Raw genomic sequence first — 144179 nt, forward strand, 5'->3', positions numbered from 1 at the left:
TTCTGGAGACTTCGATTTTGCTGTTGTGCAGGAGGCCTACTGGAAATTCACAAAATCTTGCATGTGACTTCAATGTCCTGTGTATTTAATTGTGTATATTACTACTCTAGTAGCACCTGCTCCATGAAATCAAATTATACTTGCGAAAATACAATGATATTCGTAAATGTTTCCTCATACTGCATCAATTGCTTCGATAACAGTTGTCAAAACATCAAAGTGTTCCGCAGCGATTTGTCCGATATCAACGCTATCTCGTAGGTCTCTTGATAACACAAGGGTAGACAAAAGCATTTAAAGCGCTGGTCCAATGCATCCGAAATGATTCAGGCCAACATGGAGCAGTCAACAGGTGTAAAGATTGCCGTTCTGGTAAGTGAGGTTGACCTGACTTGATCAGACATAATACGGCTGTGTTATCTTATCGTTTCACGATACATTGCAAGCTCTGTTAACAACTAGGCCATTAGAGTTAGAACAGTTGCAGAGTTACGTTAACATAAGGGAAGGAAGTTCTAGAATTTATCAGAGCAACTGTGGTAACAATCACGTAGACTGTTGTTGAGGAAAATATGATGAGATGGTAATACGGGCCTATGGCTGTTAACGCCATATCCGTTAATAATAATAATTTAGATACTGTATAATTTGCCGCACAGAGCACTCGGTCATTATCTAATGGATTGCTCCTTGCTCCTGTAAAAAACTTCATTGGTTCCCTAACATAATTTCTCGGGCATGAAAAGTTAGTTTGCATCTAATATGATTACAGCATAATGTTGCTTAAGCTTTCCTGTTGCTTTTCACACCAGCAATTATTATATCTAATGGTTCAAATGGTTCAAATGGCTCTGAGCACTATGGGACTCAATATCTGAGGTCATCAGTCCCCTAGAACTTAGAACTACTTAAACCTAACTAACCTGACATCACACACATCCATGCCCGAGGCAGGATTCGAACCTGCGACCGTACCGGTCGCGCGGTTCCAGACTAAAGCACCTAGAACGGCTCGGCCACACCGGCTGACTTCATCTAATGCTGCTAACTTTTTTGTTGACAGCCAGAACTAATATTTATAGTAGTGTGATAGAAAATTTGGCAGCATTTGGTTTCAGACACTTTTAGGGAAGAGACTGTTGAACTAAATCAGTTGGAGCAGGCAGACGAGTTACATCATGCAAGATGGCATGTTGATTAATGAAAGCATCAGTGCAAAAATATTCATTTTCTTGTACTTACCTTTAGTACACAAAATATTAGTTCAGTGTTATATTCCACAGACTATATTGTCTGATATGCATAAAAATGATGTTATAGTCCATTTTCATTTCGGTAATGCGATTATAACTAACACTTTTTCTGTATTTAAAACTACCATTCTCATCTCAGCGTGGTTACTCAGTACCATACAAACTTGGTTCACGTGAATGTCCAACTAGCACAATGTGAAAGATTTCTTTTATGTTCCGATTCAGCGCACAACAATGAAAATTTTTTTCACTGTAAATTAATAATAGATTAAATAATAACTGAGTTCCCAGTAATTATGACGTACAGAAAACAATACATGCTGCACAAATTAAATGTGTATCTGTCAGCATGTTCATGTGATGTGAATGTTATGCTGGCAACATGTACTGGGGCCACTGAAACTCCAACATAGTGTCAGGGCAGTAAACAGAGTATCCAAAGTTCTACACTTTAAACGTTGGTGATACCAACTAAAATAATCTAAAAACCTGAATAGAAGCTCTTCTAGACGAAACACCGACCGGAAACGCAAAAAAGATAAATATTATGTTCACAAATGTCATGGATTTGTCGATCTCAGAATTTACATTCAACCTAGGGAATAAGAGAACTAATTACATCTAACTTTGCTTAAATATATTCAGTGTTTTGTATTTCATCGCAAAGAAATTTTAGTGTGTCAAAAATGAAACGTAATTTAGTCCATGTACATTGCTCGTCATATACAAGCTAGGTAATATATTTTTCCCAATGAACAGTAGTATTAAGTTATGGGAACAACACATTGCGTATCATTTCAGTAACCGAACCATGAGCCACACTGAAACTGCTGCGGGCTGTTATGGAACACGGTGTAGAGCTCACGCCATTCTCTGTTGCAGCTGCTGTGTGCCGCCCACGCCAGCGCGGCTCTCGGCAAGCTGCCATGGTGGCTCAGACACGACCAACGGGGGGTCTGCACAGCGGCTAGCGAGATTATCTGCAGTGACGACTGTTCACAGGTGAGTTCGCTGTTTCCGACGGTGTGGTGATGGGTAAGGCTCACTCTCTTTCAAAGGGGCGGCCACTTCAGTTGCCTGTGATCTGCTGCTCTGTGTGCTCCACCAGTTACGAGTGGCCATCTCGGTAGTTTATGCGGCGACACTGTTGCTTCTGAACTTCTTTATTATTCAAGTTCGTAGATGTAATGACATAACACATTTGTATGATCGTTAGTAGACTAGCTAGCTGTTGCTAAGTTCAGCAACATAAGCAATTTGTGCGATGTACAGCTGTCGAACTGTACCTACCTTGTCGAGCGATGGCCGTTGAGGGGCCTACACACGAGCAACGCTACGCAGCGCATGGGAAAATCGCAGTAATCGGTCGATGATCGCTGGTCAAATAGAAACCCTACGCAATCTGACGGACTGCATGCGATTCGTGCTTGAAGTATAGCAATACTGCATGCACGAACAGCACGGCTGGTAGTAGCGGTACGTGGCAATAAGCTCGCGACGCGTTTCTCCATTTATCAAGCATGTTTCTACAGTTTTGCTTTGTTTCGGTTTGGACACATTGAGAAATAAATTTACGTTCTAATTTATAGTTATCATGAGACCACGGCTACTCTGAAAAGTGAAGTGGAACGTGGAGTTGCCTTTTATATTGAGGAGTAATACCAAATATAGCCTCCGATTTTGCAGTTGTTAGCATTTTGAAGCTTGTGCTGTAGAAGTGAATTGACGTGAAGCTCATAGTAATAGTTCCAATACAGTGGGATCTGTGTCATGATTTTGTGTTATTTAATAAATAATTATTTGCATTATTAAAGTTTCTAACTTCTAAACAGAATGACACATGTGCCTACCGTAATAAACGTAAGACCTACGGCTATAATAAAACTGGATCGTGTGCACATTCGACTTCATGTGGTCTCCTAATTTCAGGTCGAATAAGTCGTAATATTAGAACGGTCAGACTGATATCGGGTCCTATAACTATAATGGGTGTACAGCTGACCTCATTGGTTCCTTTCACGCCCAACAAACTGTACCATCTGCAGGGGTCCTCACCTGCAAACATACAAGTTGCAATCAATTGTGGCCCTTCCTGGGACACACGTGGGCTAACGATGCACTAATAGCCATAGATGAGCGAGTACGTACTTGGAGCATTACCGTGAATGAACGCCTGTTACACCCCGTACTAAATACCAGTACAGATAGTACAATTTACCAGTCCCAATGTCAGGCGGCCTCCTACACACACATTAAAATTTATCAGACCAGATATTAGGGACAATATGTATCTCTTTCATCATAGGTGTATAATAATTTGATGTAATAATAATCTCAATTTCTGTGGTTTTGCATTGATGATGTAATGCCAAAAACATGAAAAAGAGGTGAACGCACACAATACTTAACAGAGCATTGACGTAGACCAATCGCATGGTGCGTAAACAACATAATGAAATTGACAGTACTGTGACCCCTGTTGTAGTTGCCTATTGCATTCCCTTGCCTTTGTGTGGTCAAGAAGACGTCCAAAGACGCTAACAACATTCTGTAAGGGGTAGTCAAATGAAAGTGAGATGGATGGAATAAAAGTAAGTAAACGTTTACTATTACAAAAGTAACTGCTATAACTGTTAATAGACTTACTGCACTTACAGATAAGACGTCAGTACCTTCATGGAAAATTGTTGCATTTGCCTGCGGAACCATGATTGTGTCTAGGCGTGCATCTCTGCGTCCGAAGGACATAGAAGGCCACGAATATCTTTATTCATGGCTCCTAAAATGTGGAAATCACGTGGATAAAGTTAGAGACTGTGTGGAATATGTGTAAGAGCTCCCCAGCGAAACTTTTGTTCTGTAGTCAAAACCAAAATCTGTTTCCAATACGACACAGATATTTTGCTGGGAAGTCGTGATGTATACCTACAGGCAGTCCATATTTGAAGTTCCAGCTTCAAAACGCTGTAGAAAGAGAACATCTGTTCAGAATAACGTCAGATCTAAATAGTATGTTACTGACGTCGTGAAATAAACACAAACACACATGAAGATTTAAAGAAAATTTTACCAATAGATGGGGCTGTAAACGTCTTAATGTAAATAGGGTCGTCTACAAATTACAAATGAATCGCAATACGATGGCTGTGGTTTGAATTGCGCATTATACCATGCGAACTGATCAACATGACTGACTGCACAGGTTCGGCAGGCAACAGTTGCGGCACTGCTAGTTAGGTAAGCTCATCCGTCACGGTAATGTCCCACCACATAGGATAGAAAAAATCAGTTTTTAATGTCCAGGGGCCAAAAAACGCCTAAAAACCAAATTACACCGATTTCTAACTGTCGTGAGTCCGGTGCAAGACATGTTCAGTATGCTGTCGACCGATTTCTGCCACAAGCTGAAATCGAGAAGCAGCGTGTTCCACAACATATTGTAGTGTGTTTGGGGTCACGTTCAGTATGCGTTGCGCAATAGGCCTACGTGCCTCCAATTCAGCTACGTTCGTAATTGGAACACTGAACACCACAGCCTTCAGATAACCCCACAGCCAAAAGTAACACGATTGAGATCTGATGATACGGACGGCCAGACTGTTGGGAAATCACGGCTGATAACTATAGGATTTTGGGAGTGCCTCTGCAGCAGTCGCTTCTCTGGCTATGCAACTTGCGGAGGAGTGTCATCTTGCATAAAAATTATCCTACCCACACACCTTCGCTGTTGGAGAGCTGGAATGACTTTGGTGCGCAAAAGACCCTCGAGGTGTCTACCAGTGACGATATGGGTAAGAGGACCCGCAGGACACATCTCTTCAGAAAAATTCGGCCCTACGAAAAACGATTTAGTCGACCCGCTCCATACAGTCACGTTTGCAGAATGAAGTGGTGCGGGTTGACGTGCGTGCAAATTTCCCGTTGTCCACATTCTGCAGTCCTGCATATTGACGTGTTCTTGGAGACAGAAATGGCTTCCTCAGTCCACAGAATGTTCCACGGCCATGCGACATGTAATTCAAGAGCGAAAGTTTGTCATCTTGGCTAGTCAACAGGAAGTCACTCCTGAACACGAGTAATTTTGTATGGGCAGTGATGCAACGTATTTCGTGGGATTTTGTATACCGTGCCATCGAAGGCATGTCCAGTGTTCGGGGAACTTCCCGTGCGCGGCATGTCTGCACACCACCTCCCGTCCCGTCCGGTAGTGCGGTGGCCAAATCTTCGAGAGACGTCAAATGAATTGCTTTCCTCCCTCTATCACACTGCACTACAAAAAGAAGCTGTCTTTTCGAAGTTTGTAGTCACTTTCTCCAGACCTTTAGCAGGCATCAAACTAATGCCTTTTTTCATTCTGTTGACTGTCCAGAACCTCTGCATGGCTACTAGCGCACAGTCACCGTTCTTGTAAAAGAGTTGTACCAGCATCGCGCGATCCTTTATGGATGCAGTCATGATGGGCTCCGCTCATCTGTTGGTATGGATGTTCTGGAGCTTATAGCGACCTGTATTGGTCAATTTTTTGTAATTTTTTCCCATGATGTTTCCGTATGCGCGAATAATATGCTATTCAAATTTGACGTTATTTTGAGCAACGTTTCTCTTTCTACAGCGTTTTGATACTGGAAGTTTAATTATGGACAAAAAAAATGGCTCTGAGCACTATGGGACTCAACTGCTGAGGTCATTAGTCCCCTAGAACTTAGAACTAGTTAAACCTAACTAACCTAAGGACATCACAAACATCCATGCCCGAGGCAGGATTCGAACCTGCGACCGTAGCGGTCTTGCGGTTCCAGACTGCAGCGCCTTTAACCGCACGGCCACTTCGGCCGGCAATTATGGACACCTTACACTTCAAGTCATTAGCCGACAGAATTTCATGGACGGCTTAAAACCAGTACCATTCTGAACGCTTGAAATGCGGCAACAACTGCCATTCTCTGTTCTCTTTACAAAAAGAAATAAACGCAATGTCATATATATATTGTCTGATCTTTCAGACACGTCCGAAAGAACTGACACTTTTTGATCTAAAGCCACTGTGAATTAAGACACAGTGGAATTACAAACAATGGCTGCAAGCGGACACTGATGTAAATCAACGGGAAAACTTGAAAATTTGTGCCGGACGGGGATACGAAGTCGGGGTCTCCTACTTAGCAGGCAGATGCGCTTTCCTCTGCGCTAGCCACACACAATGGTCGTCGTGAGTACATAGACTGCTTCAGCATGCCTCCCAACAGACCCAAATACCCACATACTACAAATGTAGTGCCTCCTTGCCCATTATTCTCATTACTCGCGACATTTTGCCGATTCCCGTAACAGAGCCCGATGCGCATCTGCACTGATAAAATCATTGGCCATTCTCGCCTCAGTTACACAAACACACGTGCGCGCGAGTGTGTGAGTGTGAGAGAGATATCAGTGCTGAACTCTTACGGGAATCAGCGAAATGTCTCAGGAAATGAGGATGATAGTCAAAGGGCACTATATTAGTGTTGTGCGATAAGTTGGGAATTCGGGCCTGACGGTAGGTATGCTAAGGGTCGTCCGTGCAGTTCAGAGGACACCTGTGTCCGGATGGCGCAGTGGTCCGAGCATCCAAGTACTGAGCTTGAGCTGGAGACCTGTGTTCGGATCCCTGCCCGGCACGAATTTTCGACTTTCTCCATTGATTTAAATCAAGGCCGACTAGCAAACAACGTCTGTATTTCCTTTGTCTTCTAAAAGCAGTTTCGTTGTGCAGGTATTGGAATTTGTGTGTGTATAAAACTAAAAAAAAATAGGAGTTCTTATTTTCTTATTTTTCTACATGTATTCGAAGTACGTTGCTGTGTTTGTGCAGGTGCTGGTGTGTTTGGGGGATGGTTCAGGCGGCTTCTACGCCACGGTGGTGGCAGTATGCGACTCCAGCGCGGATCAGAAGTGCAGCGCAGAGCAGGCTGCTTGCGTCGCGTCAGCGGACTCTGAGTGCCACTCTTCCCTGCCCGGCGAGGACTTCACGTGCCACGGCATCGGATCCTTCCCTGACCCGTACGACTGCCAGACGTACCACATCTGCACCGGGGTCAACGCAGGTTCTCAACCCGAATCGTGCTCCGGAACTACAGCGTACAATCCTCTGCAAGCAGACTGCAGGTGAGCATATATTTACTGCTCCAAGAATACCTCTCCTTCCCAGAATATTTTGTAAGACTCATTTCGGTGTGAGGGCGACCTTTTGTATTCTTTGTTGGGGTCTTTAGTCCGAGTATGGGTTTGATGAAACTCTTCATGATACTATTCTTTTCTCTGCAAGGCTTCTCGTTTCTGCATGGCTGCTGAAGCCTACATCCATTTGAACGTCTTTACTGCCCTCCTACTAAAATTTTTATCTCCAGTCTTCCATCCGTTACTAATCTGGCGATTAACTGATGCCTCAGTATGTGTTCAATAACCTGTTCCTTTCTTTTATTCAGGTTATGCACTATATTTATTATTTCAATTCAGTTCAGTAGCTCCTCTATGGTTATGTGATGTACCCATCGAATCTGTGGCACTATTCTCTAGCCTCACATTTCGAAACCCACTAGTCACCTCTTACTTGAATTGCTTATCGTTGACGTTATTTCCCTATAAGGCTACTCTGCAGACTAATTCCTTCAGAAAAGGCCTCCAAAGTCGAACAAGTGCAGTTATAAGTTATCTTAGTAAATAAACGAGATAAGATTATGTTAATGTGTAGCTGTTTGCTTTACTTCTAGATTGTCTCTTTGTACATGTATGTCTCTTTATGAATGTAAGCTGTTGCATACCAAAAATTCCATTCATAGAGAAGAAATATGTGCATAAGTTAACCTCACGTTCAGTTAAGAACTAAGTCTGTGTTCGAGAGTGAGAAGCAAATCTGACTTCCTTCCTTCTTCTTCTTCTTTTTTTTTAAGAGACTCTGTACTTAAATGAGAATAATTAAATTCAGTGCTGTTAATTGACCCTGTGAAGCAACTGAAAACGTTGAGATACCACTCTTGTAGAAAAAGGTGAAAAGGTGTGTCTCAAATTCTGAGTTGCTGCTAACTATAGATAATTGTGGTAGTGCTATACGATCTCTTAAACATACGCTCTGAAAACTTGGTTCTCCTAAAATTTATCTCTCATAAAAAGGAATGTTCATCAGCTAATGGGACCTTCAAATGACGTGTGATAATCTGAGATACTGTCTAGATAAAATTTCTTCTCAAGAATCTGTATTAAAAAAGAAGAACATCTCATAAAAGTTCTTTATTTCGTTTACAAAATTTCACCACTTGAAGCCTTAGAAAGCTGTAAGGAAATATTGAATTAATAACGTCATGTCAACAATGGGAAAACACAAAAAGTAACTTAATATGAAAGGTTATTCTAACACAAAATGATTAAATTCTTTTTGCCTTTTCAAATCCATTAACACTGACTGTGAAATAACTTTATAAAATAGCCAATCCTGTTGGAGGAACAACCGCAAATGAACATTATACTAGAGGTTGAAAATACCGCTACAGTTGTAAAGTTCTTTTGATTATCATACGTCCACTGCTGCGCTCTGGGGTCACAGCACCAAGTTACGGCACCTGAAGATGGGCGTATAAGAGCGCGAAACCGGTCGTGTGATAATAAATAGAACGTTACAGTTGTAGCGGTGGTTTCAACCTCTAATTTAAAAAATAGCAAGAAATTCTTGATTTGGATGTCTGTGTTGAACCAAGAATGCCTAACAAAATGCTGCCTCAATAAAGTAAAATACGTTCATTCGTTACCTTAAATACCTGTCTTCTCAAAATAAATCTATCTTAGTAAATCCATATCATTCAATGCATAATGATAATATTCCGTTTACAATAATAATATATTCCATCAGATCAATAAAATGACTCCCAGGGGCACCATCGCTTCTGACGAGTCTAATCCTTTCACAGTTACTTCATATGTTGTAAAGCCCTCGCACAACTGTCTCACGAAGCGGAACCGAGAATGTTATGCCAGGAGTTCGCAAACGTGTGATATTTTTGCCACGTTATCCAATTATGAAGTGCTTCACAATAATAAACTGTTACGTTGCGAGGCGGTAACCGTTATCTTCCGAGGAGTCAATTATTTCGTCCTCACTGATGATGGTAAGTGGGTGGAAGATGGCCAAACGGTCTGTCGCCTTAATAAACTGGACAGGCAAGAAAAACATTACTTGTCGCAAGTTCACTTTCAACCTCTGGTCGAAGAAACACTACACTTTTGACAACTTGTGACAGCCGTGGCTAGCTATAAGCAGAGGACCAATCGTTCGTGCGCCTAGGTGCAGAGAATGTTTGTCGGTAGGGCTAGCTATCGACAGCTCTGTGTAAAGTTCGGCACCAACTAGTGACACGGAAGTAAACCCTACTGGAAGTAATCCTGAACTAGAAGACTGGTGTCCAGGTGCCCGCTGCTTGTAGAACCGTCCTGGATGTTTTCATTGGTCGGCGGACTGGAGTTTCTTCGTTGGTAGCGATGTCCAAAGCGCTGCTCGTGGCGCCCGCAGGAAACTTAAGAGTCGCCGACTCCGGCAATATCGAGAAGTTACAATGCTTCAGAAACCAACCAATGAACCGCGATACTACACGTACTCTCAACTATACGAAAATATTTGTATCGTCCCGCAGTGTAACATAGCTTAAAGCTTCTATGACATTTGGCTCAGTCAAAAGTAAAACCCCAGCAGCAAACATGCATTGTCCAACATAGAACTCTTCCTAGAACAGGTCATGTTGGCGTGTTATACACTCAAGGTTGAGTTGTAATTAAAGAGCCGCTTTCACCTCCCAAAGCACAGGATAATAGGACAACTTAGTCCCGAAACTTGTCGCATAAAAGTATCACACATTTTACGACTTGTGGCGTAATACTCTCGGTACTGAAGTATACGCAAGTCTTAGAAGGCCGTGTACTGCCATTCCTTTGTTCTCTCATTAATTTCATGTACAATAGTAAAAGCGTGCGCACATCGAAAATACTGCAGTTATTGCAGTAGGAAGAATTGTCCATTTGCTAAAGTATTGTACAGAAGCCATACTAAAAGGCATGCTCCGATACGGCAACTGAGAAGACGCCTGTGTCATTGCTTCCCAGGATCCTACAATGCCCTTGTTTAGTGAACTATGTGAATACACGGATTGTCCGTTGATGCTGCTTTTGCAAGGGGCTCTAATTTTCATTCACATTAAGTAAAAGTATACAAAAAAGAAATTTTGCGATTCAGAGACACTGTAGTAGTTGGTAACAGGACACTATAATAGCTCAATTGCATGACAAGGAAGGAAAACAGCCGACGACTTCTCTAAATAATAGTACATTTAAATAATTCAAAGCAGTTATTTGTGCACTGCTCATTTCCCCACGTTGACGCATCTCACTACGGCGATTCCATACAAGAGACTGGCACTCACTCACTCTCTCTCTCTCTCTCTCTCTCTCTCTCTCTCTCTCTCTCTCTCTTTACTTCACTGGAGAGTGAAACGCCATCTGGTACTAGTTCTAGACCACCTGCACCTCTCCAAAGCGAGCTAGGAGTTCTTTAAGAGCGGACAATTAACATTTTTTTAGTGAGTGCGCTCTTAGAAGTGGATAGAATTCTTATACTCTCGGTGGCGCATATTTCAGTGGAATGGAATCAGTGGCAAGTTTCAACTTTTGAGCTGTCCTTTATATTGTGGTTGGGTAGCTACATCGATAGGCTTCTGTTGCATTTAGCGAAGAAGAATATCTTGTTTCAGTTCTTCTTGTGACTACATTCGGTAATGAATTATTGTGTGTTGCACGTAGCCGGAATCGAGTAATTATTTCTTTAATTTCATAAGATAACACTTTTTTCAATTTATTGCCATATTAGAGCAAATTTTTACGAAAAAGCGTTCATTTTTCAGTGGCGTGTGTTGAGTATTTTTTCACAAGCACCACTCACTTTCACTTATTTCGTACACGTAATTTCGAGGTACAGCTCCTTACTTTGTCGTTGGTGGTTATCCACTTTTTTCCGGTTCTACTTGGACTATTGTGAACAGTTTTGGTGATATCGTTTGCCCTTGCCTGACTCTTTGATCATTTCTGAATTCACTATTTCAACCCAGTCCAAAAGAAGCATCAGTATTAAAGTAAACGTTGTTGCGGTTATAGTCTTCAGCTCAAAGACTGGTTTGATATGTTTCTCGAACTTAGTCTCTCTTTTGCAAGCCTCTTGATCCCTGCATAGCTATTGCAATTAACATCCACTGGAACAATCAGACATGTCGCCTAAATATTGTTCCCCTTTGGACAGTAAGAACCGGTGATACACTCGTGGACTGTTCAATCGAGGAATATATTGTTCCAGTTTTGGTGAGATGTTTTGTGTTGCATACATTCTTTAAATTCCTTTGCATTTACAGGTGCTATTATTCTATTTATTGCTCGAAAAGTTTTGTAAGTCTAATTTGTCATTCCTTTCGGAATGTTCTAGCCACTCTTGACAGCTGAAATGTAGGAAGTATAATTTGCATTTGAAGTAAAGTACATGTACGCACCAAATTGGAAATGTACTACATATTGAGTTTTGGTTCATATTTGTTAATTGCACGTATGGTCAATCAGTTGTGACATGCCCCTCGTCTGCAACATACCGAGCAATCGAAACTGAAAATTACCGATATCGTTGCAGGTGACTTACAGCAAAGGGCTACGGCAAAAGAACCGACGAGGATACGTTATAAACGTCGTATAGCACGAAACAAATAAATAACACATTATTATTTGACACTGTCAAATCGGAAGGCTGGCGATCTGTTACGATAAAATGTGTGGATAAAAACCATACGTCAGAATCGCTAAAATTTCAGTACTGATGACCAGTTTCAGCTCTTTGACAAGCCACCTCCGTATTAATGAAAATTATTGCTTAATTCAATGTCTGAACTCCAAGAAATACGCATCGTCTTAATCTTTTGAGCTGTATCGGTCTTGTTGTCACGTACACAGCAAAGAGAGTCGGCATTATCACATAGTTTAAAACGTTAGGCATACACACAATTTTAAAATAAAAAACAGTTATTATGTTTACTTAATAATGACAATAATGGCATTCCTGCAGGTATGCTGGATGACGTAAACAAAGCCGATCGAGATACGTAGAAAGGGAGGAGAAAGGAAAATTATGCTTCAATGTTTCGTGGACGAAGATGTTAGAGACGGTGCAGAAATTCGGTGTGGGGTAACATGGGGATTGAACTATATTATTTTCAAGGGAATCGTCATGCCATTTGGTAAAGCTGTTTAGAGAGACCATGGGAAATCTACAACTGGATGACAGATGCGGCATTCAACAACGGTTCTTCCAAATGTAGGTCCACTGTAGTTAATATTCTTCTGTCACGCTTGATATGAAAAAAGGAATAGTGCTAGAAGATGATGGTCTATTCGTGAAAATTATTACAAGTGGAAGAATAATAAAACATAATGAACTTACAAAATTGATTGCACAATGAGTGCCGAGGAAGACAATTCACGAAAAATTCGCAACAACAGCACAGGAAGAAACGTAGGCTTTTAATCAAACGAACAAACTCCCTTAAAATGTTGATACAGCTTACCAATTTTAACAACTTTTGGGCCACTTCAATAGAATGTGTGATTAGATAACGAATTAGTGATTCCTAAATGAGTAACATCAAAAGCCTTTCCACGTGTAAAATTTTTTCTGGTGTAATGCAGCATTTGTTACAGTATTCGCCATACCTACAGGTAACTGCAGTTTCATAATCTCTGAATTATGCTTCTGATGTGATGTGGTCCGTAACTCATTTAAATCAAATCTCGCTCTATGTTGACAGCCTGACGACATCCGACCGAGTCTGCACGGAAGGCCCCATCACGCCTTGTACGCAGCTGGGACAGGTGGGCATTGTCCCAGAGAACCCAGCCATTTACTACATCTGCATACAGAAGGCAGATGGCATGTCTCCGGAAATGTACAGGTGTCCTGGCAGTCAGATCTTCGACGTTGCCACTGCTGCGTAAGTATCCATAACATTTAAGAGACCGAAACATAGTCTCTTGGTATTCAGTTTGGCGTTAATCACTCTTTTTGTGTACTGATGAAGTGCATAAAATCTACAATGTAAACAATGTGTCATTTTTTGGCAAAGATGGTGGCAATGTTATAACCGATCTTTTTTCACTTGTTGGTAGAGAGGACTTTAGAAGCAAATTTGACTATAAGCATTTGTTGAGGAACCACCACAGATTCACTCATGAAAGTCACACTTGAGCTACGCATGGAATTAAAATCGTCCGGAAAGTTTGCTTCATAATGCTGGTTACAGCCCTTACTGCTCAATATTCACCGAGGTCACAAAAGTCTTGGGATACCTCGTAATATCGCATCGGGCCTCCTTTTTCCCGGTGTAGCGCAGCAACTCGACATGCATGGACTCAACAAGTCGTTGGAAGTTCTCTTCAGAAATACTGAGCCTTGTTATCGCTGCGGTATAGCCGTCCAAAATTGCGAAAGTGACCGGTGCAGTATTTTGTGCACGAACTAACTTCTCGATTATGACCCATAACTGTTCGATGGGTCGCGAAATCATTCCCTTGAACTGTCCAGAAAGTTCTTCAAACCAATCGCGAGCACTTGTGACCCACTGAGATGGCGCACTGTCGTCTATACAAATTCTATTGATGTTTGGGAACATGAAGACCATGAATGACTTCAAATGGTCTCCAAGCAGCCGAATATAACTATTTCCAGTCAAAGATCGGTTCAGATGGACCGCAAGACTCAGTCCACTCCATGTAAACACAGCCAACACAGTTACGCAGTCACCACCAGCTTGCACAATGTCTTGTTCAAAATCCATGGCATCGTGGGTCCTGCACCACGGTCGAATCCTACAGTCAACTCTTACCGACTGAAATCGGCAATCATCTGACCATACCACGGTTTTTCAGTTGTCTGGGGTCCAACCGACATGGTCAGGAGCCCAGTGCAGGAGATGCAGGCGATGTCTTCCTGTTAGCAAAGGCACTCGCGTGTCATTAGCTGCCGTAGCCCATTAAAGCCCAATTTCGCTGCCCTGTCCAGAAGGATAAGTTCGTCGTACGTCCTATGTTGATTTCTGAGGATATTTCATGCAGTGTTGCTTGTCTGTTAGTACTGCCAGTTCCATGCAAAACCTGCCACTCTCGACCGTTAAGTAAAAACCGTCGGTCACTACGTTGTCCGTGACGAGAGGTAATGCCTGAAATTTGGTGTTCTCAGCACACTCTTGACGCTGTGGATCTCGGAATATTGAAGTCCCTAATGATTTCCTAAATGGAACGTCCCATGCGTCGAGCTGCTACTACCATTCAGCAATCAAAGTCTGTTAATTCACGTCGTGCGGCCACAATCACGTCGAAAAACTTATCACATGAATCACCTGAGTACAAATGACAATTTTGCCAGTGAATTCCCCTTTTACACCTTGTGTATGCGATACTACTGACAGCTGTATATGTCCATATCGCTATCCCAGGACTTGTGATATGTCAATCTACACTGTGTGGAAAAACAGAGGCATCCATAAGGGAGGGAGAAAAACAAGTTAAACTTTATAGGTTGATATGGTTTGTGATGTTATTTCGGTCGCAGGTTCGAATCCTGTCTCGGGCATGGATGTGTATGATGTCCATAGGTTAGTTAGGTTTAAGTAGTTCTAAGTTCTAGGGGATTGATAACCTCAGATGGTAAGTCCCATAGTGCTCAGAGCCATTTGAACCATTTTTGTTATTTCCGTGATTACTAAATCGAGTTACATCTACAAAGAACTTGGCAACATGACCCGAACTGACGTCGAATTCCCTCTGGCCTGGGTTAATTCACTGATCCGTTGGAGTAAGGTGTTGTAAAGCCATTGTATTCTCTCCCGAGGCAAGCTGACCAACGGTCTTGGTATCCTGGGTACTGCCGATGGGACGGACGTCGGATTCTTCCCTCAAAAGTTGTGTGGTGGGTAAACCTGTGAATCGTGATGACCATGGGAATAGCCGGCCAGTATGGCCGAGCGGTTCTAGGCGCTTCAGTCCGGAACCACGCGACCACTACGGTCGCAGGTTCGAATCCTGCCTCGCGCATGGATGTGTGTGATGTCCTTAGCTTAGTTAGGTTTAAGTAGTTATAAGTTCTAGGGGACTGATGACCTCAGATGTTAAGTCCCATAGTGCTCAGAGCCATTTGAACCATGGGAATAACTCAGCATCACGCAGCCGGTTCATATAGACATCCGCCGAGTGTGGACATTCATTGTCCTGTTGAAAAGTGGCGCCAAGATACTGTCACTTGACAGGTAACACATGAGGTCCGTGTCGCACTACTCTGTCGTCACAGTTCCCTCAGTTACCACTAGCCGTGGTCTGAAGTCATACCCAAACGCCTCCCACAGCATGACGGCAGGTGTAGCTCCGTTGCGCCTTTCCTATTCTTCCGAAGAGTCAGATCTCTCCTCAGATCGCCGTCATACTCGCCGACGATGGACCTCCGGGGTATTGTGAAACCACGGTATATCGCTGCACACTATGCGACGTCATTCGTCAGCAATCAATGCCCATCGCTCACTGCAAACCACTAAATATGCAGCCATTTGTGCTGTGGTGTCAACAGCAGCAGACGCATCGGACGCTAATTCCGTAGTCCGGCTGCTGCCCATTGCTTGTACTCTGATGGCAGGCACAGATGTGAACTGGTTGCGATGTAGTTTGTGCACAATAGCGCGATCCTCCCTTGTGGTGGTCGCATATTGTCGACGGGGATCTTGAAAGTGCGTCTCCCTGCCTTCACGTTCCTATGCAGCCCAATGTCGGGCCCCTGTCACACCGGAACGCCACACAAATCTGATTACTGAGTGAACCAACAAGCCGGCCAAACGGAGACAAACAATGAGGACCCTTTGAAACTCTCCCCAGCTATGATAACGCAGTCTCATTCGAGTAACTTGCATCTCCGTTTCTTCTTAGTCATCCCTCAGCTTCTGACGCTGTTCGTGCCCTTTATACAACCTACCAAATCTCACTGCAGTGATAAAGACGAATTACACAATTGCCTTGTCATGACCTCTCACACAGAATGGCAACGCTAATCAGTTACATACCCTTTGATGATGTGTAACGATCACGAAGGTACGTTGACATCTGACAATGTCTTCTGTGTGCTTCATTGATGGCATAGAATGCGCCTCGCTAACAGAGTTCATTTGTACAGTCATTGAAGGTCCTCTACTGAATGATGTCGTGATTTAGTTGTTATTTGAAATATTATATTTGTTGCAGTAGTATATAATATTTGTTTTGAATTATTTTCGATTTTGTCTGCCATCTTTTTGTGACTGGGTACGCATTTCCGCAAGGTGCAGGGCGGTACAGTATTTATCGGACTGACTGTTCGACAGTTGTCTATTTTTTAATTAGTCTCTGGAAAACAAATCATCCAAAAATTGATGGCTCTATGCGCACAACAACCAACTCGCTAAATGTCTTGCCATCCCATCCAATATGAAATTTCCACACTATATTTAATTATGGGAACGTCAAACCACGTAATAAGAAAAGTAAAATACAAATATTCTCAAACTATTAATTGAAAATCAGGTAGCTCTTGTACAGCAAAGTGGTGGATTCCTTCCGTGTGAACTGCGGCTATGTAAAAAATGCGTGCTATGTGCGTCTCTGACTGTCACTGTTATAAATTACTACTCTGACCTTGGGCGATGCGAGCAACAAATCTTCAAATAAATTAAAAGGATTTGTGAATTTTTTTTTTTTAAATTTGTGGTAAGTTCCTATGGGACCAAACTGCTGAGGTCTTCGGTCCCTAGGCTTACACACTACTTACTCTAACTTAAATTAACTTACGCTAAGAACAACACACACACCCATGCCCGATGGACGACTTGGACCTCCAGCGGGGGGAGCCGCGCGAACCGCGGCAAGGCGCCTCAAACCACGCGGTTACCCCGCGCGGCGGCTTCCTGGGATATTATAATAATTTCTATTGCAATTACTATTATTCTTCCCTTCTATCTCCCTTGTCTCTGTGTGTGTGTGTTTCCTCTTTTATACGTTTCTTGGTTCAAGCACTTCTGTTGTCAAAATAGTTGAACATAGGGTCTACATGGGTGGTTCCCTACCTTTCTGAGACCGTTAAATGAGTACAATCAGGTATTCACTAGTGCCTCACCCCCTCTCGGCCCCCCTGCATTCAAGCATCTAACTGAACTTAAGAATCAAAAAGAATTTTCTTTGAATATTTTCATTTTTAAAATGATAAAAGATAAATGATATTTAGTTTCTGTAGGTGTTTTATTAAACCTTCAACTAATGAATCAATGAGTAATGACGGGGCGTGAGTCGTGCTTGGGCAGCTCAGTTGGTAGAGTACTTGCCCGCGAAAGGCAAAGGTTCCGATTTCGAGTCTCGTTCCGGCACACAGTTTTGATCTGCCAGGAAGTTTCATATCGGCGCACACTCCGCTGCAGAGTGAAAATCCCATTATGTATGTAGTTTTATCTTGAGACTAAAATTAAATAATTATCTACTCACCAGCTGCAAAAATTTTATTTTTGTTTCTTAAGAAAGAATGTTTCGCCCAACTGCTTTTAGGTATGTGCAGTAGTGTGCAATAGCAACATTTATTATAATTTTGAGTCGTTAGGTTTATTAATGATGTGCTTTGTAGGAACTCATTAGAAGTATTATTTATAGCTATGTTCTACGTGCATTCATTGCCTCTTCTGTTAGCACTTCTGGACTCAAACTTACTTGCGTAAAGGTTTCTGTTGTACTGCATTATACTACAGTTTTAGCAGTGAACTTGAAACTGCTGTAGCCACACAACAGCTCTGTACCAACATACTTTGGTGTTATATTTAGAAGAAGTGCATCATGATCTTTCTTTTTTTCGATTCTGTTCATCGTTTGTACCGAGATGTTCCGTATATAAACTCTTTTATGACGTACTGAATCTGTAAAAATACGTTATCGCAGTGAATATAGTATCGTTGCCTCTGTTTCAGAAAACACCACTTTGATATATTGAGTAGCATTTGAAACGTTAGGGGTGTTATGACTCTACCGCCGCTGTAGATAGTGCATAACTGAGTTTTGTGCTGTGTGACGAAGTAACAGTTAGCTGAAGCACTCACTTAGGCAGCGACGTATGTGAGCGCTGTTCAGTTTGTGTATGCTCCAGCACACAGATCTCCACGTTCTCTGTGTCGACATTATAGCTTTTCTTTTGCAGGTGTGTTGACCCCGCTTTGAAGTAGATGCGACCGTAAACGGTAGGGCAGCCATCGGCAAGAAACCACGACCCAGATTCCAAGCACGCAACATGATGACGTGATTAAGTATGTCGATCGAGTGGATTCGCACTGCATGCAGTGTTGATTTATCTCACATCTCATACCCATTGGGCCTATGATTCGCTCATATGAAGCACTTTCGTCTGAACAAGTGCTATATTTATTTAATTGTATCTTTCAGTTACTAATTTTACGAGAGCATATTATTTGAAGTCTAGAGACTAAAGTGTTTCATTATTTTTATATTTATCTTGGCTGTGTTCATCAATGTTGCAATAAAATTTAAGAAATCAACAATATTGTGTCGTGCTTTATTTTCACATACCGGAAACTGATTATGTTTGTGGAAACGGAACCTATCGTAAAAAAGTAATTAACCAGTTCGGGAAATTTAATTTCAACAGCAATTATGATCAGAAAGAAATGATTAATGGTGAATGCAAGGTAGTACAACAGACACTTCCAAAATTACATTGCTGTCCATTAAAATCGTATCACCGTAACGCATGCAATACATATCGAAACATAATGAAGTGTTCTACGTCGTTGTATTTCGACAGCTCAACCATACGATGTTGGTGGAAGTAACATCACCTTTGTTCTACATGTAGGAAAAGATTACACAGTGGGCTTACTGTACCGAAAATACGTTTTAATGTTGGTCGGTTGGGAGAAAATAGTGTTTTGTCTTACACAAGAAGGAGAAACGTTTATCAGCACCTCCTGGAACCCATCAGTGGATAGCGTGTGGCTTATCAAGACTATCGTTCCGGGATACTGTTGCTCAGGTAGTACTGCTGCTAGAATAAGTGTCAAGGTACGAGTGCCATTGAAACAAGGAATCGATGGGTTCAGCAGAACCATACACAACATCATGCAAATCTCAATAGTTTGAGAGCACAGAAAGGAAATCTTATTTACGGCTCTTATGTAAAGAAACACCAGCTGTCACTTTCGAGGTCACCCACACCCCTCCCCAGGAGAAAAGAGCCATTGTTCTCTTTATATAAATAAACCCATAGCCGTTTGTACTATCCTCATAATGAAATAAAATGACATTACTGCTATGTTTAGACAATTCTAATTTAATACTCAAATGTAAACACACTGCTCACTTGGCTGTGGCTCTCTGTAAACAATGACTTCACTGGGCCCTGGTCATACATAAACAAACCACAAATTTGTGTTCTGAAGTTATGATTAGCAAGTGTATTTTATGATCCTATGACCCTATTGTAAATGAACTCTGCGCCAGTGCTCTTATCGACTCCCAAAGAACCATTTTATTACTTTCCATTAGCCACCTCCTCCCCTCTCATCCCTCCCACTCCCTTCCCCCTGCTCCTACTTTTCTAGGCGAATTGCGTGGTGTACAAATGTCATGTTGAGTTGAATTAACATAATTTACAAACCAAAAATGATCTCAGACACTTCGAGTGTACAGGTTTTATGTAAAAATTGTGGTCCATTATCCTATCAGCTGAATTGCTATAAGTTAATAATATCATCACTATCCAATGGCATATTCTGGAATGTATGACTACCATTAAGGTATTTTGGGGCTATTTTCTCCCAATATTCTAAACACCCACTTTTCCTGACCATCATCCAAAGACACACACAGATACAAGATTTTTAATATTACGAGAGTGCATTATTTAAACGGTGTGTCATTAAGGCTGCTGTGCTAAAAGATGTTTAACAGTTATTGACTATTATAACTTTTAGAAAACACATGAGGAAATTGTCGCTGCATTATTAAAGTGTTAAAAACATTGGCCTAATAAACAGATGCCTGCATGAGTAATGGCATTTATTTGGGAGCGATATCTCGCATTAAGAATTTACTGAAACTAGTATTTTAATAAATATACGCCATACAGTTTCATTGCTAAGTAGGTGTTTGAGGATGTAGAGTTAACACTACCCACAGAAACGAAAGTATATATTTTGCTTTCCTTATCGATCTTACTAAATGTCCTGATATACCTACTACTGACTAAATAGTATGGTATTAAGATTTTATTTATAACTGATTGGTGCCGATGGACACTTTTTGTATTAATAAATTTTATTTTCATGAAGATGGACCCAATGTGAGACGCGTAACTACACGGTAATGGACAATGCTAAAATACTTCACTGCAAATTTTTATCAAAATCGATATTTATAGGAGATTCTCTTAGCATTTACGATAGCATTCTCTGTTGTAGGTAAGCAAAAATTATTGCGACCATTTACCCCATACATCTCTACGTCACAAAAAATTTAGGTCATCTACTTTGCTGGTAGTAAAATCTTGTTTCGAAAATCTTCGGAGTATGTAGTAGAATAATACACTCACTGAAAATTTCAGTTGTGTAACTGTATGTTGTATGGAGAGTGCATAACAGCGCTAAATACATGATCTGTTTTTTAAGAAAATTAGCATCGCAATCTTTCCTTAAAAAATGGGGACGTTAGCTATTTTAGAAGCAAAGGAATCAGTGGCAGAGTGGCGATACTCTGAGTAATATAGTGGGGAATGGATTATATTGCTTCTTGAAAAAGACATTCCACGGTATACATTTTAAATGAGTGCTCCATAGTCCAGAACACTGACCTGTTATCCGAAAATGGCAGACGGCACCTCTACACCCATAACATACGAACAACTAAACCACCAAAAATACTTTAGAATTGTATTGGGGCGCTATATAAGCAGGCAAAGAGACCCACTACTGATCAATTATACCATTGATGATAAATCAACATAAACGGTATCAATTATAAAAATCCTAGTAACTAGCCAGAGCGATCCAAATTGGGCTGAGTACATAATAAACCAAATAGTAGGAAAAACAAATACTATTCTGAGGAGAGTCTTATCCATAAAAGAAGCGATTTACAATACATTTATTCCACCGAATTTTGAGATTTGTCGTCAGTCTCCGACTCATACGTCAGATTAATATAACATCTAACGAAGAGCGATGCGTTTTATCAAGGCATTGTTTAGTCGGTGCAGGTTGTTAAACAAACTCCACTGGCAGACGCTACAAGAGAAGCTAATTTATACATCATGGAGTGCTTTACCGTTGGAAAAATTGGAGAACATATTTCGGGGGAGAATATATTACTTGTAATTACTCCCACATACATCTGTAACGAGACGTTAGAACTAATATGGGGGTTTGCTCATACAATCTTTCAACGCAGTATTGTGAATAGAACAGGAACAGATGTTAAGTGATGGCAGTAGCACAAGTTCCTTCCTCGGAACGAAATATAAGTAATGGACTTATTTGTCAAATAACTTTTTCGACGTTTGGGGGTGTTAAAAGATATAGTTAATCAGCGTAGGAAAACCCAGCAAGCGTCTTTATCGGAGACCTATTACTTTGGCAGCGGTTATTGCAGTCCCAATGTCGTTACTGTGTGTATGTATGTGTGTGTTCGGGACCAAAGCGCAGTTGTAGCTTTACACTAGGCAAACTTGTTTAACATGTATTGCACATTAGGTGGGTTCAGGTAAGATGAATTACACATGACAGTGTTCTAAGGCACAGCAGCCCTGGTCTAGTGTAGTGTGCCAATGTGATAATATTGACGTATCTGTAACTACTCATTTAAATATAGTATAGCTGACATAAAAATGGCTACTATCGATGTCTCGCTACGAAGAATATGAGTGATGAAATGTTAATAACACCTCATTTCCGGAAGTATTACAATTACAAAATTCTTATAGGTTATGACTTCCTACATATGATGTCCTTTTCGCACATGTTCATCTGTGCAGAGTGCGGTAATGGATGGGCAAACAGTAACAGGTCATACAATGGATCTCCTACCAATACGCCCACTGCCTCCGTACATGCGTGGAGGGGGCTTTAACTTATGTTATTTCAGGTATGGCTATTGCCCAAGGGGGCCTCGATGTGAAGTGGCAGCCGTTGAGACCACAGTAACACATACTGGAATGAGTGGTGTAACCGATATATTCCTGCTTGCATTATTTGTTTTAAAGAATGTGCTTACATCTCCAATTGGTATCACAGTTGTGGTTGCAGCAAACGTGTGGGATATTAGCGCAAATATCAATTTTTTCTGTCTCTACATACATGTCTAGAGAATCGATCCTATATGAATTTCTTTATTTCCCACTATTATTTACAAGTCTACTGTAATCTTAGAGGGATGAGCTCCTGTAAGGCAGCCTGATAGTGACATCATGCTGTGAGGCCATATTTTTCAGCATACTGATAATGCAAGGAAGTGTTCATTACATGTTTTGTAATACCAATAATTAGTAAATATAATTTAAAATTCTCTAAGTTTGTCCACAAATATTCACTGATATTTTGTGGATTTATTTACTGTTTATTGTCATGACATATTTTGGGATTATCCCACATCTCATGACATGATAAATAATGAAAATTTCTTTTTACATACGGTAGATGTTACAAGAGTTCTTACAAAGGTCTTTAGAGCAAAGCAACAGACGAGAGTAACAAAATGTGAACTTCTAATAAAGACCATACAGTAAATATGTATCACACGAATTTGACATACCTGTTACATACGTTTGCTGAAGCTTAAGCTTCATAAATTAAAAATTTAATGGCAGCAAGGAATCCAACAGTCATGAGGCTAGAACTGTAGTGCCAAGCCGAACTGACTGCTCTGCAGAGCAAGACACGCCGCCTGCTAGAACACATTGGAGCACGGATATATTTGCCTAGCACCAGGAGTTTGGGGGGTCAAATATAGAACTAGATACATGTATACAAAAACGTGAAATTAGGTAATGGTCCACAATCCGGATCACTGGCAATGTTATTTAGTAATTTCAAAAAAATGGTTCAAATGGCTCTGAGCACTATGGGACTTAACATCTGAGGTCACCAGTCCCCTAGAACTTAGAACTACTTAAACCTAACTAACCTAAGGACATCACACACATCCATTTGCGCAGCAGGATTCGAACCTGCGACAGTAGCGGTCGCGTGGTTCCAGACTGAAGCGCCTAGACCCGCTCGGCCACACCGGCCGGCAGTAATTTCCTTGCTGAAGAAGCGTGGAGTGGCACATTTGTGGCGACCTTAAATTAATCTGAGTGTATGCCAATGTTGGTTAGAGTCATTGTCAGGGCCCTAATTAGGGTGTGTGACGCCCCTGTGCAGTAATTTATTTTACGCCACCCGTTCGTGAACTTCAGCATTGATATTTACTTACGGACTACCAGCAATAAAGCTGCGTAATCATTTGCTCGAGTTCTAAAATTTACTGAAGCATTTAAATAACGTATAACAGAATGTGCATGTGCAAGTTAAACATTGAAAAATAATAAAATAACTACTACATTTGGCAAAGAAAGAAATAGGTGTTAATCATTTTTCTGCACACTGATCGAGAGTGGAGTTATAGAGAATTAGTGTGAAGGTGTTTCGATGAACCCTCTACCGGGCAGTTAAGTGTGATTTGCGGAGTGTCCACGTAGCTGAAACATTACCACAGAAATATCATAGTTGGACACATACATGTTAAAAATACAAAGAAAATAATTTTTTTATTTAATACCTTACATTATAATTACCTGAGAAATTTAGTCAGTCCCAAATACATGTTACAATACCATTTAACCGACCTTTTCCAAAATATAGCAGATTTAGGGAAATAACTTCCTTCTCACTATTGTACTTGCGAATTCATTTATCACTTCCCGAAAATCAAGACTGACTGACACGCCGTATTCTACGGCTCGTACTCCAAGACTGAGCAGTCATTGTTGATTTTCAGTTGTCTGCAGGTTGTTCTTAATCCGTTTTGAAACAGAAAATTACCTTTCACCTGAACAGTTTGTTTTTGCCACACAGCTGTAAATGTTGACTGGTGTGTACACGTTTGGATAGACATCACCAAATTCTTTTCAAAACCAACATTCTACAGAAAGATGGAAGAGACGACAAATTCTCAGCATCTTCTTTCTTCATCGACAACAGATATCTTTTAAAATGTGTGCATTCTTTACCAAAGTTGCTCTGTATTTCAGAATTATAGATGACGCTAAGTGTCTCTACAGCATCATAAATTTGAACAGTTTCTAGTTCGGTGATAATTGGGAGAAATGAACATCTTACTTTACATTCTCTGTAGAAATTAGCTCTCTTCTATAATTCATCCTGAAGAGTTTGTATAATTTTAGAATAAGATATTTTCGTTGTTCTCCAAATCTCAACACAATCTGATCCTGTTTCTACTTCAGGACATTTGTGTTCGTCTTCTGAGTCAGATGATTCATCAAAGAATCTCTTGTACTTAATTTGACGTCTCCTGTTTTGATTTTCAGCAGTGAAGAGGGTGGAATTGATTCCGAATTCCTTATCTCCAAAAGTTTCTTTTCAGCTCAATCATTGTGAACTGAAAACGTGTCTCAAGCTCAGCTAAAAACAATGCAAGAGAGTCATACATTTCAAAAGAAGTGGAAATGTATAGTATTCAGCTTGCAGTTTCGTCATTCCTTTGTCAAACTGTAGCGAAATACAATCCCACACTGATGTAATGAGAATTTCCTCAATATTACTTAACTTTCTGAGAATACCTTCAGCATGACATCTAACTTCACCACTCTTATTTTCGGAAATTGTTCTTAATGCAGAAAACACAGCTTTCCATTCTGCATTAATACTCTTACAAGCAACCTCACATGCGCACCATTGTGTTGTAGACAGTGGCTTCAGTGTAACACTCGCAGAATCAAACAACGTTTCCAAGATATTCCATCTGCCTGTAGACTCTGCAAAGAGGGTGTATGAGCCTTGAATTAATTCAAAAAATAGTATCGCAGCAGTGCAGCATTATGCAGCTCGTAAACTAACTAGATTCGGCGAGTAAGACGATCGTGGAATGAAGAAAATTAGAAAGTTTCGATCCTTTAGTCTTGCTTCCAAATCTAACATGCACCAGGTATGCTGGCTGCGTCATCGTGTGACTGATCTATGCATTCTGTTTACCGTTTATAACTCTTATTTTGTTTATATTTTCAGAGCTACACAGTCCATTGTTACTATTTTGAACCGCAGCTTCACCTGGATATTCTGAAACCACGCCGTTCATTTTCACTTTCAGCACTAAAATATAAGTCTAGTGGCTGGATTTTCTGTAAAAATTTGCTACCCCTCTGTCTTTTTTCTTCAGCTGTCTTTCGATAGGCAGTACCACTTAACCTAGATCGACTATCCGAACTGCTACGTGAACCGAAGGAAAGTCTACGATGTCGTGTGTTGGGAACTGAACATACAGTAGAATCCCGTTTATCCGGCCTAATGTGGCAGAAAGTCAAGCTGGACAACAAAAAACCGTATTTGGACGGAGTTTTATAAATTCTCTCTTCCATTAAAAATATCCCTTTTTTAACCAAAACCTAACTTTATTAACATTTTCTGATGCCTGTAATCAAGTTTTTTTTTTCACTCATTTCGGGCTCTTTACTTAAAACAAAGGGCCGCACAAAATAACAATTTAACAGCGCGTGCTCTTTGTCCGTCTAATATGCAACTGAAGAAACGAAGAACACAGGGTTGCCAAGAGAGTTGTTCTCTACGTGTGTTCATTGTTTTTTGTGAGCGCTTGTAAGTACCGTTTTTCGATGAAGAGTGGTTCCCTTAATTTAGTCAATATTATAATTGTGACTCGAGAGGTGTCAGAAGCACAAAAGATGTACGGAAAAGTCAGAATCTTTATTTACAAAATATACAGGTCCTTTACGAATCAAAATTTCGCGATTTCTTTCTGCAAAACTTTGATGAAAGTAATCAGTGGGCTCGTGTGATATTTCTTCTGGGTTGGAAAACTGTTGTTCAATTGACACACTTGTCGGTGCCGGTGAAATCACCGAAGTTGTTACACTTCCGTCATAGGGACGGTCATATTCTGATTCAATCTCTTTTTCTCAATTGATATAAATCTGGAATTGGTGTACAACATGAACGTTCAGAAATTACCGCAATTTGTGATTGACACGCTTCATCATATGAAAGATTTATTATTTGATTGCTACTTACAAAAGTTGCTCCAGTAGTAGTAGTAAAATATGCTGTTAATTTTGGAAACTTTTCAATCACTTCCTTCTGATGTACAACCTTTTTCTTTTTTGCAGATCCAATAGGATACGACCGTTTCGGCATTTTATATTACAATGCAGTATTAATTTTTACACCGAAAATAGTCGCTAACACGAAACAAAACAGGCAAACGACGATGTACTCAAAGAATACCTCAGAGCACAGTCAGTAACAACCACAAACACAACAAACGTCACAACACCGAAGCCAAACACATGGGAATTCCTGGTCGTCGAGTCGGTTTATTTAAGTCGGCCCGTCACGTTTAATTGTACGTCGCTATTCGCCCCGTGCAGAACTGCGCACTGCGCAGAGCTAGTAAGCAAGTAGGTATTGTACTCGGTCATTATCGTTCGATTTTTTCGAAATAAATTTTGTTTTTCGATAATAAATATCGGTCACCGTTTGGTGATCTGGTAGGAACTACGAGGCGCCTATCTATCGCGGGGCCCTGGCCACTTGCCCAGAGTGCCCAATGGGAAAGAGGGACCACCTCAGATATGGTACGAAACTATAAAACAGAGCAACAAATATAACTTGAATTACGCATTTGACTTTGATTCTCGTATTCTGAAAGAGCTTTCGATATTGGTGCTAAAAATCCGGAACTAAAAACCTTTGTAAAACATGGTGTTGACTCATCCTGTGTTAGTATATTGAAGAATATATTCTTCATTGTTACAGCGCCTATTAGGCCTTGTCAACACATGGAATCTCTGAAAACACCTCATTGCTCTCAGTTCTCCTCAGGCTCCGAATCTGAGCCCTAGGGGTGAATGTCCCCGTACTGCTCATACTGTCCTGTCGGGTTTCGCAGCGAACACTAGGCAAATATTAATGACCGAAAAATGATATTTCTACACTTTCTTATTGTCTATCATTTTACCCTGTGAAATGTTATCTTTTAGGAATCTTGAATGGGTAAGATTTGGTAGTTAGGGTGCATTCAATAACGTGTCTTTATAGTTTACGTTCACCGACAGAGGCCTGAACCTTTTACAGCTCCCTCTAGTACCATGAAAGTTATTCACTGATGTCTTGAGAGATGTCCAACATCCCGTCCGTTCTTCTCGTCAGTGTTTTCCATATATTCCTTTCCTTTCCGATTCTACGCAGACTCTCTTCATTTATTATCTCATCAGCCCATCTAATTTTCAGTTTTCGTCTGTATCACCACATATCAAATGCTTCGATTCTCTTCTGTTGCGGTTTTCCCACAGTCCACGTTTCACTGCCGTACAGTGCTGTGCTCCAAATGTAGGTACCTTCTCAGAAATTACTGCCTCAAATTAAGACCTATGTTCTCGGAAACTTCCCTTAGCCAGGAAGGCCCTTTTTGCCAGTGCTAGTTTTCTTTTAATGTCCTACCTGTTCGTTATTTTGATGACTAGGAAGCAGAATTTCTTAATTTTATCTGCTTCAGTTAAGTTTCTCGCTGCTCTCATCTCTGCTACTTCTCATTACTTGTGTCTTCCTTCGATTTACTCTCAATCCGTGTACTGCACTCATTAGACTGTTCTTCTTCACTGCCGCTGAGAATAACAATGTCATCAGCAAACGTTATCATTTATTTCCTTCCATTATTGAACCTTTTTTTTATTTCCATCATTGCTTCTTTGATGTTTGGACTGAATAGAAGGGTGAAAGACTACATCGCTGTATTACACCATTTTTATTCCATGATCTTCATTCTTGGTCTTTCATTCTAATTATTCCCTTTTGGCTGTCGTACATGTTGTACACACTCTCCCTATAGCTTACCTACCCCAGCATTCATCAGAATTTCGAACATCTTACACCATTTGATACTCCAAACGCTTTCTTCAGATCGACAAATCCTATGGAAATGTCTTGATTTTTCTTCAGTCTTGCTTCCGTTACCAACCGCAACGTCATAACTGCCTCTATTCTGCCTTAGACTTTCGTAAAACCATACTGATAGTCATCTAACGGCTTCTCAATTTTATTTTCCTTTCGTCTGTATTCTTCTTGGATGTATGAGCCGTTAAGCTGATTGTACCGTAATTCACTCGCACTTGTCGGCTTTTGCAGTCTTCGGAATTATGTGGATGATATTTTTGCCAAAGCCAGATGGTATATCGCGTTTCATACATTCTACACACCAACGTGAATAATCGTTTTGTTACCATTCCCCCTCCCCAATGATTTTAGGAATAACGATGGAATGTTATCTATCCCTTCTGCTTTATTTGATTATAAGTTTTTCAAAGTTCTTTTAAATTCTGAATCTAAAATTGGATCCTCTACCTCTTCTATACCGATTCCTGTTTCCTCTTCTGCCACATCTGACAAAGCTTTCCCATCATAGAGGCCTTCAAAGCACTCTTTCCACTGATCCGCTCTTTCCTCTGCATTTAACAATGGAATTCCCATTTTACTCTTAATGCTACTGAAATCTGGTTTCTCAGGATAGAGCGGATCAGGTTATGGTTGTGGAGGGGGCCGTAATCGGTTACTGTCAGTTGCACAAAACACACCAACTTCTATTTTCCTAAGAACCAATTAATTACACATTGCCTTAAAAGGATCAAAATAAAACAATATGGCTGAAGGCCTAGTTAAGAAAACTTGAGATAGCTCCTGGGCTGAAGGCCCAAAACTACACCAAAACAAGAATGGCTGAACTCCTGAACACAAGTTATAAAAAAAAATTGCTTTAAAGAATACACGCACCTGAAGGCCTTACTTAAAAAATATTTCATGTAAAAGCTCGGTTGAAGGCCACACACTGGACATTGAACAACTCAGGGCTTAAGGCCTGGATAACAAGAATTTCAGATAGAACAAACTTTCAAAATTTAGGCTTTAAACAAATCAATCTTCAAATTGTAATTGAAGTCGGCTCAAGGCCTTATTTTAAAATTTAAAAAAAAGCTAAATTAACAGACAGCTGAAGGCCTTGTACAGTACTACAGACTAAAATGAAAATCACAATCTAAAAGCGACAGAACTGTGGTGCTCAGAAGTGTTCCAAGGGTCGGCCTGAGGAGGTAGCTCTAAAGTAAGGTGAGGTGAGACAGGCAGCCAAGAGTAAAGTTAAATAATCGGATGGCAACCCTTCACAGGGACAGCTGAAGGAGTGGCCAACAACGTGATCAATTCCCTTCTGCCCGACCAACGGCACGACAGCAGAAAGTATCACCCGAGGACAAAAATACCAACAGCACTACGTCTTCAAAATTGGCATCTAAAAACAGAAAAGGCACAATAACCACTCTAAGAAAAAATATTAACAAACAACTAAAAGGCTGTCGAACTACATGTTGTGCCAGACAGTATCAACACGGTGAGGAAAAACACACTGCCGTAAAGTATACTAACGGCCAGGGCAGGTAACTGGGTTGCCAACGGCTGCGAGGCAGAAAATACCCCTGGTGCACTTCGCTGATAAGTAACAACCAATTTAATAGTTAAAGACCTTACAGGAAGATGGCTGTAAAATTTCGCCAACTTCAATACACCATACATTGCTGCTAGCTGGAACGATCCAGGAAGCAACAACCGGCAATGAACGAATAGATGTCACAGCAGTTGAGGTTTCACAACAGGTTTATTGATCACTCAACTTCAGTGTCCAGTTTCAGTGGGCAACGAACTTTGTAGCTCTCACAGCTAACACCTCACAATCCGACCACGCATGCACACCGCCAGCGGTCCCAGCCTGACCTCACGCTGCAGAGACTTTCTCACTGCTCTGTCCCAACCGACCAACTGCTGCAGCATCGAAACAGGATTAAAATAGCTTCTCAGTCCAAACCACACAAGCTACACACGATTCCACGAACACTTCCACAAATAACTCGAACAATAGTAAAACCAGTCACTGTGGAACAACAAGGACGGATCACAAGTCGACACACATGGAGAACCCAGAAGCGATCGGCGACGAAATACAAGTCGTCCGATGAGACGACCAGCTGAACGACCAACCAAGGTCGTCCCCACTCAAGTCATGTGTGTCGGCAACGATCGGGTCAGTCATGGCTTTCCGGACCTCACTGCTGCTCCATCCCCACTGAACTCCCGACTCACGGCAACCCAGAGATACTAGCAATTGCTCCAAAGATAGTACAACAGTGCTGTTATCGATAAGCGCTGCTACTCACGGGCAGGCAAACCAGCAACTTAGTGTTGCCAGTAAATCAGATAAGAAACGGGACAGCAGTACTGCAAAGATCAGATGTCAAGCAATAAATGGCATGAACACGAGCTGCGCACGGCTCAGCTACCACCCTTTCTTATAATTTCACCGAAGACTGTTTTGAATTTTCTATATGCTGAGTCAGTCCCTCTGACAATTATTTCTTTTTCGATTTCTTCACATTTTTCACGCAGCATGTCATCATAACTTCACTGCACTTCCTATTAATTTCATTCCTCAGTGACCTGTGTTTCTGTATTTCTAAATTTCTCTGAACGTTTCTGTACTTCTTTCTTTCATCGAAAAACTGAAGTGTTTCTTCTGTTACTCATTGTTTCTTCGCAGTTACATTATTTGGACCTGTGATTTTCTTTCCTACTCCGTGATCGCCCTTTTTAGAGATGTCCACTCCTCTTCAACCGAACTGCCCACTGAGCTACTCTTTATCACAGTATGTATGGCTGCAGAAACCTTCAGGGGTATGTCTTCATTCCTTAGTACTTCCGGATTTCACTTTTTTGCACATTGATTTTTCCTGACCAGTCTCTTAAACTTCAGCTTACTCTTCATCACTACTAAAGTGTGATCCGAGTGTATATCGGCTCCAGGGTATGCCTTACAATCCCATATCCGATTTCGGAATCTCTGCATGACCATGATGTAATCTAACTGAAATCTTCCCATATTTCCTGGCCTTTTCCAAATATATCTCCTCCTCTTGTGATTCTTGAACATAGTTTTCAATATTACTATCTGAAATTTATTGCACGACTCAGTTAATCTTTCTCCACTCTCACTCCTAGTACGAAGTGTATATTCTCCACAACCATTTCTCCTATTCCTTCACATACAACCGCATTCCAGTCGCCCATGGTTATTAGATTTTCATCTGCCTTTGCGTACTGAATTACCAGTTCAATATCCTTATATTCTTTCTCTCTGAACAATCTTTGCTGATATTGGTTTGGTGACGATTCTAATGAGAACAACCATATCACTGCGCTGTTCACAGTAACACACACTCTGACATGCCTTCCTACTATATAGGCTAGTGAATCCTATTCCCATTACACTATTTTCTGCTGCTCTTGTCATTACCCTATACTCACCTGATCAGAAATCCTTGTCTTCTTTCCATTTCATTTCACTGATCCCAGCTATATCTAGATTGAGCGTTTGGATTTCCGTTTTCAGATTTTCTAGCTTCCATACCACGTTCAAACTTCTGACATTCCACGCCCCGACTCGCAGGACGTTATCCGTTCGTTGATTATTCTGTCTCTATCTCATGGTCACCTCCCTTTTGGCAGTCTCCTCCTGGAGATCCGAATGGGAGACTATTCTGGAATCTTTTGCCAATAGAGATATCTTCATGACAGTTTTCTTTCAGTTACAGGCCGCATGTCCTGTGGATACTCAATATGTGTCTTTAATTCAGGGGTTTCCATTGCCTTCTGCATCCGCATGCCGTTAACCATTGCTGATTCTTCTTCCTTTACCTGCAGTTTCCCAACAAATCAAAGACGCTACCCTTTTACAATGATACGCCCCCCCTCCCCCCCCCCCCCACATGTTACCACCACTGAAGCAAGATTTATGTAAGTAGATCGCTGTGGTGGATCATACCCAAGCCTAGGCAGCGAGACTTTCCACACCTCTACCAATAGCCCAGAATGACATAATTTGTTGTTGGTGCTTGGGCCTTCTGTCCGAAGACAGTTTTGATGCAGTTCTCCATACTAGGCTATTCTGAGCAAGCCTCTTCATTTCTACATAATTGCTGCGCTTAGCTTCCATTTGAATCTACTCAGTGTAGTCAGTCCTAACTCTCTCTTCACAGTTTTCCACCTCACAGTTCCACCTAACACCGGGATTTACCACTCACTGAAGTATCACGATCTGTTCTATCAACTGATCTTATTTCATAGTTGTGTCTGTGTTAGAAAAGCTTTTCCTGGGAGTGGCAGTTTGCATTTTATATCCTCTTTTTTTTTAAAGTCGTCATTTATTTTGCCAAACATATAACAAAATTTTATTTACTATTTGTAAGGGGGCATTTCCTAATACAGTACCCTCAGCATCTTCAACCTACTCTTAAGACACTATCCATTCCGTTCAATTGATCTAAATACTTTGCCGTCTCTGACAGAATTACAAATCATCAACAAACTTTAAAAAAATTATTTCCTCTCCATGAACATTAATTTCTTTTCGGAATTTCTCAATCACTGCCTCTCTTTCATGTTCTTCAAGTCATGTAACTACATTATGGTTTCTGTAAAAGATGTAGACAATCGTATTGTAGCCATTTTTCCTTCATAATCTGAATGAGTCCTTTCCAGTCAAATCTGCCAAAAGCTTTTTCTATTAAATATGAAAATGCTATGAATGTTGGTTTGTCATTTTTCGATCTATATTATAAGACCAGCGGAAAAATGCTCCTATTGCAGAACAAAAAAGGTGAATATGTTCCTGTCTGCCGTATTACGACATGAGTTCTTAAGCTTTTAAGTGATCCATCTTTCGTATTATGTACTGGCCACTGCCCGCTCCTCGTTATTGACGGCAAAAAGTAGACGATCCTGCAAGGTTATCGACATCACGAACACAGTCACTGCTCGGCATGATATTAGTTGTGTAAAGTTAGGCTTTAAAATATTTGTAGAAATGGGCAGTTAAGAAAAGCCAAGAATAATAATCATTCGTTACGAAGGCATAGAAAATTCTTTTTAAGCTTTTATGTGCGACACTGCAAGTACGTCGCGTGCCCCAATGCTATTAATCTTTCTTTCTTTCCTTCTTTCTCTTACACCATAGTCCCACAGCGATCGCAGGGTCGGCGTGGTTACAACAGATTTGGTAGTGTTAGTGTTAGGGGTGGCCGGATGTCCTTCCAAATGGTTCAAATAACTCTGAGCACTATGCGACGTAACTTAGAACTCATTAAACCTGACTAACCTAAGGACATCACACACATCCATGCCCGAGGCAGGATTCGAACCTGCGACCGTAGCGGTCGTTCGGTTCCAGACTGCAGCGCCTAGAACCGCACGACCACTCCGGCAGGCGATGTCCTTCCTGTCGCCACACCGCACCCCCTTGGACGGAATCAGTGTACCCCAACTGTGTGCGTCGAGTGTAAATCGTGGAATAGTGCAGACGTGTTTCAAATGTCTGCGACGCGTGTAACTGAGGCGGAACGTGGGGACCAGCCCGGTATTCACCTAGCGGGATGTGGAAAACTGCCTACAAACCACATCCAGGCTGGCTGGCACACCAATACTATTAATAGCAGCGCATAATAAGCACTTTGCCTTGTCCAGCATCAACGTTCGCGTTACAGGAGGAGTCACCAGCACAACACACATACGTAACTAAATAAATTTATAGGGGATATACGCCAACCTTTGATTGAAAATATTACTTTATGCTTTCAGATGGGTCATTAATCCATTACCTTATCATATAGGTTATTTTACAAATTTATTACGTAGCAAAACTAACCAGGTTGAAGCATTATGTATTCTCATCAAGGAACCTATTTCAGTTAATACTCCGTTTGTCAAAAAACCAGCGGCATGACTTTCTTTCTTAAATAATATAAATAGTGGTTGTTTATTTATCTGGCGAAGCCTGTAAAATTTGAAATTAAGTTGTTCTGGCGTAATGGCCGCTTACAATTTGAAATTAACAGTTGATATATAATTTGAACACACTTGCACGATATATACAGCTTCAATAAGACGATAATTCCATCATTTTAAAAGATACGCTGCTACAGAGGTGCTCTCTCTCTCGAATGCACCAGCCGAATCAGAAATAACAAAAGTTCACGTCAAAGACAAGGTCTATAACGATTTGTGACATTACTTACGACGTTTTGTGATACTACTAGTCATTGTCAGACACCCTTTTCTCAGCGAAACACTTTAGACTCTATTTCATTTAATATGTATCGAATTACCAGGGGACGGTACAAGTCCCATGTCCATCAATTCATCTTTATCTGCTTCCTATCTCCTTTCTGTAACACTGTAATACACTTTCTCCTTTGTGTATAGTCATTCCATGCATTCCTTCCATCTTTCAAAATTCAGCTTTTTTGCTTAATATTGGATGGGCATCTGTACCTGGATCAGAATGACGAAGCGATTGACAGGCATCGTATGTTTTCACGGCCGATATTAACTTCACTTAAAACTTGCGGGCTGACATATCCAGCACGGACTGTCAGCTCGGATGAATCAAGTGAAGAAGTGATCGTAATTTGACCATGGAACGATGATATGCTGACTGTTTGCCTTTTCGCACAATGGTAATATGGGTCCTGCAACATCAGCTATGAGGTTCCGTATTGAGTACTCAAACGTTCCTCATCAAAATGCAGTATTGAGTTCGCTTCGCAGGGTAATAATACTCTCACCACGTTCCTATGGTAATAGTCTTATCACATTACCATGAAATTTCATGCCTATCTTCAAACATTCCGAAAAAAAACATACTGTACAGCCAAAAAAAGCATATAACAACAACTCACAACTGTCATGTGAAAGACATCAATTGTCGTTCGGTGCTTACTGGTAACCGTGAGCTGAAGTGGGGCAGCGATATGACAACTGTGCACAAGCGGGAAGTTGTAACAGAAATGGTGCTCTGATGGGTTGTTTTGTTATGTAAACAATTTGTTGCTGTCATGTTGTTATTTTGAGCAAATATAAGCTCTTCATATTCATGTAGTTGCTTCTCTTTTCTCCAAAGATTTTCGTGATCTGTTTTTTCCTCAGTCATGCAAGCTTCTATAGCTTTAACTTTCTTCTCGTCTTTCCTGCTTAGTCATTTTGCAGTTCCTCAATCTAATGGTTTAGGCAACTACATTTCCTTCTTCTGTATAACGTGCTGCATTTCTTTCTCCTTTCGTAGATTAAATTTCATATCTCGCATGCTATCCAAGGATTTCAGTGGGCCTTCTGCCTATTTGTTCCTCTGCTGCATTCACTATTTTACCTAGCAAAGTTATTCATTAGTTTTCTAATGTATTCCTTTCTACTGTTTCATTCAGTCCTTGTGTAGTCCTCTCTTTGAAACTCTTAAGCCAATGGTTCTTTTAATTTCTGTGGATTCCATCTCCGCAATTTGTTACTTTCCTGGAATTTCCTCAATATAATCTGTAGTTCATAACCAATCAGTTAGGACCAGAGTCCACATCAGTTTCTTTAATTGTTTGGAATTTAAAATCTAATTTCTAGGACTCTGTCTTGCCATTATATAATCTACAAAGGACCGCTGAAAAGAAATGCATCCTATCTTTTTATTCTGTTCTCAATATCGGTTAAGGAGGTGTAGGTCATGCAAAGTACTCAGTCAACTTTCCCTCTTTGCTGATGCAAGTTCCAATTCTCTGCCGTTAGGGGGCTCAGAATTGTGAGCCTGTAACAGGATGGTGTGTATCTTAACTAGGTCGGTAATCGAGAAACGGCTCAAAAAACAGAACGTACGAATTCGAAGAATTCGTCCACGTTTGGAGCAGCCTCTTCTTCAGAATGATTATGCAAGGCCACACACGACTGCTGCGACATCTGGAACGATCCTACGCCTTTGGTTCGCTGTCATCGACCATCCTACATACAATATCGACTTGGCCCCATCCAGTTAACATCTCTTTCCAAAACTTAAAGAAAACCTTCGAAGACATCACTTTGACAGTAATGAAGCGATGCAAATAGAGGTGAGGTTGTGGCTCCGTGAATGTCAAACACTCTACACTGATAGTATCAACAACGTGGTACCCTGTTTTGAGAAATGTGTTTGTCGTCAGGATGACTATGTTGAAAGTAAACATGTAGACTGAAGAACAGAGATACAGAATGTTAATAAAGTTTTTTTTATTTAAAAGGGTTTAAGAGCTTTCACATAAAAATTCGTAAGCGTTACTTTCAGCACGCTGTCGTATATGAAATTTTCCGGTGAAGCCAGGTGTCTTTCATGTAGGCAGCTTTCTTTGAGGCTTTTTGAAACGTGTGCTTGTAATGATTAAATTGTAGCAGGCGTAAACTCTATCGTACGGTTTCTCCTTTGATTTTTTCCTCAAATTCATGTTTTTCTATTGGTTTACCTTTCCTTCTCTTTCAGAGTGCTTAACAAAATGGCCTCGCATTTGGGAGGACGAAGGTTCAAATTCGCATCAAATCATCCACATTTAGGTTTTCCTTGATCTCCCTAAATCTCTCCAGACAAAAGCTTGCATGATTCTTTTGAAAGGGCACGTCCGATTTCCTTCCCCATCCTTGACACATTCCAAGCGTGTCCTCCGTCTCTGAATGCCGTGCTGTCGACGGGACGTACAACCCGTTTTCCTTACTTCCTTCCACCAGGATTAAATCTGGGTCTCTTTTAACGATTTTAACAGTTTCTTTCATCTCAACATAATTATTTCAGTCTCTTTATCATCTGAGGGGCTAGTGAGCATACACTATTGGCTATTAAAATTGCAACGCTAGGAAGGATAGGAAACACCAGTTTTAGTTACTGTGAATGTGCTGCAGAGAAAAAGGAATACATAATTAAATTTGTAAATGAGTTAAGGCGTACAGGGTGCAAAATTCAGTACACAAAAGTGCAAATTCTAGCAACGACGGCTTTTTCATGACCGAAGCGGGTAGTATCCATCATCAGAACATGCAACAGAGCTCCATTGTAGTCCGGAGATACGACAGCTGTAGTTTCCGCTAATTTTCAGCGCTCTTCTTGTAACGTAGCGATAGGTATAGCTAAGCAATCTTGACTACTGAAAGAAGGCCAAATCAGGTGCTTCTACAACCAAAAAGGCATCTTCAGGAAAATACAAATATTCTGCCAGGGATATAACATCATGGGTGTAAAACCAGTTAATACACTACTGGCCATTAAAATTGCTACACCAAGAAGACACGCAGATGATAAAGGGGTATTCATTGGACAAATATATTATACTAGAACTGACATGTGATCACATTTTCCCACAATTTGGGTGTATAGATCCTGAGGAATCAGTAGCCAGAACAACCACCTCTGGCCGTAATAATTGCCTTGATACGCCTGGACATTGAGTCAAACCGAGCTTGGATGGCGTGTACAGGTACAGCTGCCCATGCAGCTTCAACATGATACCACAGTTCATCAAGAGTAGTAACTGGCGTATTGTGACGAGTAAGTTGCGCGGCCACCATTGACTGACCAGACGTTTTCAATTGGTGAGAGATCTGGAGAAAGTTCTGGCCAAGTCAGCAGTCGAACATATTCTGTATCCAGAAAGGCCCGTACAGGACCTGCAACATGCGGTCGTGCATTATCCTGCTGAAATGTAGGGTTTTGCAGGTATCGAACGAAGGGTAGAGCCACGGGTCATGACACATTTGAAATATGACGTCCACTGTTCAAAGTGCCATCAATGCGAACAAGAGATGACCGAGACGTGTAAACAATGGCACCCCATACCATCACGCCGGGTGATACGCCAGTATGGAGATGACGAATACGCATACACACTTCCAATGAGCGTTCACCGCGATGTTGCCAAATACGGATGCGATCATCATGATGCTGTAAACAGAACCTGGATTCATCCGAAAAAATGACGTTTTGCCATTCGTGCACCCAGGTTCGTCGTTGAGTGCACCATCGCAGTCGCTCCTGTCTGTGATGCAGCGTCAAGGGTAACCGCAGCCATGGTCTGCGAGCTGATAGTCCATGCTGCTGCAAACGTCGTCGAACTGTTCGTGCAGATGGTTGTTGTCTTGCAAACGTCCCCATCTGTTGACTGAGGGAACGAGACGTGGCGCACGATCCGTTACGGCCATGCGGATAAGATGCCTGTCATCTCGACTGCTAGTGATACGAGGCCGTTGGGATCTAGCACGGCGACCCGTATTACCCTCCTGAACCCTACCGATTCCATGTTCTGCTAACAGTCATTGGATCTCGACCAACGCGAGCAGCAATGTCGCGATACGATAAACCGCAATCGCGGTAGGCTACAATCCGACCTTTATCAAAGGCGGGAACGTGATGGTACGCATTTCTCCTCCTTACACGAGACATCACAACAACGTTTCACCAGGCGTCGCCTGTCAGCTGGTGTTTGTGTATGAGCAGTCGGTTGGAAACTTTCCTCATGTCAGCACGTTGTAGGTGTCGCCACCGGCGCCAACCTTGTGTGAATGCTCTGAAAAGCTAATCATTTGCATATCACAGCATCTTGTTCCTGTCGGTTAAATTTCGCGTCTGTAGCACGTCATCATCGTGGTGTAGCAATTGTAATGGCCAGTAGTGTAGGTTCCAGTCGTTTCAGAATTGATAAAACAGGTGATGTATTATATTCAATGGAAACTTGTGCTATTGTTCCTACATAAAAAAATGGCAATTGAGGAAACGATGATGGCGGTGAATAGCGATCACGATCCCTTCTCTCCAATGTGAATGACAAACATTCAGTAACACTGTGATCTGGTGACTAAGGAAGTCAGTGGAGGCCTGACAAACCATACTCGTGCCAGTCCTGGGCTATGGGATCTGAGTGAACAGGAACCCAGGAACGCATTCTTCTTGGAACACAGCATCATCAGTGGGGAACAAACATTGTGCCATGGAATGCACCTTATCGACGTAAATGGTAATATAACCCTTGGCAGTATGGCGACATTGTAAACCATGAGCCCAAGGAATACCACGATACAGCTGCCTACCGAACCTTGGCACGTAAGGTAAGACAGAAGTTGGAAGCAGTGCGGAAGATGATTCATCCGACCAAATGACGTTCTCCTCTGAAGTTCCCTCCTTATGGAATTCCTGTCGTTTTGTTTTGATAGTGACAGGGTTCGCGTGTGCGACATTCAGTTCTGCACTGACTTCTGCAGCTGCCGTCCTCTATTTTCCGTTACAACCTTCTTTAACGACCGTCCGTCCCGATCACTAGACACTCTTTGTCACCCACGTTGTGACTTAACGCAAATTGCTCTTCCGCTTTCCTTGTATGCTATATAAATCTTCGAAATGATACCTATGCGTCCGCGTTCTAGTTCTCTTCGTTCCGACGTGGTGCACTCACAACTACACAGAACGCTATCCGGAACACGACTGACACTTGAAACGTATTGAGGATATTGCACAGGTGCCTTTTACGGTCAAATAAAACAGCACAACCTGCAGGCTTGACTAGCATCTGCATTTGTATACAAACTTGCATTTTTCGCAGTGTCTTCTCATTTTTGTCCTGGGGCTGGTTTGAAACACAGCGCTTGTCTTCTCGATGTTTTCAGGCGTTTTCACCCTTTCTGCAAGACTGACGTTGCCAGCACTGTCATCACGAACAATACCCGTTCTCTCAAACTTACGAATCAAATACTTGATTGTTAGCACACTTGGACCGGTTGTCTTCAACTTCAACTGTGTCGAAAACTTCCTTTGAGCCGCAGTTGGGCTGTTGTTGCTCGCATAGTAGGTCTTCACAAGCGCTATAAGTTCGGGCATGATGTACCATGACATTGTCACGTGCAAATGGCCAACAACAACAAGGCGCGTGCCCCACGGCCAACCGTGCAGTCCTAACAGAAACCGTTCAGCAGTTATGACTATTTTATTTCATATAGTTCAATAATTGTCACCCTGCATGTTCAAATATAAATTTCTCGCAATGTTTTCACGGTTTCGTCCAAGCTTCAGATCTGCTCTGTGTGATGACCCCAACGAACTCTTGCTTTAATGTAATGTCTTACAACAATTTCAACAAAACTGCGTCCATCGCACTTATAAAATCAAACACCATTCACTAATCACAAAATCAACAGCGCAGAAAAATTAATCGATTGTTACTGCAAATGGTTCGTTATACAGACATCTTACATGCATAAAAAATTGCTGTGAAAATGCATTTTGGCATTGATTGTAGTTTGTTGTGTCGCCATTAAATGCTACAACCTTCGTCACTTTTAAAGGTTATTTTCTAATACAGCACTTAACATATGAACCAAAAAGATGTATTTGTTATTATTTTATCATGACACTCTGTTTCTCCCAAATACGAAAAACAAATTTTACCGTCAGAAGCAGCTGTCACTTTTACAAGTGAGATTTTTGGACACTGATATATGATACTAATTCAAGAAGTGAGGTGTGAAGAAAATGAGGCAGCTGTAAATTCGTTGGTAATACAGCCAAATACTAATCACTATGTAAATGCAAGTGAAATAATGTGTTTGGTCTTAATAATATTATGGCACATTATAATGTGCATAAATACTACTTTAGAGCATCGAACCTTCAATGTATGCCCAGTTTCGAAACTGACTTATCATATATGTAAAGATTAAAAGAGAGTTAGGTGTGAAACTATCATCTCTAGGAATCTGAAATTATGAGACGCTTACTTATAATGGGTGAAATGTTTCTAGAACTCGAACCCTTGCTGGTATAGTAACTGTGAATTTACAATATTTGAGAATATATAAAAACAAAATGTGGGAAGAACAGCATTCACGGTGAAATATTGTCCCATAGCACATCAGATACAATTCATGATATCAGGAGTTCAGCTATGAAGCAGCAAGATGCAACACCATGATGAAGAAGCCCACCTTCGAGTCCCAGAGTGTACGAACTAGGCTTTACCATCGGGAGTTACGAATGGTACCACAGGGCTTCTCTGACTGGCGGATGTGTCGTTGTGCAGGCGGCTTGAATGAACTCATTGTTATCAGACGTAATTACATTACTGTGGCATTGTTTTCAGCAGTGTAGTTATTTATCGCCTGCTTATGTATTTGTAGTATAGGAGTGAACCATTAGCCTAACATTAAACAAAGAATAGATAGGACCATGGTTGTTTTTAAAGCGCAATCTGAAGTGATATCTTAATGCAAAGCATTTTTGATAATACAGCGAAACGTTCAAAGATGCCACATTAAACTCATGCGAAATGGTGATTTAACTGAAAAAGTCACAGTATGTTTCTACGAAATGGAGAATGTCCGATAAGGTAACAACAAATGCTAGTTTTGTTGTGATACATAATGTTGTAGCTGAAAATAGGGCATTTGCACATATACCACAATCACAGTGCATGGAAGAGGTTATTTGGTATCGGCTCCTGTTTCTTTTTCTACCCTGTACACATATTGTGCAGTGTTATAGTGTTTGTGTGTGGAGATGCTACTCTAAGAAATGTCAAAATGTTAGTGTGGCATCATGATAAGATATTACGCTACAATACTTCAAAACGAAATAGTTAAAATTCGTCACAAATCAGTTATGCATCTGTAAAGCTCGCTAGTCACGATTTTCTTTTTAAATATGGCGAACAGTTTGACCAGTAGACATATCTCATATTTTTGTGCACTATTAGGTGTCCAGATGCTTTTGATCAGTTAGTTCATGTAAACTGCATTTCACTAAGAATGTGGCAAATTCACATATGCACTCTGCTGGGATGTGTGTTTGAGCAGCTAGAAATTGTAGGTCCTAGCTCATGTGGCTCAGTACTGTCTCACGCCAGGACCAACCCAAGTTACCTAGAACCTACCCTTTCTAGCTGCCTTAGTCCACATTAATTCTAACTCACATAATTTCATCAAAATCGTATATTTTATAATATATTAGTTAGAAAATTAATTAATTATTACAAAATCATTATTTTTTTCGTACCAAATGTGAACCAAAGATTTTTTTTTTATAAAAGGTGTATGTAAGAAAAATTTTAATTCATTCTCACAAAGGGTAATTGATATTAAAATTTTACTGGCTCTCCAGTTCAGTGTCTCTTATTACTTATCTGTGCAGTTAGAAGTAATTTAAGTAAAAGTTCATTCTCAAAACGTCCAAAAGCCTTCAGGACCATATGAAGGAAACCCAGAGAGAGTTTTTTTTCCCTCGATGTTACTCTCTTTATTTCATTTTGTCCTCCATGTTTGTTCAGAGTTCATCTGAGAGTCAAGGTAACTATTCTCCTTGTATCTGGTCCCATCATCTGTAATTGAGGGGGAAGAGCTCGAACAGCAGGGACTTGATGATCAATAATCCCAATTGCTTGGATGGTCAGCTCACTCCCACCCTGGGCAACCCAGGAGCAAATGTAGTTGATTGTAGTTTGTATATATAGTGGGAATCTGAATGACAAAGCACATTTTAAAAATGCTATTTTCATCAGTTCATTTTGGGTGTATATATAGTTGAAATCAGAATGAAAAAGTACATTCTAAAAATGCTTTTCTCATCAGTTTAGTTTCGGTGTAAATAAATTATTTTCTTGACATTGTCGTATTTACTTGAAGTGATAAAATGTAAATAACAGGTGATGTTCCTCTACAACACTCAAAAAAGATTTAAAAAGAATATTATATGTTAAAAACGAAGTATATTCCCATACTGTTGTAGATGATGATTGCTTCAACAACCGAGTGAGGTGGTGCAGTGGTTAGCACACTGGACTCGCATTCGGAAGGACGACGGTTCAATCCCACGTCCAGCCATCCTGATTTCCCTAGATCACTTCAGGCAAATGCCGGGATGGTTCCTTTGAAAGGGCACGGCCGATTTCCTTCCCCATCCTTCCCTAATCCGAGCTTGTGCTCCGTCTCTAATGACCTCGTTGTCGACGGGACGTTAAACAGTAATCTCCTCCTCTTCCTCTATTGCTTCAGCACCGTATATGAATAAAGTTATGATTTGCTTACTGAATGGTGTGGATAGAATATGTAAGCGAGACAGATCAAAGAGGAAAAAGCTGGCAGGTGACGTTATCTCATTTCGTTTGATGAAGCAGTTGCACTAGATCAGTATTATCTTATATAGAGGCCACATGCTGCTGGCTGTATACAAGCTGTAATTCCTAGAGCTGTTAGTTACCTGAGAAGGCTTACACAAACAAGACTATGTTGTTTGCATGGTTAAGTGGGTAACAAACGTCAATCTTACATAAAATATTAACCGATTTCGAAAATTCAAAAAGCTGACATAACCTACATAAGAAGAGCTATCTGAAATACCATATTCTAATTGACATACTACGTTTTTTCCAGTTGTTATTTATCCTACGTTTCTGAGAAAACTCCAAATGATATGTAAACATGAAGTTATCACCTTTCTGACTTTATCTAATTTTCATTTATATAGTTAAAAATTTTCACTAAGTACTCTGTGTTGTGCATCGTAAGTTAAATTTTTCTTACCATTTATTGTTACATATGCTAAAGCATCTGAACGAATTTTTTCATTGACAGTTGCGCGAAGTTTCATAATCGTTTCGTCTGAAGCTACAATATTCTTTCTATGACTCATATTAATGACATAGATTGGATAATTTGATATGAAATTATATGAAGTTACGTCAGTGTCTGATTTGAGTGGTGCAATTGGTTAGAAATCGAGAAATGCACTGTATGCTTTGAGAAAACTATTTGGAGGATCAATATTTCATATCACCTGTTTGAAAATTTCGTTTCTATCATTTTCAGGCATATATTCTGTAGACTGACATGGCCGAATAACAAAGAGTAAAGTAACTCACTATTTTTATGCTTTTTCTGAAATGTAACAAATACGAAATATGGCACATCAAATTCCACTCAGTTATAGTAATTTGAGGTATGAAGTTCAAAATTTTTCCTATTACTCGATTCTGCAACATCTACACTTTATTTATAAAAAGATATCAAAACTTTTGGATTTTTCAGAATTTTTCTCTTTGTTCTAACTCATAGTTTGGTTCCTATTTAACAATTTGTACCTGCATTTGCATAGATTCTATTACAAATTTTCGTCCCTTAGCTTCATTATGACTAGACCATATAAGAGTAGCATTTCCACAACTAGAAGACCTTTTAAAATTTACTATAAAATCTCCTTTCCACGTAATTTCTTTATAATCTTTAAAAAATCCACCAAGTAGTGCAAATGGATCAGGTACCTAGTTTTTCTTACACACCGTTATTACGAATATTTCTTTCCAAGCTTATTTTATCAGTAACAGATGAAGTAAAATAAACACAGATGTTGATGAAATAAAAGGATGTTCGATCCTAGATAAAACATTTTCGTTTTTTACAGTCATAAAATCAGTTTTAACATAATTATCTACTAATTTTTGTATTGTATTTTTTATCATATGTTGGGTAATTTGATTGAGATCCATCAAGATTTCTTATAACAATTTTAAAGCACATGTATAATTGTGGATGATTCAGATGAAGCCATCTGCACCAATATTTATATAAATCTTTATATCCTTGTTGGGTGGATTTAAATCGTTTTTGGTTTTCTCATACACACGGAATGAGTAGAACTGATTACTTTTGATTATGTTCCTGATTTATTAGTGATAAAATGTACACTCCTGGAAATTGAAATAAGAACACCGTGAATTCATTGTCCCAGGAAGGGGAAACTTTATTGACACATTCCTGGGGTCAGATACATCACATGATCACACTGACAGAACCACAGGCGCATAGACACAGGCAACAGAGCATGCACAATGTCGGCACTAGTACAGTGTATATCCACCTTTCGCAGCAATGCAGGCTGCTATTCTCCCATGGAGACGATCGTACAGATGCTGGATGTAGTCCTGTGGAACGGCTTGCCATGCCATTTCCACCTGGCGCCTCAGTTGGACCAGCGTTCGTGCTGGACGTGCAGACCGCGTGAGACGACGCTTCATCCAGTCCCAAACATGCTCAATGGGGGACAGATCCGGAGATCTTGCTGGCCAGGGTAGTTGACTTACACCTTCTAGAGCACGTTGGGTGGCACGGGATACATGCGGACGTGCATTGTCCTGTTGGAACAGCAAGTTCCCTTGCCGGTCTAGGAATGGTAGAACGATGGGTTCGATGACGGTTTGGATGTACCGTGCACTATTCAGTGTCCCCTCGACGATCACCAGTGGTGTACGGCCAGTGTAGGAGATCGCTCCCCACACCATGATGCCGGGTGTTGGCCCTGTGTGCCTCGGTCGTATGCAGTCCTGATGTGGCGCTCACCTGCACGGCGCCAAACACGCATACGACCATCATTGGCACCAAGGCAGAAGCGACTCTCATCGCTGAAGACGACACGTCTCCATTCGTCCCTCCATTCACGCCTGTCGCGACACCACTGGAGGCGGGCTGCACGATGTTGGGGCGTGAGCGGAAGACGGCCTAACGGTGTGCGGGACCGTAGCCCAGCTTCATGGAGACGGTTGCGAATGGTCCTCGCCGATACCCCAGGAGCAACAGTGTCCCTAATTTGCTGGGAAGTGGCGGTGCGGTCCCCTACGGCACTGCGTAGGATCCTACGGTCTTGGCGTGCATCCGTGCGTCGCTGCGGTCCGGTCCCAGGTCGACGGGCACGTGCACCTTCCGCCGACCACTGGCGACAACATCGATGTACTGTGGAGACCTCACGCCCCACGTGTTGAGCAATTCGGCGGTACGTCCACCCGGCCTCACGCATGCCCACTATACGCCCTCGCTCAAAGTCCGTCAACTGCACATACGGTTCACGTCCACACTGTCGCGGCATTCTACCAGTGTTAAAGACTGCGATGGAGCTCCGTATGCCACGGCAAACTGGCTGACACTGACGGCGGCGGTGCACAAATGCTGCGCAGCTAGCGCCATTCGACGGCCAACACCGCGGTTCCTGGTGTGTCCGCTGTGCCGTGCGTGTGATCATTGCTTGTACAGCCCTCTCGCAGTGTCCGGAGCAAGTATGGTGGGTCTGACACACCGGTGTCAATGTGTTCTTTTTTCCATTTCCAGGAGTGTATATGTATCGGTGCTGATGATCCCCATGGCGTAGGTAATTTCGTACACGTAGACAAGTTACTGTTGTGGTGGAGAAGGAGCTTCCGACGCCAACATCTGCCTGTAAAATTCTTGAAATGTGAGAGAAAGAGAACTTCTATAGGATCTTCTCAAATTGGAACTCTACCATCCATAACTGGTCATTCGATGATTATCTGCGACTGAAATGAGTTCTTTTTATCAGAGAAAACTTTCTCTATGCTTTGACCCTGTGACAGAAACGGGTTCTACCTCAAACCTCGACCACCAAATGTTCGAAGTCCTATACAAACTTACAGAACACAATAGTACCTCACAGATTCCTTTGATAAAAATTAAATACGCGCAAATACCTTTAAAATGCAACAGACTCTCCTGGCAATTACTAAACTCCAAATTAACACTACAAACTGCTTGAGAATAGCAAAAACACAAATTATATAATATGGCGGTTAACAATGACTGTTTCATTGTGCAAACTTCATACACCTCCTCTCGTTATTGTGTCTCCGAACCAAGTCCAGTCACATTTCCATTTTTTCACTTTTCCCCGCTTGCCATGGAGCAATATAGAGCGAAGGATTAAATATTGCGCTCGCGCTGGCGAAACGCACCACCTCGCGCTATATATTCACCATAGACACATAACAATTGGAAGGTTGTTAAACCGATCACTTCTTTGGGGATACTACATGGTCTCCCGTGGGAAAAAACTTTATTTGCGACATTTCGCAAACCCACCCTGCACTGACAGTATGCGACTATATTAACTCCAGGTTGGACAACGCTTACCAAACACCGTTGACAATAGGCGATTGGTAGGGCCATGGCCCTTTTGGACGTTGGACTGTCCCTTATGGTCAAAGCCCCTACGGAAAACCAAGGAAAACCGGAAGTGAGGTCAGCCGACTTGGCTTCCTAAACCCATTTCGCTTTTTAATAGTTGTAACTGAAAATCGTCTTGTTCAGTTTTTTCACAATTAGATATTGCAGAGAAGCTGTGTGACATCGATCAATCTTGCAGGGAAACTGGGCGCTGCAGAGTGGGCTGGCCTCGAATGGTGACTGCCCCCCCCCCCACCCCACCACTGCTGCTGAAAGATATGAATTCTCATAATGTTCCTAATTATGGCGCATTCCTTGTAACCTATCAGCAGTCACTGGTTGTCCATGGGCAAGCACAATTACACTGCACTTACAGTTCGAAAACTTCATATGTAATTTAATCAGTCATATATTCCCTTATTTACAATGTCATATTACTTTGCTTGCTTCATTAGAAGTCCAGTTGCTCAAGTAATATAAACATTTAACCACAAATACATGGTAATTTCTCGCTAGCATCCGAATCTAACATAGCTCAGCCACTGCTAGTTTACCTTTTACACGAGACTGATAATTTGGTTCTATAGCAAAGATCCACCTAATTGTAATAAAGCCAACCACAAGATGACATGCCCAACCCTGCTCTTTGTTGTCTAGCATCCTTCTTTCTTAGCATACATCTCAGACACGTGCGTGAAGTTCATTGTCCACTACTACTTGGACTCATTTCCTGTCAAAATATTTGTTTCCAGTAAGTATTGACATTATCACTCATGGACTACATTACTCTTTATGTGTAACTGAGATTATGAACACATACAAAATTAAAATTCATTCTGGAAATAAACACAAAAGTAATTTATATACACATAAAAGTATACAATCAGCATCAGCTCTCCTTCTGTGGCTCTGCTGAAAACAAATATCAATACACTTACTTATCTAACTAAACCTACCTACAACAAAAAACTCAATGAAATAAAATTTCCTTAATACATACAATCTTTACTAGAGACTGGACTAATTCTAATTTTCACTTTGTATAGTACTTTTTAATATGATGATGAGGATAGAGTCCCTTCACCTGTCCCATCACTGGGTAGGCCAACAGATATGCCCCACGATATGGAATCCTCACTATTTCAAACAGTACAACAAATAATAATTGCCATTTCTAGTGCCTCTTCTTCAATAAAGATGCCTGTGGATGAGTGCACAACAACACCCTATTCCCTACAGCAAAAGTTAGTATTTTGTTTAACTTACTGTCATATTTTACCTTTCTCTTTCTGGCCTTTTCGGTCATATTCACTAAAGTGAATTTAATCTTTTCTTCCCAACTGGGCATATCATGTGGCATATTTGGTAGACTGTTCACTCACTCATTCCTTTCGTCCTTTTGAAACATCAATTCCTCTGGCGTAAAATCCGTTGAGGTATGTGGTAAATTATTTACAATGTCTTTGAAGTCCAGCACATAATCTATCTACTGTGTTTGATTATTTGGACAATATGTCCTCATAAATCTATTTATCTCACGGAATATATGATGTAAGTACTTGTTTAATTCCATACTGCAATGCGTTCCTCCAGGTATATGTCGTAAAATTTGTTGCGCTTTTCATTGGATATAAGTTCACATGTTTTGCACATATATTCAAGTAGCCTACAATGTATCTACATCCTCCTCACACTCTAGGTAATGCCACGTAGACATCTGTGGATGTGAAGGTTAGTCATTTCTCTGGTAATATAGAATGGAGGAAACTCCAACTACCTTTATTATTAGGTTTTGTTTTTTGACATACTGCACACATACTGCTGACCATCTGTACTTTCCATTGCAAATTAGGAAAGTAGCAATATGTTCATAGCATATTGACACACATAATAACTCCAAAGTGGCCCCATGCCAGATGTGTATATTGTATTAATTAGACTTCATAGCTTTCAGGGATACATACACACCAATTATCTACTTTTATGTTCCTGTGATGGAATAAAACTCCATTTATCATCTTAAGATAGTCTTCAGGTATTAGTACTCAGGTTGCGCCAATTTCTGTTGGACACCACACCTGTGTATATCCTTTTTCTGTAACTTTTCCATCCCCTGGCATAATTCCAAATAAGACCTTCCTGCCGTTGGTTCTTACATTAACATGATAGTAAATTCTTCTCTGTGACCAACTAATTTTTTTTCCTGATCTAATCCTTCTGGCAGCCTAGATAGGGCGTCTGCAATTTGATTGTTCTTTCCTTTAATATATCGTATTTGCAATCGATAATATCCTAACACCATTGTCCACCATAATACTCTTGGGGTGGGCACCTTGCACCTTTGCAAGAAGCTGAGGGCTTTATGATCACAACAGACTATTGTTTGTGCCCCATATAAAAAATAATGAAACTTCTTGAAAGCCCAAACTATAGCTAATGTTTCCAGCTCAGTTGTGGTATATGCCCTTCCACAACTCGATAACACTCTACTTGCAAATGCTATAGGGCAGAATGTAGATTGCCTGTTAACTGTCTTAATTTTGAAAAGACAAGATCCTAATCTAACAACAGAAAATATGTCATCAAGCAAAAATCTATGTCCATATCTGGATGATGCAACAATTACCAGAGAATATTTGATTTTCTCAAATGCATACTGACAATCATTTCTCCATTGCCAAGAAACATTCTTTCTTAATAAATTTACTAATGGCTCTGCATTCATTCATGACTGGGTCCTCTATGAACCTTTGAAAAAATGAGGCTAGATCCAAAAATGCCTTGTTTCTTATCCCTAGGAGTAGGAAAATTCTTAATAGCACTTATCTGGCAAAATTCCTTTGTCATCAATGAAATGACCCAAAAATTTTATCTTCTTCATCCTGAAGTGAGACTTTTGCAGAGTTGGAGTTATTCCAGATCTCCTAAAGCTTTCCAATAATCTCCCTAATAAGCAGAAGTGCTGTTCCCACATTGCAGTAGTGATTAAGATGTAATCAACGAACAGGGTGAGCTGACTCCATAGTTCTGGTCCTAACACTGCATCTAACGCCATTATAAAAACTCCTGCACTCACATTCAAACCGAAAGGCAATACTTTAAACTGATAACTTCTTCTGGCATATATGATGGCTGTATATTCTCTTCGTTGTTCATTCAGTTTGATCTCCAATACGAAGGCTGGAGATCAATACTGGTAAAGTACTTGGCCCTATGAATCTTCTGTATTTTCTGGGTCAGTTCTCACTGGTACAATAAGTGTATTGATCACTCCTGCATCCAACACCAATCTTATTTTTCCCCCTGGTTTTGGTACCACTAATAGCGGATTGTAATATGAACTGACGGATTGTTCTATCAGGTCCTAGCTTACCACCCTGTTTATTTGTTCACTCACTGATCTCTACAATCTTCACAGAATTGGATAAGATTTATTACAATATGTCTCATGAGGAATCACCTCCAAATCGCACATGAATCCCTTAATAATTCCTGGCCTTTCTTCAGAAACCTGGATATATTTCTCCAAAAGATGAACCAACTGATCATTTTGTTTCTTTTCCAATCCATCAGCTTCCTTTGCTCTTTCTTCCACTTGTGCTGCTATCCCCATTATCTTGATTTCCTTTACATCTTCTGTACGTTTACATCTCCTTTCTTCTCTAATGAACATAATACCATACCCAGGATAGTAATTTCCAATGTTCCTTTCCTCCATGATCAGATCAACTTGTGCCATTTACCCATTATCACAAAAACTGATTTTACCAGACAAGAAGTCTATTTTTTAAGTCTTTCTCCCTCATAGTCTCCAATCCAATGATACAATCTTCTGTTAATTTTGAATTACTCGGAACACTCATCTTATCGCTGTATTTCCTATTCTTCCATCTAGCAAAGTTTGTATCTGGACTGGTTGCGAGCAGGTACCTTAGGCTCCAATGATGTTACAGTTTCGGATTGGCAACATCGGTAACTCTGTCTTTTGGGATAGCTGTTTAAATAAATTGTTGGAGATCGCATTTGTCGAGGCTCCATTATCCAAGACTATTCTGATAGATATTTCTAATATTTCTGTAAGGACTGCTCATTTTGCTAATTTATTAGAAACTTGTTCCCCATGATTTACTTCTTCCATTAACTCCTCAATGGTCCTCATTTCATTGTTGTATCTAAAACAGTTTACAGGTTATTGCTTGTCCCACATTATTCTTTTATCAACCGAACCTCTGGGGCGTAATTCACTTGGATTCAGTTTAAATTTCTCGGTCTAGCTGATCCATTGTTGTTATCGATTGCTTTGACATTGACCGGTGGTTGTTCTCACCAGACTTGATTATTTGTTGGCCTTGGCATCGTCTAATATATGGTTTGATTACTTTGTCCTTGATTTCTGTGGTCTTTATAGACAGGATTGTACCCTTTCAAATCATCTCTGTCTGTTTCTGTGCAATTTCCAACATTATTCTGCTGTTCCATACGATTTGCTCCATTGTTGTAACCAATATTCATATTGGCTTGATGGAATTTACCCATTCGTCTTCCATTCATTCTTCGATCATTACTGTTATAACCTAACAGCCTATTTTCCTTTTGACGGGATTTATTGTAATTATTTCTTCCTCTTTGTTCCTCCTGTAGCAAATCGACTGAATTTACTGCAGACATGAATTCCTCCAGATTATGTTCTGAGACATGCAGCAGTTTTTCCCTGACGTCCATCATAAGCTGAGCATTGATGATCGTTATCACACTTCTGTGATCTATTGGTTGATCCCAATATCTTGCTTTATTAACATGCTTTTCGAAGTATCTCCTTAAATTCCCTTTTCGGTAAGAGAAGGGTTCCAGATTATGTACTTCTTTCTTTAATCTCTCCTGACAGCCTCTTGACCAAGATCTGTTTAGGAATGCTTTCTCAAATTCTTTGGAGGTGTGACACTTGTTTGTTATGTCAGTCACCCACAGACTACCATCCCCTTGGATGTATCCTGATACATATTCGATTTTCTGACCATCAGACCAAGATTGTGGTAACACTCCTCTGAACCATGTGATGAATATGACAGGATTGAATGTCTTCTTTTCTGGAAAAAAATATTTGGAATTTCCTGTGCTTTAACATTTTCCCTTCCATGACAGATCTGTTATAATCACTAATATGTGGTATATTTCCGTTCATATGTTCGTTTGGGCTTGTATCTGGGTACTGCTCCTCATCCCCATACTTATACATAGAGCCCTGATTTCTACATTTAGATCTCCACTCTGGGCTGACTTCCTTTCTTTCTTCTGTAGCCGCCCCCTGCACTTCTTCTATATCCATTGAGTTCACGTTTGCAAATTTTGGGTAACTTCACCTTTCCGTCTTTGGAACTCGGTTCCTTTCTGCTCGCAAACTTCCTTCAACTCTTGATCTATTTGGCGAGATAACGGTAGGCCTTCTCTCACTATTTTCTCTATCGCTCCCTTGATACCTTTATTAATAGACAATATTACCTGCTGTTCTTTATCTACTACCCAGTCGTCTAATTGTTGCTTAAACTGCTGGTTTTTTTCTTGGAACCTTTGTTTCCATCCGCCCTTTACATACGGATGCAAATTCCTTTATTGTTGAGGCCAGTTTTTGTACCTCTACTTCTTCCGTTTGTTGTCCCCCCCCCCCCCCCCCCCCCCCCCCCGCCCGGTTTCCATTTCTTTACTCTGTTTATTCCGCTTGGAAATTGTTCGTGGGTTTGCTTCGTACTTTTTATTTCTTTCCTGATTTCTATCTGTTCATTTGTCGAAGTATTCACATCAGCCAATAATTTAACAAAATCTTCCCTTGTGGGCAGTTTGTTCACTTTATTTTTTACACTCTTTACTTTCTCGGCTAACTCTGCCTGTTCCGTAACTAAATTGTTCACAGTGGTGGTCAGATCTGTTACCTTAGCCACTATATTTGTTATGGTTTCTACATTTGCAGAAATAGCCGCCTGCACAGCTGATACTTCCGCTTTCGTAGCAGTTATGCGAGACTGTTCTGAAGCTAAATTTTCATCTGTTGTTGAAATATTCTCTTGAATATCAGACATGTGAGACTATTCTGCAGCCAAACTAGCTACGGTATTCATCAAAAGTTTCCTTTGTTTTAAGAGATCAGCCATAGAATCTTTACATTCTCCTTGGCCAGCATCTACTGTTTGCCTTGGGTTTTGTCCATCTCCACTGGGCTGCAAATTCGCTTCGTGTCCCTCTGCATTTTAAACTGTGATCTGGTTTTAACCATAAGAATTCAGTTGTTCACTGTTCTTTTAATTACTTTACTTTGGACATAATTCAGCTTTACCCTACTAAAATACACGTCAGATGCCGTGCCCCAGAATATCTCTCCACAACTGTGAACACACAAAAAAAACACATATCACTCTGCATGTACTAAAACATATAACTAAATCTACAAATACTCCTAAAGACCAGACTAATGTGTGCAATGAGTTAGGGTGTCATTCTTGTGCTTGCCTTTACTGCAGAGAAGAGCCATATGAAGTTCATATGGGATGGACCCACGTTGTCATGGCTGCCTAATGTGAGATGTAGCTCACATAGAGTGATTTCATCAGTCGTACATGAAATTATACAAAGCACAACATTAGTACATATACATAACATAAAATACACATTTATCACAATAAATCACAATCCATACAATAAAGACGTATAACTAGATGATCGTTAATTTGTTTTTGTTCAAGAAATGCTTAGCACTGTCTATTTTTCACTCTTGGTAGGTCCAGTCTCGTTTTATTCATTTTTATAGTAAATTTTTACTTCTCAAAAGAAGAATTAATGTATTCAAGCCGGGAATATTAAACTCGTTGTTACTGAAATAATGTGGGTAGTGTCTCTGTTTGTATGTCTTTGAACTACACTCCTGGAAATTGAAATAAGAACACCGTGAATTCGTTGTCCCAGGAAGGGGAAACTTTATTGACACATTCCTGGGGTCAGATACATCACATGATCACACTGACAGAACCACAGGCACATAGACACAGGCAACAGAGCATGCACAATGTCGGCACTAGTACAGTGTATATCCACCTTTCGCAGCAATGCAGGCTGCTATTCTCCCATGGAGACGATCGTACAGATGCTGGATGTAGTCCTGTGGAACGGCTTGCCATGCCATTTCCACCTGGCGCCTCAGTTGGACCAGCGTTCGTGCTGGACGTGCAGACCGCGTGAGACGACGCTTCATCCAGTCCCAAACATGCTCAATGGGGGACAGATCCGGAGATCTTGCTGGCCAGGGTAGTTGACTTACACCTTCTAGAGCACGTTGGGTGGCACGGGATACATGCGGACGTGCATTGTCCTGTTGGAACAGCAAGTTCCCCTGCCGGTCTAGGAATGGTAGAACGATGGGTTCGATGACGGTTTGGATGTACCGTGCACTATTCAGCGTCCCCTCGACGATCACCAGTGGTGTACGGCCAGTGTAGGAGATCGCTCCCCACACCATGATGCCGGGTGTTGGCCCTGTGTGCCTCGGTCGCATGCAGTCCTGATTGTGGCGCTCACCTGCACGGCGCCAAACACGCATACGACCATCATTGGCACCAAGGCAGAAGCGACTCTCATCGCTGAAGACGACACGTCTCCATTCGTCCCTCCATTCACGCCTGTCGCGACACCACTGGAGGCGGGCTGCACGATGTTGGGGCGTGAGCGGAAGACGGCCTAACGGTGTGCGGGACCGTAGCCCAGCTTCATGGAGACGGTTGCGAATGGTCCTCGCCGATACCCCAGGAGCAACAGTGTCCCTAATTTGCTGGGAAGTGGCGGTGCGGTCCCCTACGGCACTGCGTAGGATCCTACGGTCTTGGCGTGCATCCGTGCGTCGCTGCGGTCCGGTCCCAGGTCGACGGGCACGTGCACCTTCCGCCGACCACTGGCGACAACATCGATGTACTGTGGAGACCTCACGCACCACGTGTTGAGCAATTCGGCGGTACGTCCACCCGGCCTCCCGCATGCCCACTATACGCCCTCGCTCAAAGTCCGTCAACTGCACATACGGTTCACGTCCACGCTGTCGCGGCATGCTACCAGTGTTAAAGACTGCGATGGAGCTCCGTATGCCACGGCAAACTGGCTGACACTGACGGCGGCGGTGCACAAATGCTGCGCAGCTAGCGCCATTCGACGGCCAACACCGCGGTTCCTGGTGTGTCCGCTGTGCCGTGCGTGTGATCATTGCTTGTACAGCCCTCTCGCAGTGTCCGGAGCAAGTATGGTGGGTCTGACACACCGGTGTCAATGTGTTCTTTTTTCCATTTCCAGGAGTGTATATCAGCGTCGACGATCCCCACAGCATAGGTAATTTCGTAGACGTAGATAAGTTACTCTTGTGGTGTAGAAGGAGCTGCCGACTCCAACATTTGCCTGTAAAATTTTTGAAATGTACGGGAAAGAAAACATAGGATCTTCTCGAATTGGAACTCTACCATTCGCAATTGGTCATTCGATGATTGTCTGCGACTGAAATGCGTTCTTTTTATCAGAGAAAACTTTCTCTATGCTTTGACCATGTGATAGATACTGGTTCTACTGAAAACATCGACTACCAAATGTTCGAAGTCCAATACAAACTTACAGATTACAATAGTTCTTCACAGAATTCTTTGATAAAAATTAAATACGCGCAATTACCTTTAAAATGCAACAGGCTATTCTGATCGTTACTAAACTTCACATTAACATTACATACTGCTTGTGAATGTCAAAAACACAAATTATATAATGTGGCGGCTAAGAATGACTGTTTCATTGTACACACTTCGTACACCTCCTCTCGTTATCGTGTCTCGGAACCAAGTCCGTTCACATTCCGAGTTTCTTAGTTTTCTCCCCTCACACTGGAGCAACAGGGATCCAAGGAGTAAATATTTCACTAATGCAGGCGAAACGCACCACCTCGCGATATATATTCACTTTAGACCAATAACAACAGGAAGGACGTTGATACGATCACTTCCTTCGACCAGCACAGTCAAGGGATATTACACTGACTTCCAAGACCATAGTAGGTTGCATATAGTTTAAGCGTGGGTTATCAATATAATTTGTTTAAATAATGGATTGTAGTAATTGTTAAACGTTAGAAGTATCTATTTACTATCTCCAAATGTGGGATTTTTATAATACTTGGTCAGAATCACCAACATTTTAACAAATAATTCAAAAAATGTAAATAGCTTGGGATGAAGGGGTCACACATTGGAATTCTTGCATAAATGCCATTGAGCGTAATAGTTTGCTGCAACTGGCAAAAACCACATTGCATGTACAGAGCACAGACAAGTGAGAGAGGGGAGGAGTCATAACATTATATAAAGGACTGATCACATCTCAAGTGTGTATGCAAAGGTTAGGAGTGCAGATAGCATGAGAGACAGAACGTAAGTGAGGAGTCTGCCTGATGGCTGGTAAGGCCAAACAAGAGCGGTGCGTTTTTTTTTGGAGTAGGGGTCACGGAAAATCCTTGTTGATAGATAGTAAATCGTTGTAATTGGATAATAAATAATGGTGTAAATTAGGCAGCCATGACAGGTAATTAATAAATTTGATTGATCAGCAATTATAGTACATGTTGGGTAAAAAATTAAAGATGGAGAGTGACAGAAGGCTATACGAAGTAGCTGGCTTATGGGGGATGGAAAGTAGGAGGTTATTGACCATTGACCTTCTAAATAAGGAGGAAATCTGTTTTATACCTCAGATAATAGGAGAACAATCGGCCTTTGTTCCCGAACGTACCCTCTACCACTGCCACCAGCAAGATCCCCCGACCTGCCCTCAATAGAACATCTGTGGCACCAACTTGAACACCAGATTTGTTTGAGTGCCTATGTCTAGTTACAACAATTGTGGCCACTTGAACACCAGATCTGTTTGAGTGCCCATGTCAAATTACAACAATTGTGACCAACTCTCGTCAGGAGAGGATTGAGTCGTTATGACGCACTTCCTAACCGAATCATTGCATGAATCCAGGACAGAGCGGACGAAATGTCATACTGGTTTACATGGGCTCATGCTGTCAAGTTCTTTGTAAATCTCTTTGCAGGCCGGAGTGGCCGAGCGGTTCTAGGCGCCACAGTCTGGAACTGCGCGACCGCTATGGTCGCAGGTTCGAATCCTACCTCGGGCATGGGTGTGTGTGATGTCCTTAGGTTAGTTAGGTTTAAGTGGTTCTAAGTTCTCGGGGACTGATGACCTCAGAAGTTAAGTCCCATAGTGCTCAGAGCCATTTGAACCATTTTTTTTCTAAATTTCACTCGAATTTGTAATCACTGAAATACTCATAACATGACAGGACCTCCCAACCCATGAAGTTTCATTACGTTTCCTCTTCCCTTTCTGGGTGCTTCCTTTCTTTTTTTGACAGCAGTTTATTTATGGGCCCTTCTTTCGTCTTTCACAGAGATGTCTCAAAAAGTAGTTTACTCCTGTGTTGTAAACAGAATGTGTGAATAGCTGGGTTGACATTCAAGTAGTGATTGTTTGTTGCACTGTTTACTTCTTGGCTGAAGGCGTGAGGTGTTGAAGCTGTTGTAGCATTGGATTATGGCTATTAATTGTACTCCTGTTTGTTAGTTTTAACGTATCTCTAGACGTTTTTCATACACACAACAACGAAGGACACATAGTTCTGTGCTTACTTGTGTGTATTTCTTCATAAATGACACGCAGGTGAATGGCATCAGCTCACTGTGTGCGTTCACTCATACAGCGAGCACATTGGCAGGTATTTCGCCAATATGTTGTCCCATGGACATTAATTTTGCGAAAGTTGTGAGTTAACGAGCATTTCGCTCTCATTTAAATAAATGGCCGAAAGAGTCAGCCCTCAGGCATTGTGAAACGAATCCTGTCGTCCAGGACCGTGTGCCCCGAAGAGCGCAGATTCGCCACGGGATGGGGAAATTCACATGCTGAATGAGTCCTAGGCGCTGTAGTGTACGAATGAGACAGACAAGAACCTGAGCCATAGGGAAATCCCGGAGAAACCATTTGTGGCGAGGGAGACGTAGCAATGTTAAATGTGGCGGACCTTATGTCAGCCATAGAGGAAAACATTTACGAAAACTATTTAATTCTGTAGTAATTCAGAGAACGAAGCCACAGTCATTTTAATCTGCCATCCTTCATCAATTTTCATAATGATCCCAATAAAACTTGAATACTGATCATATCTATCATAGTTTCGTATTTGCTGTTAAAGTGAAATTAACAAGTTTTTTTAAGAAAGACCTGAATGCTAAAATCTGCACGCTTTGGCGATCGACATTTCATACAGAAGCGCATCATTAAAACGACAAATGTAAATATCAACTCTGTAACTTTATTTACTTAAAATATATAGTATATTTAAATTATCAGTATTTTCAGTTGAGCATCAGGTCATTATTTTCTCCACATAAAACACATTTAACGATGACAGTATGACACCTTATTGAATCATTAGATAATAGAATATTACAGAGGATTACAGACTAAAGGCCGAAATACTAAATGTCTTTTTCCAAAGCTGTTTCACAGAGGAAGACTGCACTGTAGTTCCTTCTCTAGATTGTCGCACAGATGACAAAATGGTAGATATCGACAGAGGGACAGAGAAACAATTAAAATCGCTCAAAAGAGGAAAGGCCGCTGGACCTGATGGGATACCAGTTCGATTTTACAGAGAGTACGCGAAGGAACTTGCCCCCCCCCCTCCTTCTTGGAAAGGTGTACCGTAGGTCTCCAGAAGAGCGTAGCGTTCCAAAGGATTGGAAAAGGGCACAGGTGATCCTCGTTTTCAAGGAGGGACGTCGAACAGATGTGCAGAACTATAGACCTATATCTCTAACGTCTATCAGTTGTAGAATTTTGGAACACATATTATGTTCGAGTATAATGAGTTTTCTGGAGACTAGAAATCTACTCTGTAGGAATCAGCACGGGGTTTCGAAAAAGACGATCGTGTGAAACCCAGCTCGCGCTATTCGTCCACGAGACTCAAAGGGCCATAGACACGGGTTCCCAGGTAGATGCCGTGTTTCTTGACTTCGCAAGGCGTTCGATACAGTTCCCCCACAGTCGTTTAATGAACAAAGTAAGAGCATATGGACTATCAGACCAACTGTGTGATTGGATTGAAGAGTTCCTAGATAACAGAACGCAGCACGTCATTCTCAATGGAGAGAAGTCTTCCGAAGTAAGAGTGATTTCAGGTGTGCCACAGCGGAGTGTCGTAGGACCGTTGCTATTCACAATATATATAAATGACCTTGCGGATGACATCGGAAGTTCACTGAGGCTTTTTGCGGATGATGCTGTGGTATATCGAGAGGTTGTAACAATGGAAAATTGTACTTAAATGCAGAAGGATCTGCAACGAATTGACGCATGGTGCAGGGAATGGCAATTGAATCTCAACGTAGACAAGTGTAATGTGCTGCGAATACATGGAAAGAAAGATCCCTTATCATTTAGCTACAATATAGCAGGCCAGCAACTGGAAGCAGTTAATTCCACAAATTATCTGGGCGTAAGCATTAGGAGAGATTTGAAATGGAATGACCATATAAAGTTGATCGTCGGTGCAGCGGATGCCAGACTGAGATTCATTGGAAGGATCCTAAGGAAATGCAATCCGAAAACAAAGGAAGTAGGTTGCAGTACGCTTGTTCGCCCACTGCTTGAATACTGCTCAGCAGTGTGGGATCCGTACCAGATAGGGTTGATAGAAGAGATAGAGAAGATCCAACGGAGAGCAGCGCGCTTCGTTACAGGATCATTTAGTAATCGCGAAAGCGTTACGGAGATGATAGATAAACTCCAGTGGAAGACTCTGCAGGAGAGACGCTCAGTAGCTCGGTACGGGCTTTTGTTGAAGTTTCGAGAACATACCTTCACCGAGGAGTCAAGCAGTATATTGTTCCCTCCTACGTAAATCTCGCGAAGAGACCATGAGGATAAAATCAGAGACATTAGAGCCCACACAGAGGCATACCGACAATCCTTCTTTCCACGAACTGGAATAGAAGGGAGAACCGATAGAGGTAGTCAAGGTACCCTCCGCACACACCGTCACACCGTCTACATAGATGTAGATGTAGATGTAGAATATTTATGTAAAATTTAGTGCGTAATACTTACTTTTGTTCTTTATTTATTTATGAGAAAACATATTGGTGTAAGGCTACTGGCCATGACATTCAAAGTTAAGAAGGAAATTGTATTGGTGTTATGTAAAGGAATTTAACGGTTATTATGTAATTGTTACTTTATTTAGAACGTAAAAGTGGTCAAGCTTTGATTATTTAAATATGTTAAAATGTAAAATAATGTAGAACAAGCTATAGCCAATCAGGTGGACGGCTTCAGAAAAGGTAACTACACTAGTCAGTTGAGCGAGGATATTCGGCGCTCGGGAAAACGTTGCCGGAGACGGGCAGAGGGACAGTTCTGGTGAAGACACCAGAGGGTACAGTGCTGGTGGAGAAGCGAAAGCGGACTGTCGATCTTTAGGTAGCTAGGAAGTGACACGACTTGGAAAATTTCGCGTTGTGTGGTAACGCGGGACTTGGTCTCTGAGCGGTGAGCAACCGCGTGCCCGGTGTGAACTTTTCGCGTAGATAACGAGATGGAGTATTGGACATGGATTTCGCGATGAGATTGTGAATCGAACTGTGTTAAATGGATATGCGCTCGAGGGTAATAGCAATTCTAAATACGACCACTTTCGCTTTCTGAATAAACATTATTCTAACCAGATCGCAACTGTGTGGCCTACATCATTTATGGGTCGTTGATTTAACTCCCGATATTATCAGTAGTGTTGTTACATATTATTTTAACATTGTATATTTCATACAATGTGGCAAACTTGCCACCAGTCAGACAAACTAACCAAAGGGTCACAAGTGTCTAATTTAGGTCGCGTGATGCGACACGTGCCGTTGGGCCCCTAGACGAGTTTGAACCAAGACATTTCGACGAATGGGAACCGCATGTAAGCTCGAACATCTTTGGGATGTTAGCACGCAAAGTTCCGATTACAACTATTTTCTAAAAGGCATCCTCTCGTAGCATCATACCTCTTCTTTGCACCGCTGTAATTAGAATTCAGTTGCTTTGTTGTAAGGCGATGAAGTATTGGCGTACAAATCCCAGTTTAACTGGGAATGACGAATGGCGCTCGTTTTTGGTTGATGCTGTTTTGGAACCACGTCATTACTGCTCCACTGTGCAAGAAGTTTAATGAACAAAGAATGAAAAGCAATCGTGTTTGTGACCTTATTGATTTGTCTTAGAAGCTGATAATCTTAGCCTTGTACCATGATAGATTGCACTCTATCAGTTAAATCTTTTGCACTAATACTAGTTCCTGCCAGTTCCCTAATGAAACTCAGAAGATTGCTGCAATTGTGGGACAGATCGAGGTGTGCAGTGCTTAAGGCAATGGCCTCACATCCGAGAAGACATCACTTGGAATCCCCATCCTGACATACACTCCTGGAAATTGAAATAAGAACACCGTGAATTCATTGTCCCAGGAGGGGAAACTTTATTGACACATTCCTGGGGTCAGATACATCACATGATCACACTGACAGAACCACAGGCACATAGACACAGGCAACAGAGCATGCACAATGTCGGCACTAGTACAGTGTATATCCACCTTTCGCAGCAATGCAGGCTGCTATTCTCCCATGGAGACGATCGTAGAGATGCTGGATGTAGTCCTGTGGAACGGCTTGCCATGCCATTTCCACCTGGCGCCTCAGTTGGACCAGCGTTCGTGCTGGACGTGCAGACCGCGTGAGACGACGCTTCATCCAGTCCCAAACATGCTCAATGGGGGACAGATCCGGAGATCTTGCTGGCCAGGGTAGTTGACTTACACCTTCTAGAGCACGTTGGGTGGCACGGGATACATGCGGACGTGCATTGTCCTGTTGGAACAGCAAGTTCCCTTGCCGGTATAGGAATGGTAGAACGATGGGTTCGATGACGGTTTGGATGTACCGTGCACTATTCAGTGTCCCCTCGACGATCACCAGTGGTGTACGGCCAGTGTAGGAGATCGCTCCCCACACCATGATGCCGGGTGTTGGCCCTGTGTGCCTCGGTCGTATGCAGTCCTGATGTGGCGCTCACCTGCACGGCGCCAAACACGCATACGACCATCATTGGCACCAAGGCAGAAGCGACTCTCATCGCTGAAGACGACACGTCTCCATTCGTCCCTCCATTCACGCCTGTCGCGACACCACTGGAGGCGGGCTGCACGATGTTGGGGCGTGAGCGGAAGACGGCCTAACGGTGTGCGGGACCGTAGCCCAGCTTCATGGAGACGGTTGCGAATGGTCGTCGCCGATACCCCAGGAGCAACAGTGTCCCTAATTTGCTGGGAAGTGGCGGTGCGGTCCCCTACGGCACTGCGTAGGATCCTACGGTCTTGGCGTGCATCCGTGCGTCGCCGCGGTCTGGCCCCAGGTCGACGGGCACGTGCACCTTCCGCCGACCACTGGCGACAACATCGATGTACTGTGGAGACCTCACGCCCCACGTGTTGAGCAATTCGGCGGTACGTCCACCCGGCCTCCCGCATGCCCACTATACGCCCCCGCTCAAAGTCCGTCAACTGCACATACGGTTCACGTCCACGCTGTCGCGGCATGCTACCAGTGTTAAAGACTGCGATGGAGCTCCATATGCCACGGCAAACTGGCTGACACTGACGGCGGCGGTGCACAAATGCTGCGCAGCTAGCGCCATTCGACGGCCAACACCGCGGTTCCTGGTGTGTCCGCTGTGCCGTGCGTGTGATCATTGCTTGTACAGCCCTCTCGCAGTGTCCGGAGCAAGTATGGTGGGTCTGACACACCGGTGTCAATGTGTTCTTTTTTCCATTTCCAGGAGTGTACATTTCCGTGGTTTCTCTAAATCGATCAACGTAAATTGTTTTCAGTGCTATAATTTTTTCCCTACAACTGCAGCTATCAAATCTATTACTTAGAAACATATTTTGATACTTTATTCACAAAAGAATCTCAAGTAAATACGTAGTAGTTAACTGGAATGACTTGGGCGACATAAAAAGGAAAATAATCGCATGGTCTTTGATGATCTACATCGTTTCTCCAGAACTGAATTACGCAACAGATCTGGCGCAAATTTAGTTCTCGAAGGCGTTACTTCTGACAAGAGCTGTATCTTTCTTATCTGACAAGGAAAGTTCGATAGTAAAAGCAAGCGATAAAATGACAACCAATAAGTGTGCATTATGTTAAGGGCAACTTAATTACATTTTTTGGATGTATTATCACTCAGAGGGGGATAATGACATTATTATCTCGCACCGTCTTGCTACAACTTACGAGCTATTACATTGAAATAACAAGATGAATCTTTATAGAAAGTTTATTAATAGGTTCAAAGTACAGTAGATTCCTAACAACTGATCCTTCCCAAAGCTGGCCTATTTGTGCTTGAGTATGCTGTCTAATATAGTGATCTGGCTCTTTGTTTGGCGCTATTGCGCAAGCAGAATGAGACAACCCTCGGCGATGTGAAGTCATGTCCAATATTCATATGAATACTTACATTTCTTGACAATCTATCGAGGATATCAGGCTCTTGAGCAGTAAAACTGAAAATGAAATTTGTTTGAAGTATCGGGAGCGTTCTCGTAGGTGAGACAGTGCAAAGAGGTTTCAACACATAAATATTTTGTTAAAACTATTATTTATGGTGTGTCGAAGTTGCCATGAGGAATATTCTTTATTAACTGTCACTAGTTTCGTACCTAACATCCATAATCGAACCATCGCCATCACTGGAAGTGAATGCAGTACATCGTGCACATTTTAAGTTAGCCACTTTTCCTTGTTTTATTGGTTAGAAAAATTGATCATAGCTCGTAAACGTGCTGTACATGTTACTTAGGATTGCTGGAAATGGACAGTTATAAATGTACTGGATGTACCGCATTTCAGTACTTACGATGAAGGCGATGATTTGGTAATGGACGTTACATGAGAAACTAGTCATTACTAATAAAGGATACTTCTCATCAGAGCTTCCACAGCTCCACAAACAGCAATTTTAATAAAACAAAATAAGTTGCTCGTCAATTTTTGCTGCATCATGCTGGAGGTTCAATATAAATTTTTGTTGTCCTGATGTGCACATACGACCAAGAGTCTACTGTATGTACCAAACCTTTGGGTGGCCATTGGGTGAGTGGGGGGGGGGGGGGACAAGGGGAAGAGAGAGAGAGGGGGGATGGAGGGAAAAGGCATGGATGTTGGGGTGTCGAAGGAGAGTATGGAAGAAAACGAAAGCAACAACCTGTGATTAGGGTAGGGAAAATTGTTTGTGGTGATGTCTGTTTCTCGTATCAATGATTGGTTGGTTGGTTTGGGGAAGGAGACCAGACAGCGTGGTCATCGGTCTCATCGGATTAGGGAAGGATTGGGAAGGAAGTCGGCCGTGCCCTTTCAGAGGAACCATCCCGGCATTTGCCTGGAGTGGTTTAGGGAAATCACGGAAAACCTAAATCAGTATGGTCGGACGCGGGATCGAACCGTCGTCCTCCCGAATGCGAGTCCAGTGTCTAACCACATAACAAAGAAATGAACATTAATTTTGCTTCATAATTAACGAGAATCACTGCTTCATTTGCGTGAAAACCAACAAGTCGTGTTTTATGATTGTGCCCGCCCCCTCCTACACCCCACACCCCGGCTACCAGCTATGCCACTCCCAGGCAATGTCGGATGAGGTTTCCCTTCTCAGACAACTCAGTTTGCAACTGTCTATGGGCTGCGTCGTTTTGGCTACAGAGTTCGAGTCCACTGTCCTCCTCCATCCTCTGTTCCCCCTTGTCTTCATTTGTGTGTGTCTCGTCATTCATGCTCTGTACGCCTTAACGAAAGGATCATCAAGAAGCGTCAGCAGCAGAGATCAGCAACAGCTGAACTGCCCATATGATTTGGTTCGATGGATTCAGAATGTTAGATTTTTTGTAAATAATGATACTGATGTACATGATAGCACACTATTTTCTGGTTTATTCACAATATATATATATATATGTACTATTTTCTTAGTTGTCAAAGAGTTTTGTGCAACACATATATAGTTGCTAACAATCTTGTTTATGTAGGGATATACTTTAACAATGACTAGAAACTTATAGACACACATTATTTACACTGATACTAGCGGAAGAATGGAAGACTAAAAAAAAATAATCTGTATACTACATTTATGATTGCGGCCATTAAAAAACTACAGTAAGAGACACATATTATGAAACAGTTATCATTCCATGAAACCACTGTTTCAATATAGAAGCTTTCATTATTTATGTGAAATCAACTCAGCTAGACATACACACGCTCGCGCATGCTCTCTCTCTCCCTCACACACAAACAAACACTTATGTGCACTATGAGAAACAGTCCATACTACTTTGCATAAACCTTTGCACAGATACACTGCTTAGAAATAAGTACCCATCCACTGTCTTTATCACTAGAGGATTGTGTGCCTACAGGAGGGTTTCGATTCTGTCCTCACAAATGAGCCTTTTGTTATTGTCGAATGACACACTGACTTTCTGGTGTGACACAGTGTGTACCACATGGTCTTGCATAAAAATACTTACTTGGTATACTATCTGTGGAGGATGAGACAGACGGGCACCAGCACCACCGAGGTAGCACATCTCATAATAATCATGCATGAGTGCCATTGTGGACGCATAACACACAACCCTTAGGTCAATAGACTTCATAATATGTGAACATTCGCCTATTATTAATGGATACCAGTAAAATTTTTTTTTTGATGGATTATTAACTAAGGATTATTAGCTGCCTATCCGATGTGTCAAACAGATTGAGGTGGTATCCTTATTACTTCATATGGATTGTAACCTTTCACTCAATAGAGGAAGTTGTCTATCCCTATAAAGTAAGTTGGGACGTGTGAAATGAGTTTGAAACAAGTAGTTGCAGAGCTTGTATAGATAGAAAATACGCAGATCTAAATAAACAGGTTTTGTGAACTCTATCGAAACCTTAGCCAGCTTCGGACTGACAAAATCCTCACTAGAGATATTGGACCATTTTAAATTTGTCCTAGTGACATTAACTCTTGTCCCATAACACCCATTTGAGCTGTTAACTGTAAATTTCGTTGTGATTTCTCGGATTCTCCATGGTTTTGCTGAAATTTGCGTTTTTCATTAATTTAAAGAAGTTATTTTCAAAATCGTAATCGCAGAAACCCTTCTTTTGGTTTTAACAGCAATATATTGACTCAGCTACTATCACTGATTGAAGGAGATAACAAGGGTGACTTTATTAAGTCCCTCTCCCAAGCTCAGATGTTGCTGGAGGTTTCTGTTGTGAATTTAGTATCTTTGTTTATCCCCAGCGTCTCAATCAGCTTAGGGAGAGAACCATTGCGCGGAAATATTCGCTCTGGACATAACACCAAATCTTTGTGTATGTCATGCATACAATTAAAAAATGTCAGCTCTGTCTCCACGACATACCCTATACCACAGAATTCGCAGTCATCTCTTCGAATTTACCCAGTCCGATGATTTCTTCATTGGACCGCCATTAGAGCCTTCTGATCGATAGAGATTATTGAATTTCTTGCCTATAATTTGTTTACATACAGTTACAGAACATAACTCAATCATTGGTTGCTGCTTACCCTTATCCCCTCATTTGGGGAATATTTGCCTCGGCATACCCGTGGATACAGTGGTAAAATGCCCCAAGAACCCATATTCGAAAAAAGGCAGTGTGTCGACAATGATAAATAGTTTAATACTCAAATGTCCTTTTTTTAACGTGAAGTCACACAAAAACCCTGGCATGGTGCAACAGAAGGCAGGGTCTAGTGTATTTGATTCCATGCATATATTCTGCAATTTCTCAAAAATAGATGGAAGAAAACATACACCTGTGGCCACATATAGTTTTGTATCCTCCCTTAAATTACGTATATCGAATTTCTGCCAAACGTTCACCACGTATGCATAGTCTGCATCTATTGTGGCATTGTGACAAATATTTATGGTGGATATGGTTACTTTATGCTGTGTGGTATTCCTGAGTCCCTCCGATGAATGTATGTGAAGACCTCCTTCTTTATCATGAGCTTAGCGTTTAACCATCGAGATGTGCAGCTCTAGTGAATTGCGTGTCCTCCTGACAAGTTTTCTCAGCAGTTTTTTGAAGCTGCGTGTTCATACATCGAAGCAAGACCAGAAAACAATTACTTTCCACCAATTTTTATAAAGCAGTAGTTTAAAAAGGTTTTATATATTGGTAATGATCTTTGCATGTTATCCCCCACTACAGTGTCAGGTAATAATATTACGTAGGTGATGATATCTAACAGCAGGTCAAATACTGTGACACTGCTATCAGAGCATTGCTTCCACTATAACTGCTGGTGGACAGCAACACTGGTCAGAAGCAACAATTTCTTATTCCACCAGTGAGGTGCTGTTCAACATCATGTGATTATATTGCAACAATTGATCACTTATCTCTAACTACCAGAACATTCCTGTGAGTCTATATCATTTCACGAGTGTAGCTATACACTCTGACTGGCTTTGAGATGCTGGGTATCTGTAGAGGACTGCATGTCAAATGACTACACAAGTCTCTCTGTAGTGTTGTGTTTGTACATCAGACTGGGTGACACACACATCAGGTGGTTTATTGAGCATGAGTACAGTGATGAAGAAAGTACAGTTTCCAGATGGTAAGTGTAATTCAGTTTGTGCTAGAATTTTGTAGGATTTTGCATACTGAGCTGCATGTATAGAACCTTAGGAAGCATAAATATTGTCAATTTCAAGGGTATATGAAAGACGTGTCTAAAATGTTATCTGTTCTATAGTGAATGAGCAGCATAGGCAACATCTGTCGATGAAATTACAAGCTTACCTCACATAAATCCTTACCTGATGAACTTGTCAGTAGAGGAGGATGGAGAGAATAGCAAGAAACACGAACCTTTTGAAAAAAATCTCATTTCTTACCCAGCTTAAAAGTAATCGTAAGGTATCAGAAACGCACAAAAACAATTTTCTTCTTCCTCATACATTTGCTTGAGTTGTTGAATAAATATAAAATTGTACGATTCCAGATTCCAAATAACGGAATTCTTGTAAACCTCGTACATACACAGTGTTCTCTCACTGTCATTCACATAAAAAATTGTGTCCATGTGGTCAAAGAGTTTGAGCAATGTCTATATATCTTTGTAGGCTACTGCATGGTGAACACATCATTCCCCATGATACAAACACATTAACCATGATGCAGTTTTTGGAGTCTTGGCACATTTCATTCATTGAACTGTTTTTTGATGCAACTTTTATGGAGGACCTTGTAATGAGATATACAACATTTGTGTATGTGACAAAGGCGATACCCTTAAATAACATTTGACCGCATTCAACGCAGATATCTTGTGTGTCAATAATGATGTTCGTATGCAATTCTTCAAGCTTTCCCAGCGAGGCGTTGTCTATGTTGATTAATCGGGTTTCTGCCTGCTATTCGCGTCTTTGCTGCACGATAGTTCAACTGCATGACTCGCCGTCTTCTTCAGGTGATGTATCAGACAGCACCTGAAGAAGACTGAGAGTCATGGAGTTGAACTATCGTGCAGGAAAAACGCAAATAAAAGGCAGAAACCCGATTAATCAACATAACAATGATGTTCATACTTGAGGTGTCATTGTGAAATAAATTAGATGCAAAGCACCATATCTACATTTATACTAGTCTCCTCACAAGTCCTGTGAAAAACGAATAATTATCATGCCATCATGTAGTAATATTGAGGGGAATTTTCTGATGATCTGGATACTCTAGCGAGGTGGGGCAGTGGTTAGCACACTAGACTCTCATTTGGGAGGATGATGGTTCAAATCCGCGGACGGCCATCCTGATTTAGGTTTCCCGTGATTTCCCTACATCGCTTCAGGCAAATGCTGGGATGGTTCATTTTAAAGGGCATAGCCGGTTGTCATCCCTTATTCGTTGGGTTTCATGCCTGTGCTGTTTTGTCCGTCTATGAAATCAACCAACAATTGGATTCTATAAAAACATCTATCAGCCACATTTTCACACTTTCGTTCAGGTTAGAACAATCTATCGTGATGATGGTCGCTAATTCCTTAAATTTCTGTGACCTGAGAATATATCCAAATTCATCGCATTCATAGTAAGAAGAGTGAAAAATTGGATACATGTAATAAAGTAGACTGTGAATGTTATTAGCCCAGTCAAATTGTAAATTATAATGTGGGTAAAATTCAGAATTCAGGTACACTTAAGCATTGGTAATTTTACAAGTTATGAATTCACTGGAATCCTGAAATCCGTTTCCAGATTTGTTCTCCTTTCAGATTGCAGTGTCAGTATAATGAATCAAGGCATTTCCAGTTAAACAGCTGTTTTAATGACCCATGACTGCCTGCATGTTGTCTGTAGAATTGGATGTTAAAACAGTTTCCATGAATAGAAAGGTAATGGCAGTTGCACACCAAAATTCAGTACTCACAGAAATTTTAAATGGTTCCCATCTGTTGGAGAATTAGTAATGTCTTCAACACAGTATTATTCTCTTCGAGATCATCTTGCTCTTATCGTATGTATGGGTTGTTATAAATTGGACTCTGTACGATAGTTAGTTCTTACTTAGCATTCATGAAGACTCATTTCATGTTCTCAAAGTAACCCAAGACGTCTTGAGTGGGATACATTCAATAAAGTGACATAGTCACTTTTAAACCCATTTTCGAACTGTTCTGCATTTTGTAGACCATTCAAGTTTGGAGCTGACACAGAGACTTCTTTAAGGGTAAATGTGATTACGACATTTCTAGTATGGTCCATCACAATGCCATTTAGATTGGGTATTGTTTCCTGAAACAGAAAGGGTGAAGCATTATTTCTAAGATACGATGTCGACATAGGGCTTCCATACTCCTTCAAAAAGTTTCCTTCCAAGTATAGAAAACTTTTGCTTGTAATTGTTAAATAATATAGGTCTTGAATAACTATCCTACGTTCTTGAATATTTTTAAATCTCAGTAAAGGAAAAGCTTTGTGGGACAAATATTCCTGGCAAATAAATCACTCACCATATTTAACTGGAGACCTTACATCAAGTGACGGCATTCCACGATTTCGGCCCTATCAATTGAAAGAATTGTAATTATGTTGTGTTATGGTATTGTACCTCCACTGGAAAATCTTTGGTCAGTCTTTGTGAGGTAAATGGTGTTTGTAGGCACTAAACTCTTTTATATCGTGAGCCCATTCTGATGTCAGTCATACGACCACACCGCCGCGATAGAGATCATTCCGCCGGATGCGATTCTTTCGATAAACGAAACAGAAGAACTGCTGTGCTAGCCAAAGAGTACACAGCCAGTCGCAGTACTTATGCTCTCCGGGAGGCACCACTATGCCAATTCATGTGTAGCAGGAGTGTAGCGCAGTTGCGCCAGTCTACAGTGCGCCGATGTTAGTCAGTCATCGTCTGCGGCACAGTCATTGCTGAATTCAAGTCATTGTAGCCCAGTTGTAAAGTTCCGTAGTGGCACTACAGTAAAGTAAACAGTACTAAGTTGGAAGATATAAACAACATGTCGACAGCCAAGTTAGTCTTCAAATTCACGGGATTCGACATTAAGATTACGAGAGATTAATTCGTCACTGCAAGATTTGTGACTTGTAAACTGTGTCATTTTGCAGATGCTTAGTCTAGTTGCATCTTCCATAATTGTTAACTAACGGATCACGGACTAAAATATAGTTAAGTAATAAATACTCTCTTGTTTTGTACTCCCGCCAATTAATTGTGTTTTCCTGTTTTACCAAGCAGTCTTGGCATAGTAGAACCCACGTTTCCACCTCCTTGGCTTCCTCATATTTGCTACCTCATGTTGATGGATTTGGTTATGTTGGAAGATCAAGAGCCATCACCCACAGTAGTAAAAAATCTCTCATTGAGATACGAATTGGTTGTAATATTGGAACTGATACAAATCATGTTAAGTAGTAGTACATCCACTGTTTATTCTGATCCATAAAATTTATTGGATTTCCTATCCAACACTTGACGCCTTGAGAAGTACAGTAGCAGTCCTATTGAAACTTCTTTGGTGATTGCTGTTGTCTGTTATCTCGTTTTAAATGTATTAACATTTTAACCTGACTCAAACCCTTTCATACACTATTCTATAAATACCTTTAATAGTTGATATTTTGTGAGACTGTTGGGAGTAGGGGGATATTTCCACAAATTTACCTCTTCCTAGATATAGTTTATTATTTTTGTCGGTGTTAATGGGAATGCTGTTGTACTTTAATGTATCCAAACCATCGGTGTGACACTCGGATTCCTCCTTGTGTAGATCTAGAGATCTAATGGTGGAAGTACTTCGCATGTAGAGCATCGCATCAAAACCTAAACTGATGCAATGGTGTGCATGTTACTTGATTTTATTCAGTCATCAGGAGGAACGGGAGGAACACGAGGGAGAAATGGCCGTATACTTATGTACAGGTGTCTTATTAGCGTAGAAAATTGTGGAACACGTGGTTGTTCCCAGAGTTCCATCGTAATTCTACAGGCAGAGACAAATTCCCAATGAGTCAAACAAGTATACATTTTCCGTTTTTCAAACATATTCGACATAATAGGTTCTAGATCCGCCTGCAGCATCTAATTTTAGAATCCCAACTCTTTAATTTTCCACTTTGTCTTTGGCAACGTATTCCACATAAACACTTAGGGTGTGTGGCTGTTGACGCTCTGGCTAAAGGGCCAATCTCTGAAAGTCCCACCAGCAGAGAAATTACAAATGGGATAATTCCTTCTGAGGTCTTAAGCATTGATAAACGACAGACATTTGAACGTGATTTTTTCTGCTACTTACTCCTTTCTGCTTCGAAAGATTTCTAGCCACTTACACTGCCGGTGAGAGGTAATTTTGTAAAAATCCCGCAAATTTTTTTATGCTGCTTCTTTTTTGTTCGACTGTGTTAATGACGTGTTGGAAAATCACCCCAGCCCCCAGTTTAAAGTTGGAACACATATCTTTCGCAAAAGGAAATGGTTCCATATGTGTCCTACAACTATACTTCTTCCTCAATGTATCTGCTAGGAGTTATCAGCTAAAGTCTGAGAGCACAGTGGCACACTGTCGGAACTATATTTCTAGTATATGCGAAATAGTGTTCCTTGTAGGCCTCGTCCAACAATTAATGGGATTATCACTATGTACGAGCAATTTTGCAAACTAAATTCCAGATCCTAGTAGTAACATGTTAAGGATATGCATTTCAGATGGTAGTTTGTCGAGAATACCACTACCATTTCCAATGCACTTCCAGCCACTCATGTTATGCTACTGCAGTCCTTGAGGTATGTGTACTTTTTATATACCAAATCATGAGCGTTAATGCAACTGTAGTGTGGTGATGGGAGGCCATGCAATTTAACTACAGTCTTTTTCCTTCATCACCTTATGGCACCCTCTCCCACAGACGTGATTGCTTCTCTGCAATCCTCCTGTGTAAAAACTTCCAGCAATTTATTCACCTTTACCATCCTTTTAGATGTAAATTCCTGGGTTTGTTTGTTGCATTTTAGAACTTGTACATATCTCTGGGTATCAATTAGTTACGTAAGATTCCTCAAACACAGAATAGTATTTTGAACGATGTACTAAATCATCTATATTAAATTTCTGCTTGTATGGATCCAGTATTCTAATATACTTAAATGCTATGTTGTATCAGTTGCATTCATTTTTATCAAATGATGATTAGTTACATTATACTTCCAAATTAATTGTGGGAGAGCATTTAGTCGCTTATATGATCCTCAAAGAGTAAAACACATCAACATATTGTGTTTTGTCGTTGTGTTCAAATGTTTCACAATACTTTCTTTCGTGTAGGTGAATATCGAGTAGTGGTGTATTCCGTACCACCCCACTACAATACCTATTATAAATTTCGCCTCATTGGTTGATATGAAGGTTACCTGCTCATTGATTCGCCCCCATCTGCAGAAATTGATTAAACTCCTGCGCCACTTTCTTCCTAGTCTCTGCTCTTTCAGGAGGTCCCTGACAAATTTGTAATACATATCTATAACCATTTAAAGACATTTGAAACCTCTATTTGCTCGTGAATATTGCCTTTAATCTGGAAGATAAATCGTTTCCTCATATTAAAACACATCTATGTTCCAATGTTTGTGCGCCTTTGTGGGGCTCTCAAACAAGCGTCTCTATGATTTTTAGTCAATAATGCGTCTTTTCTGAAGTCCTGAAATAACTGACATGATTTCATTCCTGTAAGCCATATTCTCTCTGGCTGATAATGCCATTCTATTATTTCGTTGGTATCATCATAATATTTAATGTACTCTAGAGGTCGACTGTTCATTATTTTATCCTGTATTTCGATACCTTCACTTACGCTATGTATATGAGATGACACATGTCTAATAATATTATTGTATTCCTTACTGTTTTGCCTTTTTATTCGTTCATGTGGGTTGACGTTCACCGAAGTTTTTAAGAATATCAGGTCCATTAAAATGGCCATTCCTACAAATTGTTTATCCCCAATTTCTATTGTACGTTTGGTTAAATGTATAAGAAGCTTTCTCAGCGTATCTCATTTACGAATTAATCTCTCGTAATCTTGAATGTCGCATCCGGTGAATTTGAAGACTAACTTGGCTGTCGACATATTGTTTATATCTGCTAACTTAGTACTGTTGACTTTACTGTAATACTACTACGGAACTTTACAACTGGGCTACAAAGACTTGATGGCAGTAATGACTGGGGTGCAGACGCTGAATGACCAACATCGGCGCTGGCTGACCACTGAGCGTGGCTGCGCACTGTAGAGTGGCACAACTGCACTACACTCGTGCTACACATGAAGTGGCCTCGCGGCGAACATAAGTACTGCGACTGGCTGTGTACTCTTTGGCTAGCACAGCCGTTCTTCTGTTCCGTTTATCGAGAGAATCGCACCCGGCGGATCGATCTGTCAGGCGGCGGTGTGATCGTATGACTGACATCACTGTGAGCTCAGAATATAAAAGAGTTGAGTGCCTACAAACACCATTTACCTCACAAAGACTGACCAAAGATTTTCCAGTGGAGGCATAATGCCATAACGCAAGATAATTACAATTCTTTCAATTGATAGGGCCGAAATCGTGGAATGCCGTCACTTGATGTAAGGTCTCCAGTTAAATATGATGAGTGATTTATTTGCCAGGAAGGAAAATTTGTGAAGGAGTGTGGAAGCTCTATGTCGACATCGTAACTTAGAAGTAATGCTTCAGCCTTTCTGTTTTAGGAAACAATACCCAATCTGAATGGCATTGTGATGCACCATACTAGAAATGTCGTAATCACATTAACCCTTAAAGAAGTCTCTGTATCAGCTCCAAACCTGAATGGTCTACAAAATGCAGAATAGTTCGAAGACGGATTTAAAAGTGACTATGACCACTTTATTGAATGTATCCAACCCCAAACGTCTTGGGTTACTTTGAGAACGTGAAATGAGTCTTCATGAATGCTAAGTAAGAACCAACTATCGTACAGAGTCCAATTTATAACAACTCAAACATTCGAGAAAAACAAGATGTCTTGAAGAGAATAAAACTGTGTTGGAGAACATGAAGAAAGACATGGGTCATTAAAACATCTGTTTAACTGTAAATGCCTTGATTCATTATACTGACATTGTACTCTGAAAGGAGAACAAATCTGGAAAAGGATTTCAGGGTTCCAGCGAATTCAAAAGTTGTAAACTAACCAATGCTAGAGTGTACCTGAATTCTGAATTTTACCCACATTATAATTTACGGTTTGACTGGGGTAATAATATTCACAATCTACTTTACGACATGTATTCAATTTTTCACTCTTATTAGTACGAGGGCGATGAATTTGGATATATTCTGAGGCCACAGAAATTTAAGGAATTAGCGACCATCATCATGACAGATTGTTCTAACCTGAACGAAAGTGTGAAAATGTGGCTAATAGATGTTTTTATAGAATCCAAATGTCGGTTGATTTGAGGGAGGGATCAAACCACACGGTCATTGAGCCCATCGAATAAGGGAAGAAAGTCGGCCATGCCCTTTAAAAGGAACCACCGCAGTATTTGCCTGAAGCGATTTACGGAAATCGGGGGAAACCTAAATCAGGATGGACGTACGCGGAGAGTCTAGTGTGCTAACCACTGCCCCACCTCGCTAAAGTATCCGGATCATCAGAAAATTCCCCTCAGTATTACTACATAATGGCATGATAATTATTCGTTTTTCACAGGACTTGTGAGCGGAGTGGTGTAAATGTGGATATGCTGCTTTGCATTTAATTTATTTCAAAATGACACCTCGATGTATGAACATCATTGTCATGTTGATTAATAGGGTTTCTGCTGGTTATTCGCGTCTTTCCTGCACGATATTTCAACTGCACGACTCACAGTCTTCTTTAGGTGCTCTCTGATACACCTCCTGAGTAAGAACTGTAGATAAAGCAGGAATTTTACTTTCAGCAGAACCAACCTGCAGCAGCAAGAAAAGACGAAAAAGAAACCTGATCTTCGCATTATATAAGACAAATGTTTGACAATATTTACGCATGAGCAATGGACAAAATATTAATGAGACAATGAAACACAAACTGTACCGTCGATTGGTGCCAATCCACGACTAATAGACGTGTACACTACACGAGATCACAACCAAACACTTCAACCTATAAGCAACTTAGGTACTCGTCATGAAGAAGAAATTACGATCACGGCAAGCGAAGACCATATACAAAAAAGGCACACAGCCGTAACGCGAAATCTCTGTAGTTTTGAACTAATATTTGTTTCATGAGATATTTGTCTACTACTATATGTGCGCTTGAGCTTGTTTGCCGATGTTATCAAAACGTCGTGTCTCATCTTTCTAGTTTCAGGTGACATAATTTGCTAATACAAAGTTTGGTTGAGAAATCTATAAAATCTGTAAAATCTTTAAATGAATGTAAAGCAAAATGTAATATGATTATGTGTAACGCAATCATAAAACAAATACAGGTAAAAACTCAAGACTTAAGGGAAAAAAAGCTGGGTGAAGGAATATTTTCATACATCGCAATGACTGAAATCGCGATCAAACATTTGTGTAAAAATACATCTTAAGGTAAGCTGTAATGACGATGGAACAGTATACGCCATAGAGCAATGACATTTTTCGTAAATCGCTTACCGCGATGGTACTGTACGTAAGTCACAAACACCTAAATTACGGGGCCTATTGTCACGGCACTTAAGCACTGAAGACAATACGTCTGGAGGTCTTGTGGATGAGATTTCAGGGAATGAAATGTTCTCGGAATGCGACGGTCTCTCACCTTCATTAATTGTGGATCGATTAGCCAGAATATTGCCGTCCGGAACAAGATATTATGAATCGTTATCCACCGCTCTTCAACCATATGTCACATAACCTTGGTAAACAGTGAAGATAAGTACATAAGTGTGAAGATTATGAATTAAGTTACTTTTCTGATTCCAAAGAGAGAACAATAATATCGATGTACAATAACGTCTGCGTAACAAAAAAATACTAGAAACAATGTTCACCTCTCCGTTATTGCTGTATATACACTATATGATCAGAAGTGTCCGGACACCTGGCTGAAAATGACTTACAAGTTCGTGGCGCCCTCTACCGGTAATACCGGAATTCAATATGGTGCTGGCCCACCCTTTGCCTTTACGACAGCTCCCACTCTCGCAGGCATACGTTCAATCGGGTGCTGGGAGGTTTCTTGAGGAACGGCAGTCCATTCTTCACGGAGTGCTGTACTGTGGAGAGGTATCGATGTCGATCGGTGAGGCCTGGCACGAAGTCGGCGTCCCAGAAGATCCCAAAAATGTTCTACAGGATTCAGGTCAGGACTCTGTGCAGGCCAGTTCATTACACGGATGTTATTGTCGTGTAACCCCTCCACCACAGGCTGTGCATTATGAACAGGTGCTCGATCGTGTTGAAAGATGCAGTCGACATCCACGAATTGCTCAACAACAGTGGGAAGCCAGAAGGTGCTTAAAACATCAATGTAGGCCTGTGCTGTGATAGTCCCACACAAACCAACAAGAGCTCCAAGCCCCCTCCATGAAAAACCCGACCACACCATAATACCACCGCTTTCGGATTTTACTGTTGGCACTGCACACACTGGCAGATGACGTTCACAGGGCATTTGCCATACCCACACCCTGCATCGGATCGCCACATTGTGTACCGTGGTTCGTCACTCCACACAACGTTTCTCCACTTTTCAACCGTCCAATGATTACGCTCCTTACACCAAGAGAGGAGTCGTTTAGCATTTACCTGCGTGACGTGTGGCTTATGAGTAGCCCCTCTACCATGAAATCCAAGTTATCTCACTTATCGCCTGCCATAGTGCTTGCAGTGGATCCTGATGCAGTTTGGAATATCTATCTGATGGTCTGGATAGATGTCTGCCTGTTACACATTACGACTCTCTGTCAGTCAACAGACGAGGCCGCTCTGTACGCTTTCGTGCTGTACGTGTCCCTTCACGTTTCCACTTCACTATCACATCGGAAACAGCCGACCTAGGGATGTTTAGGAGTGTGGAAATGTCGCGTACAGACATATGATACAAGTGACACCCAATCACCTGACCACATTCAAAGTCCGTGAGTTCCGCGGATCGCCCCATTTTGCTCTCTCACGATGTCTAATGACTGCTGTGGTCGCTGATATGGAGTACCTAGAGGTAGTTGGGAGCTACACGCACCTAATATGAGAAACATATGTTTTTGGGGTTGTGCGGATAGTTTTGATCTCGTAGTGAATTGTGTGTATGAATACTGCACGACAACTCGTAAATCTGCAGCCAAAGATATTTTAAAAGCAACCAACATTGTCCAATGAGACAATCAACCAAAACGGACTGTATTTGTTTAAGAAGATGCAACATTATTAAGATTATTTTACCTATTATAGATATAACTGCATAGCACAATTAGCCATTAGCATATTTCCTACTGAATGCTCCATGTAGTGTTCTGTCACTGTGATGATTTCCGCACAAGCACAAACGGAACTACTAGCAAATTGTCAACGTGTTGCAAGGTGGACTATGAAGTAACAGCTGTTAGCCGCACTTGAGAATACATGACTGCGCATGACCGCGGCAGTCGCTGCGACCATTGAAATGTACCGGCTGCACGCGCCACATTCAAATTATGTGTGATAATTGAATATAGGGATATTACTTAATATTTGTTTCATTTTATGTTAAAAGTCATCCTCAGCCATACTGCGTCTTGACATAGCGAAAGTTTCCGTGTTCATGAAATACACATAAACAGTCCTGTACGAACTATTTGTTCAGTGAGCAAATGTTTTCGAAGTGCGATAAAAGAAGTTTTCATTTGAAGAGGTAAAAGAATCAAAACGGACCTTAGTCAGAAAATCATTGTCAAGCGCGCCCAATAAAAGTAATGTTTTACAAACATTATTTATTTAAGAAATTACTTGCATATTTTAATAAGTTGCCTCACTCCATAGCATTTATTCACGCACGATCACGCCAGAATTAATAATAAAAGAAAATTTAAAACATAAAGAAATTAAAAAACGAGAATATAACTTTTGCTTAGATTTGAGATATGGAGCGATACAGGAGCATTAGGCTGAGAGCATTCACCAGGTCTCATGTTATCAACTACCGAATGTAGATACGGAGGAAATGTAGCATACTTTATAGTGAAGATAAAAATCATACTGCACGGAAAGGGAAGTAATTGTCGTTTGGTAAACAACGTAAAGCAGGCAGTGTAATGAATGACTGAAATAATGGTAGTAATGATACTCCCACACACATTCTCAGCGAGATGGGTAACATTCCGGAGACTGTTGTGCAGTAGTCCCACTTGAAACCCAGAAAACCTTGAATGTAACTGCAGTGTCCCGTCCACTTAATTGTGTATATTGCTACTCTAGATGCACCAGTTCCATACAATCGAACTCCGCTTATGAAAGTACGAAGACATTCGTAAATAATTCCTCATACTGCATTAATTGCTTCGATAACAGTCGTCAAAAATATAAAGTATTGTGCAATGAGTTTTCTGATATGAACACTATCTCATAGGTCTCTTGATAAACCAAGCTTAGAGCGAAGTATTTAAAGAGCTGGTCCAATACATTCGAAATAATTCAGACTGACATGGAGCTATCAACAGGTGTAAAGATTGCCTTTCTGGTAAGTGAGATTGATATGACTATTAGACAAATATGACTGTTCATATTTCTCGTCACGTTGCAAGCTTTGTTAACAACTGGGCTATTAGATTTACAACAGTTTCAGAATTACGCTAACATAAGAGAAGAAACGGTTCCAGAAATTATCAGATAACCGTGATAAGAATCATCTAAACTGCTATAGAGGAAAATGTGATGAAATGGTAAGATGGGCCTGCAGCAGTTAGCGTCATAGATGTCTGCAGTAATAATTTAGTTACTGTATAATTTGCTACACTAAGCACTAAAAAGACCATTTCTTCATTAGAAATGTAAATCTTGTGATACAGTTCTCATACAGACACCACGATCAACGTTTAGGAAGTGATGTAAGTACTCTGTCGTTGTCTCATGGATTGCTTCTGTGGGAAACTTCTTTGGTTCTGTAACATAATTTCTCACATATGAATAGCTAGTTCGAATGTAACATGATTACAATATAAGATTGCTTAAAACTTCCTGTTGCTTTTCACAGCAACCATTGTTGTATATATTGCTGCTAACACATTTATTGACAGGTAGAACTAATATTTATTAGGAGTTAGATAATACATTTATGGGAAGATAGTCTTGTTGACCTAGTTCCACCATAAAGTATGAAAAATTGTATCATTTGGTTTTAGATACTTTTAAAGAAAGAGCCTGTTGAAATAACTCACAAGGGAACCTCCCCATCGCACCCCCCTCAGATTTAGTTATAAGTTGGCACAGTGGATACGCCTTGAAAAACTGAACACAGATTAATCGAGAAAACAGGAAGAAGTTGTGTGGAACTATAAAAAAATAAGCAAAATATACAAATTGAGTAGTCCACGTGATCATAGGCAACATCAAAGATGATCTTAAATCAGGAGCGCCGTGGTCCCGTCGTTAGCGTTAGCAGCTACGGAACGAGAGGTCCTTGGTTCAAGTCTCCCCTCGAGCGAAAAATTTTTCTTTATTTTCGCAAAGTTATGATCTGTCCATTCGTTCATTGACGTCTCTGTTCACTTTAATAAGTTTAGTGTCCGTGTTTTGCGACCGCACCGCAAAACCGTGCGATTAGTAGGCGAAAGGACGTGCCTCTCCAATGGGAACCGAAAACATTTGATCGCAAGGTGATAGGTCAACCGATTCCTCCACTGGAAAACACGTCTGATATATTCTATACGACACTGGTAACGGCATGTGCGTCACATGACAGGAATATGTTGTCGACCCACCCAACTTGTACACTTGGCGAATGGGTAAAAAGAATCTTCTACCTTGCCCGATTTAGGTTATCTTGTGGATGTGATAATCACTACCAAAAAAGTGATGAAAACATAAGAGTTTGTCACATAAACTGCAACAAATGAATCCAAAAGTCTGACAGTGGCACACTTTTCCCTGTGCTGTGTCAAAACATATGTTTTTAACGTTTTCAAATTTTTCCGTGTGTAGACCGTCAAATCCTGCATATGTCCAAGCAAATCTGAACATGTCCTGGAATTTTGGCGAGCGAAGTTGGTTATGTGTGAGTGCCTGAACTTTGATAATTGTCTGAAAATAAAAAATTAAAAGTTTTGCTCGAAGGAAGACTTGAACCAAGGACCTCTCGTTCCGCAGCTGCTCACGCTAACCACAGGACCACGGCGCTTATGAGGTCAGTCTACGCTTAAAACTGCTCATCTTGCCCATGGACTACTCAGTTCGTATATTTTGCTTATTTTTTCATAGTTCATACAACTGCTTCCTGTTTTCTCGATTGATCTGTGTTCAGTTTTTCAGGGTCTATCCACCGTGGCAACTTATAACTAAATCTGAGGGGGGTGCGATGGGGAGGTTCCGTTGTCAGTTGGAGCAGGAAACGAATTACCTCACACAAGATAGTATGTTAATTAATACAAATTAATGAAAACATCAATACTAAACCATTCATTTCTTTCATAACACCTTCATTACACAAAATATTAGCCCAATGTCATATTCCAGATATCAAGTGCTATTGTTTGGTATGCATAACAATGATGTTCCATTCCATTTTAGTGCAACGATTATAAGTATTATTTGTTTGTGTGTCTAGAACTACCATTCTGATCTTAACCTTATTCAGGCAATATCTTATAAATTTGGTTCACTTGCCTGTCCAACTGCCACAAAGTGAAAGTCCCTTTTATATTCTGATTCAGTGAATCATAATGAATATTGGCTTTCACTGTAAATTAAGAATACATTAACTAATAATTGAGTTCCGAGTAATGTCTTAATTACGACGCAAAGGTCACGACGTGTGCCGCACAAATTAAATATCCATCTGTCAGCATTATCATGTGATATGAATGTTATGTTGGCAACATATACCGGGGCCACTGAAAATCTAACAGAGTGTCAGGGTAATAATAAAAAGTTCCACATTTTACTCGTTGGTGAAAGGAACTAAAACAACCTAAAAACATAAGGAGAAGCTCCTCTAGACGAGGCAACAACCGGAAAAATGATAAAAATATAACTATTAGGTTCATAAAGGTCTTGGATTTGTCGATCTGAAAATTTACATTCAAACTCGGGAATACGATCAATAATTATATCTGTCTACTACGTTGTTTCAAAGTATTCAGTATTTTCTGTTTGCATCGCAAAGAAACTTCAGAGTGTCAAAAATAAGAACGTATTTATACTTTGTACATTGCTCGTCAAATACAGCATGAACAGTAGCCCATATACAAGATAGGTTACATTTTTATCCTAATTAATGGTAGTAACAATTTACGGGAACAACACATTGAGTATCATATCAGTGACGAACCATGAATCACACTGAAATTGCTGCGGGCTGTTATGAAACATACCATTCTCTGTTGCAGCTGCTGTGTGCCACCCACGCCAGCTCGGTTCTCGGCAAGGTGTCGTGGTGGCTCAGACACGATCAACGGGCAGTCTGCACAGCGGCTAGCGAGATTATCTGCAGTGACGACTGTTCACAGGTGAGTTTGCTGTTTCCGATGGTGCTGAGACCTGGTACCAAGGAAGGCAGGATTGGGTTACTATTGTGGACGGGGCCGTAATCAACTGCTGTTGGTTAGTTTATTTTTCAATCACGTACACTTTATTTGGAAACAACAACAAAGGTGACAATAAATCAAGAAGTGTTCACGGCTGAAGGCCTTAATAACAACGAATTCAAAACTATTTCTAGGCTGAAGGCCCCAATAGTGATAATTTAAAACTGTTTCATAGTCGAAGGCCTGAATAGTTATCTTAAGAACAAGTTAAACTACTTCAACCTGCAATTACAGTTATTAAAATATTTTTAAAAGAACAATCATCAAAATCTCACTGCTAGAATGCAGTTGTCTAACTGAAATTTTCAGACAAGTAACACTCACGGCTGAAATCTTAATATCAACAAATTCAACTATTTTTCGGCTGAAGGCCCCAACAGTAATAATTTAAAAAATTTTCACGGCTGAAGGTCTTACTAGCAATCCCTTAAGAACCACTTAACTATCTTCAAACTTGAAATTAAATTTATTAATTTAAAAAAATCATGAAATCTAATCAAACCAAGGAGGGGGGAGGGGGTGCGCAGACGTTGCTCCAAGGATCAACCCGGAAAAGTCCCCCAAATTTCGCAAGCGATAAGACAGGAAACCAAGAGTTGCATTCACTTCACGAGACGGTAACTCAGAGAAGTGTCAGTTTAAACGCATGACTAGTAATCATTTGCCAAATCTACTTAACGTCCGATCACCAATCAAACGATGGAATAACACACCCAAGCCGGAACCGGCAGTCAGCACTATGTCTTCAGACTCCGGTGTGTAGAGCATCCGGAAGCAGAAAGGAACCACTACTACCAGAGTAGGAAGAAAAAATAAAACACACCACCTGGCCTACAAATCAAGGAAGCTGTCGACCTACATGCCTACAGCAGTGGCAAGGCGAGGAAAAGTACACTGCCGTAACATGCACTAAGCCCCAGGGCAGGTAACTGGGGCGTTAGTGGCCATTAGGCAGGAAAAATAGCACTGGTCAAACTTCACAAATAATAACATATAGAATGTGACGATTAATAATAAGAAGTGGAGGAGGGCTAATTAAGTTCGCCTTCCCCAAACGCTCCACTTACTGCTCTTCACCTCGGCGACACTGGGAGCAGCAACACACAAGCAAATGGCGAGATCTCACAATGGTGGAGGTTTCACTACTTGAATTAAGGTCCACTCAACTTAAACTTCCTGCGTTCGGTTGACAGCGAGGTTGTACCCCTCACGACTACAGGCCTTCCATCTGGCTATGCATGCATGCCGCCAGTGGTCCCGGCGTGTGCACGTGCAGCTCGGATCTGGCTGCTCGTCCGTCCCCAACCGAACTGCCAACTCACACGACACGGAAACACCACAACGGTGTCCCAAAGATAGTACCACCGTTACTGGATACCGATAACCACCGTTGCTGCCACTAGCAGACAGACAATGCTTGCAAACGGTGTGGCGCCAATGAACACAAGAAGAAGAAGACGATATCCATAACTATACCAACTAAACGATACCAACCTAGCAACGGCACCAGCGCGAGCCGCAGCACGGTTCAGGTATGGCGATGGGTAAGACTCACGCGAAATGGCCCTTGTGCAGAGTCACATTGTCGACCTCAGGGCAGGGCGAGTCTATCCCTGTGCTTTAATGTGGCGACTGGCCCAGTTGCCTGTCGTCTGCTGCAGTGTGTGCTCCACCAGTTACGTGTGGCCACCTCAGTTGTTTATGCAACGACACTATTGCGCCGGCCGAAGTGGCCGTGCGGTTAAAGGCGCCGCAGTCTGGAACCGCAAGACCGTTACGGTCGCAGGTTCGAATCCTGCCTCGGGCATGGATGTTTGTGATGTCCTTAGGTTAGTTAGGTTTAACTAGTTCTAAGTTCTAGGGGACTAATGACCTCAGAAGTTGAGTCCCATAGTGCTCAGAGACATTTGAACCATTTGACACTATTGCTTCTGGCCATTTTTATTATTCAAGTTAGTAGATGTAATGACATAACCCATTTATACGCTAGTTAGTAGACTAGCAAGCTGTTGCTATGTTCGGCAAGATAAGCATTTGTGCGCTGATTACAGCTGTCGAACTGAGCCTACCCTGCATGCACTAATAGCATGGCTCTTAGTAGCGGTGTGTGGAAATATGGCTGCAATGCGTTTGTCCATTTATCAAGCATGGTTGTGCAGTTTTATTTCGTTTCGTTTTGCCCACATTCAGAAAGAAATTTATGTTAGAATTTATAGTTATCAAGGGACCACGACTACTCTGAAAAGCGAAGTGGAAGCTGGAGTTACCATTTATACCAAATACACCCTCCGATGTAGCGATTAGCATTTTGAAGCTTGTGCTATAGAAGTAATTGACGTGAAGCGCACTGAAATAGTCTCGATACAGTGAGATCCGTTGTTAATTATAAATAATTATATGCCTTATTAAAGTTTCTCACTTCTAAACGGAATGACATACGTACCTACTGTAACGTTAAGAGGGCATTTTATTTTAAATGTTCATGGCAAATCTATTATACAGTTATACTCAAGTCCATCGTCATTTCATATAATCTAATTCTCCTTCATGTAATTTATAACAAGAGTTACGGTGATCAGTAGCACTGCTGTCGACAAATATATATAGACACATCGGGTAAATTGTGTAAATATTTACAATGAAACCAGAAGACCAACGAATAAAAAAGGAATTGAGAACTTATGAACGTAAAAGTAATTGTACTGGCACACTAGATAGCTTACACAACCCCATTTGGGGCCAGTGGCTACAGCTTCCTCTAGCACCTTGGAGGTTACTCGCTGCTTCCCTAGCACATGTCCTATCATGGTATCCCTTCTTCTAATTAGTGTTTACCATATATTCCTTTCTTTGGGATTCTGCGGAGAATCATTACATTTCTTATCTCATCTGCCTACCTAATTTTCAACATTCTTCTGTACCACCACATCTCAAATGCTTCGATTCTCTTCCGTTCCGTTTTTCTCACTGTCCATGATTCACTACCATACAATGTTGTGCTCCAAACACACATTCTGAGAAATATCTTCCTGACATTAAGGCCTATGTTTAACAACAGTAGACTCCTCCTGGTTAAGAATATCATCATTTCTGGTACCTCTCTGCTTTTTATGTCGTCCTTGGTTCGACCGTCTTTGTTTGCTTCCAATATAGCAGAATTCCTTAACTTCACCTACTTAGTGACTACCAAGTGTGATGTTCAGTTTCTCGCTATTCTCATTTCTCGCTACGTCCCACTAGCTTGTCTTTTTCCGCTTTAGTCTCAATCCAAATTCCGCAGTGATTAGACTGTTTGTTTTGTTAAACAGAGCCTGTAATACTTCTTCACTTTCACTGAGGAGAACAATGTCTCCAACGGATCTTATCATTCATATCCATTCATCTTGAATTTTAATCCCATTCTTGAAATTTTCTTTTGTCTCCGTCATTGCTTCCTCGATATATAGGATCAACAGTAGCACCGAAAGAATGCATCTCTGTCTTAGACCCTTTTTAATCGGAGCATTTCGTTCTTGTTTCATCCAGTCTCATTGTTCCCTCTTGGTTCTTGTACATATTCTACGTCACCGGCCTTTCAGATATGCCATATGTAAATGAAGACACTCATTGATGAATGGATATCGTAGAGCTACCAGATCACGGGGAAGTTGACTGCTGCTTTACATGTTTTGCACCAAATAGTCCCAAACATTTTCTCTGAGATTAAAACCTGCTGACTTCCCGGGCCCCGAGAGGTGGGACCTGAGTGTTCGTCGGGTGGGGAACGTACGCATGCAGACCTTTGAACACGGGCGTTGCCGTATTTGAACGTGGGAGTGCCCACAGCTGATTCATCGCAGGCAAGAAAGGCCAACGCTTCGTCACTGAGAATGTTGAAATAAATATTCTGGTTTTTTTCACTGTAATCTGAATAAGTGGGCCCATCGTGGTACAAAAAACCCCTACAAAGCACCACATGACACCTCCGATCTGAAATATACGCTTCAATCGTCAGTGACCTTTCCCCGTTGCCTGCTGGCCAGAGTATTTATACATCAGTTGTTCTTACATCGTGTTACACTGCTGCGAATGGTCGTCCTCTCCTTTTAGATCCCTTGCACAGTCCTCGTCGATACATAAACAAATTCGGTATGTGGTCAAAGTTACGTCCAAAGTAGATAACATCATTCTGTTGGGGGTAGTCAAATGAAAACGAGACGGACGGAATAAAAGTAAGTAAACTGTTTATTATTACAAAAGTAACCGCCATAACTGTTAATAAACTTATTCCAGTTGGAGACAAGACGGTCAAAACCTTCAATGGGAAAATATTGCAGTTGCCTGCAGAACCATCCAGGAGGGCACCTCTTTGTGGCCACGAATATCTATCTCCAGGACTCCTAAAATGTGGAAATGGAACTGTGTGGAGGATGTGTAAGGGACTTCCAGCAAAACTTTTGTTCTGTAGTCGAAATCAAAAGCTGTTTTCAGTACGACATGATTGTTTCTCTGGGAAGTCGTGATACACACGTTCAGGGTGACCGTAATTAAAGTATCAGCTTCAAAACGCTGTACAAAGAGAACCTCCGCTCAGAATGACGTCAAATTTGAATACCATGCCATTGAAGTCATGGAAAACGCACATACACAAAAAAAGATTTAAATAAAATTTTACCAGTAGGTGGCGCTGTAAGCGTCTTAACGTCAGCTACAAATTACAAATGAATCGCAATACGACGGCTATGGTTTGAGTTGCACAGTACTTCATCCATACTGCTCAACATGGATGACTGCACAGGTCCGGCAGTCAACAGTTGTGGCACTGTTAGTTAGGTAAGCCCATCCATCATGGAAAGATCCCACCCTATATGATGAGAAAAATCGGTTTTTTATTGTCCTGGAGCCAAAACACGCCTAAAAACCAAATCACATCGGTTTCTAACTGTCGTGTGACAGGCACAATACATGTTCAGTATGCTATCCACCGTTTTCAAGCAGAAGTTGAAATCGAAAACCAGCATGTTTCACAACAGGTCGCAGTTTCTCGGGGATCACGCGTTGTGCAAGAGTCCCACTTACCTTTAATTGAGCTACGTTCGTAATTGAAACACTGAACATAACATTCTTCGGATAGCCCCGCAGCCAAACGTCACAGGATCTGGTGGTATAGGTGGCCAGGCTGTAGGGAAGTGACAGCTAATAATTCTAGGATTTGCGAAATGCCTCTGCGGCAGCCGCTTCACTGGCTATGCAAGGTGCAGAGGAGCGTCATCTTGCATAAAAACAAATAAATGTCATGTGACTAGGGCCTCCTGTCGAACAGAGCGTTCGCCGAGTACAAGCCTTTCGATTTGACACCACTTCGTTGACTTACACGTCGATGGGAATGAAATGATGATGATTCGGACAAAACAACACCCAGTACCTGAGAGGAGAATATCTCCGATCCAGCCGGGAATCGAACCCGGGCCCTTAGGATTGAGATTCTGTCACGCTGACCACTTAGCTACGGGGGACGGACTGCATAAAAATGATCCTACCCAAACATCTTCGTTGATGAAGAGCTGGAATGACTTTTGTGCGCAAAAGACTCTCCCAGTGCTTACCAGTGCTGGCATGGGTATGGGTAGCAGGACCCGCAGGACTCATCTCTTAGAAAAATTTGCCCCTACGACAAATGAATTCGTCAACTCGCACCACACATTCACGTTTGCAGAATGGAGTGGTACCGGATGATGTGCGTACTAGTTTACCTGAGAGCCGGCGGCCCACCGAACGTTGGCTGGACTGAGGAAGCACGCTTCTGACGTTTGAGCCAAGTACAGCTATTGACGTGGCACACACGTAAAGTTTATTTTTAATTTTATGCGAGTCTTTTGCCATTTTGGCCTCCTGTATTAATGTTCGACCATGCCTCTTTAGATACAGAAATGCAGATGATAAACGGGTATTCATTGGATAAATATATTATACTAGAACTGACATATGAATAACATTTTCACGCAGTTTGGGTGCATAGATCCTGAGAAATCGGTCCCCAAAACAATCACCTCTGGCCGTAATAACGGCCTTGATACGTCTGAGCATTGAGTCAAACAGAGCTTGGATGGCGTGTACAGGTACAGCTGCCCATGCAGCTTCAACACGATACCATAGTTCATCAAGAGTAATGTCTAGCATATTGTCACGAGCCAGTTGCTCTGCCACCATTGACCAGACGTTTTCAACTGGTGAGAGATCTGGAGAACGTGCTGGCCAGGGCAGCAGTCGAACATTTTCTGTATCCAGAAAGGCCAGTACAGTCGTGCCTTATCCTGTTGAAATGTAGTGTTTCGCAGGGATCGAATGAAGGTTAGAGCCACGGGTCGTAACACGTCTGAAATGTAGCGTGCACTGTTCAAAGTGCCGTCAATGCGAACAAGAGGTGACCGAGACGTGTAACCAATGGCACCCCATACCATCACGTCGGGTGACACACCAGTATGGCGATGACGAATACACGCTTCCAATGTGCGCTCACCGCGTGTCGCAAAACACGGATGCGACCATCATGATGCTGTAAACAGAACCTGGATTCATCCGAAAACAGGACGTTTTGCGATTCGTGCACCCAGGTTCGTCGTTGAGTACACCATCGCAGGCGCTCCTGTCTGTGATGCAGCGTCAATGGTAACCGCAGCCGTGGTCTCCAAGCTGATAGTGCAGGCTGCTGCAAACGTCGTCGAACTGTTCGTGCAGGTGGTTGTTGTCTTGTAATCGTCGCCATCTGTTGACTCAGGGATCGAGACGTGGCTGCACGATCCGTTACAGCCATGTGGATAAGATGCCTGTCATCTCGACTGCTAGTGATACGAAACCTTTGGGATCCAGCACGGCGTTCCGCATTACCCTCCTGAACCCATCGATTCCATATTCTGCTAACAGTCATTGGATCTCGACCAATGCGAGCAGCAATGTCGCAATACGATAAACCGCAATGTTGATAGGCTACAATCCGACCTTTATCAAAGTCGGAAACGGGATGGTACGCATTTCTCCTCCTTACACGAGGCATCACAACAACGTTTCACCAGGCAACGCCGGTCAACTGCTGTTTCTGTATGAGAAATTGGTTGGAAACTTTCCTCATGTCAGCATATTGTAGGTGTCGCCACCGGCGCCAACCTTGTGTGAATGCTCTGAAAAGCTTATCATTTGCATATCACAGCATCTTCTTCCTTTAGGTTAAATTTCGCACGTCATCTCCGTGGTGTAGCAATTTTAATGGCCAGTAGTGTAGTTTGTAGTTTTAGTGTGTCCCGAAGGAGGCGTGGTTGTCCACGCCGATACCTAGGTCTACATCCTGTTTCTATTTGCAATCGAGGCGGATTCTTTATAATCATTATAATCATTACATATTTTCCTTTGTTCACATTCTGCAGTCACGGATAATGATGTGTCCCTCGAGACAGAAATGGGCCTCCTCCGTCCATATAACTTTCCATGGCCATTCATCGTTCACTTCCACGCGAGCATCAAGCAGAAAGCCATTCCTGAATATGATTAACTTTGTATGGACAGCGGTGTAAGATATTGCATAGGATTTTGTACATAATGCTCAAAGAGATGTCCAACGTTCGAGGCATTCCCCGTGAACTGCATGTTTGCACATTACCGCTCGACACTTCCTGCAATGCTTCGAGAAACGTTGAATGAACTGCTTTCCTCCCTCTATCACATTGCATTTGAAAACGAAGTTGTCTTTTCGAATTTTGTAACAATTTTCTCCAGACTCTTTGCAGACATCAAATCAATACCTTTTCTCAATCCCTTGAGTGCCTGGAACCTCTGCATGGCTACTAGCGCACAGTCACCGTTCTTGTAAAAGAGCTGTAACAGCAGCGCGCGATCTTTCATGAAGACAGTCATGATGGGCGTCGCTAACGGAAACCGAAAACAGCCACGCTGCGCTCAACTGTTAGTATGGATGTTCTGACGCTTACAGCGCCATCTATTGGTCAAATTTTCGCAGTTTTTCCATAACGTTTCCCTCTGCGTCAACAATATGCTGTTCAAATTTGACGTTATTCTGAGCAATGGTTCTCTTTCTACAGCGTTTTGTAACTGAAACTTTAATTATGGACACTTTGCACTTCAAGGTATCAGCCGAGAAAGCGCATGAAAGTCTTCACGGCAACTGCTTAAAACCAGTATCGATATTTCTGAACGAACATTCAAATGCGGCAACAACCAGCACCCTCCTTTCCCGTTACAAAAAGAAATAAGAGCAGTTTCATATATATGTGGTGTCTGGTCCTTCAGACATGTCCCAAAGAAAGAACATTATTTTGATCCAGAGCCAATGTGAATTAAGGCATGAAGGAAGTATAGACATTGGTTTCGAACGGGCGTTGATGTAAATCAACGGGAAAATCAGAAAACTTGTACTGGACGGGGATAAGAAACCAAGTCTCCTACTAAGTAGGCAGATGCGCTTATCACTGCGCCATCCAGACAGAGTGGCCATCACAACTGCTTGGGCAGCTCCAGCAGCCCTCCCAATAGACCTAAATTTTCAGCTTCTTCAGACACAATAATGTAGTGCCCCTTTCACATTAACCTCACTATCTGCTGCATTTCGCTCATTCCCGTAAGGGTTCGAGTCTGGCATGCATCACAGACACACGTACACATACACATACACTATGTGATCAAAAGCATCCGGACACCTCCAAAGACATACTTTTTTTCATATTAGGTGCATTGTGCTGCCAGCTACTGCCAGTTACTCCATATCAGCGACCTCAGAACTCATTAGACATCGTGAGAGAGCAGAAAGCGGCGCTCCGCGGAACTCACGGACTTCGAACGGTCAGGTTATTGGGTGTCACGTGTGTCATACGTCTGTACTCGAGATTTCCACGCTCCTAAACATCCAGAAGTCCACCGTTTCCGCTGTGATAGTGAAGTGGAAACGTGAAGGGACACGTACAGCACAAAAGCGCGAAGGCCGACCTCGTCTGTTGACTGAGAGACCGCCGACAGTTGTGATGTCCTTAGGTTAGTTAGGTTTATGTAGTTCTAAGTTCTAGGGGACTGACGACCATAGATATTGAGTCCCATAGTGCTCAGAGCCATTTGAACAGTTTGAGCCGCCGACAGTTGAAGAGGGTCATAATGTGTAATAGACAGACATCTATCCAGACCACCACACAGTAATTCCAAACTGCATCAGGATCCACAGCAAGTACTATGACAGCTAGACGGTAGGTGAGAAAACGTGGATTTCATGGTCGAGAGGCTCCTCATAAGCCACACATCACGTCAGTAAATGCGAAACGACTCCTCGCTTGATGTAAGAAGCGAAAACATTGGACGATTGAACAGTGGAAAAACGTTGTGTGGATTGGCGAACCACGGTACACACTGTGGCGATCCGATGGCAAAGTGTGGGTATGGCGAATGGCCTGTGAACGTCATTTGCCAGCGTGTGTAGTGCCAACAGTAAAATTCGGAAGGCTGAGGTGTTATGGTGTGGCGGTGTTTTTCATGGAGGGGGCTTGCACCCCTTGTTCTTTTGCGTGGCACTATCACAGCCCAGGCCTACATTGATGTTTTTAACCACCCTCTCGCTTCCCACCGTTGAAGAGCAGTTCTAGGATGGCGACTGCATCTGTCATCACGATCGAGCACCTGTTCATAATGCACCGTCTTTGGCGGACTGCTTACACGACAATACCATCCCTGTAATGGACTGGCCTGCACAGAGTCCTGACCTGAATCCTATAGAATATCTAAAGAATATTTTGGAACGCCGACTTCGTGCCGGGTCTCACCGAGTGACATCGATACCTCTCCTCAGTGCAGCACTCCGTGAAGAATGGGCCGCCATTCCCCAAGAAACCTCCCAGCACCAGATTGAACGTATATGTCTGCGAGAGTAGAAGCTAAGGCTTAGGGTGGGCCAACACCATATTGAATTCCAGCATTACCGATGGAGGGCGCCACGAACTTGTAAGTCATTACCAGACAGGTGTCCAGATACTTTTGATCATACATACAGGGTGGTCCATTGATAGTGACCGGGCCAAATATCTCATGAAATAAGCATCAAACGAAAAAACTACAAAAAAACGAAACTCGTCTAGCCTGAAGGGGGAAACCAGATGGCGCTATGGTTGGCCCGCTAGATGGCGCTGCCATAGGTCAAACGGATATCAACTGCATTTATTTAAATAGGAAACCACATTTTTATTACATATTCGTGTAGTACGTAATGAAATATGAATGTTTTAGTTGGACCACTTCTTTCGCTTTGTGATAAATGGCGCTGTAATAGTCACAAACGTATAAGTACGTGGTGTCACGTAACATTCCGTCAGTGCGGACGGTATTTGCTTCGTGATACATTACCCGTGTTAAAATGGACAGTTTACTAATTGCGGAAAAGGTCGATATCGTGTTGAAATGGTTCAAATGGCTCTGAGCACTATGGGACTCAACTGCTGAGGTCATTAGTCCCCTAGAACTTAGAACTAGTTAAACCTAACTAACCTAAGGACATCACAAACATCCATGCCCGAGGCAGGATTCGAACCTGCGACCGTAGCGGTCTTGCGGTTCCGGACTGCAGCGCCTTTAACCGCACGGCCACTTCGGCCGGCTATCGTGTTGATGTATGGCTATTGTGATCAAAATGCCCAGCGGGCGTGTGCTATGTATGCTGCTCGGTATCCTGGACGACATCACCCAAGTGTCCGGAACGTGCCGGCCGGAGTGGCCGAGCGGTTCTAGGCGCTTCAGTCTGGAAACGCGCGACCGCTACGGTCGCAGGTTCGAATCCTGCCTCGGGCATGGATGTGTGTGATGTCCTTAGGCTAGTCAGGTTTAAGTAGTTGTAGGATCAAGGGGGCTGATGACCTCAGAAGTTATATCCCACAGTGCTCAGAGCCATTTGAACCATTTGTCCGGACCGTTCGCCGGATAGTTACGTTATTTAAGAAAACATGAAGTGTTCAGCCACATGTGAAACGTCAACGACCACCTGCAACAAATGATGATCCCCAAGAAGGTGTTTTAGCTGCTGTCGCGACTAATCCGCACATCAGTAGCAGAAAAACTGTGCGAGAATCGGGAATCTCAAAAATGTCGGTGTTGAGAATGCTACATCAACATCGATTGCACGCGTACCATATTTCTATGCACCAGGAATTGCATGACGACGATTTTGAACGTCGTGTACAGTTCTGCCACTGGGCACAAGAGAAATTACGGGACTATGACAGATTTTTTGCACGCGCTCTATTTAGTGACGAAGCGTCATTCACCATCAGCAATAACGTAAACCGGCATAATATGCACTATTTGGCAACGGAAAATTCACAATGGCTACTACAAATGCAACATCAGCGAAATTGGCGGGTTAATATATGGTGCGGCATTATGGGAGGAAGGATAATTGTCCCCCATTTTCTCGATGGCAATCTAAATGGCGCAATTTATGCTGATTTCCTACGTAATGTTCTACCGATGTTACTACAAGATTCTCCAACGGAAAGAGGTTCCTACTCAATGGTCTGAAGATGGCCACAGCAGTGGTCGAAACCGGTCACCTTGATAAATAAATCGTGATCAAGACTGCTCAAATGGCTCTGAGCACTATGGGTCTTAACATCTTAGGTCATCAGTCCCCTACAACGTAGAACTACGAAAACCTAACTAACCTAAGGACATCACATACATCCATGCCCGAGGCAGGATTCGAACCTGCGACCGTAGCAGTCCCGCGGTTCCGGACTGCAGCGCCTAGAACCGCAAGACCACCGCGGCCGGCATCGAGACTGTTTTTAATAGTAAATACTACAAGATGTTTCACTGCTTGACAGAATAACGATGTACTTACAACATGATGGATGTCCGGCACATTGCTCGCGTGCGGTTGAGGCGGTATTGAATAGCATATTTCATGACGGGTGAATTGGTCGTCGAAGCACCATACTATGGCCAGCACGTTCACCGGATCTGACGTCACCGGATTTCTTTCTGTGGGGAAAGTTGAAGGATATTTGCCATCGTGATCCACCGATAACGCCTGACAACATGCGTCAGCGTACTGTCAATGCATATGCGAACATTACGGAAGGCGAACTACTCGCTGTTGAGAGGAATGTCGTTACGCGTATTGCCAAATGCATTGAGGTCGGACATGATTTTGAGCATTTACGAGGTGTGGCTAGAAAAAAACCGGACTAGTACTGGTGAAACAATAAAACGAATGCAATAAGGCTGAAAGTCGCGTGGCCTGTCACGTGACTCTCGCTCCGCCTACTGCTCGAGTTTCATCTGCCTCCTGCACTCAGTCTGCCCGTGGCGTCTGTTTTAAGTAGTTGACGTTTTGTCTGTGCGTCGGAAAATGTTGAGTGCACAGAAAGAACAGCGTGTTAACATCAAATTTTGTTTCAAACTAGGAAAATCTGCAAGTGAAACGTTTGTAATGTTACAACAAGTGTACGGCGATGATTGTTTATCGCGAACACAAGTGTTTGAGTGGTTTAAACGATTTAAAGATGGCCGCGAAGAGACCAGTGATGACACTCGCACTGGCAGACCATTGTCAGCAAAAACTGATGCAAACATTGAAAAAATCGGTAAACTTGTTCGACAAGATCGCCGTTTAACAATCAGAGCAGTGTCTGAGTTAACAGGAGTTGACAAGGAAAGTGTTAGGCAGATTCTTCATGAAAGTTTCAACATGAACAAAGTGTGTTCAAAAATGGTTCCAAAGTGTCTCACAATTGAACAGAAGGAACGCCGAAGAATGATTTGTTCTGACATCCTGGAAAACATTGAAAGTGATCCCACCTTCTTACAAAATGTTATTACTTGCGATGAATCGTGGTTTTTTACTTACGATCCCGAAACTAAACGCCAATCGATGCATTGGAAAACTCCTGGTTCTCCACGACAAAAAAAAGCACGAATGTCAAAATCGAAATTCAAGGCAATGATGATTGTTTTTTTTTGACATCAAAGGGATTGTGCACATTGATTGGCTACCAGAGGGACAAACAGTGAATCAGCATTACTACATTAGCGTCCTGGCTACCCTACGTGAGCGAGTACGGAGAAAACGGAACGATTTGTGGAGAAAAAAGTCATGGATCCTTCACCAAGACAATGCCCCAGCTCACAGTGCGTTGTCAGTGAAGACGTTTTTGGCAAAACACAACATTCCCATCTTAGATCATCCACCCTACTCAGCTGATTTGGCCCCCTGTGACTTTTTTCTTTTCCCTAAAGTCAAGTCAGCTTTGAAAGGAACTAGATTTGAGACTATTGAAGCAGTAAAAGAAATAGCGACGGAAGTAATGTATGGACTTACCGAAAATGATCTGCAGCATTGCTATGAACAGTGGAAAATTCGTATGGAGCGGTGTAGAGACCGAGGAGGAGAGTACATTGAAGGAGATAACATGAAATTGTAAATAATTGTAAATAAATGTTTTTTCCAGCATCAGTCCGGTTTTTTTCTAGCCGCATTAATGTGGTATTTACAGGTAATCACGCTGTAAAAGCATGCGTTCTCAGAAATGATGAGTTCACAAAGGTACATGTATCACATTGGAACAACCGAAATAAAATGTTCAAACGTACCTACGTTCTGTATTTTAATTTAAAAAACCTACCTGTTACCAACTGTTCGTCTAAAATTGTGAGCCATATGTTTGTGACAATTACAGCGCCATCTGTCACAAAGCGAAAAAAGTGGTCCAACTAAAACAATCATATTTATTTACGTACTACACGAATATGTGATAAAAATGGGGGTTCCGATTTAAAAAAAAAACGCAGTTGATATTCGTTTGACGTATGGCGGCGCCATCTAGCGGGCCAGCCATAGCGACATCTGGTTTCTCCCTTCAAGTTAGACAAGTTTTGTTCTTTGTAGTTTTTTCGTTTGACGCTTATTTCGTGAGATATTTGGCCCGGTCACGATCAATGGACCACCCTGTATATATATATATATATATATATATATATATATATATATATATATATATATATATATATATATGTGTGTGTGTGTGTGTGTGGGCGCGCGGAGAATAATGTGCAAGGGGTGCTACATTAGTAGAGTGTGGATAAGTTGAGAGTTTGGGCCTGTCGAGAGGCGTGCTAACGGTACCCAGCGCGGTTCAAATGAGAGCTGTGTCTCAATGACGCTGTGGTCAGCGCATCTACGTATTAACCAGGAGACCTGTGTTCCGATACCAGTCCGGCACAAATTTTCAACTTTGCCCATTTATTTTAATCAACAGTCACTAATAGCCAACGTCTGTATTTCCTCTGGGTTCTAAAAGTGGTTTCGTTGCGCAGGAGCAGGAATTTGTGTTTGAATAAAATAAAAAAAAAATAACATGTGTTACTTTCTAATTTTTCCACATCTCTTCAAAGCACGTTGCTGTGTTTGTACAGGTGCTGGTGTGTTTGGGGGATGGTTCAGGCGGCTTCTACGCCACGGTGGTGGCAGTATGCGACTCCAGCGCGGATCAGAAGTGCAGCGCAGAGCAGGCTGCCTGCGTCGCGTCAGCGGACTCTGAGTGCCACTCTTCCCTGCCCGGCGAGGAGTTCACGTGCCACGGCATCGGATCCTTCCCTGACCCGTACGACTGCCAGACGTACCACATCTGCACCGAGGTCAACGCAGGTTCTCAACCCGAATCGTGCTCCGGAACTACAGCGTACAATCCTCTGCAAGCAGACTGCAGGTGAGCATATATTTTACTGCTCCAAGAATACCTCTCCATCCCAGAATAATTCGCAAGGCTCATTTCGTTGTGAGGAATACCTTCTGTATTCGTTTTTGTGGTCTTTAGTCCGGATATGGGTTTTATAAAAATCTTCAGAGTACTCTTCTTTTCTCTGCAAGCCTTCTCGTCTCCGCATAGCTACTAAAGGCTTGTTGTAGATGGTCTCATACAGAAGTTTTTATCCCTAGACTGGCGATTAACAAATGCCTCAGTGGGTGTTCAATCGCCTGTTCCCTTCTTTTAGGCAAGTTATAAACTGCATTTGTTATCTCAATTCAGTTCAGTACTTCCTCTATAGCTACGTGATGTACCCATCGAATCTGTGGCACACTTCTCTAGCCTCACATTTCAAAACCCACTAGTCTCCTCTTATTTGAATTCCTTATCGTTGACGTTATTTCCTTACAAGGCTACACTCCAGACTAATTCCTTCAGAAAAGGCTTCCAAAGTCGGAGAAGTGCAATTGTAAGTTATCTTAGCAAATAAGAGAGATAAGATTATGTGAATGTGCACTTGTAACCTCTACTTTTGAGTTGTCTCTTCCTGCATGTATAGTCTCTTTATGAATGTAAACTGTTGCAAAAGTAAATTCGACTGTTTTTTATTTTTTTAAGAGATTTTAGACACTAGTGATAGTAATTGTTTTCAACGCTGTCAATCGACCCTGTGAGATTGAAATTTGATATTTGCTGTATGTGGTTTATCTGTGCCGCAAGTGAAAGCCCTGTGCTACTGCTCTTGAGAAGCAAGAAGAAAAGGTGTGTCTCAAGTTCTGATTTGCTGCTAACTACAGAGAATCGAGCTAGTGCAATACGATCTCTTAAACACATGCACTGCAAACTTGTTTCTTGTAAAATTTATCCGTCATAAAAAGGAGTGTTCATCAGGTAATGGGAGCTTCTTACTGACGTAGGATAATCCTAATTACTCAATAGACAAAAATACTTGTCAAGAATCTGTATTAAAAAAGAAAGCCATCTCATAAAAATTTCTTGACTCTATTCCATTCATAAAAGTCCACCACTGAAGGCTTAGCAAGCTGTAAGAAAATATTTCATTACAAATTACAATAACGAAATATCAACACAGGAAAAATAGGAAAATGTAACACAACGTGAAAATTCATTCTTTCAAATCCATTAACACTGACCATAAAAAAGTTTTTAAAAATCGCAAGAAATTCGTTATTTGGATGTCTGTGTTAAATTTTCCGTTTGGCATAATAGTATCTTCCATCACATCAATAAAACAATCCTCAAGAGCACTAAGTTCTCCGTCCTTTCTGTACAGGCTCACTGCCACAACAAACCCGCTACGACTCCCCATCTCCTCTCCTCGCGATCAACACTTAATACCCGCTCATCTTCGCAGATACACACACCTCTCGCAGCCACTGCATATGTTGTGAAGCCATCGTACAACCGTCACACGAAACGGAATTGGGAATGTTACGCCAGCAGTTGTCAAATGTGTGATAATTGTGACACATTATCTTATTATCAAGTACTGCAAAATAAAGAGACGGTTATGTTGAGAGTCGGTAACCGTTATCTCCCGAGGAGCCAAGTGTTACGCCCTCATTGATAATTATAAGTGGGTGGAAGATAGCCAGAGGGTCTCTTTTCTCAGTAATCTGGACAGACAAGGATAAGATTAGTTGACACGTGTTCACTTTCATTAAAAATATTGTACTCAACTTGTGGTTGAAGAAATGCTACTCTTTTGACAACTTGTGGCAGCCGCGGTTAGCTATAAGCAGAGGCTCGAATCGGGAGTGCACCTATGTGCACTAAATGTTATGTCGGTAGTTGAAAAGTTCGGCACCAACTAGCGACTCGACTAGAAGTAATATTGAACTAGCAGACTGGAGCCCAGGTGCCCGCCGCTTACAACACCGTCCTGGCTCTTTTCATTGGTCGACGGACTGAAGTTTCTTCATTAGTGGCGATGTAAAAAGCGCCGCTCGCGGCTCCGGCAGTATCGATAAGTTGCGATACTACAGAAACCAACCAATGAAACGCGATACTACATGTACTTTCAACCATACGAAAATGTTTATATCGTCATGCAGTATAACATACCCAAAAGCGTCTGTACCGTTAGGCTTCTTCAAAAGTAAAAGTCCAGCAGCAAATATGCATTGTAGAATACAAAACTCTTCCTAGAAGATGTCTTGTTGGCGTGTTATACACTCAAAGTACAGCTGCAAACTGAAGGCAGCCATTTCCATCCACCAAAGAATTTGATAACGGGATAAGGTAATCCCGAAACATCTTGTCGTAAAAATATCACGCATTTGACAACTGGTGGCGTAACATTTCTCAATATCGAAATACATGCAAGTTTTAGAAGGATGTGTAATACCATGCGTTTGAGCTCTTTACGGAACAGAGAACATTCCTCTCATTCTTTTCAAGTGCGACAACGCTGCTACTATTGCAGTAGAATGAACTGGCCATGTACAGAAGCCATGTCAAGGGGTAGGCTCAGATTCGGCAACACTCGCGGAGAAGACAGCTGTGTCACTGCTCCCCAGAATCTTATTGTGTTTAATGAACTATATTAATATGTAAATTATTGGTTGCTGCTGTTTTTGCAAGGGGCCCTAATTTCCATTCACATTTAATAAGAATGTGCTAAAAAGAAATTTTATTGGTCAGAGAAACTGTAGTAGTTGGAATCAGGACACTATAACAGTTCGTTCGGATGTAAACTAACTCAAAGCAGGTATTTGTGCGCTGCCCACTTCCCCACGTTGGCCCATCTCGCTGGGGTGTTTCCATACAAGAGACTGCACACATTTACCACTTTACTGGAGAGTGATACTGCAACTGGTACTAGTTCTAAACCACCCGCAGCTCTCCTAAGCGAGCAAGCGGTTCTTTTAGTGGGGATCATTAATATATTTTTTGCGTCAGCTCACACAGAACTGAATAGAATTCATATACTCTTGGTGACGTGTACGTCAATGGAATGGAATCAGTGGCACGTTTAAACTTTTGAGTTACCCAGTATATTGTGGCTGGGTAGCTGACTCGGTAGACTATTTCACTTGAAAGGCTCCTGTCACATTTCGTGAAGGCGGATCTCTTATTTCAGTTCTTCTTGAAACCCCACTTGGTGGTGTGTTGTGTATTGTATTGTGTGTTGCGACTAGATGGAATCAACGATTTCTTTCATTTCATCAAATGATATTAATTTTTTTGTTGACATAAAGGCCATATCAGAGATAATATTTACGAAAAAGCGTTCCTCTTTCAGTGGCCTGTGTTGGGTATTTTCTGACAAGGCACCACTTATTTCCATTTACCTTGTACGCATAATTTGAAGATATAGCTCTTCTCTAGTCATTGGCGATTATTCCCTGTTTTTCGGTTAGTCGTCGTATGGCAATATTATTCATCATTACGACCAGACATTTCACTCCCACTGCTGGATAAAAGTCTCCACTGTACATGGATCGAAGTTGCTACTGCACATTTCTAATGACACCTTCCCATATTACATATACTAACCAGGATGTAAGGCGAAACGTTAGGGCCCATGTACCATCATGTGTCATTTCCTGTTACTACGACACTGACATAGTCCGATCAAGTCTAATACAAGCAATAGCATTAAAGTAAACGTTGTGGCGGTTGTGATCTCCAACACAGACTGTTTGACGCAGTTCTCGAACTTAGTCTATCCTTTGCAAGTTTTCGATCTTTGCATAACTATTGGAACGTTCATACAAGTTGCCGAAATACTATGCCCGTTGGACGCTATGGACCGGCAGCACACTCGTGGACTGTTCAATCAGTTATAACATTGCTCCAGTTTTGGTGAGATGTTTTCTGTCGCATACATTCTATAAATGACTTTGGAAGTTCCTTTTGCAGTCCTTGGCGCTATTCCACTTTTCATTGCTCGAAAAGGTTTATATACCTAATCTGACATTACTTTCGAAATGTTCTCGTCTCTATAAAGTGTTTAAAAGTATTAAGTATAATCTGCATTTGAAGTAAGGTACATGTATGCACCATATCTGAAATGTACTTCATGTCGAAATTTGCTTCATATTTGTTAATTCCGCATATGGTCAATCAACTGTGACCTGCCCCCCTTCTGCTACATGCAGAGCAATCGAAACTGTAGATAATCCAAACATTAAGAAAGGTATTTCATTAATTTAACCACTGCCTATGCAAAAAAAAGAAGTGTCTTCTTAACATATTTGATGTTAAATGCATACATCAGCACCGAGATCGTTGAAGGTGGCTTACTGACTTACAGCACAGGGCTATGGGAAAAGAAACTACGAGGTTACGGCTATATAGGGCGCTAAAACAACTAAACAACACGTTGTTATTTAACACTGTCATACTGGAAGACGGTGATTTGTTATGTTAAAGTGTGCGGATAAAAATCCTATGTCAGAATCGCTAAAATTTCTTTACTGATTACCAGCTTCATCTCACTGACGAGCCATCTCCGTAGCAATAAAAATTATTACTTTATTCAATGTGCGAACAGTCAGGAATTATATATTGTCATAATCTATTGATCTGAATCGCTCTTGTTGTCATGTACACATCAAAGTAGGTCGGCACGATTACATAATTTAAAACGCTAGACATATCAGCACATTTTCAATAAACAACAGATATTATGTTTACTTAATAATGCAAATAATAGCATTGGTGTAGGTATGCTACATGATTTAAGCATAGCCAATCGAGATATGAAGAAAGGGGAGAGATAGGAAGATTGTGGTTTAACGTTTCGTGGACGACGAGGTTAGAGATGGTGCAGATCGTCGGTATGGAATAAGATGGGGGGGAACCCTCGTACCATTGGCTTAAACCAATTTAGAGAGACCATGGAAAATCCATAAATGGAAGGCTGGCGTGGCACTGAACACCAATTCTTTCGAACGCAGTTCCATTGTCTTTAATACTGTGCTATCTCGCTTGATTTAAATAAGGTATAATGTCAGAAAATGATGGTATATCAGTGAAAATTATGACAGATGGTAGAATTATAAAACAAAACGAACTTACAAAATTAATAGCAGTACGTTTGTGGAGGAAGACAGTTCGCCAAAAATTCACAACGACAGTACAGAAAAAAACTTAGACTTTCAATCAAACGAAGAAGCTCGCTTTAGGAGTTGATTCAGCTGAGCGGTTATAACCATTTTTGGACCACTTCAGTAGAATGTGTGGTAAGCAGTTTGATCAGATAACAACGATGTGATTCCTAAATGAATAGCATGAAATCCTTTCCAGGTGTAATTTTTTTGTGGTGTAATGGTGCGTTTGTTTCAACATTCGCCATACCTAAAAGAAACTGCAATGTCACAGCCCCTGACCTATGCTTCTGATGTGATGCGGTCGGCAATTCTTTAAAATTAAATCCTGCTTTATGTTGACAGCCTGACGACATCCGATCGAGTCTGCACCGAAGGCCCCATCACGCCTTGTACGCAGCTGGGACAGGTGGGCATTGTCCCAGAGAACCCAGCCATCTACTACATCTGCATACAGAAGGGAGATGGCATGTCTCCGGAAATGTACAGGTGTCCTGGCAGTCAGACCTTCAACGTTACCACTGCTGCGTAAGTATCCATAGCAATGAAGAGACCGAAACGTAGACCCTTGGTATTCAGTTTGGCGTTAAACATAATTTATGTGTACTGTCGAAGTCCACAAAATCTGCAATGTAAACATTCGGTCACTCATTGGCAAATTTCGGGGCAATGTTACAATCGATCTTCTTCCATTTGTCAAAAATGGCTCTATGCACTATGGGACTTAACATCTGAGGTCATCAGTTCCCTAGACTTAGAACTACTTAAACCCAACTAATATAAGGACACCACACACATATACGCCGAAGGCAGGATTCGGCAACACTCGCGGAGAAGACAGCTGTGTCACTGCTCCCCAGAATCTTATTGTGTTTAATGAACTATATGAATATGTAAATTATTGGTTGCTGCTGTTTTTGCAAGGGGCCCTAATTTCCATTCACATTTAATAAGCAGTGCGGTTCCGGGCTGAAGCGCCTAGAACCGTTCGGCCACAGTCCATTTGTCGGTAGAGAGGGTTTTAGAGGCGGGGATCAACCAGTTCATTGGGGAGCCACCCCAAAATCATTTACGAAAGTCACGCGTAAGGTTCCAAAGGAATTAAAATCATCCGGAAAGTTTTCTTCGTAATACTGGTTATGGACGTTACTGCTCAATATACACTGAGGTGATAAAAGTCATGGGGTACTTCCAAATATGCTCGGTGTAGCGCAGCAGCTCGACGTGGCATGGACTCAGCAAGTCGTTGGAAGTCCCCTTCAAGAAAATTCAGCCTCACTGTCTCTACAATATAGCCGTCCATAATTGCAAAAGTGTTGCCGGTGCAGAATATTGTGCACGAACTGACCTCTCGATTATGTCCCATAAATGTTCGACGGGTGGACAAATCATTACCCGAACTGTCCAGAATGTTCTTCAAATTAATCGCAGACAACTGTGATCCCGTGACATGGCGCACTGCCGTCCATAGAAATTCCATCGTTGTTTGGGAACACGAAGACCACGAATGGCTGCAAATGGTTTCCAAGTAGCTGAGCATAACTGTTTGCAGCCTGTGATCAGTTCATTTGGGCCAGAAGATCCATTCCAATCCATGAAAACACAGCCCACATCATTATGGAGCCACAGACACCTGGGTCCATGGCTACGCGGGGTCTACGCCACACTCGGACCCTACCATCAGCTCTTACCAACTGAACTTTGCACTCACCTGACCAGACCACGGTTTTCCAGTCGTCTAGGATCCAACCGATAGTGTCACTAACCCAGTAAAGGAGATGCAGACGATGTCTCGCTGTTAGCAAAGGCACTCGCATATCGGCCTTAAACGCCAAACTTGGCAGCACTGTCCTAACGAATACGTTCGTTGTGCGTCCTGCCTTGTCTCTTAGCAGTGCCTACTCCACACACACGCTGCTGCTCTAGGTGTTAAATGAAGGCCGTCGGTCACTACGCTGTTCGTGGTGAGAAGTAATGCCTGAAATTTGTTATTCTCGGCCCGCTCTTGATGTTGTGGATCTCGGAATATTGAATTTACAAACGATTTTCGAATTGGAACATTCCTTACCTCTTACTCCAACTACAATTCCTCATTCAAAGTCTGTTAACTCATGTCGTGCGGCCACAATCACGTCGGAAACTCTATCAAGTGAATCACCTGAGTACAAATGACAGTTCTGCCAGTGCACTGTTCTTTTATACCTTGTGTACGTGATGCTACCACCGTCTGTATACGGGCATATCGCTATCCCATGATTTTTGTTACACCAGTGTACACTGTGTGGAAAAAAGCACCCAGAAGGGGAGTAGAAAACCAAATTAAACCTTATAGGTTGATAGGGTATGTGATGTTATTTCGGTGATTTCAAAATCGAGTCAGGGCTATAAAGAACTTGACAGTATCACGCAAACTGCCGTCGAATTCCCTCTGGCCTGCGTTTATTCATTGGTCCGTTGGAGCAAGGTGCCGTAAAGGCGTTGTATCCTCTCCCAGAGCAAGCTGGCCAACAGTCTTGATATCGTGTGTACTGGCACTGGCACCGACGTCGAATTCTTCCCTCAAATGCTGTGTGGAGGACGAACCTGGGAATAATGTTGACCATGGGAATACCTCAACATCACGCAGTAAATTCATATAAACGCATGCTTAGTGTGGACATTCATTGTCCTGTTGAAAAGTGGCACCGAGATACTGTCATTTGATAGGTAAACACAAGAGGATGCAGGATATGCATGTCGTACTACTGTGCCGTCAGAGTTCCCTCAGTTACCACCAGCCGTGTTCTAAAGTCATACCGAATGGCTTCCCACAGGTGTATCTCTCTTTCGAAAGTAAGATCTCTCTTGAGATCGTCGCCATGCTCGCCGACGGTGGACCTCCGGGGTACTGTGAAACCGCGGTATATCGCTGAACACTATGTGACGTTGTTCATCAGCAATCTACGCTCGCCTCTTCTGCACCACTACATACGCAGCCGTTTGTGTTGTAGTGCCAACGGCAGCGCACGCATGGGGCGATAATTCCCTCGTATGGCTGCTGCTAATCTCTGATCAGTTTGGCGCCTGAGAAACAGTTTAGCAGGTAGTCCATTATTTGTTCTCTGACGACAGGCACAGATGTGAAATGGTTGCGATGCAGTCTGTGCACAATACGGCGATCTTCCCTGGTGGTGGTCGCATGTTGTCGACCGGGATCTTGCAGGTGAGTATCCCTGCCCCCACGTTCCTATGCAGTCCAATGTCGGGCCCCTGTCACATCAGAATGTCACAAAAATCTCCATACTGCATGATCTAACCGGCCGGTCAACCGGAGACCCACAATGAGGGCCCTTTGAACTCTCTCGGGTTATGATAACGCTGTCTCATCCGAGTAGGTTGCATCTCCGTTTCGTTCATGGCCATCCCTCAGTTTCTGACGCTGTTCGTGCCCTTTATAAAAGTTACCAGGTCTGACTACAGCGCTAAAGATGAACTACACTAATGGCTTGTGGTGACCTCTCACACAGAATTGCAACGTTGATCAGTTACATTCCCTCCGATGACGTGTAACCATCACAAAGTTACGTTGATACCTGACGAAGTCTTCTGGTGCTTCACATGTCATGCAGTGCTCCTCTGCTGACAGAGGTCACTTGTACAGTTATTAAACATCCTCTACTGAGTGATATCGTAGTTTAGTTGTTATTTCAGTAGTATTTGATATTACTGTTGAATTATTTTTAATTTTGTCTGTCATCGTATTGTGACTGGCTACGTATATCCGTAAGGTGCAGAGCGGTACCGAATTTATTGGACTGACTGTTAGCATCGTTATTTATTTTTTAATTAGTCTGTGGAAAACAAATCGTACAAATATTGAAGGCTCTATGCGCACAACAATCAACTCGCTAGATATTTTGCCATCCCCCTCAATGCGAAATTTCCACATATTTAAGTATGGGCACCTTTAGCTACGTAATAAGAAGAGTAAGTTTTAAATATTCTCGCACTTTTAATTGCAAATCTTGTAACTCTTGTATAGTACACTGGTGGGTTGCTGCGAACAAAATGTCTTCCTTCCTATCTTACCGTCATGACAGACGACATTGAGTTAATATTTTTCATAATGTGTAACGAGAAGTAACTGACATATGAACTGCGACTTTGTAAAAACTGCGTACCATGAGCGTCTCTGACTGTCACTGATATAAATTACTACTCTGACCTTGGGCTATGCGAGGAACAAATCTTCAAATAAATTAAAATTCTTTTCTGATATTATAATAATTGCTATTATGTTTCCTGTTATTCTTCCCTCCTGTCTCTCCTTGTATGTGTGTTTTCTTTTTTATTTGCTTCATCCTTCAAGCACTTCTGTTGACAAATTAGGTTAACATAGGCTCTAGATCAGTGGCACCCTATCTTTCTGAGGCTCCTGAGTACCATCAAATATTAACTAGGATCATCCCTCCCCGCCCCCCCCCTCCCTTCATCCACCTAACTCAAGAATCTAAAAGAATTTTCTTTGAACATTTTCATTTTTAAAAGATAAATGATATTTAGTTTGTGTAGGTGTTAATCTAATGAGTCAGTGAGAATGATGAAGCAATTCCCAGGACATAACGAGTGCTACTAACAAATTATCAGAAATGGAATCTAACTATCGGCATATGCACTTATTACAAAACAAGCTTCCTCTGCACCATTCCTCTACCTAGCGGCACTTACTTCACTCACTCCCTGCTTCCTCACTTAAAATCAACCACATTAAAATGTATGTACGTAGGCGTACTGTTGATAAATCACTTGATTTCTGGATTCCTTACTTCTGAACTGTCAGAAAATGGAAGACGTCAGGTTTCGAATGTTTTGTGTCACTAACATTAATAATAATAATATAGTGGAAGGTCTGCAACAATGTAGTGGCCAATGCATAGTTACTGTTGTGTTGTCAATTAGTTCGTTTATTGTTGCGCAGTGAGTAATGAAGCAACTTGTAATCTATTGCGGAGAGTATCTATAGCATGGAGAAGACAGTTTCATGAGATATTTAAGAATATGTGATCTATATGTCTTAATTTTACTGTCAATGATGCATGATACAAAGTACATGCGTACTGGGTGGACAAGGTGTGGAAGATGTTCATACACTCGTTTCACAAGCTGTAACTACTACCATATTATGCGTTAATCCCAGTAGTTGAAATAATGTAATTATTTGTAACTTATGTATTCTGTATCGGGGTCTTACGAAATAGAGATAACTGTAATGATCTTCAAAAAATTATTTAGATTGATGATTTATACAAAACTGAGGCTCTTCATTTATACGCTTCAGAAAATTACAGTTTACCCCTCAGGTTTTCAATCACTGCACTGGATCGAAATAAAGTGGTGGATAAATATAATCTTACGTATAGTCTCTGTTTTCGACTACCTGCACAGAACGGTATAGGCGCTCCTTCTCTTTGCGTACATATTGGAGGCGGCGAACGGTATAAGCTGAGGTCACGTCATGAGAGAACTGTTGCAAAGTCACCATATAGTGAAAGCATACAGGAAGAGTCCCATCCACCTCTCAGCAGAACAAAAAGCTGTGTGACGAGCCCAAAAAAAGTGTGAAAGGGTTTTAAGTTTAAGTAAGCGATCGTATCATAATTTGAACGAGCGTGTAATGTGTTATGGGGTACCAGACAGCACGATGAAGAAGCGAGATTCATTTACGAGAAAGGTCGCTTGGAACCTCTCACCCGACTGCTCCGTTACTCTTGTACTACGAGTAGTCGTCATACAATTCTATCACATCTAAAAAAACAGAACTACTTTATTATTTTTTTAAATGGTTGCTTTACGGACAAAGAAATCCCAACGTCACATTACCGCCAGATGGGCGAAAACAGTACGGCTCACCCCCTTTATAAGGTGTAGCATAGTGCAGCATTCCGCTTTCTACATCTGAAGGGAAACAGCGCAGCAACAATACAAGTCTGAGTTTGTTCCATTGTACAGCAGAGTTGTACCATTGTACGATGCCGGGCTTAGGCGATAAATAGGCTCCCATTGCAGTAAAACAAGTGCGGATTACCACCTCTCCGTGAAAAACCGGGAATCACAAGAGAAGTGGACGCTTTGATGCTCGAATCAGACATGGATCAGTTTATAATGTAATATGTGACATTCTGAATGACAAAAGTCCATCAGAAACCTCCCTTGGTCCGTCAACCAACCATTCGCTTGGTTATATGTCCTGCGTTCCTCCATTTTCAATACAGACACAAATATGTTTTCTACTTGAGTCTGCTTTGTCACACATTTATTTGTTTTCTACCTCTCCTAGCAAATCTCATCAAACATCTGCCTTTTTCTCGCTGAATAACTATCGTGTTTCCTTATACAAGCCAAAACTGGTAGTATGTATTGACTGTAAAATTTCCATATCAGCACACAGGGATCTCAGAATTGAAACTGTTTGCCAAAATCAAGCAAAGCCAGTTTATTCTTCTGTTTATTTCTTTGGCTCTTATTCACCTTTCATCTTTGATTGTCTAAATTAATATTCTCTTATCTATGTGTTGATTATTCGTTATTTCACTCCCATTATAATTGATTTCCACGGCTTTTTTCTAAGCACATTCTCACATGTCAGCCCCAAATTTATGTAGTGTTCCTATCTCGACTGATCATCCAGTTGTTTTGACCAATGTATGTTGTGTGAAGAGATTAACCAGCTCTGACACGGAGGGCGCACTACAGTAAATCAATTCAGTACTTACGCAGAGATGACAGGACGCGCGCAGGGTAACAGTAGCGTGGGAAGCTGCATCAACAGGGCTTCTTCGGAATGAAAACTATCACAGCAACGTGCACAGCAACACACTTTCGTTTTCAGTAATACGACTTCTATAGCACACACGAGCGATCAAATCGGGCCTTCGTGCTAGGCAATCTATCACCAAGTGTACATGTGGTACTCAGTACAGGGTTCAAAGCCGTATGAGGTTATAGAGATTTATAATTCCCACGGTTTTCTGCCATCAGTTAACGTGTACACGGGGCTGACTGCGCTGACAAACCACAGTCGATAAGGGTTGCCATTTCTTTTAATCTGCGGACGTGTTCCAGCTTTAATGATTCGAACAGCTAAAAGCCAAGATTAGCGACCTGTGTCCCGTTAACGCTAACGGAGTGATTACGTAATCCGTATCCGACTTCCTTTATGCACTAATTTGTAGAATCGAGATGGAATATAAAATTGTTTACGTAAAATAACCAGTTTTCTTGTAGCTTCTAATAACAAGAAGTTTTTTCATAATTACATCGGTGACTTGATTCGTATTTTAATTGTGTTTATGCTACTGCCTATTTACCGCTTCCGTTCATCCAATCTTACATTTAATGTTCCACGCCATGCTCCGTGGCTAAGTCAGAACAGGCATAAAATTGTATCATTAATTCAAAGTGACATACGAGATTCTAGGAAAATTATAGCAGACGATTAGGCTAATGCTTTACTGCGTCGTTAATACAACGGTGCTTCTCTACAAGGACGTAGAAGCAGCTGTAGTTTTGTCTTGAGATTACAATTAAAAATTACCTATTCTTCCGATGCAACAATTTTATTTTTGTTTCTTGAGAACGAATGTGTCGCCTAATTATTTTAGGTATCTTCACTAGTGTACAATGGAAATAATTATTATAACTATGAGCCGTTAAGTTATTGTATTAAGCGCCTTGTAGAAGCATTCTTTACAATTCGAGAATGTAACTTAATTTTATTGCTCCTATCTACACTCCTGGAAATTGAAATAAGAACACCGTGAATTCATTGTCCCAGGAAGGGGATACTTTATTGACACATTCCTGGGGTCAGTTACATCACATGATCACACTGACAGAACCACAGGCACATAGACACAGGCAACAGAGCATGCACAATGTCGACACTAGTACAGTGTATATCCACCTTTCGCAGCAATGCAGGCTGCTATTCTCCCATGGAGACGATCGTAGAGATGCTGTATGTAGTCCTGTGGAACGGCTTGCCATGCCATTTCCACCCGGCGCCTCAATTGGACCAGCGTTCGTGCTGGACGTGCAGACCGCGTGAGACGACGCTTCATCCAGTCCCAAACATGCTCAATGGGGGACAGATCCGGAGATCTTGCTGGCCAGGGTAGTTGACTTACACCTTCTAGAGCACGTTGGGTGGCACGGGATACATGCGGACGTGCATTGTCCTGTTGGAAGAGCAAGTTCCCTTGCCGGTCTAGGAATGGTAGAACGATGGGTTCGATGACGGTTTGGATGTACCGTGCACTATTCAGTGTCCCCTCGACGATCACCAGTGGTGTACGGCCAGTGTAGGAGATCGCTCCCCACACCATGATGCCGGGTGTTGGCCCTGTGTGCCTCGCTCGTATGCAGTCCTGATTGTGGCGCTCACCTGCACGGCGCCAAACACGCATACGACCATCATTGGCACCAAGGCAGAAGCGACTCTCATCGCTGAAGACGACACGTCTCCATTCGTCCCTCCATTCACGCCTGTCGCGACACCACTGGAGGCGGGCTGCACGATGTTGGGGCGTGAGCGGAAGACGGCCTAACGGTGTGCGGGACCGTAGCCCAGCTTCATGGAGACGGTTGCGAATGAACCTCGCCGATACCCCAGGAGCAACAGTGTCCCTAATTTGCTGGGAAGTGGCGGTGCGGTCCCCTACGGCACTGCGTAGGATCCTACGGTCTTGGCGTGCATCCGTGCGTCGCTGCGGTCCGGTCCCAGGTCGACGGGCACATGCACCTTCCGCCGACCACTGGCAACAACATCGATGTACTGTGGAGACCTCACGCCCCACGTGTTGAGCAATTCGGCGGTTCGTCCACCCGGCCGGGTTCCCGGATTCGATTCCCGGCGGGGTAGGGGATTTTCTGTGCCTCGTGATGGCTGGGTGTTGTGTGCTGTCCTTAGGTTAGTTAGGTTTAATTAGTTCTAAGTTCTAGGCGACTGATGACCTCAGCAGTTGAGTCGCATAGTGCTCAGAGCCATTTTTTAAAGAAATACATTGTCGCAGTGAAAAAAGAATATTTGCCTCTATTTGAGAAAACGCAGCTTAGATATACTGAATCGCATTTGAAACGTTAGGGGTGTTATGACTCTGGCGTCGATGTAGGTAGTATGTAATAGAGCTTTTGAAACGTTAGTGGTGTTATGACTGTCGCGTCGATGTATATAGTATGCAGTTGAACTTTGTGCTGTGTGAGAAGGTAATACAGTAGTTGAAGCTGGCGCTTGTGTAGAGTTATACACGAGCGCTGTTCTCCATGTGTATTCTCCAAAATACAGATCTCTAAATTTCCTATAGCGTCATTAAAACTTTTCTTTTGCAGATGTGTTGACTCCACTCTGAAGTACATGCTACCGTAAACGGTAGTGCAGCCATCGGCAAGCAACCACGACCCCGATTCCAAGCACTCAGCACGCTGACGTGATGAAGTACGCCGATCGTGTGGATTCGCACCGTCTGCAGTGTTGATTTGTCTCACATCCCATATGCACTGGGAGAATGACTTCAGTCACATGAAACACTTTTGTCTGGATGAGTGTCGTATTTATTACATTTTTGGTACCTTTCAATAGCTGGAGTTACTAATTTCGTGAGAGTGTAATATTTAATGTCTAGATTATATAGGTGTTTAATTAATCTTGTGGTTGCCTTGGCTGTTTGTATCAACGTTGCCATAAAATTTAAGAAATCAACTCTATTGCGTTGTTCTTTATTTTCTCCTGCTAGAAACTGATTACATCTGTACAAGCAGAAGACTACTACACTACCACAAAAAGTAGTTGAGCAATTTGGAAATTTAATTTCAGCAACAATGATATTTAAACAGTAACAGTTGATGCTGAATGCAAGCAAATACAACAGATCATTCCGACATAACACTTCTGGCCATTAACATTTGTTCACTATAAAGGCGGCAGTCAATACAAGCCGAGACAGCGTGAGGTGTGCTATGTCCTTGGATAGAGAAACGGTTAGCATTTCAGCGCATCCGCACAACATAGTAGTAACGTCACCTATGTTCTACATACAAGGAAAGATTAGAGAGTGGGTTTGTTATACGGGAAACATACTGTAATGTTGGTTAATTTGGAGAAGATCGCGCCATGTCGCGCTTAAGATGGAGAAATACCTATCAGCATCACATGTTGGAACTTACCGGTGGATAGAGTCTGGCCAATAGAGACTATTGCTGCTCGCATGATATTGCTGCTCACACTGTATCACTCCTCACATTGGTGTCACTGCACAAGTGTCACTCAAATAAGGAACTGATGGTTTCAGCAGAGCCAAACACAACTTTATACATAATCTCAGTAGTAGGGGAGGAAGAAGAGAACGTAACTCTTCTTTGTGAGACTTAGACTTATGTAAAGAAACACCACCTGTCACTTTCACGGTTACCCACGCCCCACCCTGCGACAAAGGGGCCATTGTTCTCCTTACGTGAAGAGACCCACAGCCACATGGGGTCGCCCCCTAATGAAAAAAAATTTGCATCACCCTTATCTTTATGTATGTCTAATTCAGGACTCTATTGTAAACAAACCACTCATTTCGCTGTGGCCCACTATGAACACGAATTCACATGGCTTTGCTCCTTACATAATCAAACCGTGTATATATGTTCTTAACTTATGATTATGCAAGTATCATTTATGATCCTAATGTAAATTAACTTTGCTCCACTGCTCTTATTGTTTACTTATCTTGGAGGATCATCTAACCCCTTTTAAGTTTCCACCTCTTCCTTCCCCTCCCTTCTTCAGCCCCCACTCTTCTACGCCAATTGGGTGTTGCATAATTGTCAAGTTGAGCTGAAATACTATGGTTTTTGAACCAAAATAGAAGTCATACAATTTGACAGTACAGTGTATATACGAAAGCAGGAGTGTGGTCTCCAGTCAGCTGAATTGCTATAATTTAACTATGCCATGGCTGCCCAATGGCAATTTCTGCAACACATGGCCACCTTACATTCACACTTACAGCTTCGGGGCAGTTACAGTTTTGGTGCTACTTTCTTCCAGCATTGCAAATACTCACTTTTCTAGACCATCCTCCAAAGACACAAATAAATATAAGACTGTTAATATTTCACAACTTCCAGAGTAGATTACTGATGATGTTTGGTTTGTGGGGCGCTCAACTGCGCAGTCATCAGCGCCCTAGAGTGTATTACTGAGACGGTACATCACTAAGGCTGCTATACCAAAAGATGATTAACAATTATTGACTATTATAACTTCTAGAAAACACACGACGAACTTGTCCCACCATTGTTAAAGTGCTAAAAACAATGGCCTACACACTATAATATCACTTTAGTTCTTATTTATTCTGTATAAATGTCATCTGTACATAGTCGTAATCATCATGCTAGGGTAACTAAAACTGATAACGTTTGGCTGGCAGAACCTTGACTTGTAGTTAATTTGTTATATACAGATGCCTACGTGATATGTGACCTCACATTAAAAATTTACTGAAAAGAGTGCTTAAATAAATATATGTCATACAATTTCATTCCTAAGTAGGTAGTTTGGGGTGTGGAGTCCGCACCATGCACAGGAAAGAGATATGTAAATTGATGTCTTATCGACCTTACTAAATGTCGTGAATTCCTACTCCTAGTATGGTACTAAGCTACTACTTACAAATCGTTGGTGGTACTGTACACTTTTCGAATAACAAATTTTATGTTTGTTAAGGTGAAGCCCATTTGAGAAACATATCTACCATTTAATAAGTATACAATGCTAAAAACTTCGCTATATATTTTTATCAAAATCGATTTTTATAGCAGATTCTCTTAGCATTTCCGATAGTATTCTCTGTTACAGGTAAGCCAAAAGTATTGTGGTAATTTACTCCATACATCTCTATGTTACATTGAAATTGTGGCAAACAAATCTACTGGTGGTAAAATATTGTTTCGAAAACCTTAGGAGTATGCAGTAGTATAATACATCCATTGCAAATCCCAACTGCTTAACTGTATGTTGTATGGAGAGTGCATTACAGTGACATATGCATGATACTTTTTACGATAGTAGCATCGCCCTCTTTCCTTAAAAAATGTGCACTTTACTTGTTTTATAAGCAAAGGAATCAGTGGCAAAGAGGCAATGCTCTGAGTAATAAAGTGGAGAATGGATTACCTCATCCTTGAGAAAGACTTTCTAAAATATAGAAGCATGCAGCTTTACTGTATGATTAAATGATGATGGCGTCCTCTTGGGTAAAATATTCCGGAGGTAAAATAGTCCCCCATTCTGATCTCCTGGCGAGAACTACTTAGGAGGACGTCGTTATCAGGAGAAAGAAAACTGGCGTTCTACGGATCGGAGCGTGGAATGTCAGATCCCTTATTCGGGCAGGTCGGTTAGAAAATTTAAAAAGGGAAATGGATAGGTTGAAGTTAGATATAGTGGGAATTAGTGAAGTTCGGTGGCAGGAGGAACAACACTTTTGGTCAGGTGAATACAGGGTTATAAATACAAAATCAAATAGGGATATTGCACAAGTAGGTTTCATAATGAATAAAAAATAGGAATGCGGGTAAACTACGACAAACAGCATAGTGAATGTATTATTGTAGCCAAGATAGATACGAAGCCCACACCTACCACAGTAGTACAGGTTTATATGCCAACTAGCTCTGCAGATGATGATGAAATTGATGACATGTATGACGAGATAAAAGAAATAATTCAGGTAGTGAAGGGAGACGAATATTTAATAGTCATGGGTGACTGGAATTCGTCAGTAGGAAAAGGGAGAGAAGGAAACATAGTAGGTAAATATGTATTGGGTCTAAGAAATGAAAGAGGAAGCCGCCTGGTAGAATTTTGCACCGAGCATAACTTAATCATAGCTAACACTTGGTTCCGAATCATAAAATAAGGTTGTAAACATGGAAGAGTCCTGGAGACACTAGAAGTTATCAGATAGATTATATAATGGTAAGACAGAGATTTAGGAACCAGGTTTTGAATTGTAAGACATTTCCAGGGGCAGATGTGGACTCTGACCACAATCTGTTGGTTATTAACTGTAGATTTAAACTGAAGAAACTGCTCAAAGGTGGAAATTTGAGGAGATGGGACCTGGATAAACTGAAAGAACCAAAGGTCGTAGATCGCTTCAGGGAGAGCATTAGGGAACGATTGACAAGAATGGGGGAAAGAAATACAGTAGAAGAAGAATGGGTAGCTTTGAGGAATGAAATAGTGAAGGCAGCAGAGGATCAAGTAGGTAAAATTCGAGGGCTAGCAGAAATCCTTGGGTAACAGAGGAAATATTGAATTTAATTGATGAAAGGAGAAAGTATAAAATTGCAGTAAACGAAGCAGGCAAAAAGGAATACAAACGTCTCAAAAATGAGATCGACAGGAGGTGCAGAATGGCTAAGCAGGGATGGCTAGAGAATCGACAGGAAGTGCAGAATGGCTAAGCAGGGATGGCTAGAGGACAAATGTAAGGATGTAGAGGCGTATCTCACTAGGCGTTAGATAGGTACTGCCTACAAGAAAATTAAAGAGACCTTTGGAGAAAAGAGAACCACTTCCATCAATATCAAGAGCTCAGATGGAAACCCTATTCTAAGCAAAGAAGGGATAGCAGAAAGATGGAAGGAGTATATAGAGGGGCTATACAAGGGCGATGTACTTGAGGACAATGTAACGGAAATGGAAGAGGATGTAGAGAAAGATGAAATGGGAGATATGATACTGCGTGAAGAGCACTGAAAGATCTGAGTCGAAATAAGACTCCGGGAGTAGACCACATTCCATTAGAACTACTGACGGCCTTGGGAGAGCCAGTCATGACAAAACTCTACCACCTGGTGAGCAAGATGTATGAGACAGGCGAAATACTCTCAGACTTCAAGAAGAATATAATAATTCCAATCGCAAAGAAAGCAGGTGTTGACAGATGTGAAAATTACCGAACTATTAGTTGAATAAGTCACAGCTGCAAAATACTAACGCGAATCCTTTACAGACGAATGGAAAAACTGATAGAAGCCGACCTCGGGGAAGATCAGTTTGGATTCCGTAGAAATATTGGAACATGTGTGGCAATACTGACCATACGACTTATCTTAGAAGAAAGAATAAGGAAAGGCAAACCTACGTTCCTAGCATTTGTAGACTTAGAGAAAGCTTTTGACAATATTGACTGGAATACTCTGTTTCAAATTCTAAAGTTGGCAGGGGTAAAATACAGGGAGCGAAAGGCTATTTATAATTTGTACAGAAACCAGATGGCAGTTATAAGAGCCGACGGGCACGAAAGGGAAGCAGTGGTTGGGACGAGAGTGAGACAGGGTTGTAGCCTCTCCCTGATGTTATTCAATCTGTATATTGAGCAAGTAGTAAAGGAAACAAAAGAAAAATTCGGAGTAGGTATAAAAATCCATGGAAAAGAAATAAAAACTTTGGGGTTCGCCGATGACATTGTAATTCTGTCAGAGACAGCAAAGGACTTGGAAGAGCAGTTGAACGGAATTGACAGTGCCTTGAAGGAGGATATAAGATGAACATCAAGAAAAGCAAAACGAGGATAATGAAATGTAGTCGAATTAAGTCGGGTGATGCTGAGGGAATTAGATTAGGAAATGAGACACTTAAAGTAGCAAATGAGTTATGCTATTTGGGGAGCAAAATAACTGATGATGGTCGAAGTAGAGATGATATAAAATGTAGACTGGCAATGGCAAGGAAAGCGTTTCTGAAGAAGAGAAATTTGTTAACATCGAGTATAGATTTAAGTATCAGGAAGTCGTTTCTGAAAGTATTTGTATGGAGTGTAGCCATGTATGGAAGTGAAACATGGACTATAAATAGTTTGGACAAGAAGAGAATAGAAGCTTTCGAAATGTGGTGCTACAGAAGAATGCTGAAGATTAGATGGGTAGATCACATAACTAATGAGGAGATACTGAATAGAATTGGGGAGAAGAGGAGTTTGTGTCACAACTTGGCAAGAAGAAGGGATCGGTTGGTAGCTTATGTTCTGAGGCATCAAGGGATCACCAATTTAGTATTGGAGGGCAGCGTGGAGGGTAAAAGTCGTAGACGGGGACCAAGAGATGAATACTCTAAGCAGATTCAGAAGGATGTTGGTTACTGTAGTTACTCAGAGATAAAGAAGCTTGCACAGGATGGAGTAGCATGGAGAGCTGCATCAAACCAGTCTCAGGACTGAAGACCACAACAACAATAACAACATTGTCCAGAACATTGATCTGTGATACCAAGACTCCAGACGGTACGTCGGGACCTAAAACTTCTGAATAACTGCACCACCAAACACACTTCAGAATAAGGTGGCAGCTGGAACAGGTAGTAATCTCTTAGAAGAAAAAATTTTAGGTGAATCACCTCTCAGTTCATCCTCGAGTGTGTTTCCACCGTTCATGTTCCCAGCACCGCATAATAGCACGATGAGGTTATCCTAACACTGACAGTTGCTTGGGTGAAACATGACGTTTACTTCAGAGTGACATATCACACTGAATAGCAACCAAGGCTACTACTTTAATAAGTATACAATCCTATTTACTCCCTTAGTGAATCAAGTGTAGTAGTGTGTGTTTAAATCAGACACAGAATGATTGTCATAACACAAATGTATCATTACAGATCTCTAATCACAGATCACGATCACCAAAACGTCTCAAATAGGTTTGGGATTTGCAACATGTATCGCTTTATGACATTTTCTCCTCAGTACAATCAAATGCAGACATTACCAAATTATGAATGGTTCCCATAAACAACGTTATTCCACAGGTCTTAGAAAAAAGGACGGATGGGTCAAATAGATTTAAATCATTACCTATTAAAACTATCTACTTCAAGTGTAGTTAACATGTTATGCGTACACAAAAGTAAACCGGAGGTTGAGGGTAGAATTGAAACTGGAGAATATGTCGAATAGTACTACTGCAATTTAAGAATGTAAACTCCTAATGGGAAAACAGTGGTCCAGTGTATAGTTAAAGGTGCCCCAGAAAGGTCTCTTTGGTCGCTGCTCTAGAGAACTAATAATGCATTTTTCCCTATATTTTCACCATTAACAAATGTTCCATTAAAAGTACAGTCTTCATGAATTTAGTTTATCACACCGTTTGTTTAAATGGCAGTATTGGGAGGGCTATTACTGCCTAATCGCATCAAAGAATAGCTTGTAGACTGGACAGTGTACATCTTGTTACCCAAATGTCGTAGTGAAAGAGGCAACCTGAACTGTTAGTGTTCCCACTGTTATTACATTTTATGGAAACGTAACAAGTATGAAAGAAGTGGGTCTCAAAATTCTACTACTGGTAAAATCAGATATCGTGTTTGGTTGTGACTGACCTGCAAAGCAGCCATATCAGTGTACATGATTCAAAGGATGGTGTCGGAAGCTCCATCAGTCCCCATTGTATAACAGTCATGAGAATAAGATAACAGAGGTCGTGGTACTTACAGAAGTTTATAGAGAATCATTTCTTCCTCGAATACTAAAAATTTGGAATAGAACCGAAAATTGATAACACTCTACCCCTCCACGCACTGCTCAGTGGCTTGTGGAATAAATGTCTGAGTTTAGACTGTTTGCAGTCGATGCTGCTAACCGTGGGACGGATGCAATACCTGTAGGCTGTAGCGATTTACTGGAAGACCTGCAAACATTTGACGGCGTTAGAAATGAGTTGAAGCTGAACGTAGTTAAATCCAACATGCAGCATATAAATAGGCGAAGAGACCTACGACTGATCTATTACACTGTTGATGATGAATCATCAGAAACGGTAAAAATTGTAAAGTCATTGTAACCAGCCAGTGCGATCTAAATTGGAATGATTACATAAAGCAAATAGTAGGAAGAAAGAAATATCAATGTGAGGAGAATTTTACCCACAAAAGAAGTGGTTTACGAAACATTTACTCGACTCATTTTTGAAATTTCTCGTCACTCTAGGACTCTTATCACGTTATATTAATGAAACGTCCAACGAAGAGTGATGCGTTTTGTCAACGCATCGTTTAGTCGGTACAAGTTGTTAAACAAACTCCACTGGTAGGAGCTACAAGAGAAGCATTATGGATCAGGGAGTGCTCAACGGTTGCAAAAATTGGAGGACGTATTTTGGGGGGCATATATTACTCCTAATTACTTCCACATACATCTGCATACATCTGTATCGAGAATTTATAACTAATAATTGACTTTACTGACAATTTTTCAACACGCAATTGTGAACAGAACAGGGACCGATGTTAAGTGATGGCAGTAGCAGGAGTGTCATGTGTTTTTTTAAAGAACGTCACCAAAGCGCAGTATACGTTGAAGTTCTATAGTGGGGAAATTTGTTTAACATGTACTGCTAGTTAGGTGGGTTGAGGAAACATGAATTCTATGTGACAGTGTTCTAAGGCAGAACAGCCCGTGCCTAGAGTGGCGCACTACTGCAATGATACTGGTGTCTCTGTTACTATTCATTTAAATATAGTACAGCTGACGTAAAAATGGCCGCTGTCAAGGTTTTGGTACGGAGAATAAGAGTGATGGAATGTTATAAGACCTCATTTCAGTAAGTATTACAGTTACAAAGCTCTTAGAAGTTATGACTCTCTACATACGATGTCCTCTTTGCACATCTTCATCTCAGAAGAGAGCGGTAATGGATGGGCAAGCAGTGACATGCATGCGTGGAGGGGGCGTTAATTCTGTTATTTGAAGCATGGCTACTGGCGAAGGAGGCCTCTCACATGTGAAGTGGCAGCCATTGTGATCACAGTAATACATACTGGTGTGAGTGGTGCGGCAGCCCCTGTGGTGGCAACACTGGCAGGGGCATGTGCAACCAAAGGATTCCTACTGGCATTTTTTGTTTTAAATAATGAGCTTACTTCTCCAATTCGTATCACAGTGATGGTAGCAGCAAAAAAGTGGGAAATTGGTGTAACTTCTCAATGTTTTGTGTAGGTACATACATGTCTTTAGAAGACGATACTAGACAGATTTTTTTTATTTCCCTCCGGTATTTGCAAGTCTACTGTAATCTTACAGTGTGGCACTCCCGTAAGACAGCCTGATAATGGCATCATGTAGTGAGGCCATTGTTTTCAACACACTAATAATGCAGGGAAATGTTAATTACGTGTTTTGTAATACCAATAATTATTAAATAGAATTTAAAATGCTGGCAAGTTTCTCACACTGATAATTTGTGTATTTCATTACCGTTTCTTGTCATGACATGTTTTGGGATTATCCCACCACTTGATGACCTGATAAATAAACAAAATTTGTTTTTACGTATGGTAGAAATTACAACATTCTAATAGTGATCGTTATAGCAAAAAAAAAAAAAAAAAGTCAACAGCAATAAAATGTAAACCTCCAATACATACCATTCAACTGACATTGGCGGCCAGAGTGGCCGTGCAGTTTTATAAATTCTTAATGGAGATGCTTGGAATTTTGTAATCTGAGTCTATGCCAAGACTGGTTAGAGTCATTATTGCCTCCAGACGGCCAGATGTGTTTTCTAAATTTCACATTTTCTAAATTTCACACTTCGTATAGTCTTGAATTAGTTACAGATTGAATAATGTATTCTTCCTGTTATACTGTATACACACACTTCCATTACTTGCTGCCCTTAATGGCGTTACAATTTCATTAGCCTGCAGTGTATTTACAAAATATCTGTGGAGGAAGACAGCTCTCCAAGTTGAAAATATGTCATAATAATTAACAGACGTGACAAACAAGGCAGAGAAATCTATAGGCCTACCATCCACCGCTACGTAGTACACAGACCGTATCCGCACAAATCATATTTATATAGAAACAATGAATTTTCATTAAACAGAGAACATTTTAACTTCAGTAGCGGATACAGTTCAATGCACCACTCTCGAGTTGGTAACGCAATTATAAAACAGAGCAATGAATACGAATTGATTTGGCACTTTGATTCATAGATTGTGAAAGAGCTTTTGACATTGTTGCAACAAAATCTGAACCCTATGATTATTAGAGTGAGTGCACCAGATAGTTCTTATAATAAGTAATCTTTATTTACGACAGACTGGTTCGGCTTTATAGCCATTTTCACGTACCTGCAAGTACAATTTTGGTGAGAACAGGCATAGAATCCAATGTCATTTATGTTAAAGTAGATGTATTGTACTCACGTCTAGATTGATCTAACGTCCATATTACGTCGTTAGTGGGCTATTTTATAACTATCACTGCGGTAATAAGATGGTAAATGATGTCAAGATGTTGAAAACAAGATGTTAATTACGTGACAGCAGTTTGACAGTTCCATTCTTACGACCCCACACATTTACAAAGATTGTGTTGATGGACAGCGATATTATTTTACTATCTAAAATTTGCTACAATAGTCTTTGGTTGTTGCATAAGTGACTTCCGATTTACCCATTTTCGTGCTCTAAATATTCAATGAAGTTTCTCAGGTAGTACTTGTCTCTAAATTCTGTATGTTCGTTTCATATTTCTTGTGAGTATTTTCTCTTGTACAACCAGATTGAAAATTCTTCGAGATTGTTCACTGCAAAATCTTTTCTTATTCTGTGCAGAATCTGTATACGCATTTTCGATCGTATCAGCAGTGTGATTTTGATTTTTCAAGTGTAGAAAAAAGCTCGACTGATTATATTCGCTCTCTCTAATGTGATCTTTATATATCACGTTAAGCAAACAGAATGCATACAAATACCACTCCAAGACAGAAAAGAAAATTCTGAACTACATAAACCATAAACTGATATTAAGTGACGCTATAGCATTAGAAGCTGATAAAGGAAATGGTGTGGTCATATTTAACAAAAACGACTATATAGATAAGGACATGTTATTCTTTAAATCTAACAGTATCACAGAATTTCCACTCAACTCTACCAACAGTTATGCAGCTAAAATAGAGAAAGCCATTAAAAGCTGTAATACCATTCTCACTGAACATGAAAAAAGAACCAACATGGTAATGAATCCAACTACACCAAAATTACGAGCCCAACCGAAGACACATAAACCGACTGTTGCGATTCGGCCCATAATTAATTGCATAAATAGCCCATCAAATTTGATAAGCGAAAAACTAAACACACTGATAACAAAACATTATACTTTCAACAAAACGTACACAATCAAAAATTTGCGTACTCTGGGAAGAGATAGAAAAGACATACAAATACCGTATAATGGTAAATTTATTTCATTCGATTTCAGTAATTTATATATCAATGCGCCAGTACAGGAAACTATCTAAATAATAAAATATAACCTGTTATAATATAGGACGATATCAATGGCTAGAACACTTAAAATTACAATTCTTTTAGAAATAGCACTATCACAAAATTATTTTGAAAATATCAACAAAATTTACACCCAAGCAGTTGGAGTAACCACGGGTAACAGTACAGTAGTCACATTAGTCGATAGTTTTCTAAATTCTCTGGAAAAGAAATTCTTTAACTTAGACTGGCGTACTATCAACTAAATTGTATACTGTTTTAGGTATAAATGATTCAAAAGCCAAGATCGCTTAAATACTGTTCACTGGATGGCCGGTTTCAAGGCACTACAGGTGCCATCATCGGATCTGAATGTAGCTTAACATTTATAAACCATTTGGATATTACGTTTATAAATGTTAAGCTACATTCAGATCCTATGATGGTACCTTTAGTGTGTTGAATCCGGTCATCCAGTGAACAGTACTTAAGCGATCTTGGCTTTTGAATTATTTATACAACAGAGTGATCGCCCCACAACACACTATGTGTTCACTGTAAAATATTTTAGGTATGCAGATGCTACCCTGATGTTGGTAGAATGCAGTCAAGTAGATATCGAAAATGTCCGCCAAAAACTCAACCAAATGCACCCTAAAATAAAATTCACTATGGAAATTGAGAAAGACAATACCATTAAGTGTCTAGACCTCACAATTGGCAAAAATTATAATCGTCACTCATTAGATACCTATAGAAGTGCCAATTCCTGTCATCCAATGGCTCATAAACTAGCATTTTTCCATGTAGTGATTAATAGATTAAGTAATCTGCCATTAGACAAGCCAGCAATTCAAAAATAACTTAACACACTTCTTTATATAGCCAATGGAAATGATTTTGACCCCAACAAAGTCACATAATTATACTACAAACGTAAAACACCAAAGCAGAACACAATAGACAGCGAAATATGCCTAACTCCAGAATCATCCTCGACATAGAAAATAATTTACATACCAGCAGTCTACCTTGGTTAAATCTCCAACAGAATTAATGCACTTTTTAAAGCCACAGATCTTCAGCTAGCCTTTCGAACCAATATCAGTTTTCATAAAATTATGTTCCGCCTTTACTAGAACTTCGAAATGTGATAAACCAGGCATATATAGAATCACATGTGGCAGCTGCAATAAAAAAATTGGCTCTGAGCTCTATGAGACTTAACATCTGAGGTCATCAGTCCCCTAGAAATTAGAACTACTTAAACCTAACTAACCTAAGGACATCACACACAGACATGCCCGAGGCAGGATTCGAACCTGCGACCGTAGCGGTCGCGCGGTTCCACACTGAAGCGCAGCTGTAATAGCTTTCACATTGGCCAAACAGGAAGAAATTTTTACATGAGATATAAAGAACACATTAAAGTGAATATAATCGGTCAAGCTTCTTTCTACACTTGAAAAATTAAAATCGCACTGCTGATACGATCGAAAATGCACTAGAGATTCTGCACAGAATACCAGAAGACAAGATTCGGCTGTTATGGAGCATTCAGTAATGTGTCTATGTAGTTTACATTCACCGACAGAGGCGTACATAGGTAGTAGCAGAACTGATGTCCCAATACGTCTCTAACTTTTTTTTTTGAGTCATCAGTCTTCTGATTGGTTTGATGCTGCCCACCAAGAATTCCTATCCTGTCCCAACCTCTTCATCTCAGAGTAGCGTTTGCAACCTATGTCCTCAATTATTTGCTGTATATGTTCCAATCTCTGTCTTCCTCTACAGTTTTAGCCTCTAAAGCTCCTTCTAGTACCATGATAGTGATTCCATGATGTCTTAACAGATGTCCTAATATACCGTCCGTTCTTCCTGTCAGCGTTTTCCGTATGTTCCATCTCAAATACACATCTCAAACGCTTCAGTTCTCTTATCAGTATCTGATTTCGGAATCTCTGCCTGATCGTGATGTACTCTAACTGGAATCTTCCCGTATCTCCCAACCTTTTCCAAATATACCTCCTCCTCTTGTGGTTCTTGAACAGAGTATTCGTTATTACTAGCTGAAATTTAATCCTTCTCGTCTCTCATTCCTCGTGCCACGCCTATATTCTTCCGTAACGCTTTGTTGTATTCCTTCCCCTACAAAAGCATTCCAGTCTCCCATGACTATTAGATTTTCATCTCCCTTGGTGTACTGAATTACTCGTTCAATATCCTCTCACAATTTATTATCGTTACTATATTTCTACATCCTCAGCCTGAACTATCGTTGTCAATTCTGATGAGAACAACCGTATCACTGTACAGCAACACACTCTCTGCCCTACCTTCCTGCCTGCAGAGGAAAGCTGGTGGACAGCCAGGGAGAGACACAGACAGGGCAGCGCAAGCTGCCGGCGGAACGGCCGCGTGTGTGAAGGAGCAGTAAGCCTTGGCGGAGCATCGCAGGCGAGGGTGCGAATGGGCGAGAGTGGTGACCTTAGAGTAGCTAGTGGCTGTTGCAACACTTCACAGGAGCTGCGAGTTGTACGGCGGAGCTGGATCTCGACGAGACAAAGTGTGTCGCCTCCGTGCGAGCTGCTCTTCTGGCCACTACCCTTCTTGATCACAGACTCAACCTATTTGTGTAAAATTGCTGAAGTTATTCTATGAGGAGCCTGGCACCTAGATCAATTAAGGGGACTGCCACATGACAAACATGTCCTATATTGTTCTTGCCATGGTGAGGAAGATGCCTCCCTTTTAAATTTTGAATGAAGTTATGGATTTATGTTCATGTAATTTTCGATTATTGCACTGGAATTTTTTATTAAATACTGTTTTAATTAATCTCTCAGTAAACACTGGATTGAATTTCTTTTTGTATTTAAATTTCTGAGTCTGTCTGTACGATAATGTTTATCTAACCGTCTCAAGTAAAATTTTGCTTAAACTGACCCTCTGTCTAAACTTTGGACTTGAGTCTGTTTTTGCATTCAGAGCGCTGAGCATGCCTGTAAAATTACATTGTGCTTAACTGTTTGCTTTCATTAATGTCTGTTTAAGTATTTATTCTGATCGTTCTGTTTGCTGAGCTTGTCTGTAAAACCACGAGTTATCTGATTGTTCTACGAATGCCACCAGTGCAAACTCTTCAAGTCTTTTGGTGTATCCTCCACTTGGGATTAGTCCTTCTACGCCAGCAGCATGTGTCCTGCTGTCTTACATATCAAATGTGCAGTATACAAGGGCACTAAAATGCATGCTTTAAGAGCTATGACCACTTGTTGATCTTCGCTACTGTAAAAGACATCTCTTCTATTGAACAAGTGCTCATAGGTCTTGATGTATGTGTTTTAGAGCTGATGTGTGCCAGCCTTTTTTATTTGTTTTGGTCCACATCTTTCCCTCCCAAAATATGGAAAGCAAAGAACTTGCAGTAAAAGAGATTCGTTTCATTGTATCGAATAAGTGCTCACAGATCTTAAAGTATCCATTTTAAGTCCAATTTAACTGTTAACGTTTTGCCGCCGCGATTTGAGACGCCCTAGGGTTGTTCGTTTAATAACTGTGTCACTATCTGTGCGTACGAGGGAGGAATAAGCAATGTAACTAAATAATCCGCTGAAGAAGATATTCCTTTCGTGAATATAGAGACATATGAATAGACAAGAAGATTTCACTCCACCAACGAAATTTCGATCTCTACCTGACGCTTCCCCCCCCCCCCCCCCACCCCCCAGAACCATGCACCTTGCCATTGGTGGGGAGGCTTGCGTGCCTCAGCGATACAGATAGCTGTACGGTAGGTGCAACCACAACGGAGGGGTATCTGTTGAGAGGCTAGACAAACAAGTGGTTCCTGAAGAGGGGCAGCAGCCTTTTCAGTAGTTGCAGGGGCAACAGTCTCGATGATTGACTGATCTGGCCTTGTAACACTAACCTAAACGGCCTTGCTGTGCTGGTACTGCGAACGGCTGAAAGCAAGGGGAAACTACAGCCGTAATTTTTCCCGAGGGCATGCAGCTTTACCGTATGGTTAAATGATGATGGCGTCCTCTTGGGTATAATATTCCGGAGGTAAAATAGTCCCCCATTCGGATCTCCGGGAAAGAAAACTGGCGTTCTACGGATCGGAGAGTGGAATGTCAGATCACTTAATCGAGGAGGTAGGTTAGAAAATTTAAAAAGGGAAATGGATAGGTTAAAGTTAGATATAGTAGGAATTAGCGAAGTTCACTGGAAGGAGGAAAAAGACTTTTGGTCATGCGAATACAGGGTTATAAATACAAAATCAAATAGGGGTAACACAGGAGTCGGTTTAATAATGAATAAAAAAACAGGAGTGCGGGTAAGCTACTGCAAACAGCATAGTGAACGCATTATTGTGGCCAAGGTAGACACGAAGCCCACGCCTACGACAGTAGTACAAGTTTATATACCAACTAGCTCCGCAGATGACGAAGAAATTGAAGAAATGTATGATGAAATAAAAGAAATTATTGAGATAGTAAAGGGAGACGAAAATTTAATAGTCATGGGTGATAGGGATTTGGTAGTAGGAAAAGGGAGATAAGGAAACGTAGCAGGTGAATATGGATTGGGGCTAAGAAATGAAAGCGGAAGCCGCCTGGTAGAATTTTCCACAGAGCATAACTTAATCATAGCTAACACTTGGTTCAAGAATCATAAAAGAAGGTTGTATACATGGCAGAAGCCTGGAGATACTGAGAGGTTTCAGATAGATTATATAATGGTTAGACAGAGATTTACGAACCAGGTTTTAAATTGTAAGACATTTCCAGGGGCAGATGTGGACTCTGACCACAATCTATTGGCTATGAACTGTAGATTAAAACTGAAGAAACTGCAAAAAGGTGGGAATTTAAGGAGATGAGACCTAGATAAACTGACTAAACCAGAGGTTGTAGAGAGTTTCAGGGAGAGTATAAGGGAACAATTGACAGGAATGGAAGAAAGAAATACAGTAGAAGAAGAATGGGTAGCTTTGAGAGATGGAGTAGTGAAGGCAGCAGAGGGTCAAGTAGGTAAAAAGACGAAGGCTAGTAGAAATCCTTGGGGAACAGAAGAAATATTGAATTTAATTGATGAAAGGAGAAAATATAGAAATGCAATAAATGAAGCAGGCAAAAATGAATACAAACGTCTCAAAAATGAGATCGACAGGAAGTGCAAAATGGCTCATAAGAAATGGATAGAGGACAACTCTAAGGATGTAGAGGCATAATCACTGGACATAAGCTAGATACTGCCTACAGGAAAATTAAAGAGACTTTTGGAGAAAAGAGAACCACTTGCATGACTATCAAGAGCCCCGATGGAAACCCAGTTCTAAGCAAAGAAGGGAAAGCAGAAAGGTGGAAGGAGTATATAGAGGGTCTGTACAAGGGCGACGTACTTGAGGACAGCATTATGGAAATGGAAGAGGATGTAAATGATGATGAAATGGGAGATACGATACTGCGTGAAGAGTTTGACAGAGCACTGAAAGACATGAGTCGAAACAAGGCCCCGGGAGTAGACAACATTCCATTGGAACTACTGATGGCCTTGGAGGAGCCAGTCGTGACAAAACTCTACTATCTGGTGAGCAAGATGTATGAGACAGGCGAAATACCCTCAGACTTCAAGAAGAATATAATAATTCCAATCGCAAAGAAAGCAGGTGTTGACAGATGTGCAAATTACCGAACAATCAGTTTAATAAGTCACGGATGAAAATACTACCGCGAATTATTTACCGACGAATGGAAAAACTGGTAGAAGCCGACCTCGGGGAAGATCAGTTTGGATTCCGTAGAAATATTGGAACACGTAAGGCAATACTGACCCTACGACTTATCTTAGAAGCTAGATGAAGGAAAGGCAAACCTACGTTTCTAGCATTTGTAGACGTAGAGAAAGCTTTTGACAATGTTGAATGGAATACCCTCTTTCAAATTCTGAAGGTGGCAGGGGTAAAATACAGGAAGCGAAAGGCTATTTACAATTTGTACAGAAGCCAGATGGCAGTTATAAGAGTCGAGGGACACGAAAGGGAAGCAGTGGTTGGGAAGGGAGTGAGACAGCGTTGTAGCCTCTCCCCGACGTTATTCAATCCGTATATTCAGCAAGCAGTGAAGGAAACAAAAGAAAAATTCGGAGCAGGTATTAAAATCCATGGAGAAGAAATAAAAACTTGGTTCGCCAATGACATTGTAATTCTGTCAGACACATCAAAGGACTTAGAAGAGCACTTGAAGGGAATGGATAATGTCTTGAAAGGAGGATATAAGATGAACATCAACAAAAGCAAAACAAAGATAATGGAATGTAGTCGAATGAAGTCGGGTGTTGCTGAGGGAATTAGATTAGGAAATGAGACACTTAAAGTAGTAAAGAGGTTTTGCTATTTGGGGAGCAAAATAACTGATGATGGTCGAAGTAGAGAGGATATAAAATGTAGATTGGCAATGGCAAGGAAAGCGTTTCTGAAGAAGAGAAATTTGTTAACATCCAGTATAGATGTAAGTGTAGGGAAGTCGTTTCTGAAAGTATTTGTATGGAGCGTAGCCATGTATGGAAGTGAAACATGGACGATTACTAGTTTGGACAAGAAGACAATAGAAGCTTTCGAAATGTGGTGCTACAGAAGAATTCTGAGGTTTAGATGGGTAGATCATATAACTAATGAGGAGGTATTGAATAGGATTGAGGAGAAGAGAAGTTTGTGACACAACTTGACTAGAAGAAGGGATCGGTTGGAAGGACATGTTCTGACGCATCAAGGGATCACCAATTTAGTATTGGAGGGCAGCGTAGAGGGTAAAAATCGTAGAGGGAGACCAAGAGATGAATACACTAAACAGATTCAGAAGGATGTAGGTTGCAGTAGGTACTGGGAGATGAAGAAGCTTGCACAGGATGGAGTAGCATGGAGAGCTGCATCAAACCAGTCTCTGGACTGAAGACCACAACAACAACAACAACCTGCCGCTTGCAGCATGAACCTTTAGTTTACGTGATATATCCCTCACGGATGGAGGTGAAATGAGAACACAGCCCGGTAAACAACGTAGAACAAGTTTATCAATGAACACATAAAACAAAAGCTCCTTCTTTCAATAAATTGTTACAAGAACTGTGGGTGGTAGGCAGTGATAATCACAGATTTTACACAAGTTTGTAACAACAGACGAAAGTTTGAGTTCTGTCTGGAGTTGAACTACAAATAACGTTATAGATGTCATGTGGTGACCGGGCCCGTCTCTTGACTGTGTTTTGGAGATGTATCAGTGTTTATGCGTCGTTCGGACGGCATGCCCATCTGCTATTTCATTCGAGGTTTTACATAGGAGTGACATGTTTTGACGCGCATTTATACATGGGAATTTTTGGACATGAAGTATTAGTTTTGTGAGTACATCGCCTTATTGTCTACTTTGTTCGGTAGATTATGTGGACTACTAGTGCTTTTACTTATGTAGTTTTACTCTCTACTCAAATATGACCTGAAGATATACCTATAGGTTATGAAACCATTCGTCATACAGTGAAAATAGTATAAATCTACACATGGCTCTATTTAGTATCACGTGACGCCACAGAATTAATCAGGTCGGCGGGGCCAGTGCCCTCTGGTGGGGTTCAAGCTGCCTCCTGTCGGCCCAGTGGCCCTTGCCGTCTTCTGTCTGTCGTCTGCAGGTGAGGCCCCTGTGGCTTCACCGGGTAGGCCACTCGCATTACACAGATGTGAGAGCGGTTGCCGGTACAGAGGGCGAACGCACATACACGGCAGTACGATTTACTTCGTTTTAACCATTATGTAGGTAGTTACTCGGGAGGTTTCGTAGCTTCTTTAGTGATTTTTTCTTTCTTCTTTTCATCTATTGGCAGCCTGAAGATGTTTACTGTGCCGTGAAAACCGATTACGGAATTGAGAAATGTTTATGCGGTTGTGTCTTCAAAGGAAACATGGATCCATCACAAAAAAGATAGAATGAAGAAAGTTAACCATAATTTCTCTGGTTGGGATACGATTGATGCTGAAATTTTTCGGTTTCCATTTTCAATAAGAATGTTCTACCGTCTAGTATTCTGTATATGTGGTTCGAAAATAGCTGAAAATTGTGGGTGTAAAGCAATAGACAAAGAGGGGACAGGCAACCCACTAAACTCTAGAACTGACTAGAAGACTGGTGCTTATGGCCGACCAGCGAATAACCATAAATTATGTAGCGATTTATCTGCTATCAGATCATCCGTGATGAGCTCAGTTTCAGAAGGGTATTTACGACGTGGGTAGCCTAGGAGACAGACGATGAAGCATGAATGCGTCAATAACAGTTTTATTCAAGCGCCAGGCTTCGTCAATCAAGAAAAAGTTCAGATCCTTCCTTAGGAAGGATTATGCTGACTGTCTTCTGGACTGAAAAGCATCAATCAGAGAATATTACATAAAAGAATGAGAGTGCGATCAGCTGTGAACAGCTGTTCAACTAACACACACACACACACACACACACACACACACAGAGAGAGAGAGAGAGAGAGAGAGAGAGAGAGAGAGAGAGACATATACATATACACACACACGCTGTCGATCAGAAATTCGGTAACCATTATCTAACTGAGTTTTGGGATGTTCGAACACCTTGTCTACGGACAACACGTCGTCATTTATAAATACGGAATACGTTACAAGTTCGTCGATTTTCCACTCATAACGAGGTACAACGAGTGGAGCAACAACTCGTATTTTCGAGCGAAAATACGAATTGTTCAAAAACTCAGTATCCAAACTAATAGGGATGATGAAGGGCATGAAAGAAGATATATTTCGTAAATCAATCACGTGCTGGAAACGTATATTTTTGGGGTATTGAGTACGTAGGAGGTCACTGTGTGTGACAGAGTAGAGTGGTGTTAAATATTTTTCATTACTTTATTGTTCTGATCACTATTAGTACAATACATGTTAAATGAGCACTTTTATCCTCAGTGCAGAGCCGTCATCGGCGCAGTAGGGAGTTACGTGTCTGTGCTTGTGTGGCGGCAGCAAGAATTCTTGAAACCAATTCCGCCCGCGAGTCAGCAGGGGCTGACTACATCTCGGCTTTCATGTAGCCTCAGAGAAAGAAGCGTGAAGGGGCTTTCCGCCACACCGTAGATAAAGTACATGTCTCGCAGTTTTCCCCATGTGTCTTACTACATGTCTATACTGCAGCTATCACGTAAGCACTGGTACTACCCGCTGTTTACTGACCCGCTGTTTATCTCAAACTAACATTTGGTGTAACAACGTTAGACACAACGTCTTTTACCTGCTCCATTCGTGTATTAGCTACGTATGCTCAGTGATCGCGCAATGTGGGTTTCCGACACCTGGTTGTCGCACGAAACATATTTGTTTTTGCCTCCTGTATCGTCCCCTCCTTGCCACTGGTTCTAAAATTTTAATTTGCTAGGCATGCAGCAAATGCTTGTACCTTCATTAGATGGTTCTAATTCTCTTTATTTATGGGACTGTGCAACCAAGTTCCTCTCGTACGATATACTGCAAGGTAACTCATTTAAACCCCAAACGAATCTGGTAAGTTTTAAAGGAAATAATGTGCACAATGGATAACGATCCTTTAACATCGAACCAACACATACGGGAGGGAGGCGGTAACCGCATGCTATAGGCATACATCAGCTGGGAATAAAACTACTGTCTGAACCTGATAAGTATACTGCCTATGTCAACTATTATCAATGAAAAATTTTTGTGGGGGCTGTAACTATCTTTCATTGCTTATTTCTGGTTGTTGAGTGGATTTGATTAAGATGGAGGTATCATTTTCGGTTACCACTTCATAATTTTGACTGGTAGATTTGACATTTATTCTTTAAACAAAAGTCTCCTTCATTTGATTCTACTCACATTTGAATCTACACACAAATCTAAATGAACTAGGTAAATGGTCAAATGGTCTCTTATTTCATTTTACTGTGGGGCACACTATGCGGAAGTTGGTGGGATGACCATTCTGCGCTCTCTCTCTCTCTCTCTCTCTCTCTCTCTCTCAAACCAAACAAATAACTTTATTTAAAACATGCCCCTCTCCCCCCCCCCCCCCCCCCACACACACACACACATAAATTTACTCAAGGCGCCGCTATTCTATTGGATACGCAAAGCGCAAATGCGAGAAACCAAGCAGGCTATGCAGTGGGCTGCAAGTTGAGAGTTCCATAAGCAAAATCAAAGACCGGAACAAAAGAATTACACGTTATCCAACTTATTAGTCCGTAAAGCGAATTAAAGTGTGTTTCGCCGGCCAGTGTGGCCGAGCGGTTCTAGGCGCTTAAGTCCGAACCGCGCAACCGCTACGGTCGCAGGTTCGAATCCTGCCTCGGGCATGGATGTGTGTGATGTCCTTAGGTTAGTTAGGTCTAAGTAGTTCTAAGTTCTAGGGGACTGATGACCTCAGATGTTAGGTCCCATAGTGCTCAGAGCCATTTGAACCATTTTTAAAAATGCGTTTCTACAGAAACTGCTGCGATCTGTGCTGTCTCTACTGAGCCGATGCTAGGGCAAGTGGCAGAAGCAAGCAATGATGCTTCTCTCATCAGAAAAACCTTTGGTTTCAACGCGACAGGGATGGCTGAAGGCCATCGTTATTCTAAATAATTAAATGGTTCAATTGGCTCTGAGCACTATGGGACTTAAAAGCTGAGGTCATCAGTCCCCTTGACTTAGAACTACTTAAACCTAACTAACCTAAGGACATTACACACATCCATGCCCGAGGCAGGATTCGAACTTGCGACCGCAGCAGCCAAGCGGTACCGGACTTAAATACTGAGTGTTTATCCAAACAAAGTAAAAATTCAACACCTAGTCAGACCGTCCAGTATCGTAAACGTGGTGCTCTCTTACACAAAACTATCACAAAATTTTCAAACATTACGAGAGACGTAAAATGCTTACACTAAGAATTCCACTAATGAGTTCTTGGAGTGATTAAGTATAGTTCCCATGTCTCTACTAAGCCAGGAGTCACGCTCAGATGACACGTGGTGTGAGCAATAACCGTCAGTGTTCGTGCAATGAAAACTTGCAGAAATCGCGCCCCACTCATTTCATAAAATTTATCTTAATGTTTTAACACTAAAGAACACTACAAAAGCGAAAAACCGATACTACTGCAGCGCTCATTCTCTGTTTGCACGACACGTGGCGCGAACACAACACGTAAAAAAATTCACAAAATAAGTACATACACTCCTGGAAATGGAAAAAAGAACACATTGACACCGGTGTGTCAGACCCACCATACTTGCTCCGGACACTGCGAGAGGGCTGTACAAGCAATGATCACACGCACGGCACAGCGGACACACCAGGAACCGCGGTGTTGGCCGTCGAATGGCGCTAGCTGCGCAGCATTTGTGCACCGCCGCCGTCAGTGTCAGCCAGTTTGCCGTGGCATACGGAGCTCCATCGCAGTCTTTAACACAGGTAGCATGCCGCGACAGCGTGGACGTGAACCGTATGTGCAGTTGACGGACTTTGAGCGAGGGCGTATAGTGGGCATGCGGGAGGCCGGGTGGACGTACCGCCGAATTGCTCAACACGTGGGGCGTGAGGTCTCCACAGTACATCGATGTTGTCGCCAGTGGTCGGCGGAAGGTGCACGTGCCCATCGACCTGGGACCGGACCGCAGCGACGCACGGATGCACGCCAAGACCGTAGGATCCTACGCAGTGCCGTAGGGGACCGCACCGCCACTTCCCAGCAAATTAGGGACACTGTTGCTCCTGGGGTATCGGCGAGGACCATTCGCAACCGTCTCCATGAAGCTGGGCTACGGTCCCGCACACCGTTAGGCCGTCTTCCGCTCACGCCCCAACATCGTGCAGCCCGCCTCCAGTGGTGTCGCGACAGGCGTGAATGGAGGGACGAATGGAGACGTGTCGTCTTCAGCGATGAGAGTCGCTTCTGCCTTGGTGCCAATGATGGTCGTATGTGTGTTTGGCGCCGTGCAGGTGAGCGCCACAATCAGGACTGCATCAGGCACACAGGGCCAACACCCGGCATCATGGTGTGGGGAGCGATCTCCTACACTGGCCGTACACCACTGGTGATCGTCGAGGGGACACTGAATAGTGCACGGTACACCCAAACCGTCATCGAACCCATCGTTCTACCATTCCTAGACCGGCAAGGGAACTTGCTGTTCCAACAGGACAATGCACGTCCGCGTGTATGCCGTGCCACCCAACGTGCTCTAGAAGGTTTAAGTCAACTACCCTGGCCAGCAAGATCTCCGGATGTGTCCCCCGTTGAGCATGTTTGGGACTGGATGAAGCGTCGTCTCACGCGGTCTGCACGTCCAGCACGAACGCTGGTCCAACTGAGGCGCCAGGTGGAAATGGCATGGCAAGCCGTTCCACAGGACTACATCCAGCATCTCTACGATCGTCTCCATGGGAGAATAGCAGCCTGCATTGCTGCGAAATGTGGATATACACTGTACTAGTGCCGACATTGTGCATGCTCTGTTGCCTGTGTCTATGTGCCTGTGGTTCTGTCAGTGTGATCATGTGATGTATCTGACCCCAGGAATGTGTCAATAAAGTTTCCCCTTCCTGGGACAATGAATTCACGGTGTTCTTATTTCAATTTCCAGGAGTGTAAGACTTACGGAAACACAATTCCTATTCTTAATCTACACCACTTTCTATCCTCATTTGCTCACAGAATGCATTCCTCTGGACACTGAAGGTGCCACGTGGAAAATCGCACCAACATACGGTGCACATCACAAAGAAATTACCATTAAATATTAATTTCTCCATACAAAATTTATACCTCGAATTGAAATTATCTATACTATAATGACAGAGAACTACTTGCTCATGCTAGTACAAGGCCGTTATGACTATGACCTAGAAAAGAGCTTAGTCTGTCAAAATTAGAACAATTGTTGCCTCTTTCAGTACTCCTACACCTAGACTGAAAGTAACTGCAACGCCCAGAAACGTATCAAGTAGAATATCGCATTGTTATCGTATCTTACCATACCGCAGCCGCAGCGCCTCCGCGGCTTGTCCCCCCTCCAGCACGCTCCATCTGACTACCACGCCACAGGGCTCCTGGCCGGACCCACAGTCCCTTGCTCGAATCTCTCGCGCTCATTGGCTGAGGGCTTACCGGTGCCTTCTCTGCACTAAACAGACTGTTTAGTCTGCATTGAGAAGACTACTGCCTTACTACCTATCTTCGGAGCTACATACACGCTTCTAGTTCTTATTTCTTTCACACATCATTACTCTCTGACACATAGCAGGAGGATCATGAAAAGGATCAGGAAGTCTAACCCAGCACGACGTTTGTTGAAATAAAACACTGGTTTATTCCATACTTCAACGGCCTTGCCGCAGTGGATACACCGGTTCCCGTAAGATCACCGAAGTTCAGCGCTGTCGGGCGTGGCCGGCACTTGGATGGGTGACCATCCAGGCCATGCGCGGTTGCCATTTTTCGGGGTGCACTCAGCCTCGTGATACCAATTGAGGAGCTACTCGCCCGAACAGTAGAGGCTCCGGTCAAAGAAAACCATCATAACGAGCGGGAGAGCGGTGTGCTGACCACACGCCCCTCCTATCTGCATCCTCAACTGAGGATGACACGGCGGTCGGATGGTCCTGATGGGCCACTTGTGCCCTGAAGACGGAGTGCCTTGTTCCGTACTTATGTCCAAGAGTTGGGGTATGCAAATAAATAAATAAAAATAAAGACTTATATTACGTTAATACTAACTTGTAATTAACTAAATAGTTCATTATCTATTTGCAACTGTCATTCTTGTTGCTGACAAGAGAGTTTCGTCAGTGAAACGTACTACTAGTACCGCATCAGAGCTACCAGCGAGAGGACAGAAATCGGCCTGAAATCAGGGCCTGATTCTGCAATTACTGTTTGGTGAGAAAAACTGGAAGTGTAACTCCTGTACTGTCTGCTACTCATCTATTGTCAGTAATCAGTGCAAGGTGCTAGGTACCTTCTGTTTATCAAAAGTGACCGTGACGTTACTGGAGGTCAGCTGATTTAACTCCATTTTAACTGCCGCCTTGATAAGCGGGTCCTATCATTCTATTTTGAGAATGGACAATGTATGAATAGTGATCTGTTTTGCGAATTCTTCAGTGTTTGGCAGGCTGGGTGTATTGCTATTAATATCTGTGCGTTCGTGCCCTTAAGCGATAATATTGTCAAAAACTTGCGCCTAATTCAAGGTTCTGCTGCGGTAATTGTTGGACTATTTGTTAAAGTATTCAGTGGTGTAAGCGAAGTACTTTATGTTATTTAAAGGAATCGCCATATTCAGCTTAAAATTGGGCGGTCGTAAGTACTGCCATTTTAAAATTGGATAATAAATTCAGCTGTATGTTGGGGCTATGTAGAGTGAGATATAACACTATTCGAAGACGGATTGGTGTGCGCTAAGTGCACTTAAAATTTGTTTTAGTTTGCTAGCAGCTGTCTTCTAACGGCCAACTGTTTGAGCTTGGTTATTTCCTCTAGGTAGTTCTCTTACACTTGCTGACTGTATAGCCCGCTCGTCTGGGGCGGCATTGGGTATTCTAACCACGTATGGGCAACAGAAACTACCATTCTAAGCAACTCCTTTAAGTAGCTTGGCCTCGAGTACGGCTCCCACCTGTATCTTAAAGCTCACTCAAGTCGCCAAACATTTCCCAGTCTTCGCTATGCGATATCTTATTGTTTACATAACTGCAGTATTCCAATTGTAAAATTTTATTGCACCTCCCTAAATCCTTTTGTTACGCCAGTGCCACACGGATTCTCATTCGAGACATTAGTTTGTTCTAGAATGGGCTTCCGGGGGTCGTGTATGATCCGGTGGTCTGTGATCGGATCAGTGTCTGTGAGGTGTCTGAGCCCGATGGAATTGGTGGTAACCCGAGGAATAATGAAGTTATACATTTCTTTCGTAATGGATTTCTAGCCCGTAACTTATTAAGCCACAGTGTGTAACAGTTGTGTCAACTAAGTTTTGAGGGAAGCTTTAATCAACTGATTGATCTGTGTGGTCTCTCCTTTCATTTATCATCAATGGATTACCTGACTAATCGGAGCTGTTTAGCTCATTTAAGTTCTTGTTGCCCTGCATATGTTTGCTAATTCATTGTATTAATATTGAATTGCTTATATGGGCCTAGAAGACTGGCATGATGCATTTAATTTCTATTGCTGTTAAACTGTTTAACTTTTATAGCTGTCTGGGACATTAGATAACTAATCTGAAACTTTTCTTTAACTGGCCATGATTCTGCCTTACTCAATTTATTTGTAAACCAAATAACTTTGTATGGTTTTCCTTTATCTTAACAGTGCCTTTTCCTTCATCTTAACAACACCTGGTCCGATTAATTTGAAATTTTGCTTGATTGGCTGTCATTGCTGCCTTGGTATATTTTTAAATTAACTTCTAAGAAAAAAATTCACTTATTGTAAGTTAATGAATGCCATTTAATGGGTTACATCGATAGTAGATCGGTGGTCAATGTTATGGTTGATCAGTGTATGTCCCAACACTTAAAATATACAGCAGATGGTTCATGACCCATCCTAAAAATCTTTCAGTGATTTTTAATTTCTGAAATTTGTCAATTTATAGTTATTTATAATAGTGAACCATCAGCCTATAGGCCCATTTTCATAGACGGAACACTGAACGCGAACAAGTGTCGCAGCTTACTAACAGGCCAACTTCGACGGTAGAAGACATTCCTCTGCGGACTGGGAGGAACCTGTAGTACCAATATGGTGGTTTTCCAGTCCATAGTGCACGAAGTACTATAGCATGTTTTCACAATTGTTGCGGTGCAGGTTTAGTGATTTACCTTGCATACATACATACGAATGTGTCAATTGTGTTTCTGTTTTCTTGTTTTGACCACACAGATACTGCACTTTCAGACAAGGTTCGTACACTCTTGTTAAAGATGTTAGCTCTTTACATAAAAATACAAACGTAAATATTTAAACATATAGAAAAGTACAAATGATAGTGAAAAATAAAATAAAAATTAGTAATAAAATCTAATTGTCACTGAATGAATTTTTCTATATATTCATGGTCGTATAAACCTTTTATCTTGTCACTGCCTGCCTCTTTGATCATCTGATGGAGTATATTGCATAGCAGTATGTCTTGGGGTGCACTTCTTCCACGTGGTATTGACAACCTTTTATTATATCTTGTTTTTCAGAAAAAAACTTGCAAATATCTTCACAATAAAATTGCGAGTTCAGCTCGCTCTTCATGATTCAGACACTCAAACTCCAAGGTTTTCCAGTAAGTAGTAGCCTAGAAGTTTTTTACATTGGCAGAATAGTGCGATGTAGGAGCACCTGCGGAGTGACATTGGTTGCTGTGGATGTACAGCACCTTACTATTTATCATTTTAACTTTCACCTTGACAGAGTCTACTATGACAGAACTTACTTTTCAATAAATCTAGCACAAATTCTCACCATCAATCATCAACTAAGACTTTCCACTAGGGAGATCTATTCTTGCGCTCCCGATTCACAAGAAATCCATGCCCATGAAACCGTTTAACTATAAGAGTGTGCAAAATATGGCTCTGCTTCCAAAATCTACCTTAATTTGTGCCTGCATTTGTATACCTTGAGATCTACCATCAACAGCGCCAGAAAAGGCACAAGTCTTTGCTGACAGCGTGCATCTTTCGTTGTCCCAATTATCCTCAAAAAATTGCTTGCCATCACATTAAACATTGAACCATTGTCGATTACTACAGTAGTAGGAATTCCACCAATTAGCACACCAATACCTACCTGAACAATTTTGTCACACTACTCTTTCCACAATTCAAAGACACAGTAGATGTCATCTCTGATATCAGTGCCATCACTGTAAAACACAAATGAACCGATTGGTTTAGGTTAGTGCCCACACACCACACTGCGACTGACTTCAGGGAACGTGATGAGGTCGTGCTTAGCTTGATGAACTAGCCGGGAAGGAGGGGCATTCTTCCATCACCTCCACACTACGAGTACGGCATGATTCTGTTGTTGTTGCCGCCATTCTGAAGGTGGCCTGTGATCAGGCTTTGTCTGTTGCTCGAGTTATTGGTATTTATATTAGCTGGCGGAAGATTATGTTGCCACTGACTCCCAAACTCAGCTTGCCATTGATTGCGCTGATGACCATTGTGGTTCATATTATATCGTGGGCTAAACCAGTTAATGTTTCTCTGCTGCTTATTGAAATGCATCGAATTCTGAGCATTTTGTGGTCTGTTACTATTTACAGATCAGGGATGTTGTGTTGTGCCATTGCCACGACGGTCAGCGTTTTGGCCATGATCGTTGGTGTGGCCACTGGAACGCGCAGATTGTACGCCACTACTGCCGCAGTTGCTCATCGAATTTTCCTCTGTTCGCTCTGTAGAGTCTAATATTGACAAGAAGTGTTCTAGGTTGGATTCTGGGACATGACGTAACTTCTCACAAATACTGAACGGTAAATTTACTATTGGTATTCTTAGGACGTCTCTATTCGAAATCGGTTCACCATATATTGCGTTTTGTTTATGTACCGTTAAAAAGAATTTCGCAGGCTACCTTGCTTGCTATTATATTTTTCAAGATTCAAGTTCTTTGTAAGCCGTGCTGTTTTCCATGGTTTCCTCTGGTCAGAGGGATGCATTGCCCCGAATGTAGGCTGTGGTGAACTGCATCTTCTGACAATCTGTCCGTGTTTTTCGCAAAATGCCGTGTACACGTCACCTGGTCCAGAAATTAAAGACAGTGTGCAATGCACACTACTCTTTACTGTTAACAATTCCCCACATGTGCCATTCATTTATGCGGTCACGTCAGCCTGCCACTCAAGGAAGTCCTTTGTTATGGTAGAATTTATTTGTTAAAGTCAGTATTAAGTTCCTACCTGCTCATACTCGGTTCAGATGCTACTTGGACACTAGCCGATTGAGCTGTAAATCTTAGTTCAGTATCTAACTTTTCGTCAATCTCCGCATCTTTATCATTAACCCACTACGAAAACATTTCCTAAAATTTCTTTTCCTGAGCACTGAATTGTTCCTACAACTGTTTATCTTCGTTAACAGTCAGTCTGTAACAGATTGTTAACTTTCGTAGTTAATTGCAAACCGGTTTGCTTGCTTCAGTTTGAGTGATCTGAGGTGAACAAACATGAGCTGGTAATTCCATGATTGCTTCTGGTATATTTCTGATTTTTTCAAGTCCGAAATTTCAGTTGAAATATTTTTTTAAATGACTATAAATTTGACTATATTTCTCATATTTCTCTTGCGCTAATTTGTCTCGGTTTGGATAGATTGCTCTTTGGCTAATAGTTTGAAATTTGTATCCATTATACTTGCAAGTTTTTCAGAAAATTCAGGAAATAGATTTGAGGCTTCGAGCGTTTGGGTAGTGACTGGGGTTCCAGTTCGATTCCTATGGAATCAGGACGTATGTCTTCCATTGTCGGATTAGATGTATTGCTCTCTCCGTCATAAAATTCTTCCTCACTAGTATTTCCTGATTCCAATTTTGTAGATTTCCCAGATTTAACGATACCACAAAGAAATATTTCTTACCACTCTAACAAATTTCTGCACTCCTTGTACTTATTTACCAAGAATATGCAGTGAGAGAACGAATCTACGAGGTGGACTGTGCGCGTTTATCTGATGTCGATGCTTCATATTAGCTTCGCGCTAGCGAAATGGGCTACCGTTTACATGACTCTTAAACAAAAGGCGATCATAAATTTAAAAGACTCAAAAATTAAAAATCGCTGAACATTTCTTAGGATGGGCCATGATGCATCTACCGTATATTTTAAGTGTCGAGACATACACTGAGAAGTCAGAACATTATGACCATCGACCTGCTATCAAAATCAACCCGTCCAGACGATAGCAGTGTCAGCCGACGAGGAGTTACCAGTCAGACACAAGTACTGTACATGTAGTACCTGTGAGCATACTGTCCGTATATAGAATGGGGAAGGCGCGCGATTTATCTGAGTCTGATCGAGGGCGGATTTAATGGCTCGGAGGATCGGCAAGCGCAGTTCGAAAAATGCTCGACTTGTCGGGTGTTCGAGGAGTGCTGTAGTGAGTGTCTTCAAGACGTGGCGAAACCAAGCTGAAACCAAGTCCAGACGTCGTCGGATTCAACGGCCACCCACCATTACAAATTTCGGACTCGTAGGTTGCGAACTGTGTCGGAACTAACATCAGACTTTAATGGTCGGCAGAATGAGTATAAGTGCGAAAAACGGTGCAGAGAACACTGCTAACAGTTGGCCTTCGCAGACGATGGCCCATGCATGTGCCAATGTTAACACCACGCCATCAGCAACTACGACTGAAATGAGCACGTGACCATCGGCACTGAACGTTGGCGCAATGGCAGAGCGTTGCATGGCCTGATGAATCACTATACCTTCCTCAACATCTCGATGGGAAGGCGCGAATCCGTCATCTTCCAGGGGAACATCTCCTTGACATCTGTAGTGTGGGACAGAGACAACAAGCGGCGATTCCATTACGCTCTGTGGAAAATTCACGTGGGCAGCCATCGGTCCAGTGGAGCTAGTGCAAGGCACTGTGACGGCCAAAGAGTATCGTACACTGGTTGCAGATCACGTACACCCCTTAATGACGGTCATGTTTCCAGACAGCAGTGGCATTGAAACATCCTGGCAGATTAAAACTGTGTGCCGGACCGAGACTCGAACTCGGGACCTTTGCCTTTCGCGGGAAAATGCTCTACCATCTGAGCTACCCAAGTACGACTCACGCCCCGTCCTCACAGCTTTACTTCTACCAGTACCTCGTCTCCTATCTTCCATACTTTACAGAAGCTCTCCTGCGAACCTTGCAGAACTGGCACTCCTGAAAGAAAGGATATTGCGGAGACATGGCTTAGCCACAACCTAGGGGATGTTTCCAGAATGAGATTTTCACTCTGCAGCGGAGTGTGCGCTGATATGAAACTTCCTGGCAGATCAAAACTGTGTGGAAGGTAGGAGGCGAGGTATTGGTAGAAGTAAAGCTGTGAGGACGGTACGTGAGTCGTGCTTGGGTAGCTCAGATGGTAGAGCACTTGCCCGCGAAAGGCAAAGGTCCCGAGTTCGAGTCTCGGTCCAGCACACAGTTTTAATCTGCCAGGAAGTTTCATACCAGCACACCCTCCGCTGCAGAGTGAAAATCTCATTCAGCAGTGGCATTTTTCAAAAAGATGATGCACCATGCCACCAGCCAGTAGTGTGATGGAGTGGTTCGAGTAAAACAGTGGCTACTTTCAGTTGATGTGCTTGCCCCCAACTTGCCAGATCTGAACCCGATCGAAGACATCTGTGATTCGATTGGACGTGGCGTCAGAGCTCATCGCTCCTTCCCGGAATTTACGGGAATTAGGTGATTCGTGTGCGTGTGCCAACTCTCTCCAGCGACCTACCAAGACCTCATTGCTTCCATGTCACAACGCATCGCCGCTATTATTCGTGGACATACCGGCTATTAGGTAGGTGGCAATAATTTTCTGGCTGATACAGTTCAACAATGATGTCTATCTATAATCCTTGCAAAGGAATTTTTGTTCACACTTTTTTATCAGTTCGTAGTTTCAAATAATTTATCATTCAGTAATTGAATTGTTTTTTACATTTCACGTGTGGCGAAATAAATAAAAAAAATTAAATTTTTGGTTTTTTTGAAAAGAGGAAAATTATGGACATGGAACTGTAACTTTAGAATTTTTGAAAGGCTTTTTTTTTTACGGACTGTATTGACCGGCTTGAATGCGAACAAATTCAGTGCTGCGTGAAATATGCCTGTAATATAATTTACCATTCCGATTAATTACATTTTGAATTCTACGTCATTGTTGATTTAATCAGAGTTCTTACCTTAGACGTAGAATTAGTCCTTCTGCC

General features: G+C 41.6%; 1 protein-coding gene across 3 annotated transcripts; it reads left to right on the top strand.

Annotated features, from left to right (window-relative positions):
- Window positions 1-335: 335 nt before the first annotated feature.
- On the top strand, window positions 336-112503 carry LOC126481274 (uncharacterized). Of its 3 annotated transcripts, none has more exons than XM_050104905.1 (5): window positions 336-372; window positions 2136-2255; window positions 7105-7397; window positions 103202-103384; window positions 112223-112503. In XM_050104905.1, the coding sequence occupies exons 1-5, from the start codon at window positions 337-339 to the stop codon at window positions 112257-112259; spliced, it is 669 nt and encodes a 222-aa protein (XP_049960862.1). In that variant the 5' UTR covers window position 336; the 3' UTR covers window positions 112260-112503. The 3 variants fall into 3 exon arrangements, with proteins under 3 accessions (XP_049960862.1, XP_049960861.1, XP_049960863.1); XM_050104904.1 differs by lacking the exon at window positions 7105-7397 and adding an exon at window positions 97450-97742; XM_050104906.1 differs by lacking the exons at window positions 103202-103384; window positions 112223-112503 and adding exons at window positions 13112-13294; window positions 18553-18832.
- The last annotated feature ends 31676 nt before the right edge of the window (window positions 112504-144179 follow it).

The sequence above is a fragment of the Schistocerca serialis genome, chromosome 5 (genome assembly GCF_023864345.2).
Source record: "Schistocerca serialis cubense isolate TAMUIC-IGC-003099 chromosome 5, iqSchSeri2.2, whole genome shotgun sequence".
Lineage (NCBI taxonomy): Eukaryota > Metazoa > Arthropoda > Insecta > Orthoptera > Acrididae > Schistocerca > Schistocerca serialis.

What these genes read in the sequence shown, in the direction of transcription:
- LOC126481274 (XM_050104905.1), top strand. Translation starts at nt 337, where the DNA reads ATGGAGCAGTCAACAGGTGTAAAGATTGCCGTTCTG. An exon ending in CCTCTGCAAGCAGACTGCAG is followed by an intron (nt 7,398 to 103,201) that starts GTGAGCATATAT and finishes TTATGTTGACAG; the next exon opens with CCTGACGACATCCGATCGAG. An exon ending in TTCAACGTTACCACTGCTGC is followed by an intron (nt 103,385 to 112,222) that starts GTAAGTATCCAT and finishes TTTCTTTTGCAG; the next exon opens with ATGTGTTGACTCCACTCTGA.